The sequence below is a fragment of the Mustela erminea genome, chromosome 12 (assembly GCF_009829155.1).
Source record: "Mustela erminea isolate mMusErm1 chromosome 12, mMusErm1.Pri, whole genome shotgun sequence".
Lineage (NCBI taxonomy): Eukaryota > Metazoa > Chordata > Mammalia > Carnivora > Mustelidae > Mustela > Mustela erminea.
The window spans coordinates 66,743,779-66,887,957 of NC_045625.1; the positions used below are offsets into that span (position 1 = coordinate 66,743,779).

Below are 144,179 nucleotides of genomic sequence, written 5' to 3' on the forward strand. Positions count from 1 at the left end.
ATACAGTGTTACACAGGGGGAGAATTTAGAAAGGCAAGAGAAATGCAACAGTTGTTTTTGCCACAGTTCATAAATTTGGCTTGTGGCAAAAGACTTATCAAAAGTGATTTAAAAATCAAAAGTTAATGTTAATTTGAAAAGGACTAATCGTAATTCAGATTGAGTTGCTTCTCAGTATTTCCAGTAAATAGGCTCTTGCCACTTAAAAATGACTGGCAGAGTCATACTCAGGATGCTGAGGTCTTGAGGGTAAGAAGGTGGTGATGCTTATTAAATACAAGTCACCGGACTTGAGATGCAGGAGCCTCAGACCACCTGGGATAACCAGTTAACTTTGGAGAGGAAACGGGGGTCCAGATAAGTTACAGGGCTGTGCTGCAGGCTGGACAGCTGATGAGCCACACGCCAGGCCCCTCACCTGGTCTGGACTCCGGTGCCCCTGGCTGGCACTGAAGGCAGGACCTGGTTTGCATTCAGGTTAAGATCTTCAATGTGAATGCTACTCTATAGGTATCTGTTTACTTAATTACTAAGATTAAACTTTTCTACCCAGAAAAGGCAACTAAAGAAGGGTGTTAAAAATAGCTTTGTAAGATTCCCTTTGTGTCTTAGCCTTAGGGTTAATAGTCTCTCTTGCTTTTTCAATAAAACGTCTATTCATTTCATTTTAATTAGTGTGCAGAGTTCTAAGAAACAAGACTGTTCAGCTGCTTTGTTTTCCTTTACTGCCCTACTGGATCCCTGAAGAATCAGCTTGCCAATCATGGATCAAGAGTGGTGGTCTGCCTTAAACCTTGTGGACTAAGATGGGTCATCAATATAAGTAAAAAATAACCATGCTGTTTCCATCTTCATGTGTAGAGGCATCAAAGGCCATTCGTTCAGGAGGTGTGTACTGTGAGCGATCTCTCCAGTCATGCTTTCTTACCACTGGCTTACCTTCACATCACACAGGCACTTGTTTTGAGGCAACAATTTATAGAGGTGACGTGGCTGTTTTGTTTTTGTTTTTTTAAAAAGCAAAACAAAAACCTGTGTCATATAAATACGTAAAAACCCCTACTTTGGTCTTTTTAATCAGCACCTATTCCAATTTTTAATAGGTGTGAGCTCTTTAATTTACACTTTCTCTGTATTCTCAAATGGTATGTAGACAGGAATGGGATGACTCAACTTTTCTTCTGCAGATGGGACTGCAGATTCCCTGCACAATACTCAGACTTCTTGAGTAATGAGAGCACTGCAAATACTTAATGTACTTTCGTGTGATGGAATTTGAGAAATAAACCAATATGTGTTAATAAGTCAGTGTGCGGTCATGAAATAACTAGATCAGTAACTGGCATGATTGTTTTAATGGGTAGTGGCTGGTTATCTATTCTCAGCAGAACCTGGAGTGGTACAAGACAAGTGTGAATTCAGGAGCCTTTAAGGCCCAAGGGCGTGGTCTACTCCCACTAAGAGATTATTATAAATAACTATAGTTTATAGAATTCTCAACAACTTCTAATACTTGACTCTGAATTTTACAAAAAATTAAAAAAGATTCCATGAATTGTAGGCTGTTTTTTTCTTTTTTACATTGTTAGACTCTGAAAATGTTCATTAGTATCAAAGTTGGGGAAATAGCTTTATTGTGTATTTAAATGTTTATGTACTATTTCTCAGCACAGAGCAATACTTAAAGTGTACTGAGCCACTGTCCCTAAAAACTGGCTTATAAAATTCCAATAATGTATAGATTGAAGGATTACTCAAAGTTGGTATCATCCCATGCACTTCTGAAAAAGCTCAAGTAAAATGCTTCCATCCTTACTGGTGTGCCTGTGAAACATACCTCTGGGGAAGTTAAAGGACTTGAAATATTTCCTTTAAATTTATGCATAAACTTCATATAACAAGTCTTACAAACCAAGGCTTTAGCCATCTAATACAGAATAAAAATCCCTGGCAGCATGAGCCAGGAAGAGGACTGAGCAGGAAAGGAAGGCAGGGCCTCTAGCACTGGGCACTTAAAAGGTACAGGTGGAAGCCAGCAGATAATGGAAAGATCCCCACTTGAAAACCTTGCATGGGTTAAACTGAAAATTTAGTAGTGAACAAAAAGTATGCCACACTGAAACCCAACCCTAAAAGTTAACAATCTACACATTCCCACCTCTCGAATAATGTCACCAGCAAACATTAAGCAGAATGTTTTCAAAGTGCCAATATGAACAATTAAAGGATGTTTTTAAAAAACTTCTATATTCTTATAGGTATAGAGTTTAAGACATCACACACAAAATCACAATCCCCATGTAATTTAGTCTCCCTAGACAGTTTAGAGGTTCCCCCCGCCCATTCCCTTTTAAGTGTATTTTGCCAAAACCCCGTTCAAGTGTTTGATCAATCCCTTGTTTTGAAACTTTTGAATAATCTGTTTGAACTACTCAAGAGTAAAAACCTTCAGTTCTTAACATGCATCAAAGTGCTGTTGTTTTTCATTTCCAGTAGTGCATTTTTTGTCAAGAAATTTATTAACCTTTACAAACACTATTTTCACTCATTCATAAAAAATGATTTATGATTAAATCTGTAATAAAACCATATAACGTTCATCACTGCATTCAGTAAGACCAGTTTCATCCATGGAACATAACCACTTTCAAACAGCAGTTTTCATTCACGTCGTATAAGGCTGTCAAATTAAAAGTATCTCTTATAATAGGCTGTTATCCAAGAAATCCATTTCACTTCACGTTATGTGCTGAGACTGACAGATGGATCAATCCCCTTAGAATCTGAAAGTAGATTCTGCCCCTTGATGTCCCCTTTTCATTGTCTCTCAAACAAGTTTTACAACAGGAAAGTATTTGTGAGCAGAGAAATCAAATTCAGGAGGAACCTGTAAAAAAAGGCAGAAAAGAAAGAAATGTATTTACAAATCTGGAGGGAAAAAAATGAGCTTATCTCTGGGTTTATCAAAGTCGACTAGTTAACAAAGGCAAACGGACTTAAATCACAGGAAAGGGGGGGTGAGTGAGCACACCGTTCAGTTCCTGGGTCATGGACAATACATGGACAGTACAGCAACGAAACCGCCTCTAGTAAAGCAAGGCCGAGGCTGAGGAAGGCCGATAGCAAGACGCAATGGGAGTCGTCAGACACAAGGTACGTGCGGTTCACCAATGCTCGGCAGCACACACGTTGACAGCATGAGCAAGTAAAGTTGACAGAATTTGCCATCTCTTGAGCCACTGAACAAAGCATTTGATTACTGAAGCATTAACTTTTCCACAGGCAGAGGACTTTTTAAATACCTCTCCCATAATAAGTTTGTTTTCTCACATTTTCTGTTTTTCTGTTTTACTCATAGTAATTTATGCAACGGAGGGGAATGGAAGGGCAGACTTTAGAAATTTTAAATCAATAAAATCTGTAAGTTTCAAAATAAAAGGGCAAGCTCTAGTTATTTTTCTGCCACAGAACCTCTTTTAAAGGGATTTTTTTTTTTTTTTTTTAAGTTCTACAATAATTTAACACCCATTTACTTTCCCCACAGTGCACTTACCTTAGATTCCTTTTTGTGTCCTCCTGCCAATAACTTCATGACCACAAAGTTGGGTTTGGCAACCTTTAAAATTCTATTGACCTAAACAATGAGCAACATTAAGCTATCAAAACCTAAAATTCAGAGTCAAAATGTCTTTATAATATAGGTACTTTGCACAAGGTAAATGTTGATATTTTACTAAGGCAACTTAAAACGAACAGACACACTTTTCCATGACCACAGAGCACTCTGCGTGGGCCAGCCGTGGGGCCCCGGGTCTGCTCTCAGCAAGCCTGAAAAGCATCCGGCCGCAAAGGCAGCAGCGGAGCCCGTGCGGCCCAGACTCCACAGCTGGGGTGCTCGGACATCAGGTACTAGCTAGCAAACCCCTGGCAAGTTCTCTAGCCTCTCTGTTTCCCAGTTTCTGCATCTATAAGCATGGGGACAGACTCGCCACCACCGCACAGACCTGCTGGGAGGATTACTAAGTGACCCAATACACACTCCGAGCTCAGAACCACGCCAGTGAGTAGGAGGTGTCCTGTGTTTCCTGTCACTCCTGACTACACTCGCCTGGAAGGTTTCACCTGAACAGACGAACAGCAGAGGACTGACTGGAAGGCTGCATTCCTCCGGAGAGGGAGTGATGTGCAACCTGAAGAAAGAAGTTCCCCCTGCTCCTGGTTGCTGACGGACCTCTCTCCAGAAACACATCTCACCACAAGTCTGGAACAGCTTCTCCTCAGCCCCGACTAACACATCTGTCCGTCCACATGACAGCTGCATCTGGGCCTCCAACAGGCACGTACCAACCTGAGCTCCTAACTCAGCCCACCAGCTCCGCATCCACTCGCAGCCTCTTCCACGGGTTCCCCGCACCCAGAGGCTGAGGCCCAAATCCCGAAGTCCTCCCTAACTCCTCTCTCCCTCGCCCGCCATCAGACCAACTTGCTTCGGATCCCTCCACCGTCCACGTCCTCTCTCACAGGCAACTGCTGTGGCCTCCACTGGCTCTTTGCCCCTACCACCGGCCACTTTCAGCACAGGGCCAGAGTGAACCTTCAGAACAAAAATCCAATCTGGTCTAAAACCTCCCAAGTGAGCACGCCTCGTTCATCCCACTCCGGCCACACCAGTCCATACCCTCCGGGCCTTCCTTTACATGTGCAGATCACTCTGCCCACACGGCTCCATCCGCAGTGGCCATGGGACCTGCTTTTTCACCTTCTTCAGAGATTTCCTCACCAGCTGCCTTAAAAAAGCCTAATCCGCCACCGCCGCCTCCTTACAGTATTCACGATCTCCATTCCCAGCTTGATTTTTCTTCACAGTCTTATGATCTTCTAGTGCACAATATAACTGTCTACAACTGTCTACAACTGCACAACAAACTGTCTAGTTTTCACCACAGGGCTGCGGACACAGTAGACCGTCAACAAGTATTTGCTGAGTAAACGAATTAAGTTCACTGAAGGACTTCTGCCGTCTATTATAGGTACCTTCCTCTAATTTTTACATTCCCCCTTGTATTTTATTACATGATCACACAGAACATAAAAGCCATCTCTCTCCTATCCCTGCTTCCCAAGGTTCCCCTCCCAAGAAACCAACATTGTTATCAACTCTCACATAATTCTCACATCTCCTTCTGGAGATACATGTGCGCACACACACAATCCCTGGGCCTCTTTCGATTGAAACGGCAACATACTATCCACCGTTCAGTGCTTCGCTCTTTGAAGAACATTCCATTACGGTATGTAACCACCTTCTGTGTCCTTTTCAAGACTCCGCAGTCTGGTATGATGTATCATCACTCATGTGACAGTCTCTGTTGAGGGGCAGGGAAGTTTCCTCACTTCTTCGCTCTGAGAACCCTGCTGCAATGAGGACTCTTGTGTATTAGCTACTTGCTTCCCTCACTGCCCACATAGGCGCGTGTGTTAGATAAACCCCAAGCAGCACTGCTTGGCCTAAGCATCTGTGCTTTTTTTAACAGGTAACTGCTATGAACTTCCCTTTCATGGAGGTTGTACCAAGATATACTCCCCTGGCAGTCTGAGTGTTATACGCAAGGCATTCTCGTTTGCAGAATGCATGCATGTCAGTATTATCAGGCACAGCAAACTGTGAAAGCAACCAGTGGCTGCAACTTCGGATTCTGCAAGCGCGAAGGTCTGTGGGATAGTATGTCAAAACAAAGTCTTTGAACAGTAGGCTCTATTTTAAATGGTCAAGTGGAATAGGTTTTTACTTCCTGTGATAACTGACCAGAGCATTTTTCATATTTTTTAAGATTTACATAATTAGATTTTAGTATCATAAACTATACATTAAAATAAAAAAATTTAAATGTCACCATTTCTAAACTGTGGATCACTCTGAATCCCATTTCTTGTCCTCCTACATACTCTGTCTTAATTTCTGTGCACTGATCTCTGAATTTACACAAAGGAGCTACTTGCTTTCATGAGCTAATTTTAAGTCTTACAAGGTTAAGCTAGCAAAGCCACTTAAAATCCATGCCAGAAACATGAAAGGCTTCACTATTCATATGGTAAGGTTCATTTATCATCCAGTAGTAAGATACGTATTTCCTGCCAAGCTTTTCCTCCAGAATTACTGTGACCGCTTACCTCATGGTCTGGGTTTGGGATATTTTCCAGGATCATTTTTGCCTGCTGAAAGTGCTTACTAGCTGCCACATACAGTTCTGGAGACTGAGGAGGAGGGCTGTATTTATTGAGGTCAGACATTTCCTAAAAAGGGGAGGTGGAATACTGTATTATTCAAAACATGTTTAATATGAAAAACTCTAAAACAGCTTTTATAATTAAAAATTCTACCCTGACTCATGTTTCATATATTGACACTAAACCAAACACTAGACACATGTCCCTATTTTTCCCTACATAATATTTAATTCCCAATTACCTCATCTGATCCCCATACTTAAAATAACTCTTAATGGAATGAGTGCATCCAGAAAGAGCCAAATAATTTTCACAGGAATTAAAATTCTTTTATCACCTTGTCACTGGTCCAGTAATAGTCTGATTTGACTATTTTAAAGAAACGGCTAGGTGGGCGCCTGGGTGGCTCAGTGGGTTAAGCCGCTGCCTTCGGCTCAGGTCATGATCTCAGGGTCCTGGGATCGAGTCCCACATCGGGCTCCTTGCTCGGCAGGGAGCCTGCTTCTCCCTCTGCCTCTGCCTGCCATTCTGTATGCCTGTGCTCGCTCTCTCTCCCTCTCTCAATCTCTGACAAATAAAATCTTTAAAAAAAAAAAAAAAAAAAAAAAAGAAACGGCTAGGTACAAACAGTGTATCTCTAAGCCGGTCTAAGACTACTTCCTTTACAATTGCTTTAGTGAGCAGAGTCACCTTGAACTGCAGATAGTGCACTGGCGGTGGAGTCATTACGCTGTTGAATGGAGCAAATCTGTGCTCATATCGAACTTGTTCACTATCAAGCTCAAACTTGGGTTTTCGTACTTTGCCATCCATGTCAAATGCTACCATGGTCTAAAGGAAAAAGAAAATAAAAGAGTCTATCAATTTGAAAAAGTGAATTCCTCATTAATGCAGAGTAGAAAACAAGAAACAGCTATTTACACAGAGTTAAAACAATTTTAAGGTTCAGATATCAGGAATAGGAAGAGAAAAACTGGCTTCAGTATTCATTTTTATGTTATATGCCATATTTACATAAAAAATTTTCAAGTTCCAGTGTTTAACCCATTACGAATTTTCCCAGTGAAATTGTAACACATGCACATTATTCTGCTATGACACATGCTTTTATAGTTGCTTTGAAACCTTCAAGTAAAAGTTTCTTAGGAAAAAAAGTCCTATTATAATAAGAAAAGCATAGGTCCTATTTCTCAAACAGAAGTCCATGTTCTGTTTTATATATTTGAATATAAGCTGCCTCAATTTCCTGAATTGCCAAGTACAACTTAAGAGTTAGCTCCTGTGGGGAGCCTGGGTGGCTCAGTGGGTTAAAGCCTCTGCCTTCGGCTCGAGTCATGATTCCAGAGTCCTGGGATCGAGCCCTGCATCTGGCTGTCTGCTCAGCAGGGAGTCTGCTTCACCCCCCTTCCTGTCCGCCTCTCTGCCTACTTGTGATCTGTCAAATAAATAATCTTTAAAAAAAAAGAGTACTTGCTAACTCCTGAAAATGTTTGCTTAAGCCATTCATTGTGGAGCCTACTCTCTTCCTAATATGCTCCTAAAGAAATACAAACCCCATCTCTTCCAAGAAACCTTTTCTGATCATGAATCAGAAACTCTGCCTTCTCTTATTACTTATGTCACACATATCACCTGACCTGTCATTACCTAGACACCTGAGACAAGGATCACATCTGATTACAGTTGGTGTTCTTAAATGTATTCAGAAGAAGATATGTGGCACATGGCAAGTGTGTTAAATTAGTACTTGTCTACAAATACTTGTTAAACAAATTAATGAAAACTAGACTTGGAAAAAAGGTAAACTTTAAGCAGATAGTAAACACAAAGGTGAAATTAGAATCTGGAAAGAATCAGAGAAAAGAGTCCATTTTAATTAAACTATGTAAGAGCAATGTAGTTAAAAAGCAAAGACAACTTCATTTGTGACAACTTACTTTAAACATCCCAGCACACATGTTCTGATATGCCTGGCTCATTGTAATTTCTCGGCTCAAGGGGCGAACTATAATTAAAAAGAAAATTATCCACAGTTTTCCCCCTCCTCTTGCATTACCGCAGGAGAAAATCTAATTTAAAAAAAAATCTTCAACCTTGTATACTAAAATTAAAAATTCAAAGTTTGTTCCTATAGGTTAAATTTTAGTTTATGGCCCAAATCTATAAAAATTAAAATATAACTGAAAGGCTTTTTAGAAAGCCATGTTCCCTAAATAATACCATAAAATTCTAATATGAAATTATTTTAACTTTTGAATTCACCATGCGGACTTAATTTCTGAAACAGAAAACCCACTCATTACAGTTATTTAAAAACCCATCCAAACTGTTGAAATCCTAATGAAATACACAGTAATATTTTGTAGCATTTGTAGCAATATCTGTACCCTTCTACTAGTGATCAAGAGAGCAGTGTCTCTGAAACATTTCTTCCTTCTCCTGGGCTTTGGGTGTTGCACCAAGGCCCTCTGTGATTATCTTTCTGTGCCACTAAGCACAGCTCCAGATCGACTCCCCTCCAACTGGTCAGCCTTCTGTCAAAAGATCAAGGGTCTCCTGCTGCCTTGTTCCTTGACTCATCCTGCTTACACATTCCATGTGGCTACTTCTTGTCCTAAGGTCTTCTAACACATAAAATAGCAAAGAAGTAAAAGAAAAGCAAGGGAAGGCACCAAAGAGGCTTGGGTCACTAACACTGGGATTCACTCTCTACCTTATACTTTCTGAAGAGAAGATGGGCAAGAACAGAGATATAAGGACTAATTCACTTATAGCAAGGCGTAGGCAGTTCTCCAACTGTTTGTAGAAATTAAAGTGTACTCCAATGTTAGTTACTTCTTAAATTTAAAAATAATCCATGGTACCTTTCTTCTTTTTTTTTGTTTTTTTACTGCTCCGGCCTTTCTGCTGCTCTTCCATGATCCTTTCCTCTGCCATCTGAGAGCCATCAGCACGACTTAATGTCGACATCAACCATGCATAAAGGAATTCTGAGAGATACCTTCAAGGGTATCAAATGTTAGTTAATGGAGGAGTCTAAATGAGAGAACTTTATCACTACAAGTACTAGTATTAATAAAGAGATTTTTAATACTGCTTTAAAAGTAAAAAAGAAAAACCCAATTATAAAACTAGATAATTGACAGATTAGATTTTATAAGAAATTAGCATTACAAATGATTAACTTTTCCTTTCTTGTAGCCTTATATTGCTGGACAATGCTGAAAATATGCTTAATTTCCTACAATGATACACACTTTACAACCTTTCAAAAGACTTCCTGATAATTAGATTTATATATGTTAAACATATATATAAGTATATATATATGACATATATAAAAAATATACATTTATATATAAATTCATCAAATGAATGCTCATTATACAATTTTTTTTATTATATCAGGACACACTTCACCTCAGCCTATTAACAAAATATTTTATTTTCACATTAACTGCAAGAGAAAGCAAATACAGAGGAAAAAAATGTAAAATTGTAGGCACTATACCAAAGCATTCTAAAAACTAAGAACATTCAGACTTATAATTTACCTGAGTTTATTCAATAAATTAAACATGAAACAGATTATTCCACCGATACTAACTTTTCAAAAGCTTAACCAACATTACGTTCTCTAATGCCCAGAAAAATAAATTCAAATCTAGAATATGAATATATACAGTTTATACTATAATCTATATGAAATTAAGAAACACTACTACATTAAGCTAAAAATCAAAGATTTATTAGGAAGTTTATTATTATCAAGGATGAGCATATAATGCCTATCTCTAAAATTCTCCAGAAAGTTGTAAGGCAGTTTACAATATTAAAACATGTACCCTACCACCAAAAAAAAAAAAAAAAAACATGAAAAGAAAGAAAGAAAATTGAAAGTAAAACAGTAACTAGTTAAAAGATACATCTGAGGAGGGAGAGGAGTCAAGATGGCGGAGAAGTAGCAGGCTGAGGCTACATCAGGTAGCAGGAGATCAGCTAGATAGCTTATCTAAACATTGCAAACACCTGCAAATCCAATGGGAGATTGAAGAGAAGAACCACCGCAATTCTAAAAACAGAAAATCAACCACTTTCTGAAAGGTAGGACTGGTGGAGAAGTGAATCCAAAGCAACGGGAAGATAGACCCCGGGGGAAGGGGCCGGCTCCTGGCAAGCGGCGGAGCAACGGAGCATAAAATCGGGACTTTTAAAAGTCTGTTCCGCTGAGGGACATCGCTCCAGAGGCTAAACCGGGGTGAAGCTCACGCGGGGTGAGCGTGGCCTCAGGTACCGCAGGGTCACAGAAGGATCGGGGGTGTCTGAGTGTCGCAGAGCCTGCAGGTATTAGAACAGGGAAGCCGGCTACAGAGACAGAGCCTAGGAGTGAGCTCTCAGCTCAGGGTTGCCTTGAACCGGTCGCAGGCTCGGTGAGCTCAGAGCGCGGCTGGAGGTCAGGCAGACGGGAGTAACTGGGCACTGTTCTCTGAGGGCACACTGAGGCGTGGGGTCCCGGGCTCTCGGCTCCTCTGGGCCGGAGACCAGGAGGCCGCCATTTGTATTCCCGTCCTCCGGAACTCTACGGAAAGCGCTCAGGGAACAAAAGCTCCTGAAAGCAAAGCCGAGCGGATTACTCACCCCGGCCCCTGGTGAGGGCGGTGCAATTCCGCCTGGGGCAAAGACACTTGAGAATCACTACACCAGGCCCCTCCCCCAGAAGATCAACAAGAAATCCAGCCAGGACCAAGTTCACCTACCAAGGAGTGCAGGTTCAATACCAAGGAGAGCAGCAGAATTCCAGAGGAGGAGAAAGCAAAGCACGGAACTCATGGCTTTCTCCCCATGATTCATTAGTCTTGCAGTTAATTTAATTTTTTTCAATTTTTTTTTCTTCTTCTGCTAAATTTTTTTTAAACTTTTACCCTTTTCTCTTTTAACGTTTTTAAACTAGTTTATCTAATCATATATATTTTTTCTTTATTCATTTTCTTTTTTTAATTGTTTCTTTTTTTTTCTGAACATCTTTTTATCCCCTTTCTCCCCCCCATGATTTGGGGTCTCTTCTGATTTGGTTAAAGTGTATTTTCATGGGGTCTTTGCAACCCTTTTAGTATTTTAATTGCTCCTTCATATAGTCTTATCTGGACAAAATGACAAGGCGGAAAAATTCACCACAAAAAAAAGAACAAGAGGCAGTACCGAAGGCTAGGGATCTAATCAATACAGACATTGGTAATATGTCAGATCAAGAGTTCAGAATGATGATTCTCAAGGTTCTAGCCAGGATCGAAAAAGGCATGGAAGATATTAGAGAAACCCTCTTGGGAGATATAAAAGCCCTTTCTGGAGAAATAAAAGAACTAAAATCTAACCAAGTTGAAATAAAAAAAGCTATTAATGAGGTGCAATAAAAAATGGAGGCTCTCACTGCTAGGATAAATGAGGCAGAAGAAAGAATTAGTGATATAGAAGACCAAATGACAGAAAATAAAGAAGCTGAGCAAAAGAGGGACAAACAGCTACTGAACCACGAGGGGAGAATTCAAAGGATAAGTGACACCATAAGACAAAACAACATTAGAATAATTGGGATTCCAAAAGAAAAAGAAAGAGGGGAGCAGAAGGTATATTGGAGAGAATTATTGGAGATAATTTCCCTAATCTGGCAAAGGGGAGCAGAAGGTATATTGGAGAGAATTATTGGAGATAATTTCCCTAATCTGGCAAAGGGAACAAGCATCAAAATCCAGGATGCGCAGAGAACCCCCCTCAAAATCAACAAGAATAGGTCCACACCCGTCACCTAGTAGTAAAATTTACAAGTCTTAGTGACAAAGAGAAAATCCTGAAAGCAGCCCCGGAAAAGAAGTCTGTAACACACAATGGTAAAAATATTAGATTGGCAGCAGACTTATCCACAGAGACCTGGCAGGTCAGAAAGAACTGGCATGATATATTCAGAGCACTAAACAAGAAAAACATGGAGCCAAGAATACTATATCCAGCTAGGCTATCATTGAAAATAGAAGGAGAGATAAAAAGCTACCAGGACAAACAAAAACTGAAAGAATTTGCAAACACTAAACCAGCTCTACAGGAAATATTGAAAGGGGTCCTCTAAAAGCAAAGAGAGAACCTAAAAGTAGTAGATCAGAAAGGAGCAGAGACAATATACAGTAACAGTCACCTTACAGGCAATACAATGGCACTAAATTCATATCTCTCAATAGTTACCCTGAATGTTAATGGGCTAAATGCCCCAATCAAAAGACACAGGGTATCAGAATGGATAAAAAAACAAGACCCATCTATATATTGCCTACAAGAAACTCATTTCAGACACGAAGACACCTCCAGATTTAAAGTGAGGGGGCGGAAAATAATTTACTATGCTAATGGACATCAGAAGAAAGCAGGGGTGGCAATCCTTATATCAGATCAATTAGATTTTAAGCCAAAGACTATAATAGACGAGGAAGGACACTATATTATACTCAAAGGATCTGTCTAACAAGAAGATCTAACAATTTTAAATATCTGTGCCCCAACGTGGGAGCAGCCAGCTATATAAACCAATTAATAACAAAATCAAAGAAACACATCAACATAATACAATAATAGTAGGGGACTTTAACACTCCCCTCATTGAAATGGACAGATCATCCAAGCAAAAGATCAATAAGGAAATAAAGGCCTTAAATGACACACTGGACCAGATGGACATCACAGATATATTCAGAACATTTCATCCCAAAGCAACAGAATACACATTCTTCTCCAGTGCACATGGAACATTCTCCAGAATAGATCACATCCTGGGTCCTAAATCAAGTCTCAACCAGTATCAAAAATTGGGATCATTCCCTGCGTATTTTCAGACCACAATGCTCTGAAGCTAGAAGTCAATCACAAGAGGAAATTTGAAAAGAACCCAAATACATGGAGACTAAACAGCATCTTTCTAAAGAATGAATGGGTCAACCAGGAAATTAAAGAAGAATTGAAAAGATTCATGGAAACAAATGATAATGAAAACACAACGGTTCAAAATCTGTGGGACACAGCAAAGGCAGTCCTGAGAGGAAAATATATAGTGGTACAAGCCTTTCTCAAGAAACAAGAAAGGTCTCAAGTACACAACCTAACCCTACACCTAAAGGAGTTGGAGAAAGAACAAGAAAGAAACCCTAAACCCAGCAGGAGAAGAGAAATAATAAAGATCAGAGCAGAAATCAATGAAATAAAAACAAAAAAAACCCCAATAGAACAAATCAATGAAACTAGGAGCTGGTTCTTTGAAAGAATTAATAAGATTGATAAATCCCTGGCCACACTTATCAAAAAGAAAAGAGAAAGGACTCAAATAAATAAAATCATGAATGAAAGAGAAGAGAACACAACTAACACCAAAGAAATACAGATAATTGTAAGCAACTCTATGCAAACAAATGGATGCATTTCTAGAGACATATAAACTACCACAACTGAACCAGGAAGAAATAGAAAACCTGAACAGACCCATAACCAGTAAGGAGACTGGAACAGTCATCAAAAATCTCCAAACAAAAGCCCAGGGCCAGATGGCTTCCCAGGGGAATTCTACCAAACATTTAAAGAAGAACTAATTCCTATTCTTCTGAAGCTGTTCCAAAAAATAGAAATGGAAGGAAAACTTCCAAACTCATTTTATGAGGCCCACATCACCTTGATCCCAAAACCAGACAAGGATCCCATCAAAAAAGAGAACTACAGACCAATATCCTTGATGAACACAGATGCGAAAATTCTCACTAAAATACTAACCAATAGGATTCAACAGTACATTAAAAGGATTATTCAGGGGCACCTGGGTGGCTCAGTGGGTTAAGCTGCTGCCTTCGGCTCAGGGTCCTGGGATCAAGTCCCGCTTCAGGCTCTCTGCTCAGCAGGGGGCCTGCTTCCTCCTCTCTCTCTGCCTGCCTCTCTGCCTACTTGTGACCTCTCTCTGTCAAATGAATAAATAAAATCTTTAAAAAAAAAAAAAAAGGATTATTCACCACGACCAAGTGGGATTTATTCCAGGGCTGCAAGGTTGGTTCAACATCCACATATCAATCAATGTGATACAATACATTAATAAAAGAAACAACAAGAACCATATGATACTCTCAATAGACGCTGAAAAAGCATTTGACAAAGTACAGCATCCCTTCCTCATCAAAACTCATCAAAGTGTAGGGATAGAGGGCACATACCTCAATATTATCCAAGCCATCTATGAAAAACCCACCGCAAATTATCATTCTCAATGGAGAAAAACTGAAAGGTTTTCTGCTAAGGTCAGGAACACGGCAGGGATGTCCATTATCACCACTGCTATTCAACACAGTACTAGAAGTCCTAACCTCAGCAATCAGACAACAAAAGGAAATTAAAGGCATCCAAATCGGCAAAGAAGTCAAACTATCACTCTTCGCAGATGATATGATACTATATGTGGAAAACCCAAAAGACTCCACTCCAAAAGTGCTAGAACTTGTACAGGAATTCAGTAAAGTGTCGGGATAGAAAATCAATGCACAGAAATCAGCTGCATTTCTCTACACCAACAACAAGACAGAAGAAAGAGAAATTAAAGAGTCAATCCCATTTACAATTGCACCCAAAACCGTAAGATACCTAGGAATAAACCTAACTCAAGAGGCAAAGAATCTATACTCAGAAAACTATAAAGTACTCATGAAAGAAATTGAGGAAGACACAAAGAAATGGAAAAATGTTCCATGCTTCTGGATTGGAAGAACAAATATTGTGAAAATGTCTATGCTACCTAAGCAATCTACATATTTAATGCAATTCCTATCAAAATACCATCCATTTTTTTCAACGAAATGGAACAAAAAACCCTAAAATTTATATGGAACCAGAAAGGACCTCGAATAGCCAAAGGAATATTGAAAAAGAAAGCCAAAGTTGGTGGCATCACAATTCCGGACTTTAAGCTCTATTACAAAGCTGTCATCATCAAGACAGCATGGTCCTGGTACAAAAACAGACAAATAGATCAATGGAACAGAATAGAGAGCCCAGAAATAGACCTTCAACTCTATGGTCAACTAATCTTTGACAAAGCAGGAAAGACTGTCCAATGGAAAAAAGACAGCCTCCTCAATAAATGGTGTTGGGAAAATTAGCCACATGCAGAAAAATGAAATTGGACCATTTCCTTACACCACACACGAAAATAGACTCAAAATGGATAAAGGACCTCAATGTGAGAAAGGAATCCATCAAAATCCTTGAGGAGAACACAGGCAGCAACCTCTTTGACCTCAGCCACAGCAACATCTTCCTAGAAACATCGCCAAAGGCAAGGGAAGCAAGGACAAAAATGAAGTATTGGGATTTCATCAAGATCAAAAGCTTTTGCACAGCAAAGGAAACAGTTAACAAAACCAAAAGACAAATGACAGAATGGGAGAAGATATTTGCAAATGACATATTAGATAAAGGGCTAGTGTGCAAAATCTATAAAGAACTTAGCAAACTCAACACCCAAAGAACATCCAATCAAGAATGGGCAGAAGACATGAACAGACATTTCTGCAAAGAAGACATCCAGACGGCCAACAGACACATGAAAAAGTGCTCCATATCACTCGGCATCAGGGAAATACAAATCAAAACCATAATGAGATATCACCACACACCAGTCAGAATGGCTAAAATTAACAAGTCAGGAAATGACAGATGCTGGCGAGGATGCAGAGAAAGGGGAACCCTCCTACACTGTTGATGGGAATGCAAGCTGGTGCATCCACTCTGGAAAAGAACATGGAGGTTCCTCAAAATGTTGAAAACAGAATTACCCTATGACCCAGCAATTGCACTACTGGGTATTTACCCTAAAGATACAAACATAGTGATCTGAAGGGGCACGTGCATCCGAGTGCTTAGAGCAGCAATGTCTACAATAGCCAAACTATGGAAAGAACCTAGATATCCATCAACAGATGAATGGATAAAGAAGATGTGGTATATATACACAATGGAATACTATGCAGCCATCAAAAGAAATGAAATCTTGCCATTTGCGACGACGTGGATGGAACTAGAGGGTATCATGCTTAGTGAAATAAGTCAATCGGAGAAAGACAACTGTCATATGATCTCCCTGATATAAGGAAGCGGAGATGCAATATGGGGGTTAAGGGGGTAGGAGAAGAACGAATGAAACAAGATGGGATTGGGAGGGAGACAAACCATAAATAACTCTTAATCTCACAAAACAAACTGAGGGTTGCTGGGGAGAGAGAGTTTGGGAGAGGGGGGTAGGGTTATGGACATTGGGCAGAGTGCTGTGAAGTGTGTAAACCTGGCGATTCACAGACCTGTACCCCTGGGGATAAAAATACATTATATGTTTATAAAAAATTAAAAAATAAAAAAATAATTAAAAAAAAAAAAGATACACCTAAGGATAAACATAGTTCCTTTTTGTTGTAACCAAACAAAGGCCCCACAGTCTATAAATCAAAACCGTACTGGTAAAAAACAAAAACCAAAAAACCCCTGCAAAATGCCTGGAATTGATTAGGTGCTGTATTTTAAAGCCAAACTGAGCACTGTGCTTCCTGGCAATGAGGGTAAACTTGGAATTAGAGTTTTATGTCATAAAACAAAACAAAACAAAAACAAATAGTTCACATGAAGAGAAAATAATTCCTGACAATGAATTTAAGAAAAGCATTTAGAGTATCCTTTTATAGGGTACAAATAATCCTCCCCCCACAACACTATAAAATCTGAGGGTCTATATCTTAACTCAGTGAGAGGATTTCTATGGGGAATTAATGCTGTCCTCTACCTTCCAAATACAAATACAAGGACTGATGAGTGAAGGATAGAGTTGGCACCAGTCAGGCTTTTCTTCTCAAATATCAGATACCTCAGTGAGCTTTTAGTAAAGGCATTATCAAAATTAATACACAGTTATATCTAAAGAGAGTCAGAGTACAGTTATATCTAAAGAGAGTACAGAGTACAGAGTACAGATATTCTAGACCAGTGGTTCTCAATTGTGATCTCTGGATCAGCAGCAATATCACCAGAACTAGTTAGAAATGCAAACGACTGGTTCCTATCCCAGATCTACTGATCGAGGATCTCAAAGGACCAAGCCTAACAAGTCCCCATATGCACTGTAAAGTTTAAGAATCAGAGTTTTCTACTATTCATTTTTAAGCACCCACATGCCTTAGGAATGCTTATATTCATGAACAATAACAACAACAAGCTTATCTTGTGAAAATGCTGGAGCCCAATCTATAATTTTGAAATTGAAAGGCAGTTAAAACTAACATGAAAATAGACCACAAGTGTATTTATAGGCAAAAACTAAAATTTCTTTCATTAAAAAAAGAAATGAATTGCTCAAATATGCAGATACATTTCTAATGGAGTGTTTATGTGGTTATCATTCATTTGCCGAATTAAGAGCCCAATTCTTTGTGCCAAAAAGCATCTAAAAATTTTATTTTGAGGAATTAAGGGCAAAAAAAGCTTCCCATTAGCTGCCACAAACCTGAGAAAGAATCTGAGTGTGTTCCCCTACAAAATGTCTGGTCTGAATACTGTGTCTACTATGAGTTAGTAACAAAATGTATCCCAAATAGCTATTTCAACACCTGTTGTTACCTACATAAATATTAGAGAGTATACCTAATAATATTATCCTCATATTACTTTAGTTCATGTTCAGATTCAAGTTTCACAGCCAAAAAAGCTGTATGTTAGGAGCTCTAGCAGCCATGATAACAAAACCATGTGTCAGTGTGGAAGAGAATTACTTTCCTTCCCTTACAGCAGTGATTCCAAGGAATATAGTATCTTAATCTACTATGTTAAATAATTCAAATATGAGTTAAAAGATGAACCATGTTGGGGTGCCTGGGTGGCTCAGTGGGTTAAAGCCTCTGCCTTCAGCTCGGGTCATGATCCCAGGGTCCTGATCGAGCCCCACATTGGGCTCTCTGCTCCGCGGGGAGCCTGCTTCCTCCTCTCTCTCTGCCTGCCTCTCTGCCTGCTTGTGGTCCCTGTCTGTCACATAAATAAATAAAATCTTTAAAAAAAAAAAAAAAAGATGAACCATGTTAAGATCTTATACACTAAACTTAGCTGTTTGTCATGAGCAACACTGGTTATTATTTAATAAATTACCACCATCCTTGGCCAGACTAAGCAAAAGATCCATTGGCTCTTATTATTTTTTTCCCGTGGCAGCTTTCCCACGCCTACAGTACTTCCAAGCATCCTCTTACTAGGTTTCTCATCCTCAAATGAAAGTGAAGAACTCCTGGCTAAGGAGGGTGATCCCTTAGCAGCTCCTTCCAAGCTCCTGAGATAAATCCCCAGGACAGCAGTTTGCAACAGTTATGCTCCCAATGATAATCTTAGCCACAGTTTCTTCTCAGAGGAAAGATCTGGTTCAGATTTTGAACTTTAATTCAGTTAAGTACATTCTACAGCTAGCACCCAGCATCACTAAAGTCAGGACTAAATATATGTTCATTTTTCTCTCTACAAACAGATGAAAGCTCTTCAATTAATCCATTTACTTTGGAGCCACTTTTACTAGCTTTTAAATAAATACTCAATAGCTGAAAAAAAAATGTATTTGTATGCTGTTACAGCACTTAAAGATAGATGTTCAGCATGATCTGGCTCTAATTTTTAGTAGACATTTTCCAATTATCCCACAACTAAAGTTAAAATACATTAAATGAAAAAGCACCCTGAAATCTTCTTCTGTTCTACAGATGCTCTCTCAGATCTTATCTACTCTACCCACTGCCAATTTTAACTCATGCTGTTCTCTTACCAATATATGTAGTAGTACTCATGCATGCTGTAGAGCTCCAATTCAAAGCCACTCAGAAGATACTGGATCATAATTCGAAGGTTATGATAAAGGACCCAGGTACCTAAACAGGCCAAATGTTGCCTTTGGGGTTCCTGTTTCAACAGCATAGTGTGAAGGGCTGCATCAACCTTCTCTGCCTATCAGAATAAAAGGTTGTAACATTGACTTTCTTTTCAAGGTAATGAGAGAATTAAAAAAACAAAACAAAACAAAACCAGCTAAAATAGCATTTAGGCAGAAAATGTAAAACTTGTCACATAAAGAACTTGCACTTTCAAAACATTTTTGGTTAGATTTAAACTTCTCATTTCACAGTGGATAACGTTTGTGTAAATACTCCTTAAACTAAAAAGACACTTTATAAGACAAACATACAAAATACTGACTTCAGGTCTTAAGTTATGTTACCAATTAATATTGCTGCTTATAACTTAAACATTTTATTAGAATGTGAACCTGTTGTAAAACCATAGTTCTACATATATTTTATAATTTATTCTGATTATCCAAGAAATAATTTAAGGTGTTTCTCAGTTTGGATTATTTTCTCTTTTTGTAAACTCTTTCTTTGATACATGAAACTGTTACACTGAAGTTAAATATAAAATCATCACATTGAAAAATTAAACAGTCAAAATATCATCCCAAAGAATTATTTTTTAAAAATCTGATCAAGGTACTTGAATATCTTAATTCTGGAAGGGAGGACAACTTGTGGGCTCTTACCTCATCTTGCAAGGTAGCAAATTCCTCAAGAATATGACCAAGCTTATCTCTCTGTCGAGCCCTATTATGTCCATGGATCTGAATAAGACTACAGAAGGGCTGTAAGACACATACAGTTTGTTAACTGGCAACATAAAACTACTTGGCACTAAAGAAAATTAACATTCCAAATTTTCAAAATGGAGTTTAAGGGGGGAAAAATACTGTGGATTTAAGAATCAGGACTGTGCATTATTTCTTACACAGGCATATTTCTTACAGGCATTTCTTTTTAAGGAAACTCAACATGAGAATTTATCAACAGCCAGAAGAAAGTAGCTGTTAATGAAACTTGTTTTCATATGGCAAAAATATCTTACTTTGATCTTTAGATTTTAAGAGAATAATTTCTTTTCTGTTTATTTCCCGCTATAAGCCAACATTCAGTTGGTGACAGTTCTGTGCTGCTTTAAACACACCAGAACAATTATAAGGCTTGAATAAAGGCTAATACAGTTATAAGGCTTGAATAAGGGCTAATACAGTTGAACCCTGAATAACACAAATGTTAGGGGCACTTATACCCCATACAGTCAAAAATCCATGTAAAACCTTTGACTCTCCAAAAACTTAACTACGAATAGCCTGCTGTTGACTGGAAGCCTTACTGAGAACATATACACAGTCAGTTAACTCCTATTTTGTGTATGTATTATATATTGTATTCTTTCAATAAAGTAAGCTAGAAAAAAGAAAATGTTTTTAAGAAGATCCTAAGAAAAACAAAATGCATTTATAGTACTGTTACTATATCGAAGAAAATCTGTGTATGAGTGTACCTGTACAGTTCAAATCCATGTTTTCAAGGGTCATTTGTTCTCTAGAAACTTCTATTCCTATTCTACATAATAAAATATAATACTTCATTAATCAGACAATACACATGAATGGTAGGATGCTCTGATTTAAGAAACATGAATTAGAAGGTATAATTTTAAATTTGTACAGTTTGACAGATATTATCTCACTTGACCAATAACTAGCCTCTAAGAAGTATAGGGGCAGTATTAACACCTCACTTTTTAAAGACTGGGAAGTGTATAGAAAAGTAAAGTGACCTGTATGATAATGGTAAAATATTAATAAAAATGAAATCTGGCCTTTTAGTTCTTTTACCGTCTCATGCTGCCTTGTTAGATGTATGTATATACGTATTTTAATAACTGGAATTAGGTACCCAAAACTGACTGCAATTAAATAAAAATGATTTATGATTAATTTAATCCACTACAAGATTTGTATTTTTTTCTAATTCCCTGAGATTTGAAATAAACTTGTGATCTGATCTGTATCAATAATTTTAATTTTACTGTAATTCTATTCATTAAAGTACTACAAAGAGAAGGTATCTGGGACTTCTACAAACATTCCTTGTTTAAAAGGTCAAAAATAAGTACAAAAATAAGTAGTTTTTGTACCCATTTACAAAAAATGTGTACAACTTATCCTGTGGTCCCTGGGGGTTATAGTGAAGACATCAAAAGTGCCTCAGTATCTAACAACCTGCCAGGAAGACTTCAGGTTAGAGAGCTATCTACTTGAGTATAAGAGGAGACAGAAATTATTAATTTATTCAGTGAAAACAAGTAAGAAATGTCAGATAAAAAAATAACAAAAATTAATGCTACTGAAGGAATTACACCCCACAGTTTTTAAAGTATCCATCATAATGGTCCAAAATTGTAGCTCTTACCCGAACACAGTGAGTAACAAAGGAGTCAATACAGTCCTTAGCCTGGTGATTATTATACAGGCAGCACCTGTAAGATAATACTCATTAAAATCAAACTGGCCTATAAAAAGCAGCAGTGACTACTATAGGTGCTGCCAACGAAGAAGGTGGGAAAAAGAGAAAATTGAATCAAATACATTACTAAATTAAAAACTAGCATTAGAAAAAAAATAAAAACTAGCATTAGATTAGGAAATATTTCACTATCACTATGTTATTCACATAAATGTACACTGTTTCCAATTCTTTCAGTTCTATCTTCCGACAGAGTTGAATCCAACAAGATGAAATTAACAAGAGAAGAAAAATTCCAAAGTGCCACTTTTTTATAACCCTACTGCAATGCTATTTATTTTTCTACAACTGACATTCTCCTGGGACTGTGCTCATAATAGTAATTACAAAGAAAATACCATACAGAATCCTAATTATTTCAAGATGTATCCACATTTCCAACCACTGGCCAAAATCATCACCTATAAATTTCTGGTACCTCAACTTCTCTCCTCATGCAGTGGTTTCCTTGTGGTGTTCCTTATCTCAGTTAATAGCATCACTTCTTGACTAAAGCCCGCCTGAGTACAGTCTGGGAGGATCTGCTACCTGCCTAGCCCTAGAGGAAATACAGGGGGCTGAATAGATGGGAAGATTGTTATTTTTGTTTTGACCTCCCTGAAGTGGGAGGTCAGTAGTCCTTTGCACCTAAGAAGATGGGGAAAAGCAAAGACTCCCCTGGTGCATGGACAGGAGCAGACAACATACTACTCCTCAGTGTTTGCCATAACTGTATAATCTGACCAGAGCATCAGAGATAAAGAGTCATAATCATGCAATGGAAAATGATAGTACATGCAGCAGCCAAGTGAAAAGAAAAAGCAGAATGCCTGGAAGAGGTGGTGGCAAGAGAAAAGGTGATTAAGATAAAGCTCTTAAAAAAAGATTTTCTGGGGACGCCTGGGTGGCTCAGTGGGTTAAAGCCTTCGCCTTAGGCTCAGGTGATGATCTCAGGGTCCTGGGATCGAGGCCCGCATCGGGCTCTCTGCTCAGCAGGGAACCTGCTTCCCCTTCTCTCTCTGCCTGCCTCTCTGCCTACTTGTGATCTCTGTCAAATAAATAAATAAAATCTTAAAAAAAGATTTTCTGGATCCAAAAATTAGGATTTTCAAATTTAAAAATTCAATAGAAGACAGACACTCACCAAAACCTTGAAGGTCAAGAGGAAGAACTTTCTCACATCATGGCAAAAATAACAAAAGAGAGAAATATACATAAATATAAATAAAAGAGATAAATATGGAGAATGTGGAGACGAGATCTAGAGGACTTAATATATGAGGAGCTCTAAGAAAAAAACAGATGAAGGTGAAGCAATAATTACATAAAAAATAATAAAGGATAATTACTGATTGGAAGACCTGAGGCTTTAATGACTGAGTTCCTGACAGGATTAGCTGAAAATGACAGATGTACATTCCAGTAAATCCCTTAAACTCAAAAAATAAAAAGAAAAAAAGAAAAGAAACTTTACAATCTTCCAGAAGAAAGTGTCAAATCATTTGTGAAGGGGAAAAAAAAACGAATCCGATAAGGATCACGTTTATTTTTTTTTTTCAGGATCACCTTTCTTATCTGTAACAGTGGAATTTTAAGACAGTGGAATAACAGGGGTTATTCCAGTCAGCTAAGGGTCCCACTCTTGGTTTTTGGCTCAGGTCATGATCTCAGGGTTGTGGGATCAAGCCCCATATCAGGCTCCATGCTCAGTCAGATGTCTGCTTGAAATTCTTTCCCTCTTCTTTGCCCATCCCTATGTTCTCCTTCTCTCCCTCTCTTAAATAAAATAAATAAAATCTTTTTAAAAATGAGTGGAATAACATTTACAGATCATGCAACGAACTTTGTTATATTTACAGTCAATTCTTGGTACTCATGATAGTTCTGTTCTTTACAGTTGCGGTGGACACTGAATTAGACAACACAGAACCACTGCGGCTAGGGTAAAATTCAGGGTTAGGTTCCTGCCAGCCTCTGATGACACTATTTTCATCAAATGATCACTAAAGAACTTTAAAGATGCCTTATGTAATGTCCATTGCTGAATCATTAGCAAAGTCAGGCCTGAGTTAAGCTTATCTTTAACACACATACTCTCTCTGGAAGGCAAGCTATAGCCTTCTTGTGCTAAGAATACTAGACAACACATAATTACACATGGAGGCCATCTGAAACTATGAAATCACCAAAAAAGGGACAGAAATGTGAAGAACATGGCATCTAATGGAGCTATTTACAGAGTTGCCTTGTTCAACACTGGATGACTCAGATTTTTTTGCTCTTCTGCACATATCGGCAAATTCAGCAAGAATGGAACAAATACCCACTGAGGGTTACAAATATATTTTAGTGAGTAAGCAAGATTTGCAAATATGGAATCCTCAGACAATGTAGGTTGAACTAAAATTAAACCTAAATGGCTAATAGCAAAAGTGCTAAAGGAAGATTATTAAACAGAAAAGGAAAAAAGGCAAATTAGACATAGACAATATTTCACATACATCAAATTGTCAAAAATTCTTAAGTCTGATAATGATGAAGTCCAAACAAATTATGGGAAAACTAGAATTCATAAATACTGTCTTCTGGCATACAAATTGGTTTAATTATTTCAGAAAGCAATTCAGCAAAACTAGCAAAGTTGAAGATGTACATATTCTATGATCAGCAATTAATTTCAGTTTTTGTTTTTTGAAAGATTTTATTTATTTGAGAGAGAGAGAGTGAGAGCGCACAGAGAGAGCGAGCGAGAGTGCACAAGCAGAGGGAGAAGCAGGCCCTCCGCTGAGCAGGGAGTCAGATATGGGGCTCAATCCCAGGACCCTGAGATCACAACCTGAGCCAAAATCAAGAGTTAGGTACACAATCAACTGAGCCATCCAGGTGCCCCCAGCTCTGTTTTCAACATCAATAAATTAGAAACAACTTAAATGTCCAATTGTAGAGAAACAACAAAACAAACCCAATGTGTTCAAAAGGTGGATTTTAATGAGTAAAGTAAGTCTGCATGGATCAAACTGGATGATTTCAAAACCCTAATGTTGAAGGAAAAAAATCATGTTGCAAAAGGATGTATACAGTGTGATATTTATGTGAAGTCTTAAAATATATAAAATAAATGGATGTATCATTTCCAGATACAAGCATTTCCAGATATCATTTCCAGATACAAGTATCTGGATACAAGTATCTTGTATCATTTCCAGACACAAGCATTCATAAGAGTGAGACACAAACTGTAGTACAGTAGTCACCTCTATAACCAGAGTGTGAGGAAGGGATGGGATGAGGGAGGAAGTGAAACTGCACGGAGTAGTTTGCAAAATGTGGCCCAGATTCCTCTGCTGGGGATGGTGACCTGGGAATGCTTTCCAGGGGAATACAAGGTCAAAACTATTCTCACAGTATTAAGATGCTATTTTCTTTTTGTACTCATTCTCGTAAGTGTATAGCAGTAGTTTCCAGAATACGTGGCATGCAATATTACAACAGACTGAAAGCATAAGGTCAAAATAATCCAGCTATCTTCTATTAAGAGAGACAGAAAGAGGTTTGCAAAGATGTAAAACTGTCACTTTCATCAAAAATTTTTCTTAAAATTATTTTCCATAAAGATGTTGTTCATATTAATGTAATGGGTCTCTTATTTTTAAAAAACAAGTACTTTTAAAGTATTCTTTTAATTTCTAAAACAGTAGGTAGCAATATATATGACCTACATAAACAAAAGCTATTTTGGCCTTTACTATTACTTTTAAGAATGTAGAGGTGTTTCAAGACAAAAATACTTGAGAATTGCTCATTTAGAGGTTATCTCTAATAACTTAATTCATTAAATTAGCTGCTCCTTGATACTCAAACTCAGCCCTACTCTGGGACCTTACAGATGTTGCTGACTGTCAGGAAGCCCCACCCCTGATTCTGCATGGCTCACTCCCTTCCAGTTCACTCTCATGTATCACCAGCAATAGGTCTTCCACAACTATCATGCCTAAGACATCCATCAATCCCTTTATCTTTCTACAAAGCACTTACATTACCTCACATTATGTATTTGTCTACTGTTCGGTCTTTCCCACCAGACTATAAGCTTCCTGTTGGGAGATATGTTTTTCTTTCCCCTAGAACCCAACAAGATTCCTGGCAATACCAGGTACCAACTTACTGTATTTATTACAAAAGGGAACTGATAAAATATATTAATTCACATAAATATACATTTAAGTATTTATCAAGTTTTATCAATCCTCCAAAAGGGAAATTTATAAAAACCAAGTAAAAATGTTGCTTAAAATGGATGGCAGTATAGGTAGTTGTCAGTTTATACATCTGAATCTTTAATATATTTAATTATAAATTTCAAAATAACTTTTGTCTCCATTTGCAGATGACATATTATATGTAGAAAGACCTAAAGATTAAAAAAAAAAAAAATTTAAACTGAAAAAAAAAAAAGACCTAAAGATTTCCATCAAAAAAACTGTTAGAACTCATAAATTCAGTAAAGTTGCAAAAAGCAATATACGAAAATCAACATACAAAATCAATATATGAAAATCTGTTGTATTTCTATACATAATAATAAACTGTCAGAGAAATTAAGAAAACAACACCATTTATAATAGCACCAAAAAGAATAAAATACTTAGGAGTAAATTTAACCAAGGAGGTGAAAGATGTACACATTAAAAACTGTAAGATATTGATTAATGAAGACAGAAATAAATGGAAAGCTATTCTGTGCTTCTTGGTTGGAAGAATATTGTCAAAATGTCCATATTACCCAAAGTGATCTCTAGAGTCAATGCAATCATCATTGAAATTCAAATAGCATGTTTCATAGATACAGAGAAAACAATCCTAAAATTTATATAGAACTACAAAACACCCTGAATACCCAAAGAATAAAAAACTAGAGGTATCAAAATCCCTGATTTCAAACTATACTAAAAAAGCTACAGTTATCAAAACAGAATGATACTGGCATAAAAACAGACACACAGATCAATAAAACAGAACAGAAAGCCAAGGGGGAAAAAGCAATTGTATATGGTCATTTAATTTTTGACAAACAAGTCAAGAATACACAATGGGGAAAAGACAGTCTCTTCAATAAAAAATACTGGGAATTCTGGACAGCCACACATAAAAGAAAAACACTGGATCCTTATCTTACACCATGCACAAAAATCGACTCAAATGGATTAAAGAGCATAAAAATACTTTTCTATGTAAGACCTGAAACTGTGTATTAGAAGAAAGCACAAGGGATAAGCTCCTTCACATTGATGCTGGTAGTGATTTTTTGGTTTTGCACCAAAAGCAAAGACAACAAAAGCAAAAATAAACAGTGGGATTACATCAGAGGGAAAATCTCCTGTTCAGCAAACAATCAACAAAACAAAAAGGCAACCTACAGAACAGGAGATAATATTTACAAACCACATATCCAATAAAGGGTTAACCAGGGCAGAGCCAAGATAATTCTGAAAAAGAATGCCACTAGACATGTCTTTTTTTAAAAAATTTTTTATTTTTAAAGCAACTTCATTACCTTCTTATTCCTTTTCTTCCCCTGCTGAGTCAGTTGTCACGTCCTATTAATTCTACCTCTGAAATGTTCTTCCAATCTGTCCTCTCCTTTATATTCTGAGTTTAATCCTTCATCATTTCTTGCTTGTAGTACTGAATTAGCCTACCTCACCACTTTGCCCCATTATTGGTTTGTTTCCCATGAAAAAATACATACTATACTATGCCAATTCCCTCCTAAAAACCTGAGCACTTCCTCGCTGACCCTAAAATAAAGACCATATTTTACCAACCCATTCACAACTCTCAAGTCTAACCGCAAACTGTCTTAATCATCCAACTCCCATTTGCTTATTTATTCACTCATTCAACAAAGATTTATCATGTGCTGACTATTCAGACTGTAGACACAGTTCTAGCACCTGTGATACATTAATGAACAAAGAGCCAAAACCACCTGCCCTGACCTTGTGGAGTTTATATTCTAATGGGAGTGGGAGGGAGGAGACAGGGAAATAAGAAATAAACATAGTGGGGAAAAAAAACAAAAAATAAAGAAATAAACATAGTGAAGAACTGTATGGTACATATAGACTTCTTCACATAGCGAGTAAGTAAATTATACAGTATGTAAGGAAAGTTGTTATAGGAGAGAGAAAGGCAGTGATGGGTGAGGCAGCATGGAGGATTTTTTTTTTTTAAAGATTTTGTTTATTTATTTGACAGAGATCACAGGTAGGCAGAGAGGCAGGCAGAGAGAGAAGGGGAAGCAGGCTCCCTGCTGAGAAGAGAGCTTGATGCAGGGCTTGATCCCAGGACCCTGGGTTCACGACCTGAGCCGAAGGCAGAGGCTCCAATCCACTGAGCCACCCAGGCGCCCTGAGGATGCACTTTTTAAACAGTCTAATCAAAGCAGTCCTTAATGAGGTGAATTTAAACAGACTTGAAGATGGTGAGGAGTCAGTCCTGGGCAATCCTGTAAAATGCCCTCTACCCCAGACTCTGTGTAAAGGCTGCAGGGTGAGAGCCAACCTATAAGTTTCCAGAATAACAAGGAGGGCGAAGTGGCTGAAGCAAAGGAGATGAGGAGAGAAGGGTAAGAGTTGATGAAGCCGGAGAGGCATCAGAACAGGAGTCTAGACCAGAGTATATGGGACCTCCCAGGCTCAATCATAAGGACTTTGGCTTTTATTGTGACTGAAACAGGGAATATAACCACTTGATTAAAAAAAAATTTACTGACTGCCTGGGAATTTACCTCCTCCCAGAGACGGTCCTTAACTGATTCCTGTGTGGGTAAGTTCTCAGGCTCCCTTTGTTTTGTCCCAGACAAGGACAACTCTGAGCTGCAACCCACACTGTCTCCACAGTTCCCCAACAGACTCAACCAGAGTTACTTTCCATGAAGTATACCTCTGTGTGGTTTTCTTCCTTTTTATGTCCCACTTGCCCACACCCCTGCTGGTTTTTCCTTGGAATACTTTCTAAGGTTATATGCACTGTCTCAGGATTTGCTTTTGGGAAACCCAAGTTAAGAGTGGAAAAAGTTTTTTGTGAGACGTGGCATGATTTACTCAACAAATTGAATGCTGAACCACTAACTGTTCTTAAAATATATAATTCATATGCCCATGTCTTCAGGCAAGCTGCTTTTTTTTGCTGAGAAATAATAGCACATTTCTTTCGTCTCCTTTGGAAAAGCTCTATTCATTTTCCAAAATGCCAACACAAGTAATGATTTCTTGTTGGATGAAATCTTTTCCAGCTTCTTATGGCAACATGTTTCTGGTAGAGCCACTGCTCTAATGTTAATTTATGGATCAATTATTTGTATTTTCTATGTTTATCTAGACTCAGATCACTGAGAAGAGACCTTGCCTTGTTTTTTTTATAATTATTCCCAAAGTGCTTCCCTGACACAATGCTTTGCACACAGTAAGAATCAATGCAACTTACTGAATTTGATAATTCTTTGTAAGGTTTTCTTCTCATATGGGGCCTAATGTCAACCTCACAAAAACCTCAGTTTAAATCTAAATAATATGCAGCAGAAATCAAGTAATTTTAATATGATCGAGTTTGGGGTTTTTTTTTACATGAAGATTTGATTACAATAGTTCTTATGCCTTGGCTATAAAGAAGCACAGAGAATTGGGGCTTTTAAGAAATACATTCACTATAAAAAGTCTTAGGGTACTTACTTTGGGGAGAGCACCGGAGGACTGACAAAAGACCGGAGTGCATCCTTCACCATGTCTTGCATGAGATGGGTTCCAAAGACCTTTTTGTTATCCACCAAGAAAGTGGTCTTAAAACAAATGTTATATATTAGCAATGCTATCAAATTTTAATACATTGTACATATAATCATCATTACTATGACATGAACACATTTCTTATAAATACTGCAGATTAAAGAAGAGATTAAAGTATAAAAACCTTGTGGAAATCAATCAATCAATAAATCACTATTTCAACAATGGGTATTACTTATTAATCCCTATTAAGATGTATTCTGATGAAGGAAAATAAAAAAATGTGCAGGAACATGTATTTCCCATGTCTAGGGTAGTGACAGTAAACTAGTCAAAGTGAACTGACTAGTCTGAGTATGCCAAATAAGCTAGTATGTAAAAAAGAGGGCTTCATATAATATGAAAGAGCAAATGATTATCAATATTAGTTGATAATCTGTCTCTAATGAAAGTTTTGGAATACATACACACTTTCTGAAACTGGAAAAATAGATTTCATGATTAAAGAATACATTATTTAATAATAATTTGCATTTAAGTTTCTCCCCTTAATGACTACAGTGTATTTTATTACTTGCTATACTATCCCTTCCTTGATTTCCTAACACATGTGGGTTGTTTCCAGTTTTGGGTGATCGTGAACAAAAGAGCTATAAACATTTGCAGACAAGATTTCAGGAGAACACAGTACTTCACTTTTCGTAGGCAAATATTAAGCAGGAGTAGGATTTGTATATTTAATTTTATAAGAATCTGACAAACTGTTTTATAAGTTGCCACAGCACTTCACATTCCTATCAGTAAATGCATCCTCACCTGGACTTGCTATTGTAGGTTTTTTTCTTTTTTTTTTTTTGAAGAAGATATTATAAAAGGTGGAGAATGGTATTTCACTGTGGTTTTAATTTGCATATCCCTAACACCAGTTATGTTCAGTATGTTTTCATACTTTAGTGTTTAAATTTGTTGCTCATTTTAAAAACTAAGCGGTAGTCTGTTCTTACTATTGTGTTTATAAAGTTCTTTGTATGATACAAGTCCTCTGCCACACATGGATTTGCACATATTTTCTCCATTCTGCAGAATCTCTTTTCATTTCTGTAACAATGTCTTCACAGAAATAAAGTTCTAAATTGGTCATTTTTTACAAATTGTTTCTGATGCCATACCTAAGAATTCCATCTTTTAAAGTCACAAAGATTTTCTCCTATCCTTTCTTCTAAGTTTTATAGTTTTACCTTTTAGATTTATGAAGCATTCTGAGTCAATTTTTTTGCATATGTCTGTCCCATTCTTCCTGTACTACTGTTGAAAAGACTACCATTTCTCCACTGATTTGCTTTTGTATTTTGTCAAAAATAACTGACCAGGGCGCCTGGGTGGCTCAGTGGGTTAAGCCGCTGCCTTCGGCTCAGGTCATGATCTCAGGGTCCTGGGATCGAGTCCCGCATCGGGCTCCCTGCTCAGCAGAGAGCCTGCTTCCCTCTCTCTCTCTCTGCCTGCCTCTCTGCCTACTTGTGATCTCTCTCTGTCAAATAAATAAATAAAATCTTTAAAAAAAAACAAAAATAACTGACCATATTAATAACTGATCAGCTGACCATGTATATGACCATGTACTATATAGTACTATATACTATATAAAAAGGACTATAAAATACTATGTAACAGTATATAGTACTATATAATAAAGGCCTAATTAAAGAATAGGACTTTTCTAGATTCTCTCTGGTTCTACTGATCCATTTTGCCAATACCATACCTGTCCTGCAGTCAGACAGCTCCCTAAGTCTGCTTTTCTGCACAACTGTTCTGGCTATTCTAATTCTTCTGTCTTTCCATATAAATTTTAGAATCAGCTTGTTGACAATGCTCTGAATCTGTAGGTAAATTCTGGGGAGAATTAACATCTTAGAAATATTAATTCTTCCAATCCACAAACAAGGTATATTTCTCCATTCATTTAGGTCTTTGATTTCTTTCACCAGTACTTTGTAGTTTTTTAGCATATCGATCCTATAAACACGCATTAGATTTATACCTAAGTGTTTCATTTTTTGTGTTATTACAAATAGTACTGTTTTTAAATTTTTTACTTCCCATTGCTCACTGCAAATACATATAAATACAATTGCTTTTGGATATTGACCTCATACCCTTTGTTCTTCTTAAACTCATCCATCTGGCCTAGGAACTTCTTTGTAGATTCCCTGACATTCTATATAGAAAGTAATGTTGTCTGTAAAAGCTTATCTTTTCCCTTTTCAACTATGCCTTTTATCTCTTTTTCCTGCCTTTTTTCACTGGCTAAAGTTTCCAGTACAGCTCTCCCTCAACTTATGATGATTGGCTTATGTCCCAATAAGCCCACTGTAAGTTGAAAATACTCTTACATTGCAATGCATTTCATGCATCTAGCAGACTGAACATCACAGCTTAGCCTAGCCTTCTTAAACATGTTCAGAACATTAGCCTACTGTGCAGCAAAATCACTAACACAAAGCTTATTTGATAATAAGGTGCTTAATATCTCTTGTAATTTATTGAATGCTATACTAAAAGTGAAAAACAGAACAGTTAAATCAGTTGTTTGCCCTTATGATCCTGTGGCTGAGTGGGAGCTATGACTCACCGGTCATGCCTAGCATCACGAGAGAGTATTACACTGCAACTGAAAAGATCAAAAAGCAAAATAATAAAGTATGGTTTCTACTGAATGCACATCCCTTTCACACCATCATAAAGTTTATAAATCTTAAGTCAAACCCACTTAAATTGTGGACCTATGTTGAAACAGTGGAGTGAGAAAGCAGATATCCTCGTTTTACTCCCAATCTTAGGAAAGGATTTAATCTTCCATCATGAAGTATGATGTTAGCTGCAGATATTTTTGTACATTCCCTTTATCAGGTGAAGGAAGTTCTTTTCTATTCCTAGTTTTGCTGAGAGTTTTTTATCATGACTGGAGGTTGAATTATGTCAAATGCTTTTCCTGAATCTACTGAGACTTTAGATTGTATGGTGGATTACACTGACTGATTTTTGAATGCTGAACCAGGATTTCATTTTTTTTTTTAAAGATTTTATTTATTTATTTGACAGACACAGATTACAAGTAGGCAGAGAGGCAGGCAGAGAGAGAGGGAGAAGCAGGCTCCCTGTTGAGCAGAGAGCCCGATGCGGGGCTCAACCCAGGACCCTGGGATCATGACCTGAGCCGAAGGCAGAGGCTTTAACCCACTGAGCCACCCAGGCACCCCCAGGATTTCATTTTTGGAAAAAAAACAACTTGGTCATGATGAATTATCTTTTTATAATGTCGAATTTGATATGATAATACTTTAAGGTTGTTCTGTCTATGCACATAATATGTCTATAATTTCCATGCTTTTAATGTCTTTGGTTTTGCTACTGAGATATTGCTGGCTTTATACGATGAGTACTGTTGGTTCTTCTATTTTCTGGAACAGACTGTACAGAATTAACCTGGAATTTTCTTTTTGGAAGGTTTTTAAATTATGAATTCAATTGCTTTAACAGATACAGGATCATTCGTTATCTCTTTTGTTGTAAGTTTTGGTGATGTCCTTCAAGAAACTGATGCATTTCATCTCTGTTTCTGAATTTATGGACATGAGTTCTTTATAATATTTCCCATATAACCTTTTATAGACCCTTTTGGGATCTGTAGTAATACTTTTTCATTCCTGATACTATTCATCTGTATCTTCTTTTCTTCTTTTGTCTGGTTAGAGGTTCTTCAATGTTATCGATCTCTTCTTTTTTTATAAGGCTCGGTTAATTTTTTTAAAGTATTGTTTATTTAAGTAATCTCTACACCCAACGTGGGGCTCAAACTCACAACTCTGAGATCAAGAGTCACACAGTCTTCCAACTGAGCCAGTCAGGCACCCCTTCATTGATCTTTTCAAAAGAACGAAGTTTTTGGTTACATCAATTTTCTTCACTGTTACTGTTTCCTATTTTACTGATTTCTGCTTTTATCTTCAGTATTTCCTTTCTTCTGCTTGCTTTGAGTTTCATCTGCTTTTTTTTTTTAAAGTAGAACCTTAAATTATTCAGACCTTTCTTTTAAAAAAATTTTAACTGAAGTATAGTTAACATACAGTCTTATATTAGTTTCAGATGTACAACACAATGATTCAACAATTCCATACGCTGTGAAATGCTCACCATGGTAAGTGTAGTTACAATCTGTCACCAAACTTACTACAATATTATTGACTATATTCCACATGCTGTAATTTTCACTCCTGTAACTTATTTATTTTATAACTGAAAGTTTAACTTAAGCCCCTTCACCTATTTCACTCTCCACCCCCACCTTCAATCCCTCTGGCAACCACTTTCTTCTTTTTCTCATATAAAGATTGAATCTCATAAATTTTCCTCTAAGCACTGCTTCGATTATATCCCACAGGTTCTGTAGGTTTTATTTTCAATTTCATTCAGTTCAAAATATTTTCTAATTATCCTCAAGACCTCCTCTTGGATCCTGAGTTTTGTTTAGAAGTGTGTTAATTTCTGAAAATTTCCAAATATCTTTGTTACTGATTACTAGTTTAATTCCAAAATATTTAGAGAGCATACTTTGTATGATTTCAATTGTTTTTACATTATTAAGGTTTGTTTTACAGCCCAGAATATGATCTTAATGAATGTCTAATATTCCAATACTTCTAACACAAAAATATAACACTAACTGCTGATATCCTTTAAGAGCATCTACTTTTGTTCTAGCAATCAATAAAGCAATGTCAACACATATAAAATTTGATGTTTAAAGAAGTACTGCAATACAAAATAGAACTTACTTGCAACAGAGATCTTGAAAGAACACAAGGTGATTGTTCACTAAATTCACAGAAAAAATCCTGATACACAGAGAAAAAATGTCATTAATAGATTAAATAAAAGCTGGAAATGTTTGTATATAGCATGTAATTTTTACCAGTACCTTCTGCAAATTATATACTACCAGAGTTACACTTGCTCTCAGCCAAAAGGCTGAGAAGCGATATCTATACTACCAGAGTTAAAAAATGACAGAGAGCTAAGGATCATGTCTATTGGAACTGTCTTAATTGTATCAGTGGGACAATGAATGATTTTGGAGACTTTTTTTTTTCTTAACTGACTAGTAGAATTGTGTGGATCCAAATGAATTTGCACACCATGAAAATTAACAGCATTAATAATATCTACTAACTAACGGCAGAGGTTTACTTCCTACTTCACAAAAATAAATACCAAGTAACCAGGCCAACTGGATTTATATTAACTGACTTCTTGATTCTTTTGACATCCAAAAGATATGCTTAGAAAAAGTACATATGGGTTTATACATAGATAAAAGAAAAAAGATAAGAAAATACACTACAATGTTAGCTTCTGTATATTATAGGACAGTAGTTATTTATAATTTTCCTATTTTTTGTGTGTTTTCCAGATTCATGATCCTCAATTTAAATGAGTGTTCTGCCAAAACCTACCAAGTTTCTCTAGTTAATTCACTTTTTTCACAATTAACTTTTATACCTTCCTCACACTTCTCAAAGTAAATATTCTCTACTATAGATGTCCTCCCATTTAACATTACAAAGAAAACTAAGTCATTTATCAACAGGAAATCCCTCCCCTTTGGCCTCTAAACGTTATCAAACTGAACCCACATTTGTACTCAGATCCTTTCCTTGCCCACTTGAACAATGAAAGCCCTCCATTTGAACTACGGACTCCGTTCCCTCCTGTCTTTTCAGGAACATTACACAATGTCAAGAGTCCATCCTTGTCTGTCCTAGATATTTAACTTCTCCCTCTCTTCCAGATCCTCCCCATTTATATTTAAGCAGTCAATTTCCCCCCATCTTTAAAAAGAAATTGTCACATGCTCCACAGTTCTCTCTCAACTGCTGCCTTCTCAGCAAAACTTTCTTAAAGAGCTGACTTAACCATCTCTACTTACTCAATGGCCCCTCCTCATCAACACACACTAGCCCAGTTTTTCACTCTAGTCACTACTGTCCTCTGACACCAAATCCAGTTGACATTTGTTGTGGACCTAATTCACTTCTTTCATCTGACCTCTCAGCATCTGATAGGACTTCCGTCTGATAAAATAAAACCTTTTAAATGACTTTCACAAGTTTCTTCCTTTGTTGCCACTTCTCGGTCTGTGCAGGAGGTTCAAAGTATAGTTCCAGACTATTTTCTTTTCTCAAGCCATAAACTTTTTCCCTCAAAATCTTCACCATACCAATGCTTTAATTACTACCTGTAATAGTTCCAAAATTATATATCTAGCATTGACTTCTAAACTCTATCCACAGAGTTAATATCTATTCAATATCTCTGCATAAGTATCTTAAAGGCACTCAAATTCAGCTTCATTAAGAGCGTAAGCTGACTGAAGGTCTTTGGGAATTTCTGCATTTTGGTGAACAGCAGAGTGTGTATCAAAACACAAAACTGAAGTTACCATCCTTTCTCCCTTGGACTGTAATGACGGTTTGATAATTTATCTCCCTGTGTTTACTCTGGCCCCTTCCTCCATGTTTTCTCTACAGTGCAGCACACATGGCTGCAAACTGTTAATTCAGATACTTAACTACCCCACCCATATTGATCTTGCATAAAACTTGAATGTGAAAATGCAGAAATATGGAGAGCATAAATTATAAAGAATCATAACTGACATTTTGGTATTTCTTATTCCAATCTTTGTTAAACTGATTTTACCTGTCTCTGATGATCACTTCTGTGTATGTAAATGTATAAAATGGATAATCTATTTTGAAAGATAACATTTCCCTATGTCAGTATTTTCCTATAACATGCTTTTTTTTTATTGTCAGTTAGCCACTGTGTATGTATTACATCATTAGTTTTTGATGCAGTGTTCAACGATTCATTAGTTGTGTATAACACCCAGTGCTCACCACAACATGTGCCCTCTTTAATACCCATTATCCAGTTATACACCCCCACCCCCTTCTGAAACCCTCAGTTTGTTTCCCGGGGTCCACAGTCTCTCATGGTTCATCTCCCTCTATGATTTCTCCCACTTCAGATTTCCCTCCCTTCCCCTACGGCCATGCTATTTAAGGTCAGTATGGCATATATTCTACACATACTATGGGATGGGTAAAATCACTAGTGAGTATTTAAACTGTTCCTAGTTTTTCAAGATTACAAATGATGACAAGCCAAATACCTCTTTAGTTCATCTCTGCATATATCTTAGATGATTTTCTTAGGCTAAATCTCTAGAAGGGAAGTTGCTAGGTCAGGATGTACACATTTTTAAGACTTTTGAGAGCAACAGCCACACAACCATGAGAGAGCAACTACTGCCGTCCACCAACATTAAATATAATGTTTTGTATTCTTCCAATCAAGTTGCTATAAAGCACATTTCCTCAATTACTAGTAAAGGTATGCATTTTTCACATTACTTCTTTTTCAGCACGTGTGCTCATGTCCATTCCCAATTTTCCAAAGATGATTTGTCTTGTATGTAGTAAGCACATCTTATAATCTGGTACTTTACCCTAATAGGTACGGGTTTCTTATGCAGATCCACCAGACTCTTTTCTCTAACTTTAATCTTCTCAATTCTTGGCCTTAGCCACACTCCCCTACTACCACCACTGACTCTTGTCCCAAGTGTTCCAGGTATCCAGACTCTTCTCTTTCTATGCTCTCTTCACATCCAGTGCTGGCGGTCCAGGCCTGGCTCCCCCAGCTCCTCACATACTATGGTATGTCATTCAGCATTCATCTTCCTGACAAGGCAATCCACAACCCTCTGCCAGAATATTAAATTCCAACTGTTGCACTATTTTTTCTTTTTCCAATTCACACTGATCACCTTCTAAAATCTTACATTTAATCTCAACACAAATATTCATGTAACAATTAAGAATAAGAAAAGCAGAGGGACGCCTGGGTGGCTCAGTTGGTTAAGCAGCTGCCTTCGGCTCAGGTCATGATCCCAGCATCCTGGGATCGAGTCCCACATCGGGCTCCTTGCTCCGCAGGGAGCCTGCTTCTCCCTCTGACTCTGCCTTCCACTCTGTCTGCCTGTGCTCGCTCTTGCTCTCTCTGACAAATAAATAAATAAAATCTTAAAAAAAAAAAAAAAAGAATCAGAAAAGCAGATGCAGCAGAAGAAAAAAAGTCTCTATTCTAATTCTAGATATGCCACTCATCAATCATTTAATTTGGTTACAAATCCTCTATACCTTACTTTGTTTAGCTATACAATGAACTGCAAATTGCAAAATTATGTCTATGATCTTTTCTACCTTTAAGAGTCTATGATTCTTGAGACAGAATATGGACAAAACTACTAAAAAGAAAGCAAATAGAAAAGAGGTAACAAACACACAATCAGTGAAAGTTTCACTAAGGAATGAAGACTTAAGCTAGGCATTAATGACAAAGAATTAGAAGGGAAAATAAAGTTATTACAAGAAAGAGCATAAACAAAAGCCAAATCTTTGTTGACCATCAACTATACCCCAGAGACTGCTGCTCAAATTCTAGGAATGTAAGCAAGGTAACTCATCACTTCAAGGAATCCAGGTACAGAACCAACAAGGAAGACCTCACAGAGAAAATGACATGGGCTGGGAATTATGTACTCTACACAGAGTTACGTATAGTAGTGTACTTACGTCTAAATAATGACAGTGTTATTTTGCATATTTTCTACCTTCCTAACCGTATGTAAACATTGCTTTTCTACATTTTAACCCATACAGAAGATTAATCCAAAATATGTAAAAATGTACATACTCTTTGACCCAGCAACTTCATGAAGGTTTAGGAATTTATCTTAAGGAAGAAGGAAGCAGATGATTTGAAGGTTCCTACAGAAATGCTCATTTTAGTAAAACACTGAAAATGACCTAAATACAATTCAATATGAATGGACTGGAAAAAACTGTGATATATGCTTACAATGGAATACTATATAGCTATTTAAATAATGTAGAAAAATGTGTATTTGTTACATGAAAAGAAAGATGTTCATGATAAAGAGATTAGTGACAAAAGCAGGCTACAAATACCATGATCTAATTTTTTGTATAAAAATATACATGTATGTATGTATTTATACATACTCATATCTATGTGTATATGCACACACACATTTACATATAAGAAGTTTTGAAGACAGAATCCAGGGTTTAAATCCTCATTCTTAAAACTTGGAGGAATTATCTAAACTTTAGTTTCTTAATCTCCAAAATGGATAGTATATAATCCTTATAAATTAAACAGAAACAAATACACATACAACATACAGACACACACACACACACACACACACACACCCCTTAATTCTCCAGCTATCAAGGAAAACAAGTAAGCAATTTTATTTACCCTTGGGACAGCCTCTAAAAAGTGATAAACTATTCTGTTGTTCAATCAAAACCATATTCCAGAACAGACATTTGTACTTACCAGGATACAATGTAAATTTGTTAAATTGACCACCTCACAAACAGTTTTTATTCTATCTATTAATCTTGCAAAATAGTTGACCATTTCTTCCCTTTTAATTATTTTTGCATATCGAGGGAAGGTAGGTGGAAGTAGCCTCTGGTTAACAAGGGGCTCAAAACCCATCATAATTGGATGATCTAAAAAGGAAAAAAAGTTAAGATTTTCAATGTTTTGCTGAATCTTAAACCTCAAATACTAGTAAATATAAAAAGAGAAAGGCCAATTTCAAAAAGCATCTCCAAATTCGTCACAATATTCTCTAAACAAATTTTATAATTTACAAACATCTCTATATATTTTTGAAGGAGATAAGCAGATTTAATAACCCAAAAAACAGTACTTCCTACTACATGGAACTGGAAGTAGTGACAGGAAGGGGTTGCTACCTCCCAATTACCCATTAGCCAAGAATGGGATAAAACAGGGTTAATATAGTCCCTTAAAAAAAAAAAAAAGGAAAGCAATGCTGTATTAACCATAAGATTGGGAGGGGTGTAAAATGGGAACACAAATTGAAGCTGTCTTCCCTTCAATTACTGAACAGTAGCATCAACTCAAATTCAGTTACCTAATAATGCAAAACAGAACAGTGCCCGCCCAACACCCTACCCCCTCCGAGTCTAGAATGCATTTCATACTGACATTAATTATAGAAATTCAGAGTGCTTTAAAATATAAATAACCTTTTACAAGAGACCTAACTAAGGGTGACTTCCTCTTTTCCATTCTCTGCCCACTGTGACCTCGCTTTTCACACTAGTGCAAGGCCCCACCTAAGTTTCTCTCAACCTGAAATCTAAAATGAGGAAGTATAAGAAATGAGAAGTGATTAAGAATTTGGGAATCAGATTCTCTTGCTGTACTACAAACAGGCTATAAATCAAGAATAAATAGAACAGCTTCCGATGTTAATGAAAGATAAAATCAAGCTAAGTATGGGAGGCTAGGACCCTCTGCAGCTTAATCTGTTAAGTGTTCGATTCTTGATTTCAGCTCAGGTCATGGTCTTAGCATCGTGAGAATGAGCCCTGCCTCGGGCTCCACACTAGGCAAGGGCCTGCTTAAGATCCTCTCCCTGTCCACCTCCTGAGCCCCCCCAAATTAAGCAGGTGTCATTATTAAGAATTAAAAGACTGATATTTAATAAAATTATAATAATACTCCTATGATATAAGTAATTATTCCTAAAGAACAAGCAAATAAAGATGTCCCCTAAGGTTCCTGGCTTTCTTCCTCTTCTCCATACTTAAGTGCTCCCTGGTTGAAGTTATTTATTCGTATAAAAACTCCAATTTAACTAATGTTTTCCAGGCTAAAATCATTAGCCCACCACCTTTCTTCTGAGCTCCAAACCAGATTTCTAACTGCATAATGGACATTTCTACCTTGGTACCCCATATCATCTCAAAAGGAACATATCCAAAAACTACCATTATGTTGCCCCAAACACTGCTTCTTCTGATATTCCCTTTCTCAATAAAATGATCCACTGCTTTTATAATTGCTTACACCAGAAACCTTCTTGTCCACTGTAATCAATGCTAAGTATTCCTATATCCTAACATCCACTGACTGTCCCCCTCCCCCTTCACTCTTACTGCCACTGCAAAAGCCTAACTCATTTCCCTACACTGAATACTCCTTCATTAATTAATCCTGTACACTGCCACCTCAACTGTTTTATCTAAATGACAACCTCGATTTCCTTCCTTAATCGAAAAATTCCATCGGCTCTCTATTACATAAAGTACAAAGTCTTTGGTAGGGCACCAGAAGGTACTGTGAATTTCCTGCCACTCTTTTAGGAAAAAAAAAAAAAAATCTGTATTCCGATGGAAAACTATATAATATACTGTCAGATTGATTCAAGGTGGCTATTTGACAAACCTACAATAGTAGGTAACTGATAGAAGACATGCAAATTCTGTCCTGGCAGAGATTCACCTGACTTCCACCCAACTCTACAGAAGAGTTTTGCCTCCATTTATTTCAACATTCCAATGCTCCATATACATTTAAAATTTTTTCAAGATTTTACTTATTTGAGGGGTACCTGGGTGGCTCAGTGGGCTAAAGTCTCTGCCTTCAGCTTGGGTCATGATCTCAGGATCAAGCCCGGCATCAGGCTCTCTGCTCAGCCAGGAGCCTGCTTCCCCGCCCCCTCTCTGCCTGCCTCTCTGCCTACCTGTGACCTCTGTCTGTCAAATAAATAAAATCTTGGGGAAAAAAAAAAAGATTTTATTTATTTGAAAGAGAATGCACAAGTGAGGGGGGGTGCAGAGCAAGAAGCAGGCTCCCCAGTGACCAGAGAGCCCAATGCAGAGCTCAATCCCAGGACCGTGGGATCATGACCTGAGCCAAAGGCAGATACTTAACTGACTGAGCCACCCAGGTACCCCTAAATCTGAATGTTTTAAAACTTATGTCTAGTTATTTCACTAAATGAGTTTAACAAAATCCTTAACACATGCTCATTTTTACATCCATATGAGGAGTCAGTTTTTACTTTTTTCTGAAAGTCATCTTTTAACATGCTCTATTCTCTAAGCACCATAAGCTATAAGCAAGCACAGACTTAAAAAAATATCATGTTCTCTTATGCCTCTTTATACTTATACACTGACTATTCTTTCTCCCATCCAAGTACTAACCAGGCCCGACCCTGCTTAGCTTCCGAGATCAGACGAGATCGGGTGCGTTCAGGGTGGTATGGCCGTAGACTACACTGACTATTCTTTCTGCCTATAAAGGCTACACCTTATTCTTAGCCTGAGACCCGCTACAGCTTGGGTTCCCTCTCATGCTTGGCCCTCCCCCAGGTATTGTGTATATTCACGGCTACACTGTCCATGTGGGATTACGTTATTCTTCCCTCAGGTGTCCCAAACGCCTAAATGCCCGGCTCATTACAAGCATTGGATACATGTTTTGTGAATGATATATTCAAAATAAAATGAAAGACTGTTACCAGTATAATAAAAGTTTTAATTTCTGATTTATAACACTGCATTTAAGGTAAATGTAGTAGAGAGGACACTGTACCATACCAACATAAATACATTTTGGCCTTTAATGATAAATGCACAGAATCTAAGTACTTACATAGTACATTATCCTTATTTTCCCTGAAAGCATTCTAATTTTCATTTAAAAGTATTACCCAGAAATATTCTCTTATTCTTAATACACATATTTTAAGGCTTTAAACCACAAGTAGGAGATATGGCCACCCATGAAAATCTGTATTACCATGAAAAGAAGTATATATTAATGGGAAGTGCATATAAAATACAATATATTCTACATTACATTTTTAAAAAGATTTTATTTATTCACTTGAGAGAGAGAAAGCTCATGAGTGCACAAGCACTGGAAGAGGCAGAGGGAGAGGGAGAAGCAGACTCCCCGCTGAGCTGGGGGCTCAATCCCAGGACCAGAAGATCACAAACTGAGCCTAAGGCAGATGCTTAACCATCTGAGCCACCCATGTGCCCCATCTACATTATATTTTTATACAAATTTAAAAATGCAACACAAAAGGTTAAGCTCCGACTGGATTTCGACTCTGGTCATGAACTCAGCATGGAATCCACTGAGATTCTCTCTCCTTCTGCCTCCCCCCCTCCCCCCCACTCTCACAGGCTCTCTGTGAAATAAAAGAATAAATCTTTTTAAAAGGTGCAACATAAAACAGTATTACCTTCTGCAACTAATTCAGCTGTCCTGCAGACCACAGGGGTTTATAGCGGCATCCCTGACCTCTACCCACTAGATGCCAGCAGCATCCCCTTAATTGTGAAAACCAAAAATGAGTCTAGACATTGCCAAATGTCCCTGGGAGTCCCCAGCTGAGAAACACCGGTCTAGACAAATACAATAAGCAACTTTAATTCAGTGTGGATAACCTCAGGATGTAACAAGAACATCTAAACTATGGAAAAATTAGGTGAAAGACAAGTGAAATGTAAGGAAAGACTCAAATGATAAGAAGTTTGTAATATATTGGGTCAGGAAAAAGTATTCCAGGCATTATCAATGGCCTAGAGGATAGAGAATATGATTCCTTTTCTTTCATAAAGAGCTCCAATTTTCCAAATCATAATTTCTCCAAACTCAGGAAGTAAAAATATATGCATATAAATAGAATGGGGACAAAGTCCCTATGCATAAAGTTAGAAGGTATCTGTATGCTTCTCTCCATTCCCCAGATATACTTAAATTGCAACCCTCGCCCAGCATTTCTCTGAACCTAATCCTTGTTAATGGTTAAAGTTATTCCTAGTAACTATTTTTAAGTCTCAGCTGTTGCTGAATCTCATACATAAGAACTCTGTAACTGTTCTGTACAAGACATCATAACCCTTCTGAGCAGAGATGAGGGAAGAGCTGAGATAAGAGAGATTGAAGAAGTTGCTCAGAATACAGAATAATTGAGCAGGAAAGGGGCTAAAAGCAAGGCAGGAGTTTGCATGGTTTCATGGCAACATAAAGTATGAAACCTTATAAGAAGTTTTATCACACCCAGATCCCTCTGGGAATAAACTGCTCTAATGGTTTTTTTCCCCTATACTTCATGTTATCTTCTCTACCACACAATTTACTACACACTGTCTGCTGTTAAAATAACCTTAAAAGCCCTTATGAAATGAGTCTGAAAAAGTTGAGAATTCCCATTATTTTCTACCCAGTGTGGGCTGTGCTTAATTGAGTTTTCCTGAATTGGACACACAGCTCAAACAAGATTAACTTCTAGACTTTCTTCCCAAGTTCCAAGTCTGTAGAGGTATTATCTTGGTTTTCGAGTTAAAATACTTCAAATATACTTCTTAGTACAAGAATGTCAAATAAGAGGATATCCCCCTCCCACTAGCATTCTTTTAAAAATAAAACAACTGGGGTGCCTGGGCGGCTCAGTTGATTAAAATTCTGCCCTCAGCTCAGGTCATGATCCCAGAGTCCTGGGATGAAGTACCACATTGGGCTCTGTGCTCAGTGGGGAGTCTGCTTCTCCTTCTGCTCTTCACCCTGCTTGTGCTCTCTCTCAAATAAAATCTTTTTAAAAAACACATAAAAATAAATATAAATGATAATTATTATTCTCTAAAACATTTTATACAGCAAACAGATTTAGAGTGTTTTGGTTACTAAAATTCTTGTTAGACAACTGGTTTATTTTTAACATTATTAACAACAGGAAAGTCCTACAAAATAGTACAAGGCTCTTGGATATAAGATTTACAGTAACAATGTACTTTGATTTAACTTAGCAAGCTAAGTTATGTTAATATTGATTAGATGCCAAAATTAAAGATCCAAAAATCTATCAAGAGATAAAGAGGACATATTATTTTCATACAACATCTCTCCCCAAGGTTACATAGGCAATTTACAGTTATATTTATTGAAATAACAAGTTTTGGATGCTCTGAAGTTAGAAGGAGTTCTGGTAACCAATGCAGAAGCTGCTAAGGATTTGTTAGTGATTCCACACTTCTTGGCTACATTATTTCCTTTTATAAAATGTTTAACAGGGGCGCCTGGGTGTCCGTCTGTTAAGTGGCTGCCTTCGGCTCGGGACATGATCCCAGGGTCCTGGGATGGAGCCCTGAGTTGGGCTCTCTGCTCAGCAGGGAGTCTGTTTCCCCTCTCCCTCTGCCTGCTGCTCCCCCTACTTGAGCTCTCTATCAAATAAATAAATGAAATATTTAAAAAAGTAAAATAAAATAAAAATGTTTAACATTATGGTATGTGAAATAAAACAGAGAAAAAAGGCATAGCCCAATTCAGAAGCAAAAAGTACGTCATTGGTTACTGGGGATTAAGGGGAAATCGGGAAGGAGTTACTGTTTAATCAGTATGGAGTTTCAATTTGGGAAAATGAAAGGTTCTGGAGATGAATAATACTGACAGTTACAGGATAATGTGATAGTTACAGGATTCCTGTGATAGTTACAGGAAAATGAAAGGTTCTGGAGATGAATAATACTGATAGTTACAGGATAGTGTACTTGATGCCACTGAACTACACACTTAAAAATGGTTAAAACAGCAAATTTTATGTCATGTATATTTCACAATAAAAATACCTACACAAAAAGGCATTAAACCAAAAGTGTTCAATTCAAAAGGCATGGCCTCAATGAATATTCTATCATAATCACTGATCAGAATAACTTACTGTGCAATATTATGTGCATGTCTACATATTTTGAATTTTTTAGTGTGTATTTCTGATTAGGTATACATGCAAATGATAAAAAAAAGTTTCAAATGAAACTAAAGGGTATACAATGAAAAGCAAGTCTCCTGTCCACGTGTGTTAATCTCTTGAGAACTAACCATAAGTTTCTTTAATGTGTGGGTATTCATATACATATCGATTAAAAAAAAAAAAACTTTACTGAGATATAATGTACATACAATTGAATTTAACTATTTACCTACAATTCACTATTTTGAAAAATATATATAACCATGAATTCACTACCAATCCATGTGTATATTTCCATCTCCCCAAAATATTCCCAGTGCCCATCTCCCCAAAATATTTCCATCTCCCCAAAATATTCCCAGTGCCCACTCCCAGGCAATTACTCCCTCCCATGCCCCGAAATTATGGAACTCCTTCTCTCAATAAAGACTAGTCTTTCCTACTTTTTAAAAAATTAACATATAATGTATTATTTGTTTCAGGGGTACATGTCTGTGAATCATCAGTCTTAAACAATTCATAGCACTCCTCATAGCACATAGTCTCACCCAGCCACCTCATCCCTCCCCTACTCCCCTCCAGCAACCCTCAGTTTGTTTCCTGAGATTAAGAATCTCATGGCTTGTCTCCCTGTCTGGTTTCATCTTGTTTCATTTTTCCCCTCCCTTCCCCTATGATCCTCTCTCGTTTCTCATATTCTACGTATCAGTGAGATCATACAATAATTGTCTTTCGCTGATTGACTTATTTCGCTTAGTGTAATACCCTCTATTTCCATCCATGTCATTGCAAATGGCAAGATTTCTTTTTTTTTTTTTTTGATGGCTGCTTAGTATTCCATAAGAAACCTAGGAATAAATCTAACCAAAGAGGCAAAGAATATGTACTCAGAAAACTATAAAGTTCATGAAAGAAATTGAAAAAGACACAAAGAAATGGAAAAACATTCCATGCTCATGAATTGGAAGAACAAATATTGTGAAAATGTTCATGCTACCTAAAGCAGTCTACATATTTAATGCAATCCCCATCAAAATACCATCAATTTTTTCCAAAGAAATGGAACAACTAATCCTAAAATTTATATGGAACCAGAAAAGACCCTGAATAGCCAGAGGAATAGTGAAAAAGAAAACCAAAGTTGGCAGCATCACAATTCCAGACTTCAAGCTCTATTCAAAGCTGTAATTATCAAGACTGTATGGTACTGGCACAAAAATAGATACACAGATCAATGGAACAGAATAGAGAGCCCAGAAATGGACCCTCAACTCTATGGTTAACTAGTCTTTCCTACTTTTGTACAAAGAGAATCATGTGATTTGAGCACTTTTATATCTGGCTTCTTTTAGCATGTTTCCAAGATTTATCCACTATGTTGAGTATATCAGTACTTCATTCCTATTATTAAGAAGTATTTCATTATATGGATATACCATTATCTGTCCATTCACATATATTCCTTTCTTTAACAAAAACACCAAAATATTATACATGCTGATCTTTTTTCAACTGTTTTTTTTTTTTTAAAAGATTTTATTTACTTATTTGACAGAGAGAAATCACAAGTAGGCAGAGAAACAGGCAGAGAAAGAGAAGGGGAAGCAGGCTTCCTGCCGAGCAGAGGGCCTGATGCCAGGCTCAGTCCCAGGACCCTGAGGTCATGAACTACGCCAAAGGCAGAGGCTTTAACCCACTGAGCCACCCAGGCTCTGAGTGTTTTCTTTGAAACATTCTCAAAGTTGCGAGTACAGTCAATACTGAATAACCCTCGAATATGCTGCGTTATTCTTACAAATATATACTCTTATATATTCACAATACACTAACCAGAATTAGTAAAATAGCATGGACCAGTTATCATCATGTAATCCTTAGAATTCATTCAAGTTTCGCAAACTGTTCCAAAATGTTCTTCACATCTATGTCAGAACCAAAAGATGCATTTAATTTTGATTTTTAGTCTCCTTCCAAGCTGGAAAGACCAGGAACCTGGCCCTCCTGTGCCTCTTTCCTAAGGCCAAATATTCAAACTCAAAGATAAAATTTAAGCCAAAATACAAAGTAGGAAAGAAGCAATTACAATTCTTCTAAACTCAGGAAAAGTTCTGTAAGTTGAGAAGTGGCCTTCTGTAGGTTCTAGGGCTTGCAGTAGCTGAGGGGCACACACACAAGCCCTCACAGCCTGGAACTGAGGCCAGGCAGTGGCTATTGGATAAGATCAGGGACGATAAGATGGTAGTAATTTTGTGTACTGCCCTTCAACTTAACTGACATGTCCCTATCACTCTTTCAACACTTTATGCACTTTTAGCATGTAAAATACTCCAGGCTCATCATCTTCTTTCCCTACCCTAACCGTGGAACCACCAATCCTCCAAGATATGCTAATTTCTTTTATTATTTTGTTTTGTTTCCTGCTTTACTGAGATAATACAATGTGACAGTTTGATTTATGTATAAGCTGTGAAAGGATACACCCCCTATCAAGTTAATTAATACACTTATCACCCCACATATTTACTATTCATTTCCTCTGATGAGAACATTTAAGTTCTATTTTCTTAGCAAATTTCAAATACACAATGCAGTTGGATTTGGGTTTTTTTTTCTTTTTGTTTTAAAAGATTTTATTTATTTGAGAGAGAGCACAAGCACAAGGAGGAAAGAGGGAAAGGAAGAAGCCTCCCCATTGAGCAGAGAGCCCAGTGTGGGGCTGGATCACAGGACCCTGAGATCATGATGCAAGTTGAAGGCAGACATTAACCACCTGAGCCACAATGCACTGTTATATATAACCTATAGTCACCCTGTTCATACACTGTAAGGTTCAAACCTTACAAATGAAAGTTTAGACCCTTTTACCAACCTCTTCATATTTCCCCAGGCCTCCCACAACCATCTTTTTACTGTTCCTATGAATTCAAGTTTGTTTTTGCTTGGATTGCACATATAAGTTATACCACACAGCACTTGTCTTTGGCTTATTTGACTTTGTATAATGCCCTCCAGATTTATTCACTTTGAACAAATTATAATATCTCCCCCTTTTTTGGGCTGAATTCTACTGTGTGTGTGTATAAATATGTACACCATATTTTCTATACCTATTCATCTATGAACAGACACTTAGATTGTTCCTATACACTGACTATTGTAAGCAATGCTGAAGAAAGGTTTAATGGAAACCAAGAGAAAGCAGGGTTAGCTATACTTATTTTAACATAAAATAGACTTTAAGCGAAAGACTATAATAAAAAACAAAGATTGTCAATATATAATAACGGGATTAATTCATCAAGAAAATAATTACAATTATGCACCTAACAGAAGAGCACCTAAATATATAAAACAAATATTAACAGATCTGAACAGAAAAACAGACAACAGATTAAGAGCAGGGGACTTCAATATCCACCTTTGGTCATCCAGACCAAAAAAAAAAAAAGAAGAAAAATCAATAAAGAAACTGAGTACTTGAGCTGTACTTCAGTCCAAATAGACCTTAACAAGAAATATATAGAACATTCCAACCAACAGTAGCAGAATACACATTCTTCTTAAGTGAACATGGAACATTCTCCATGACAGATCAAATAATAGGTCACAAAACAAATCATTTAGCAAATTAGAAAAAACAAAATCATGCCAAGTAACTTTTCTGACCACAACAGTATGAAGTAAAAATCAACAGGAGGAAGGCTGGAAAATTTACAAATATGTGGAAACTAAACCACCAATGAGTCAAAGAAATCAAAGGGAAATCAAAAAATACCTGGAAACAAATGACAATGGAAACTCAACATACCAAAACCTACAGGATACTGCTAAAGCATTTCTGAGATGCATATATTAAGAAATTAAAAAGATCTCAGATACAGAACCTAACTTTACACCTCAAGGAATTAGAGAACAAACTAAGTCCAAAATCAGCAGAAGGAAGGAAATAAAGATCAGAGCAGAAATGGAGACTCTGCTCCCACCCATATAGGAAAGATGAATGAAATTAAGAATTGGTTTTAGAAAAGATAAATAAAATGGACAAATCTTTAATGGATTGTAATCCATTTTTTATTGGAGATTTTAATCCACTTGCATTTAAAGAATAACTGATAGGTATGGGTTTACCATTTATTTTGGTTTTTCTTTGTCTTTTTTTGTTTTTTTAAGAGAAGAGGGAGGGGCAATGGGAGAGGGAGAGTTTCTTGAGCCCCATGCAGGGCTTGAGCTCATGACCCTGAGATTATGAACTGAGCCAAAATCATAATGGACTAAGCCATCCAGGCACCCCTTCCCATTTGTTATTTTGTTAACTGTGTTCTGGTTGTTTTCTAATTCTGTGTTCCTTTTTTCCTTCTCTTGCTCTCCTTCATTGGTATTTGGCGATTTTCTGTAGCAGTATACTTTGAATTCCTTTCTCTTTACATTTTGCATTTCTACTACAGGTTTTTGTTTTGTGGTTATCCTAAGGCTTGCACGAGAACACATTTATAAGTCTATTTTAAGCAGGTAATAACATCAAACACATACAAAAGCTTCCTCTCCCCTTATTTTGCTCTAGTTATCACAATCTGCATCTTTTAACATTGTGTATCCATTAAATTGCTGTAGTTACAGATATTTTTTAATACATTTGTCTTTTTTTTTTTTTTTTTATTTGAGAGAGAGACAGTGAGGGAGAATATGAGCGAGAAGAAGGTCAGAGGGAGAAGCAGACTCCCCGTGGAGCTGGGAGCCTGATGCGGGACTCGATCCCGGGACTCCAGGATCATGACCTGAGCTGAAGGCAGTTGCTTAACCAACTGAGCCACCCAAGCACCCAATACATTTGTCTTTTAACCTTCATACGAGAGTTGTAAGTGATTTACTCACCACCACTACAACATTAGAGTATCCTGAATGTAACTGTATTTACTTTTACCAGTATTAAACTTTCATACATTTTCCTGATACTAATTAGTAACCTTTTATTTCATCTTCAAGAACTCCTTTTAACATTTCTTTTAAGGGTGGGTCTGGGGATGATGAACTCCCCCAGGTTTTGCTTATCTGGAAAACTCTCTCATTCAATTCTGCATGATAGCTTTGATGGGTGAAGTACACTCGGTCAGAAGGTTTTTTGCTCATCACTCTAAATATACAATCTTTATCTCTTTTGGTAAGGAAGATTTCTGCTCAACAATCTACTGACAGTCTTATGGGGGTTCCCTTTAACATAACTAGTTGCTTTTTTTGTTGTTGCTTTCAAGATTTGTTACTCATATTTAACTTTTGACAATTTAACCATTATGTGTCTTGGTATGGGTCTCCTTGGATTTCTTCTTAGTACTACCTAGACTTCCTGGATCTGGAAGTTACTTTCCCAGGTTTAGGAGTTTTCAGCTGCTATTTCTGTGAATAAGCTTTCTGCTCTCTTCTCCTTCTGGAATCCCTATAATGTATAAACTGGTCTGCTTTTATTATGGTGTCCCATAATCCTATAAGCTATCTTTACTTCTTGAATTTTTTCTTTCTGCTCTCTGGATGAATTCCACTGACCTACCAAGTTTGCTGATCTTTTCTTCCACTTAATTTAGTTTGTTTGGAATGCCTCTACTCAGTTTTTCATTTCAGTAATTGTATTCTTCAGATCTGTGATTGCTCTTTGGTACTTTATATATTTTCTTTGTCCTTGCTGTAATTCTTATTTTAGTCATGCATTGCTTCCCAACTTTGGTGAGAATCTTTATGACTGTTATTTTGAACTCTCAATTAGGCAAATCACTAATTTCTGTTTAAAATCTGTTTCTGGATATTTATCTTGGTCTTTTGTTTAGAACATATTCCTCTACTTTCTTCATTTTCCTTGACTATTTGGTTTCAGAGCATTAGATAAAATGTCACCTTTCCCAGTCTTGACAGTGGTATCATGAAGAAGATGAACTTTGTGGATCACACTTCCACTAGCCATTATTTTTCCATTTGAGACAGTTTTAGAAGTTTTTTTAGGTGCCAACTTTTAAAAGAGTACAAATAAATTTCACACACCTATCAAGAACTGCTTCTCTGTTCACTATAGCCTTGTGCGTCTCATGGACATAAGACCTGCTAGCTTTCAAAGCTAGGTATTTTAGGTGGTTGTACCTACAGAGGAAGTCTTAGAAATTGGGGTGCTAGATGTGAGGGCCAAATCTTTTATTCCTCAGGTAGAGGCTGAGAGTTGGGGATGCTCTCCCAACTATATTATGGTGTTTTAGGAATGGGATTTATGGTGAGGCTGTGTCTCAGTATTTACTACCTTTTTTTTCCCTTCCCAGATTTATTTACTTACTTGAGAGAGAAAGAGTGCACATGTATGTGCTCAGGGGAGAGGGACAGAAGGAGGGAATCTTCAAGCAGACTCCCCACCAAGCACAGAGCACCACACAGAGCCTGATCTCACCACCCATGAGATCATGACCCATGCCAAGACCAAGAGTCAGCACTCAACTGACTGAGCCACCGAGGTATCCCCTTTCCTACCCATTTTAATGTATTTTTTCATCTGTCTGATGTGTAGTACTTGCTCAGCTGTTTTCAGATCTTGTTCAGAGAGATGTTCCATGTGTTAGCTGCACATTTATTTAGTAGTGTGTCCATGGGAAAGGAGCCCTCCTACATCATCATCTTGGTCAACTCCCACCCCCCAGTTCATTTTAGTGGACAATGGTCTTAGGAAGCAAGATCTGGGTGTTGGGTATTTTCACTGCTATTAGGGTCACTGCTCCCATGTTCTCTAGATGATAGAGCCAGAAAATGTATGTATGTATAAGGATATATATGTACGTGTGTTTCCCTACACACACACACACATATTCATGGATATCCACACTTAGATCTACACTTCTGTATCAATCTATATATATTAAAAATTATGAATTTATTCCCACACCTTTAATGTCAAGTCAATACTACAGAGCTCAAGATAGTTTTCTACCTTTCTAGAAATTAGCATAAGTCCCTAACTCTGAGAAATGGGGCAGAGCACAATTCTCAACACATTTTTAAATATGATCAATTCCATTCTATGTAATCAATCTTTGTGTTAGTTTCTAAAGCTGTTGTAACAAATTATCACACAACATTTATTATCTCACAGTTTTGAAAGTCGTAAGTTCAGTATCACTTTCATGGGCTAAAATCAAGGTGTTAGCAGGGCAGCACTCCATCCAAAGGCTCTAAGGGAAAGTCTGCTCATTGCTTCTTCCAGTTTCTGTGGCCACTAGAATTCCTTGGCCTGCTCATGCCAATCTCTACCTTGGTCTTCACATCGTCTTCTCCCCTTGTGTGTATCACTCCATCTCCCTCCACCTCTCTTTTAAGAAGGACACTTAATAGCACTTAGGGCCCAACCAGATAACCCAAGATTATCTCATCAACAGATCCCTACCTGCTCACATATAAGGTTCTGAGAATTAGGACTCTGATGCTTCCGGCTATCACTCAGCCCACTACTACCTCCTTACAGTGACATCCACCTCCTCTCATACATGGGCTCTTGTATTATTTAGGCTCTGATATGCCAAGCCAGCACAATGCCTACCCTGTTTGGGCTCCTATACATTATGCCAGGCCCCTCCTCCAGAGATGCCTCCTTATCTCTTTTGAGCTTTGAAACTCCATGCCAGGCCACCTTCATGTACAGATAACCTTCCTCGACCGGCTTCAGCTGCAACACTTCACAGAGCCATCTTTCCATTCTGACACCCTCATCTTGCTGCTTAGGCTGATATTCAATGCTGGGCTATCCTCCTAGGCAGATGGCTCACTACACCCCACTTCTAATCTGACATCCTGCCCTTGGGCACCTTTCCACAGAAACAGCTTCTTCAATATGCATAGGCTCTGAAACCCCAGAGCAAGCCACCTCCACACAAGATGCCCTTCTCCCCCTGCACAGTCTCCAACAGCTAGGCACACAGCTACCACTACAGGGATGTACCTCTACCTGCCTCAGGTTCTAGCACCCAGGCCAGGTGACACTCACATGCCCTCCTTGCCCTGTCTGGGCTCCCACATGCCTTTAGGCTATAAAACCCTGCCCTAGGCTGCTTTCCCACAGACACACTCTCCTCATCCTATTTGGGCTTTTTTTTTTTTTTTAAAATATTTTATTTATTTATTTGACAGAGATCACAAGTAGGCAGAGAGGCAGACAGAGAGGAGGGGAAGCAGGCTCCCTGCTGAGCAGAAAGCCTGATGTAGGGCTCGATCCCAGGATCCTGGGACCATGACCTGAGCCAAAGGCAGAGGCTTTAACCCACTGAGCCACCCAGGCGCCCCTCCTATTTGGGCTTTTGATACATAGTACCAAGTTGCTCCCAGATGGTTGCCCTCCTGATATTGCTTAGGCTCAGGGTAAGAAGTATGCTGAGTCCTCTCTGGCTACTATTTTCTAATACTTCAAATATTCTTATTCACTTCCACTTTACTTAATTTTTTTTTAAAGATTTTATTTATTTATTTGACAGACACAACTTGAATACCCCACTTTTACTTATTATTCCAAAAGAATCCTTGGTTTTGTCCTTCAGATTACACCAACTACTTTGAAAAACGTGCTTTGCTGGTCCATTTATGTTTATGCCAAGAAATCTTAGAATCCATTCTTAATGTCTCCGTCATCTGGGAAACTCCTACTGTGTTTAGCAGCTCTTCTGTTTTTTGGCCATTCTACTTTCGTTTGTATATAGGGTTTTCTATTTCTTTTTAAAAGTTGGGAGGATTCTGTTTCTCATGTTCTTTATAGTTTTCAGTTGGTTATATAGAGGAAAAGCAGCGAAGACATCTTTACCATCTAAAGACATCTTTACTACCTAAAGAAGACCACAAACCTTCTGGATTTTTTTAAGGAAAAAAAAAAAACCCCTCACACATGGATTTAAGGGGGGAAAAAAAGACCTTTAAATAAAAGAGTAATATAAATTTTGGAATCATGATGATATACCACTAGAACTAATGTTATATAACAACTGCATCTCAATTTAAAAAAGAGTAAACAACTCAAGTTTCTGGCACAAGTACCTCACAGGATAGGCCTCTCTAATGGGTTGTGATTTTAAAATAAAGTCAGCTCCTACTTCTCTTGTATACTGCCCACTGACAAAGAAAATCAACCGGATTGAAGAAGCAAAATTTCTGTTTCAGCAGCAAGCTCAGTCCTCAGGAGGTTAAAGCTACCATGTTACCAAATGAGGTACGTCTTCCATTTCCTCTTAACTATTTCTTTTGGAATTTGCCACCCTGTCAACAAATAACAAGCTTACAGTGCTACTTCATACTTTTTCAGTTTTACACATTATCTCTGATTTACTCCTTTAAGAGTAAATCTGATTTACGTCTTCAAGACGCCAGAGATATGTATGTATACTGTAAGTATGTATAAATCATATGCATATATACACTTCTGTCCCCTAGTCTCTAATACAGCTAAATCACAATTTTATTATGATCAATATTCAGGCATGTGCACCATTACATAAATGATATTCATATCTGGACCATGGAAAAGTTTGCAAACATGGAAATAATTTCTTGATTTATTCTGAAATTAATCACTGTCTTACAATTCAACCCCAAATCCATTGCCAATCCTCTAAACCTCTTACTACATAAAACACAATAGCTACTGTATTAATCCGTATTAATTTTATTGGTGACAATAGATCTTATATCTACTTCAAGACTTTTCCCTAAAGCCTGTGACCTTCTCCAAGCTGGGCTTGCCCTTCAAAGTACAGTGCTGAGTTACTACCTGGTAACCTCAGTGCATAATTACCTTGGGAATTTTCTTCATTATTCTTTCATGCCGGATTCCCATATTCCCCAAATTCCTTGCTTTCCTTTTTCTTGATTAAGCTTTTTTTTTTTTTATTCCAGTAAAATTAACATGCAGTGCTGTATTAGTTTCAGATGTACAATAGGGATTCAACAATTTGATACATTACTCAGTGCTAATGACAAATGTATTCTTAAACCCCTTCCTCTATTTCACCCATTTCCCCCCACCACAGGTGGTAACCTGGTAACCACAGGTTTGTTCTCTATACTTAAAAGTCTGATTTTCGTTTGTCTCTTTTTTCCTTTATTTCTTTTTAAACTCCACATTAGAGGGGTATCTGCGTGGTTCAGTTGGTTAAGTGTCCAACTCCTGATTTCAACTTAGGTCATGATCTCAGAGTGGTGAGATCAAGTCCTATGTCATCTCTGCTTAGCAGAGTCTGCTTGTCCCTCTCTCTCTGCTCTTCCTGTTACTCACTCTCTCGCTCTCCCTAATAAATAAAATCTTTAAAAAGCAATTCCACATTTGAGTGAAATCATATGGTATTTGTCTATCCCAACCAACTGACTTCACTTAGCATTATACCCTTGATCCATCCATGTCACTGCAAATAGCAAGGGCCCATTCCTTTCTATTGCTAAGTAACATTCCAGTGTGTATCTGTGTGTGTGTGTATAAAACTGCATCTTCTTTAGCCACTCCATCAATCAATAGGCACGGGCTGCTTCCCTACTTTGGCTCCTGTAAATAATGTCGCAATAAACACAGGGGTGCATATCTTTTTGAATTAGTGTTCCTCTTCTTTAGATAAATACCCAGTAGTGGAATTACTACGTCATAAGATAACTCTTATTCTTTAATTTTTTTGAAGAACTGCCACACTGCTTTCCACAGTGCCTGTAGCAGTCTGCATTCCAACAAGTAGCACGTAAGAGTTCCTTTTTCTCCACATCCTCACCAACACTTGCTGTCTTGTGCGTGTTCCTCTTCTTTAGATAAATACCCAGTAGTGGAATTACTACGTCATAAGATAACTCTTATTCTTTAATTTTTTTGAAGAACTGCCACACTGCTTTCCACAGTGCCTGTAGCAGTCTGCATTCCAACAAGTAGCACGTAAGAGTTCCTTTTTCTCCACATCCTCACCAACACTTGCTGTCTCATGTGTTTTTGACAGGTGTGAAGTGACATCTCACTGGGGTTTTGATTTGCATTTCCCTGATGATGAGTGACACTGAGCATCTTTCCAAGTGTGTGCTGGCCATACGGATGTCTTCTTTGGAGAAATGTCTGTTCGTGTTTCCTGCCCATTTTTAATTGGATTATTATTTTAGATGAACTAGGTATGTTCTTCATATATTTTGGATACTAACTCCTTATCAGATACATCATTTGCAAATACCTTCTCCCATTAAGTTGTCTTTTTTATTTTGATAATTGTTTCCCTTCCTGTGCAGAAACTTTTAATTTTGATATAGTCTTCAATAGTTTATTTTTGCTTTTGTTTCCCTTGCCTCAGGGGACCTAATCACAAAAATGTTGCTACAGTTGATGTCAAAGAGATTACTACCTGAATTCTCTTCTAGGATTTTTATGGTTTCAGGTCTCATAGCTAATTCATTAATCCATTCTGAATTTATTTTTGTTTATGATGTGACAAAGTGGTCTAGAATCATTCTTTTATATGTAACTATCCACTTTTCCCAACACCATCTATTGAAGAGACTTTTCCCACTGCCTATTATTGCTTCCTTGCTCAAGGATTAATGTGCCACATAATTGTGAGTTTATTTCTGGGCTCTCCATTTTGTCCCACTAATCTATGTGTCTATTTTTGTGTCAGTATCATACTGCTTTGATCGCTATAGCTTTGTAGGATACCTTGAAATCTAGCATTTTGATACCTCCAATTTTTTTCTTTTTTAAGACTGCTTTGGTTATTCAGGGACTTCTGTGGTTCCAACCAAATTTTAGGATTTTTAAAGAAGAGTTAATACCGAATTAATTAATTTTATGATTTCTTTTCTTGCTCTGTGAAAAATGCTGTTAGTATTTTGATAGGGATTGTGTTAAATCAACAGACTGATATGGGTATTATGGCTCCATTTTAATATTTGTTCTCCTAACCCTTGAGCATGGAATATCTTTTCACTTTGTGTCATCTTCAATTTCTTTTATCAATGTTTTATATAGTTTTCAGGATATATGTCTGTCCCCTCCTTGGTTAAGTTTATCCCTAGGTATTATTTTTGGTGCAACTGTAAATGGAATAGTTTTAATTTCTTTTACTGCTATTCATTATTAGTGTATGGAAATGCAACAGATTTCTGTATATTGATTTTGTACCCTTCACCTTACTGGATTCATATATCAGTTCTAGCAGTTTTTTGATGGAGTCTTCAGGGTTTTCTACATATACTATCATGTCATCTACAAGTAGTGAAAGATTTATTTCTTCCTTGATAAGGAAGGATAAGGATACTTTCCTTATCAAGGAAGAAATAAATCTTTTTTTTCCCTGTCTGATTGCTTGTGCCTATGACTTCAAGTACTATGTTGAATAAAAGTGATGAGAGTGGACATCATTGTTTTGCTCTTGATCTTAAGGGAAAACTCTTAATTTTTCACCATTGAGTATGTTGGCTGCGCATTTTTCAGACCTGGCCTTCATTATATTGAGATATGTTCCCTTTATACCTACTTTTTTGAGGGTTTCTATAATGAAATGGATGTTGTACTTTGTCAAATGCTTTTTCTGCATCTACTAAAATGATCCTATAGTTTTTTTCCATTCTCTTATTGATATAATACAGCAGACTGACTGATTTGGGAATCCTGAATCATTCTTTCAGCACAGGAATAAATTCCATTCAATCATGGTGAATTTTTTCTTTTTTTTGGATGTATTGTTGAATGCAGTTTGCTAATACTTTGTTGAGGATTTCTCCATCTATGCTGCATCAGGGATGTTGGCCTATAATTCTCTTTTTTTGTAGTATGTTTATCTGGTTTTGGTATCAGGGTAATGCTGACCTCATAGAATGAGTTCAGAAGTTTTCCTTCCTCTTTTGTTTTTTAGAATAATTTGAAAAGACAGGTATTAACTCTTATTTAAATATTTGATAGAATTCACCAGTGAAGCCGTCTGGTCCTGGACTTTTCTTTGTTGGGAATTTTTTTTTTTTTTTTTTTTTTTAAGATTTTATTTATTTATTTGACAGAGAGAGAAATCACAAGTAGGCGGAGAGTCAGGCAGAGAGAGAGAGAGAAGCAGGCTCCCGCTGAGCAAAGAGCCCGATGCGGGGCTCGATCCCAGGACACTGAGATCATGACCTGAGCCGAAGGCAGCGGCTTAATCCACTGAGCCACCCAGGCGCCCCAAGGAATTTTTTTTTTTTTTTAAAGATTTTATTTATTTATTTGACAGACAGAGATCACAAGTAGGCAGAGAGGCAGACAGAGAGAGGAGGAAGCAGGCTCCCTGCTGAGCAGAAAGCCCGATGCGGGGCTAGATCCCAGGGCCCTGGGATCATGACCTGAGCCGAAGGCAGAGGCTTTAACCCACTGAGCCACCCAGGCGCCCCTGTTGGGAACTTTTTGATTACTGATTCAGTTTCACTGCTGGTAACTGATCTGTTCAAATATTCTATTTCTTCCTGCTTCAGTTTTGGTAGCTTGTATGTTTCTAGAATGTATCCAGTTCTTCTAGACTGTCCCAATATTTTGGCATATAATTTTATATAATTCTCTTATAATCCTTTCTATTTCTGTGATGTTATTTCTCCTCTTTCATTTCTGATTTCTAGAGTCCCTTCTCTTTTTTGATGAGTCTGGCTAATGGTATATCAATTTTGTTGACCTTTTCTAAGATCCAGCTCCTGCATTCTTTAATCTATCATTTTTTTAAAGTTTCTATTTCATGTATTTCTGTTTTAATCTTTATTATTTCCTTTCTTCTACTATTTTGGGGTTTTGTTTGTTCCAACTCCTGTAGGGGTAAGGTTGGATTGAGATTTTTCTTGCTTCTTGAGGTAGTGCTATATTGCTATAAACTTCTCTCTTAAAAAACCACTTCTGTAGCATCCAAAAGATTCTGGACTATTTTTTTTCACTTTCACTTTTCTACATGTGTTTTTTAATTTCTCTTTGATTTCTTGGTTGATCTAGTCATTGTTTAGTAGGCTGTTATTTAACTTTTTGTATTTGTGTTCTTTCCAGATTTTTTTTTTCTTGTGGTTGATTTCTAGCTTCATAGCATTGTGGTTGGAAAAGATGCATGGTATGTGACTTTGATCTTTCTGAATTTGTTGAATTTTTTTCATGGCCTAACGTGATCTATTCTGGAGAATGTTCCATGTGCACTTAAAGAGAATGTGCATTCGGGGGCGCCTCAGTGGCTCAGTACGCTAAGCATCTACCTTTGGCTCAGGTCATGATCTCAGGGTCCTGGGATCCAGTCCCATGTCAGATTCCCTGCTCATCCAGTAGCCTGCTTCTCCCTCTCCCCATCCCTCTCCTCCCTGCTTACTCATTCTCTCTCTCTATCAAATAAATAAAATCTTTTAAAAAAGAAAAAAAAGGGGGGGAAAGGATGTACATTCTGCTTATTTAGGAATGTTCCAAATATATCTGTTAGATCCATGTGATCCAAAGTGTCATTCAAAACTACTGTTTTCTTGTTGATTTTCTGTTTGGATGATCTATCATTGATATAGGTGAGGTATTAAAGTCCCCTATTATTACAGTACTATCGATCGCTTCCTGTGTGTTTGTTAATAGCTGCTTTATGTTTTCGGGTGCTCTCACTGGGTGCATAAATATTTACAATCGTTGTCTCTTCTTGTAGGATTGTTCCTTACATGATTATGTAGTATCCCTCTTTGGCTCTTGTTGCAACATTTTTTTTAAAAAGTTGCTTTTGTTTCATTTAAGTACCGCTATACACTGGCTTTCTTTTCACTTCCATTTGCATGGTAAGTATTTTTCTATCTCTTCACTTTCAGTCTTCATGTGTTCGGCCCCTTTAGGTCTGAAACGAGTCTCTTGTAGACAGCATATAGCTGGATCTTGTTTTTTTTTTTTTTAATCCATTCCACCATCCTATGTCTTCTGATCAGTCCATTTAGTCAACTTACATTCAAAGTAATTATTGATAGGTATGTACTTACTCCCATTTTGTTACTTGCTTTATGGTTCGTTTTGTAATTCTATTATCTGGCTTTCATCTCTGACGGTTTGTTGGCTTTCTTTGGTGAAGCTTTCTTTCCTCTATTATTTCTTAGAACAGTTTGATATATTTGGATTCCTTTCTCTTTATTTTTTGCATATCTATTACTGGTTTTTGATTTGTGGCTACCATTAGGTTTACATATAACAACTTCTATATGTAGCAGTCCATGTTAATTTGATGGTTGCTTAAGTTTGAAGCCATTCTAAAAGCACTAAACTTTTAACTCCTCTCCCCATTTTAGGTATGTAGTGTCCTACTTTACATCCTTTTATTTGTTGAAATCCTTGACTAATATCTAAAGATATACTGATTTTACAGCTTCTGTGCCTTATAAGAGATGCCTGAGGGGCACAGTCAGTTGGGTATCCAACTCTCGGTTTCATCTCAAGCTGTAATCTCAGAGACGTGAGAATGAGCCCTAAGAGGGCTCCACCTCAGTGCAGAGTCTGTAAAGGCTCTCTCTCCCCAGTCCATCCCCCAAAATAAATAATAAATCTTTAAAAAAGTAGTGGCCTCATTAAGAAGAGGCTCTGTGGTGACCTATAGTACAATGTTTCCCATTCACCAGAACCTGGTGCTTTAGGGTATCTCCTATGTGTGTTATGTGCACCCTACCTGTTGTGATTGAGCCATGTTTGTCTTTAGTGCAGTCATCTGCAATGGCTCTCTTTGCCTTCTGTGGACAAAGTTTGGTCCTTTGTTATTTGTGGGACAGTCTGGTGCCGCCTTGGGCTTGAGCTGGGTCAGACTAGGCATTTGCCAGAGCCATGGTCACACAATACTACAGGCTACTTTCCCTGTGTCATCCCTTGAGCATTTTTTTTGGTGGGCAGCACCTGTAATCAGACCCTATGTGTGCCCCCAACCCATTATGGGGCTGCAGTTGGATCAGGGTGTGTGGTTTCTTGCCCTCTTCCCAGGATAAGAGTCACTTTGAGGGGCCCTGATCCTTGTGGGGGATGACTGCACACTGCCATGCTTGCAGTGCCACTTTGGATGGATTCCAGTTGAGGATGTGTTAGCAGGGGTGGGTCTGCAAGTGAATACAAGGAGGGGCACACAGAGTTAGCATGGTTTGTGACACTCTGCTGTGGTATGGTAATAGAGAGGCTTTGGGAAAACTCCTGCAGTGATTGTGTTGGAGGGGGCAGGTCTGAAGAGCATGGGGTTGGGATATGCTGTTAGTAAGCTAGATGAAGAGGTGTGCAGCACTGGTTCTCACAGGTGTCTGTTTCCAGCTGGGTAGGCCGGGAAAATGGCACCTAGTAGCTCTTTTGTTTTTAGAAAAGTCTCCTACAGATCCCTGCCCTTGCAGCACACTTCTGAGTCCAGCAAATAAATTCTGTTCTGCTTCTAATTCAAGATTAGAAATCATTCCCCCGCCCCCAGCAAATAAATTTTACAACTGCTGCTTCTATGCTATATCCGAGCAGGGCTGTTATATTGCCTCTTGAAGGACAGGGACTCAGTTTCCTATTGCCCTCTAGCTCAGCGCTAAACCTAATGACTTTTGAAGTTCTGGGTGTTAAGACCCACTGATTTGAAGAATGCAATAAGCTAAACCCCTCTGGTTTTTAAAGCCAAATGTTATGGGGATTCATCTTTCTTGCCTAGGTCCCTCAAGCCTCCATGTGGGGTCTGCTTCTCTCCCCTCTCTGTATCCTTGGTGTTCCTCAACCCTGCAGATAGCTCCAAGAGTCTGTTTAGCTTCTGACCATGTCTCTGACCTTCCTACCCTCTTCCATGTGGTCTCTTCTCTATATTTAGCTGTGGAGAGTCTGTTCTGCCAGTCTTCAGGTCATTTTCTTGGCTATTTACACTGATGTGGGTGTTATAAAGTTATCTGTGAAATGAGGTGAGCCTAGGATCCTCCTACTCTGCCATCTTCCCCCAGAATCCCCTTAGTACCTTGTTTTAACGGAGCATATATACCAGTAATATCTTCAAAAGCTTTGGGGGAAAAAAAAAAAAAAAAAGCAAGCTTTGGGAGATTAATTTTGAGACTTTACCTACAATTATCTTTCTTCACAATTAAATGATAGTTTGAAACTAGGATTCAAGATTGCAAACCATCCCCCGATCCAAATTCTGAAAACACTGTTCCATCTTCTTTTAATCACAACTCTGAGATATAATTAATATAAAATTCATCTATTAAAAGTGTACAATTTAGAGAATATAAATACCTCATTATAATGGGTTTTAAGAATCACAATTGTTACATATGAGTTAAAATGTTAACTCAGGGGATGCCTGGGTGGCTTAGTCGGTTAAATGTCTGCCTTTGGCTCAGGTCATGATCCCAGAGCCCTGCGTCAGGTGCCCTGCGTCAGGTGCCCTGGTCAGTGGAAAGCCTGCTTCTCCCTCTCTCTCTGCCCCTCCCCCAATTTGTGCTCTATCTCAAATAAAATCTTTAAAAAGAAAAATAAAATAGTATGTTAACTCAACAACTTATACAACAAACATAAATTATTCCTTTCGTTTTAAGAAATATTTCATGAGGGGCACCTGGGTGGTTCAGTGGGTTAAGCCTCTGCCTTCAGCTCAGGTCATGATCTCAGGGTCCTGGGATCAAGCCCCACATCAGGCTCTCTGCTCAGCAGGGAGCCTGCTTCCTCCTCTCTCTCTGCCAGCCTCTATGCCTACTTGTGATCACTCTCTCTCTCTCTCTCTATCAAATAAATAAAATCTTAAAAAAAAAATATTTCATGAATAAAATCTACCATCAGCAATATGCTAAGCCCCATAGAGATACACAAATAAGGCAGTTTCTGGCCTAAAATATTGTCACGGAAAAACAAACAGGTAAACAACTACAATATGATGTACTAAAAAATTCTGTAATAAGAGGTATGAGTGCAAGGAGACCACAGAGGGTATAGCCCCAGTATTCAGGGAATACTGTGTAATTGAGGTGATGATCTCTCAAAGGAGTAAAGGAGAGAGGTGATTAAAAAAGAATGTACTGATGACATCACAGAATGATCACCTGACAGTAAATATTCAGAGCCTAAACAGTAAGACACATACAGGAAATGGTCAAGTTTTACAGTACAATTTTTGGTCTATAATATCTTTAAAAGAAAGCATAAACACTATATAAGTTTATGGAGTAAAACATTCCAAGGTCCAAACAGATGGATCGACACATGAATTTAGAACAAAGGAGACTCTATATAATCTGGATGGGTAAGGAAAAAGAGTAGGAGTAAAACAATTACCTCCTTTTGTCGTATCATTCTGAGCCTGGATGCCATGATGCAATGAATTATGAATGGCAGAAAGAAGATCTGCTGCTTGAACCATCAATTTTTGAGCTTCTGCAACAGCACTGGTCTAGCAAACAAATCACCAAAAACATTCTTACATATTCTTTCACTGAAAGATATACATTAAATAGGAAAATCCTATAAACAATAATGAAATTAAATATCATAATGACATCGGTTTTCACAACCTATTCACTTAATATAAGATGCTCAGATCCTGTTAGGATAGAAAATTTTTTTTAATCCATTTATATTCTTGTAAGAGCCATTAAAAAATAATAGGAAACATTTCTAGCTTGTTCTGTTCATCTTACAGATTAAAAAAAAGAAAAAAGAAAAAAAGCTGAGTTGCAGTCAACTGGAAAATTTCAACATTTGTACTGTGCCATTCATAAATGTGAAAATAAAAATAAAAACAGGAAAAAAGAGACTTAGAAGTTAGGTCAATGGTAAAGGTTGGATTTCTACTCACCACTTTCTAATTATCCACAAATTAGTCTGTAATTGACTTAAATTAATGCAAATACACATGAAGAGAAAATATTTACCATCTAGGACTTTTTGGTTCTACACAAATCCAACAGTTAATTATTGAACTGAATGAAAGAAGAGGTCTATCTAAAATTCCCATTTTTGCTTTCTCCTTTTTAATCCACAAAACAGGACTACATACAAGCAAATTCAGTTTCTATTATTATACCACTAGTAAGTAATATAAAATATTTTTCTATATCAACAACAGACACAGATATGTTATGGAGCAGAATGTAAATTCATGTGACTTTTTGAGAAATTATCTAGTATTTCTAATATACGTAAATATCTCTAATAACTCTAAATATCTCTAATATAATACACATAAAATATACCAAATGCTGAATGCTGTATATGTGTGATCAGAGGCATTTCAATGGAAAAGTCTCAGAACTAGTTCAATAACACACTATATCCTGCCCCCCACCAAAAGCCCACTGCAATAGATTAAATGCTCTTACCTCTTTCTTAGTAAAGGCTATAAGCACTGTCAGTAACACTCGAGTGAATTTCACTCTGCTGAATACAGCTAAACACTGTTGGTGCTAAAAAATAAGAAAGGACTAAAAGTTAAAAGATGCAAAGTCTGTCAAAGGAATTTCATTTTAAAATATAGTATTTTAAGTCCTATATTTTAATGTTAATAACTTACTATACTACAAACACCTTCACTTACAGTCTTTTAAATGCCTGAAAATGAGCTGCAGAAAATAAAACAAAGCTTGTTCTACCAAATAGAAATATAAAGTAAAGCTCCTATATCAATGGGATGGATTTTCTTTTAAGTAAGAAGTTAGACTATCATCTCAAAAACTAATTTAATTAGCATTTTAAACAGAATTGATGAAAAGATGCTTTAAGCAGAGTCAGAGAATTAAGGCTCTCGACAAAGGATTAGTACTTTTCATACTGTCCAAGCTCTTGAGTTTTGCCATGTTTTGATGCACCATCTGTAAAAAATAATTTTTCTTCCTACCTCACAGGAATATTGAAGAGCTTTGAAATCAAGTATTATTATTCTATCAAAACAAATACAAGGGAAATAAAATCCCTTGCAATGTCCAACTTTTAAAGAAATACCTTAAAAAGGGCTTCCATAAATTATAACGCAGTTCATAAAACTACAACATTAAGAGGTAGACTTCTCTGTTATTATCTACCAGAAAATAAGTTCAATTACTTCTAGTTCAACTTCTGGATCTCTTTCTTCTCCTTGCCGACTTCGAGTACTCTAAAATTTTAAAAAACGTGAATTAAAATAAACACAAACTTGTAGAAATATTAGCTTATAAATATACAAAGTGCTAAATCAATTTTTTGAGTACATAGGAATCCATTTTTAAGAAAAATATTTGGAAGAAGAAAGTTGTATCTAGTATTTATTTTCCTATTAATACTATATATAAAAAGTCCATTTTGATAGAAATTATTAGGATCAAACAGAAGAATAAGGGATTAAAAACAGCAAAAGCAAAACAATGTAATAAGATAAGTACATGGCACATGGTACTGCTTTCTTTTTTAAAAAGAATGTATTAATTGAAAGTCTCGAAGCTCTCAAAACTAACCCTGTTAGAAAAAAATAGTAACCTTTATACAAATCACATCATAAAGTCACACTGTAAATACTGATTGTTCTGTACTAATATGCAAAACTTCTTATATGAGTAACAATATGACTGACTATTCTGACAACAGTAGGGCAGTTACAACAACAAGATACAGCAGAAGACCTGGGTTCTAGCCCTGCGCTGCCATTCCTAGTGGCATGCCCTTCAGTACACTCAGTTTATTTAACTCTTTTAAGCTGTATTTTCCTCACCTAAAACTAGGGCACTGAGTGCATTTTATTGCCTAATTCACTGCTTAATTATAAATATCAGCTAAGGCAATAATATAAAACTACTGTGACAACCATGTTGTGTTATCCAAGCACAGAAGAACGGGCAGAAATAGAACTTTTCCCCTTTTTAAAATCTCTGTGAGAACCAAACTGTTAGCGCCATCTGGCTGAAGGACATCATTCATAGAAGTCTTTGACCAGATCTGGGATACTGAGGTCCTCTACTGTGTTGCAGACTTTGTAACAGCTGTTGAAGAAGATCATCCTTACCTTTGAGGAACTTAAAATTCTAGATTATTGCTTTTCTTAAAGGAGCATACTATAATTCTAAAACACTGGCAAAAATATTGAAAAATCTTCAAGGTTAAATTTTCAGTAAAGGGACATTAATTCACCAGAAATAACTACTATAGCTGTTTTCAAGTTAATTGCAAAAAAGGCAGAGCATATATATAAAGGAAGCTGGTGGCCGTCCCTACACTAGCTGTTTGTAATTAGCTAAAGTTAATGACATTTAGAGGAATGCGAAAATCCTATACCAAAGCAAAGAGAAAAGAAATCTACCTTTACTCTTCTTTGCATGTCATCCTCCACATCTTTTAGCATGCCTAGAAAGAGAGACAATGAGTTTAAACAAGAAACAAATACAAATACAAAACTTGTATATCATCTTATAAATGTTTTACCTGTAACTCGAAGGTCTGTCACACTGTTAGCCATTTTAAATCCATAAGTCATTGATTGAAAATCTTCCTGTATGGGAAAGGAATAATTAGGCCCTTGAGTAGAAGCAAAACCTTTCATTACATTCCTCTTGCAAAATCACTCTTTGCTAGTCTGAACACAGTAATGAAATGTCATCCTGCTTGTCTAAATATTGCTATCATACAGCCATACTTTCCCTACTGTGTATCCTTAAAACACCATATTCTAATGCTACCTCCACCTTTAATTGTTTGCCCTTAGACTATTTAAATACACTTGCATTTAGTATGTTCATATGCAAAATAAGGTAATGTTAATATCGGAAAGTAGTAATTCACACTTACAAAGTATTCTAGTGTTCACAAGTGAACAGTAAATACCCAGTAATTACCACATGATGATAAGTTTGCAAGATTTATAGAAGACTTTTACTTCAAAAATTATCAAAAGCTTGTTTATACACTGTTAGGCCACAAAACTGAAGCCTTCTCAAACAGAATTACTCAAAGAGATAGCAAAAGCATATTTCCACTTCAGCCTCAATGTAAAGAAAAAATTATTCATATATATAAGGATTCCCACCCTCAAAGTCATTAACAAATTAAGTAGTTCACTAGATTCATTTTAAAAACTGAATTTAATATCATTTGGCTGATTCAATTAAGTTACCAGCTCTACTAAAAGAATGTTTCTGATGAATTATAATTCTTATAAAAATGTGCACAGAAGGGGCTCAGTGGGTTAAGCCTCTGCCTTCACCTCAGGTAATGATTTCAGGGTCCTGGCATCAAGCTCTGCATCGGGCTCTATGCTCAGCAGGGAGCCTGCTTCCCCCTCTCTCTCTGCCTATCTCTCTGCCCACTTGTGATCTCTACCTGTCAAATAAACAAATAAAATCTTTTAAAAAATGTACATAGAAGCCTAATATACTGGAATAATAGGCATTTGCAGCAGTAGCCAGAGCTATGGCAACATTTCTGTGGATTCTTAACAAAAACATAACTGAGTACACAATCCATATCATGAACTGTATGTTATGAACAGAGGGAAAAAAAAAAAAAAACAAACAATGTCTCTGGGTTCAAAGAACTGTTGTTAGTGGTATAGGACTAACAGGATTGGGTCTTTTAAAAATCTCAGATTGTATTACAGAGCTATAAGCTTATCTCTAGGTAGAGTTTATACTCTATCCCTACTCAGATGCCAAACAGGATTCTCAGGTTTTACATGTCTAAAAAGGAACTCTCCCGGTGTTTACAGTGTTGCTAAATGGCACCTCCATTCATCCACAGTAACTCTGGCTGAAAACCTACACTTCAATTCCTCTAGTTTTTCTTTCTTCTTCTTCTTCTTCTTTTTTTTTTTTTAAGAGAGCAAGCAAGCGAGCAGGGGAGAAGGGAAAGAGAATTTCAAGCAGACTCCATGCCTAGTGTGGATTAAGCCCGATGCAGGGCTTAATCTTAAAACCCTGAGATCATGACCTCACCCCAAATCGAGTTGGACACTTAACCAAGTGACCCACCCTCCTCTCATTTTCTCCCGCCTTGTACCAAATCATCAGAAAACCCATTAAGTCCGACCTTCAATGTCTCACCTAAGCATAACTCCCACCTTTCACAGTTATCTCTATCCAGTGAAGTCACCACCCCCCTTCACTTCCACAGCTGCTTCCACACAGGTCGCCCCACCTTCCACACTTGTCCCTGCTACAATTTTTCACTGCCAGAAGCCAAAGAGGTTGTTTTAAAGTAACTCATTTCACATCACTTCCCACTTAAAACCTTGAGTTCCCTGCTCACAGGAAAATCCAAAACCCCACATGAACTGAGCCCCACCACCCGTTACCATGCAGATCTGGCCTCCCTCTTCAACCTCAATTCCTTGCACCTGCCATTCTTCTCCACATTCACTGCACTGCTGTTACGCAAGGATTCTTGTCATCCTTCGGACACATCAAAACATTCTCCTCTCAGGACCTCTGTACTTGCTGACCCCTCCCCACAAAGTTTCGTCCTAAAATTTCCAGAGTCTCATTCCTCCCTATATTCTAGCCTCTGTTCCGATGTCAATTTCTCATATGGAGGTTTGCCCTGTACATTCTAAAACAGCACCACCCTTCACCAACCTATATGCCCTCTCCCTGCTTCATTCTTCTTCACACAACACCTGACATTATGTGTTTACTGACACACTGACCCTCTCTCCCAAGGATGCAAAATCAATGACATCAAGGTTCTGTTGTATTCACTGCTTTATCTCCAGGGTTTAGAATTATACTCGGCACAAAGTACTGTTAAAAAAATATTTGTCGGGGTTTGGTATGTTGGGTGACTGACCCTTGCTCTCCAGCTCCTGAATTTAAGCCCCATGTTAAAAAATAAAAAGTAAAATGATTTAAAAAATAAAAATAAAAATATGTCAAGTGAATGATGACCTACTGTATGGCACAGCCATGCCTCGTCATCTTCCTAAGTAGATCAGTTGACTACAAGATACCTGGGGGAATGGTGGAGGAGACAGACTATGGCAAGCTGAAAAACACACACTTCATGTAAAGGAAGTCAGCCACTACTTATCCTGTTGAGTAATGAACGCAAGGCTAGTGTTATTCAGTACAAAAAAAATCTAACGTAAAATCCTCCAATTTTTAAATGTTACTAATTTTTTAAAAATTAAGTAAGACAACACTGTGAAGACAAAACACTTCAGTTAAGTCCAATCTATGCGTTGCTTTTCATAAGGCATCTAAGGAAATACATTTATGCGATAGATTATCACAGATCTGTGTTACACACAGTCACCTCAGTAACAAGAACTTAATCTCAGTCATTGGAGGACTGAAGCAGAGAAGTTATATAAACAGATGCTACCATTAAAAGATCATTCTTAAAACCCTGTAGATTTAACAAGGACAAAAGTCAAAGTCAAACCAAGGGAGACCAGCTACTGGACACCATCCAATAATGCAAGCAACTGGATTGAGATTATAACTGGAAATGATGAGAAGTTGTTGAAATCAAGATATATTGAAAAAGCAACACCAACATGATGTGCCAATGAAGTGAATGTGGGGTATAAGGCAAGCTGTGCAATCAAGGATCATTTTTAGGTGTCTGGTCTGAGGAACTGGTATATAATGGTACAATTTATTGAGATAGGGCAGAAATGGAGTACAATTTTAGTTAAGTTTATGATTTCTTTAGTTATCCAAGTGAAGATTTCAGGAAGGCACTTCTGTGACTCTGAAAGTTCCTTCCAGGGTAGGAATCAGGACTAGAGATATAAATTTGGGCTTCATAAGCACAGAGTTGGTATTAAAAGGTGCAAAACTAGAGGACATCCACTGAAGCAGAAGGTACAGAAGACCCCAGGAGTAGTCCCAGCTATGTAGAGAAGCAAGCCCAAGAAATGCGCTAACCAGTGAGGAAGAAAACCAGGAGACAGCTGTACCAGGAAAATGAGGAAAAGGAACTCTTTCAAAGAGAGGTCACTTGGGTCTAATGACACAAGTAGTTAGAGAGCGAGAGGTAAGAACAAAGGATTTAGCAAGATGGGTATTATTAAGGACCTTGTTAAGACCAGCTTCTGTGCAGCTGTACAGAAGAATGTCTAATAAGAGAGTGAGAAGAGATAAGAAAAATAAATATTAATTCAAGGCGTTTTTTGCATAGGATAGCAGAGAAACGACACTAGTGTAAGGAGCCAAAAGAATAATGTAGTAGGGAAGGAGACACTAATAATGCAATACAAAGAAGGGTTAATGATTGCAGCAGGCAAGAGGGGAGAGAATCTAGAACACAAGAGGCTGATCTTAGATTGTCAGGGTACTTGCACTGTCATAAGATAGAAGGCAGATGATGTGAGTACCAACACGGTTTAACACATGTGATTATGAGAAGATAGGGTACTTCGGCCCACATCTGATTCCATATAAAATTTCATTAAGGTACAATGTAAGCTGATAGAGAGGAGCATTGGCAATGGAGGTTTTGAGAAGTAAAAGATGTGGAGAAGTCACTGAGAGGCTGTTAAAGAAAGCTTACCACAGAAGGATAGGGCTGTCTCTAGTGCTAAATGCCCATCTGAGATTTGCAGTCCTAAAATTAAAGTGAGAATAGACACACAGATGTGGGTTTTCTCTAGCAGCCGTCTGCTGTTTGGGTGCAAGCAGCAAGTAGACAGATGGTTGGGGTTTTGCCATATAAGTGACACATTATGATGAGATGAGAGGGGCAAGGGAATTAAGGGTGCTTGAGAAAGAATGATTTCACCAGTGGACCATGGAAATGAGGACACCACAGAAGTAACAGAGAAAACTAAAGGAAAAGCATCTGGGAACTGGAAGTCCCTATGGAACTGAGGAGCGCTGGAGTTGGTAAATCAGAGTAAGGAAGCCAAAAAGTACGTGGTAGCCATCAAAGGGTTTTTTTTTTTTTTTTTTTGAAACCAAGAATTCGGAGGTATAGACTAGTAAGGAAAATTTTCTCCTCACTTATTCATTTCTGAACCATTTTCTTTCAGACCGCACAATGTGGGCTGGTATAGGCTAGATACCCAGGGCTACAATGGCAAAATACAATCACAGCCATTAGGGTGATGAAGACATCCTGAGAGAAAAAGCCCCATGTTCTTTATTATATTTTATAATGTCTTTACACTACTGCCAAGATATAACTGCAGAAAGTTATCAGGGGTATTTTATAAAACACAGCATTTAAAACATGTAGCCCACAAAGAAATCTGGAATAATAAAACATTTACAATCATAACTGTAGTAGAATACCCAATACCAGTACTAAATGTGATTCCAACCAAACCACGGATCTTAACTGTACTAATAATGTAATATTCTAATAAAGTAAAATTTTTTGAACCCCTTCTAAAACAACAATTACCAGTGTATATTGATTACAACTTATTACTGCTTTAAAAACTAATTTCACAGATAAAGTACTTTGCATAAAGATTTCCGGTGCTCCTGAAATGACCAGATTTTCAATCAAACCTGAGTACCTTCTGTAGACTAGATACTGAGTAACACAGTAAAGCTACAAGTAAGAGTAAAACATGCCCACAATGATTCAGATTAAGACTTCAAGCAAATTAAATGTCCACTAATTTACTGTAAATATACAATGGAATACAAATAATAACAGCTAACATTATTAAGTACTATGTGCCAGGCACTGTTCTAAACATTTTACTTGAATAACTTCATTAACTCTCAAAATAATGCTCTGAGGTGGAACTATTACAAACTATATTTTATAAATGAGGACACTGAGGCACAGAAACTTAAATTCCCAAACACTACAAAGCATATAAGTGACAGAGAAAGCACACACACTTAGGTGTTATCAATCCCCAGAGGCTGTTTTTAAAATTTTTATTTTGAAGAAATTTCAGAATACAAAAATAGTACAGAGAAGTTCCATATTCTTCCCAATATTCTTCAAATGATAATATTTTACCACATTTGCATTATCATTCTCTATACTTTTTCTTAAACATTTGAGACTAAGTTATAGACTGTGATGCCACCTTACCTCTAAATACTTCAGTGTGATTTCCCAAAACCATAAATCACTCTCTTACGTAACCATGGTTCAGTGATCAAATTTGGAAATTTGTGTCTCTTTAATGTGGAGCACTTCCTTGGTCCTTATCTTCCATGTCCTGACATTTTGGAATAGTACAGGCCGAAGTTATTTTTTAACAACTACATCCCTCAATATGGGATCGCCTTATGTTTCTCTAAGATTAAATCCACTTTCTGTTGTATTTAAGAGGAATACCACAGAAGTGATGTTTTGTTCTTTCATGGAGCACTGTATCTGGAAGCACAACGTTGAACCGTCCCGTTATTGGTGATATTAAGTCTGACCATTTAGCTAAGGTGGTATCTGTCATGTTTCTTCACTGTAAATGGATCATTTTCCTTAATTAATATTTTGTGGGAAGATACTTGGAGGCTAGGTACAAATCCTGTGCTTGTTATACTTCTGTTTAATAGTTTTAGCATCCTTTAATAATTCTTGCCAGAAATACTCAAAACCTGTACTCTTAACATGATGCTGTGCAGCCAATAAAAAACAATGAGGTAGTTCTCTACCCACAACATATTGGTATATAAAGAAATCTATTTCCTATTGTCTGTGGAAAAAAGTTGCAAATAGTTTACATAATTCCATGTTAAGTAAAATACATGTGTGTATATATATTACAGAAAATATTTGGTGAAATACACACCAAATGTATAAACATGTTTACTCTTCCCCAGGCAAACCAGAACTTTTATAATTTACTTATTTTTGTATTAAAACTATGTTTGGTTGCAAATACGAGGAAAATTCAACTACAGTGACTTAAGTGATGCATACTTACTTCTATCATGCCAAGTAACACAATATCGGAAGTAATCTTTCTGCTTCAACATCCTAAGCTCTGAGGCTGTTCTTAGATTTACATGTTTACAAAATGAAGCAGGATCTACCTCCAAACATCACATCCACGTTCAAAAAACGACAGAAGGGGTGGACCATACCATTATTACTCAAACTGGCATACCACTGAGAGTAAAAGGGGATGCTATTAATAACTATTCCAGGATAAATGGTGCCAAGAAGTACTGTTTCACACAAACCAGTGTGTAGGCACCAGTTATAACAGAAGAATATGTTAAGAAAGGCAAAGAAGAAAACTGAAGTCTGTATGGACAAGTCAGGAGACTGGGATCCAAGTCTAAAGGTAAGCAGGACTTTTCCCTAAAAAGGAGAGACGGCATAAGAGCCAGGAAGCACACCCTCAGTGTCCCTCCACCCTCACCCTGCACAGCAAAGCTATATATCCTGTCATTACAGGTGCAGAATCCACCCAGTAGCACTTGGGCCAATGCCTGGTACTAATTAAAGAAATAAATTAATTAAACAAATAAACAGAGATTATCAGTCAAGGATATTATTTTAAAAAGAGCCAGATAATATATATTTTACATTTTGCAAGCCAAGAGGTAAAATAGAGATATTATGTAGGTACTTGTATATTAAATGTAACTATTTATAACACAAAAAACAGGGGTTTCTGGGTGGCTCAGGCAGTTAAGTGTCTACCTTTAGCTCAGGTCATGATCCCCGGGTCAGGCTCCCTGCTCAGTGGGGAGTGTGCTTCTCCCTCTCCCTTTGCCCCCATTCCCCCGCCTTGTGCTCGTGCTCTCTCTGAAATGAATAAATAATCTTAAATTAAAAACTTGAAAAAAAAATTTTAAAAACACAAAAAACATTCTTAGCTCCAGGGCCATAAAAAACATAGACAACAGGCTGGGTAGGCCAGCAAGTTGTTGACTGCCAAACTTTGGTCCACAGGACTTCCTGAGGGTTTAGATGTGAGGTATGAGACAAAGAGAAGAATCAAGGATGACTCCAAAGTTTCTGTTCTGCCCAACAAGAAGAACAGAGCTCCATTTGCTGAGATTTGAGAAGACTACAGAAGGAGGAAGTTGGGAGGGAAGGGGAAAACCAGCATGTGAAGTCTGAGATAGGCAGGTGGAAATGTAGAATAGGAAGTAGCACATGTGAGTCTGAGATTTAGGGAAGTCTATAAAGTTTAAGCTGAAGATACTAACTTGGGATTCACTAGCAGAGACAGAATTTAAGTCTACGGAACTGTATGAGCTCATCAGGGGAATGAAACAGAGAAGAGGTGTAAAGATGGGGCCTGAGCCACACCAGTGCTTAGAACTATGCTGACCCATTTGGCCATCGCACAGCCAATTAAACAGTGAGCACCTGAAATGTGGATAGTTCAAACTGAGATGTGCTATAAGTATAACATATATAACATGCTTAGAATACTTGCTACAAAAAAACCCCCATAGTTTTACATCTCATTAATTTTTATTTAAATTCAAGTTACTTAACATATAGTGTATTATTAGTTTCAGGGTAGAGTTCAGTGATTCATCAGTTGCATATAACACCCAGTGCTCATGACATTAAGTGCCCTACTTAAGGCACCCAAATACCCCAGGCCCCCACCCACTTTCTCTCCAGCAACCCTTTGCTGCCTATAGTTAAGAATCTCTTGGGGCACCTAGTGGCTCAGTGAATTAAGCATCTGACTCTTGATTTCAGCTCAGGTCACGATCTTGGGATCCTGAGATCACGCCCCACATTGGGTTCTGTGCTCAGTGTGGCATCTGCTTCTTGCCCTCTCTCTTCCCCTCCCCCCTGCTTGCATGCACTCTCTAAATGAATAAATCTTTTTAAAAAAAAAAAAAGAGTCTCTTATGGTTTGCCCGTTTTTATCTTATTTTATTTTTCCTTTCCTCTTCCTTTGTTCATCTATTTTGTTTCTTAAGTTCAACATATGAGTGAAATATGCTATTTGTCTTTCTGTCTTTCTCTCAGCATAATATACTCCAGTTGCATTCACATCGTTGCAAACGGCAAGATTTCCTTCTTTTAGATGGCTGAGTAATATTCCACATGTATATGTGTGTGTTTGTGTGTGTGTGTATCACATCCTTTTTTTTTTTTTAGTTAATTTTTAATCTTTTTTTTTAAGATTTTATTTATTTATTTGACAGAGAGAGAGAGATCACAAGTAGGCAGAGATTCAGGCAGAGAGAGGAAAAGCAGGCTCCCCGCTGAGCAGAGAGCCCAATGTGGGGCTCGATCCCAGGACACTGAGATCATGACCTGAGCCGAAGGCAGCAGCTTAATCCACTGAGCCACCCAGGTGCCCCTATCACATCTTCTTTATCCATTCATCCATCAGTGGACATCTGAGCTCTTTGCATTTTTTGGCAATTCTCATTAATATTTTATAAAAGATTATATATTGAAATATTATTTTAGATATATTGGGCTAAATAAAATGTTACAAAAATTTCAGTCATAGGCTACTAGAACATTTTAAATGATGTATATGGCTTGCATTCTATATCCATTGGATAGTGTTGGCTATCCAACTAAGAATAGAGATTGAGATGACAATAGAGATAAAATAGAGAATGAAATACAATAGTGAATGAGATGACAAACAAGAACCACCAGTGGGGCAGGAAAACAGGGAAAAAGAACACCTTAAAAGTCAAGAAAATAATCTGTTTCAAGTATGGACTCCATGTCAAAAATCTGATGACCAATAAAGTTTAAGACCAAATATTAACCAATGGGTTTAGCAACACTAAGGTCTAAGATGACCATGACAATAAAGTTTTGGCGGAACACCATTCAAAGCCTGACTGGAGTGGATTTAGGAGAGAATGGAAACCTTTTAAGGATTATTGCTGAAAAGAACTGCATAATATGGGGGCAGAAGCTAAAGTTCTGTTATGCCAGGAAACAGTATTTTTAAGATTGAGGAAGAAAAGCCATGTTAACATGCTGATGGGAATGATCCAGTAGAGGGACATATTCATGATGCAAGGGACAGAGCAGAGGATTGCTAGAGGAATATTTTTTAATAAGACAGGGTACGGAATCCAATGCACAAGCAGAAGAGATCACCCTTGGATGAAAGATTCATCTAGACAGATAAAAGGGCCAAAGAACATAGGGCACTTGTGCAGGCAGGTGAGATTACTTCCACTTATTTAGTGCAGTAGGAAGGTAGGTTTGCTTCCAGTGAGGATGGTACAAGTGTTAGAAGTCTAAGAGGGAGAATGACCTAGGAAGAAGCATTCATGGCCAATCTGAAGTTAGTGGTGATGAACTGAAAGTAGGACCAATCAGTGTAAATGTATTTTTCTCTAGTTACACTGAGATGTGTAAGTATAAAGACACGGTAGATAGAGGGCTAGACTCAACTAGAATTGATGTACAGTAAGGCATGAGAGTAAGACAGCTTCAAGTACAGGAAAGGGAGTAACTGTCATGAAGGAAGATGGATTTTTAGGTCAAAGATAGTCAAAAGGATACTGACAGTAAGAAAGTGATATAATAAACTGGAGTCCAAGTAGGGGTGAACTGCAGAAATCAGAACATAGGCAATATATAAACAGATGGTGGTCTGAGAATAGGATACTTCAAACTGAGATCAGAAAAGGGTTGTAATGACCAAATCTAAAGTGTAATCATTAGAAAGAAAAATCCTAAAAGTTTCCAAAGAGAAAACATGTGTCACATATAAAGGATCAGGATGGCAACACTAAAAATAAGAGTCAGTGGAGTAATGCCTATGTAATTCTGAGAAAAATGATTTTCCAACCTAAAAATCTATTACAACAAAACTTTTAATCAAGTGTGAGGGTAGGAAAGACATTTTCAGACATCTAAGTTCTCAGAAAAACAATTGCAATTCCAACCCTGTCTCTCCCCATGGAACTGGAAATACTATACCACACAAAGTAATAAACTAAGAAAATAGGCATGAAATCCAGACAGCTACAACAAAAAAATTTTTTTGAAAGGGAAATGGAATTCCCAGGAGAATAGAACCAGGGATCACAGCTGTACAGTGTAACACCTAGAAGAGAACTGATCCAGCCTGACGCTAGAGAACAAAGGAGCTAAGAAGAATTTAAAAAAATACATGGGGCGCCTGGGTGGCTCAGTGGGTTGAACTGCTGCCTTCGGCTCAGGTCATGATCTCAGGGTCCTGGGATCAAGTCCCGCATCGGGCTCTCTGCTCAGCGGGGAGCCTGCTTCCCTCTCTTTCTCTCTCTCTGCCTGCCTCTCTGTCTACTTGTGATCTCTCTCAGTCAAATAAATAAATAAATAAATCTTTAAAAAAATACATAAACTGATAGACTATCTGATGGTGTTTTATAATAATGGGAAGGGAAGAATCAAGGAGAAGTACACAGAAAACTAAGCAAACCAAAAAGAAGCAGTTATCATCTCCAAGAAAAATAAAAATCTATACGAGAAAAGAAATGTATGCTTATACCACTCGGGCTCATTTGTCATTAGTATTTATACAATCACTATAACATCAACACTGAATAACGACTTAACCAAAACTGGATTACTATTGGTAAGTAAGAGGGGTTAATATGTGAATGTCAGTTATATGCTAAAAATGTGCTGATATACCCCAGTTAAAATTGTTAAAACTGTATAATATTGTATAAAATTAACTGTATAGAATTGCTTACATCTAGAAATTAGAATATAAGTCTATTATCCAGAAATATGGAGGGGTGCCTGGGTGGCTCAGTCATTAAGTGTCTCCCTTCGGCTCAGGTCATGATCCCGGGGTCCTGGGATGGAGCTAAGCAGGGAGCCTGCTTCTCCCTCTCCCACTACCCCTGCTTCTGTTCCCTTTCTTGCTGTTAGGTGATAGGAAGGAAGGAAGGGGCGCCTGGGTGGCTCAGTGGGTTAAAGCCTCTGCCTTCGGCTCAGGTCATGATCCCAGGGTCCTGGGATCGAGGCCCGCATCAGGCTGTCTGCTTGGCTGGGAGCCTGCTTCCCTTCCTCTTTCTCTGCCTGTCTCTCTGTCTACCTGTGATCTCTGTCTGTCAAATAAATAAATAAAAATCTTTAGATAACCCTGTAGATACCATTGCAAGATGTAGAATGCAAGATGACCAGTGGTTTGATGGGGGAACAGTGGTTCCCATTTTGTACAGGTCTACAGGATATTATATTAAGACAGACACATGTCTCCAGTTCAGGAGTAAAATCGAGCAAAGACACATTTGAAGGCAAAATAAACCAGCACCTAGGAACTTCGGTTACTTCCAGAAGCAGCCATTTCAAAGAAATGATCTGTTTATTACACTTCATTCTTACTTATTCATTACCAGGTCTCTTAAGGACTATTCAATAGGCAACCAATTCTTTTTCTAATTATAAGACCAAGACAAACTTACCAGGAAAAACCTGAAAAGTTTACAGAAACAAGAAAGCACAATTTTTCCAGCCCAAGAACTTTATATTTCTTTCCAGTCTTCTTTATCACATAGTTGGTTATACTGTGTGCTGCTTTCCTAACCCTTCGAAGTATACAGTCTCTCATGATTTTTTTTTTAGAAGATTTTACTTGAGAGACGTGCACAGAAGCATGGAGGAGTGACAGAGAGAGAGGGAGAAACAGGCTCCCCAATAAGCAAGGACACCTTCTTGGGGCTCGATCCCAGGACCCTACCTAAGATCATTAGTGAGCCAAAGGCAGACACTTAACTAAGCCACTCAGGTGCCTCCACTCTCCCATGATTTTAGGCACGTTTTCACTATCATTCTATATAATAAATTATGTGTAATAAATTATCCATAATTTAATTCAAGCAAACCCTAATGGTGGCATTTTGGTTGATGCCAACTTTCACTATTAAAAACTGATTAAAGTGTTTTTGCATAAAGTATCCACATTTAAGGCTGAATTCTAAAGATGAATTAATTAGTTCCAGCTGTGCTAATGCATACTGCCACTAATAACAACCAAATGATAACTTACTGCATACCAATACTGAATATTCTCACTTAAAAATATATTTGGTAGATGAGAAGTGATTTTAACTGTATTTCTTGGATGACACGGAGACTAAAGTTTTAAATGCTACTGTTATTTATTACCCTCCTCCAAGAGTAAGCTGCTTATTTTACTGCCCAGTTACTCACTTGGACTTCAGTGTTATGCTTTATTTGAATGAGATCTTAACAAATACATATAATTTTTGTTATCTAAATTTTTCCAAAAATTTTTCTATCAGCTTTTTCCTATTGGTCTTTTCCTTTATGAGCTCTCCCATTTGTTACGTCCTTCATCCAGAGAATATGCAGAATTTCAATTGTAATTATTTACATTACAAAAATTTTATTTTCATTCCCTTTTAAAACAAACTCATCAAGGCACATAATAAAAACTCTAACAGCACACACAAATCTATCCCAAGTTTCAAGATTCCAGTTATCTTATGTATGAAGATTTAGCTACTCCCCATTTTTAAAAAGAAACCTATACATTTCTTTTTTTTTTTTTTTAAGATTTTATTTATTTATTTGACAGAGAGAGATCACAAGTGGGCAGAGAGGCAAGCAGAGAGAGAGAGGAGGAAGCAGGCTCCCTGCTGAGCAGAGAGCCCAATGCGGAACTCGATCCCAGGACCCTGAGATCATGACCCGAGCCGAAGGCAGCAGCTTAACCCACTGAGCCACCCAGGCGCCCCGAAACCTATACATTTCTATACCTAACTTATTTTACTTTATTTTGGAGGTCTAATCTTACTTCCACACAAGACTACCTCCTTCTTTGTAAAGGGTGCGTAATACTCCACTGTATGAAGGTAGCTTCATTTAACAAGTCTATGTTGGACGTTAAGGTAGTTTCTAGACTTTCATTACTACAAACAAAACTACAATTAATGTCCTTGTACATAAGTCTTTGTACACAGCACAGATCTATTTGTAGAATAAATCCCTAAAAGTGAATCTGCTGAGTTAAGTCATATACACTTTAACTTACGTTATTACCAACTGCTCTTTGAAACAGTTAAGTGAGTTTGTAATACCATAAAAATGTCTGAGTCTTGCTTACAGTGGAAACCTGAGCCCTAATAAACATGGAGGGCATGCTAATGTGAGAAAATAATCATTTTGCAGCCATCACAGTGAAGATTAGTCCAACCAAGAATCCATGGATGCTAAATATAGGGAAAGATTTTAATGAGCAGGATATTTGTATGATCTTAAAGAGTTTCCCTATGGCAGGCTTACTACACACCAGGGGAGAAAACAATAACCATAGAGTAATCAGAAAACATCTTGGAACAATATAATATCACCACTGAGTGGGTGTATGCCTTACCTGTGACACCAGAAGGAGGACACAATATCACTTATATCATACTCCTACCAGGACCGCATAATCTAATTTAGCCACGAGGAAAAACACACAAGCTTCAGTGAGGAAGACTCTTAAAAAGACAAACTAGGAAAGGCCTACATTCTCCAAAAACATCCATGACCTGGAGACAAAGAAAGGCTGAGGAACTGTTATAGATTAAAGGATACTAAAGAGACAGGCAACTAAATGCAGGACATGATCCTAGACTGGATCCCAAACCGTAGGGGGAAAAAAACACTAAAAAGGATATTGGTAGGTCACCTAACAGGAACAGAATATGGAGAGTGGACTGTTACTACAGATTCACTGAGGTTGAGAACTGTACTGCAGTTGTGTATTTTAAGTACCCTTTTTCTTAGGAGATGCACACTGAGAAGTGTTTGTGGGGAGAAGGTGATAATGTATGCAACTTACCCTCTGCTGGTTCAAGAAAACAACATACATGAGAGAGAAATTGAGAAAGTAAATGGGACAATGGATTAATAGAGCTGAATCAAGGTAAGGGATATAGGCTGTTCTTTGTGCTCACTATAACTTGTTAATTTGAAATTAAAGATTAAAAAGAGCGAGGCAACGACTATTCATCTCTCACACACATAGCCCATGTGAATGCCCGTTTCTCACCTTCATCAATATGTACATTATACAAAATTGCTCATCTTTGCCAATAATGGGTAAAAAATGGTATCTCAGTTTTAATCTGCATGTCTCTTAAGTTATGCACCTTTTCTCGTGTTTAAAGGTCATTTCATTTTCTACAATCTTCTTAACAACTTTTTTACACTTAAAATACTTCAACTATATTCAATTTATGTTGATGTTGTCATAGACTGAGTGTTTGTGTCCCTCCACAATTCATATGTTAAGTCCTAACACCCAATGTGATAGTATCTGGAGGTCCGCCTTTGGAAGGTGATTAGGTCTGCCCCCATGAATGGGATCAGTGATCTTACAAAAGAGACCAAGGGAGTTCCCTTGCACTTTCTCCCAAGTGAGGACATGGTGCAAAGATGACCATTCTGAACCAGAAGGCAAGCCCTCACCAGACACTGAAGCTGCTGGTGCCTTGATCTTGGGACTTCTTGGTCTCTGGAACTATAAGAAATAAACTTCTGTTGTTTACAAGCCACTCCATCTATGGTATTCTGCTACAATAACTCAACAGATTAAGGCAGATGTAAAATGATGATAAGTTAATTTTTAAGGGTGCTAACCAACTACTGTAGCACTGTTTGCTATATGAAACCTTTCTCTGCCTAAGATCAGGATTTTTAATGTCCTTTTGGGTGCACTGTGAGAATGCAAGTATTCATATGTATATCTCTTCTCACTTGTTAATGCAAACTAATCTTTTTAAAATTTTCAAGTAAGTGGAAAAGATTTTCCGTGATACCGATAGCAATTAAAATAAGTAGCTAAATAACCAATGAGTGTGTAAAAAGTAGACAGTATTTCATACACAACTCACAAGCCATATATTCAAATGTGAAGTCATATTAGCTCATAATATTCTCATATTATTAATATAAATTTAGAAAAACTATACATACTATAGACTGAACCACTGAAGGAGACTAAGATATTTATTTTGGATTAGTAACAGTGTTAAAAAGAAACATGTTTCAACAAAAGGAAGAATTAAAAATACTTATCAATAATTTTTTTTAAAAGATTTTATTTATTTATTTGACAGACAGAGATCACAAGTAGGCAGGGAAGCAGGCAGAGAAAGAGGAGGAAGCAGGCTCCCCGCTGAGAAGAGAGCCTGATGCAGGGCTCGATCCCAGGACCCTGGAATCATGACCCGAGCCAAAGGCAGAACCCACTGAGCCACCCAGGCGCCCCCTTATCAATAATTTTAAATGTTATTACATTTCCCCTTAAAATTATCAGAACCTAAAACCTTATTTTTCTCATAAGGAGAAAAACATCTTTCCAAGTTTAAAACTCAAAACACTTCCTCAAGGCAAGGTACTTCGTACAAACTGGAAGTATGTTTATGCCCTAAAATATTCCTCAAAACTTTGTTTTCCTTAGCTCCCTCTTATCCAAAGACTGAAAGTACAGCACTTCTGTGTAATATCTTACAAGAGATTTGAGGAAAGAAGCTATGTCTGTTATTTTGTGAATTCCCACAACACCCAGAATAATCTGCACATAATGGATACTCAATGCATGGTAGCGATGGAAAGAATATAGAGTGAAATTAATGTTCTTTCTTCAAACTGGATTACTTCAGCCAATATATTTGTAAACAACATACCATCACTTTTAAAAACAGTTTTTACCTATATTTGTTGATAAAAATAAGTATCACATATCATTTAAATATATCACAATAAATAAGATGGTCAAATGAGCTTCAGGAATTCTCATATTACAAAATCTTACCTCTTCAAAAACAGCAGCTTTATTTACTTTTTCCCTTGCAATGTCACAGATTTTCAGGATTCCCAGAGCAAAAGCTTTCATGGCAGGATCTTCTATAAAGTCTGGATTGTGAATGTAAAGGCACGTAAATACTGTCTGTGCCAAGGAATGGCCTTCTAACCATGTTATCTATAAAGAGATAAAAGTATGTGTATGTTTAAGACAACACACAGTCTGCAAAGTCTAAACTGACCCAGGCTTGACTGCCACAGACCCAAATAAATATAGTATTAATCATGGCATTTCAAAGATGATTAAAAGGAAGGTCAGAGGAAACAAAAGAATTATAATTCACTTTCACTGACTTTAGTTTTTCAAGAATCATATACCATAAATATGACTAGCTATCTAATGAAAGTATTCTTATATAGAACAGTCTGCAATATATTTGAAGACTAATGAAATTACAATGCTGCCTTACTGACCATTCAAAAGCAATTAATTCCACAATGAAGTCAATAGAAATCCATAAAGTAAGGAATTCACAATTTTAGAACTAAGCAGTCCTTAGCCACTCATTTAACTTTTCTTTTTCATATTCACTACTACTAACTAGTTGAGAGCTTCACATCCTACCTAGATTACTGCAAGAATCTGCACAAGTTTTCGGGCCTTCCATCTCCAATTTAATAACCCCCAACCATAGGAACTTTCTGGGAAGTCACAGTTTTTAGATTAACCAAGTGTTATTTTAACTCTTACCAAACAGCAAAAACAAGTATCCATTATCCCTATCAATTCAGGCAAGGTGAGGTCTTTAATTTTAATGGTGCCATCCTAAAAAGGAAGAGAAATAGGACATATGAGCCGAAGTTTTTTTTATAAATTTATGGTTTCTATGTCCAATAATATTTTGCCTTCCAAAAATTGAAGATTTTAAAAATAAAAATTCTAGAACTGTATCCTCAGATAAAAAACTGAGACACAGGGTGTGCACAGGGTACAGGGTAGAAGCAGAGAGAACCTCAAGCAGACTCCCCACTGAGCATGGAGACGAAGGTGGGGTTCAATCTCATAACCCTGAGATCATAACCTGAATGGAAATCAAGAAGCAGATGCTTAACCAACTGAGCCAGCCAGATGCCCCAAGAAAAGTAAACGTTTTTAAGTTAACTATATTACTTGTAAATTTTGTTTAGCAACTCTTTTCTCATAAAATATGCAAAATTAACTCTCTGTCAACGATGAATGAATTTATAAGTCAATCCTCACAGAGTTAATTTCAAATTCACAACCATAAGCACTTTGCTTAATATATTAATATCCAATTTTAATCCCTTAACCAACTACCCTGGTATTTAAATATATACTGAAATGCTTTCAAAAATTAAAGAACAGGGCACCTGGGTGGCTCAGTGGGTTAAGCATCTGCCTTTGGCTCAGGTCACGACCCTGGGGTCCTGGGACTGAGCCCCCTGTCAGGTTCCTTGCTCAGTGAGGAATCTGCTTCTCCCTCTCCCCCTGCCCCTTTTCCCTACTTGTGCTCTCTCTCTGAAACAAATAAATAAAATCTTTTAAAAAAATTAATAAACACATACAAATTTAGAGCAAGCTTGTAATGAAGACCCTAAACAATTTTTAGATTTAACAGATTTCAAAGGAGATCAATAAATAAAGGTTATAACTAATTTTTATTTATATACCTGAAATGCTCTTTAAAAATTATACTTTAATATGCCAAGTTTGATTTTCATTGTTTTAACATATGAAATAACAAATGATAAAACACAAAAGCACAATGGTAATTACCTTGATAGCTTGTTCAAAATTGAGAACTTTTCGATTAACTTGGTTTCCAATCATGCCAGCATCCATCTTGGGATCCATCATTTCAATGGCAGACATGGCTTCAAAAAGACCAAATCTGCAAATAAAAAACATGACCACACAAATTGTTCTTGAACCAGTTAAGTTTACCCAGATTCTCACAATGATATAAAAATTATTACAGTGCTTTAAATAACTATAGTATATAGTTATAGTTATAGTATATAGTATAGTATTCTATGTATTTAATCTTCCCAATTTGCTACCACTTCTATTTCAACTAAATAGAAACATAACATAAAAATTATTCCATGTATTTGTCATTCAAATTATTTTACAAGCACTGTGGGAGAGAAAAGAAAACAAAAGATTTTTTTGTATTTCTTTCAAAAAGGTCGCACATCAGAAATTTTGGAAAAAAGATGAACTGATCTATAATGGATTTCACTTTGCCTTTAAATAATTTTTCTCCATTTAATATTTAGAAAGCTGTGTTTGGAATAATCATCAAACATTTTCTTTACATATTAAATGATAGTAATAATCTGGCACATTACTGTCTGTAATGACCCAAGTTCTGGCAATAACATAATGAAAAATAATCCAGGAATCCTCTTATTTGTGTCTGGTATTTATGAGTTATTAGCCATAAGAGCAGACAGCTGTGATGCACTGTGGACTGGTTAGGAAGTGTATCATTAATTGAGATATGCCTCAAAAAAATGGGACAGGAACAAAAGAAGCTTAAAAGAAAGTCTGACAGGTGATGAAGCTACTGACTTCATATTTTGCTTAGTCTAAGCTATTAGATTACCAGGAAAATAAAGACATCTACCTTGTTACACTAAATCATTTCTCTCAGAAAGGCAGCAGCAACGAGAAAGCAGCAGCTTTTAGGAAACAGACTCTTTCCTGCAATCCCTCAAATCTCTTAATGCTTCAAGATAATCTGACAATATGAACATGGTATTATTGAAGGCAACTCTAGTATATGCTAATCAAAACCCAAATGGTATTTTTCAAAGAGGTTGTCAAGCCAAAACAGAAAATATGCAAAAATGGAAGAGAATTTTTTTAGCAAAAACAACAGAGATTCATCAAGTATCAAAGACACTATAAGATATAATAATTGAAAGCATCCTAGAACACACAGGTCAATAAAAAAACAGCCTAAACACCATTGCTGAAGAAATTATATGTGATAAAAGTAGAACTTCAAAGTAGTGAAAAACAATGGGTTAATCAATAAATACTGTTGAGGGAACCTGGGTGGCTCAGTGGGTTAAGCCGCTGCCTTCAGCTCAGGTCATGATCTCAGGGTCCTGGGATCGAGTCCCACATCGGGCTCTCTGCTCAGGAGGGAGCCTGCTTCCCTCTCTCTCTCTCTCTCTCTGCCTGCCTCTCCATCTACTTGTGATCTCTGTCTGTCAAATAAACAAAATCTTAAAATAAATAAATAAATACTGTTGAGACAAGTGGCTAACCATCTGGAAAAAAGTGAAATCTTTGATTTACACAATTTCAAAAAGTAAACTTCACGCAGATTTAAGTTCTAAACCTAAAACATGCAAACAAAAGACTTTCTAATAATTTATAAAACGAGTTGATATATACAACTGTGTAAATATTTTAAAATTTATATGCGCCAATAATAAGCCATAGCTGGAACTCCATAATTATCTAGGATGGATATTTTTAATATAATTTTCAAAAAGTTATTATATAGAGTACAACCACCTGGTATAAATAAATAAGGCAAGTACTCAAAAAAAAAAAAGAGGCAAACAACATGAAAAAGAAAAAATGCATATTAATAGTAAAATAGTGCAAAGCTGCTCAAATTTAAATGTAATCAGGTAATACAAAAAAAAAGATAAATTTCTTTGGCCATTCAGAAAGCTTTAAAAACATATTTATTTATTTTTTTCATTGGTGGGAGTGTAAACTGATACAGACTTTTGTTTAGAAAAGCCTGACTCAACCCATTAAAATCCAGCCATTTGATTTCTAGGCTTCCATCCTAAAAATCTTTTGTACATGTATACCAAAAGGCTTGCAGAAATTAAGTGTCTTGAATTTTCCCATGTTACCAATCTAAATGTCCATCAATAGGGATACCACAGAATAAATTACAGTACAGCCGTTTTATAAAATACAAACCAACGTTAAAATGAACAAGGTAGAGCTTATATACTAACACGGAAAGATCTCCAAGATAGATCTCCAAGATATACTGAATTGGGAAGGAATTTTCAAAATAATACATACTGCAGATTCGCATTTACAATTAACTAATATTTTACAGATTTTTACTCATGTAAATATATTCCTTTGTAAGTCTAGAAAAACATGCAACAATCTGATAACAGTGATTATCTCCAGGCAAGGAACAGACATGTGGGGGAGTGGTGGAAGTGTCATGGGAAGTTTTTGTTTCATCCCTGAGGTCTGAATTAGCTTAAAAGTATCCATTTATTACTTATAAGAGAACTAAACTAAGTTTTTAATGGCACAATTAAAACCCTGGTGAGGTATCTGCTTAATTAGCAAACCTCTACAGAAACTGTAGTAGCATTAAGTTAGCTATTTCATTCACCCAACAAATACCACAAGCACCTAATATGTGCTAAGCATGGTTCGGGGTACTTAGAATACATGAGTGAGTGAACAAATTTGCCTGCCTTAAGGAAGCTCACATCCAGTGGAAGGAAACGGACAACAAACAATAAAGATAAAAAGTTACACAGCATGTTAGAAGACTGTATGCTAGGCAGAAAAGACAAGACAGCTAAGAAAGATACGAATCACAAGAGTATAACTTTAATAGATAGATAGTCAGGGGAGGCTGCTGGTAATCATTTTTTCTGGGCTAAGCCTAATACCTTGGGGGAAATGAAGACAGCCTGGTCCCTCTAGCTATCTTCTTACACATCTTGTTCCATGTCAGGAGCCACACTCTTCTGCATTAGCTTGGGATAAGGTTTCATTTTATCTTTCCTAGAATTGCCTGCAGCACCAAAATGATGCCCTAGAATGGTTCTTAGTGTGGTTAGTCCCTGGATCAACAGCATCAACCTCATCAGGGAACTTGGTAGAAATGCAACTACTGTGGTCCCACGCCAGACCTAAAGAAGGATCTCTGGGGGTGGGGCCCAGCAACATGTGTTTTCCAATGTGTGGGATGTTTCTGATTCACACTGGAGTCTGAGAAGAACTAAATTTCAGGATCTACCCTTGCTTCCTAAATGTCCAATCTGGGCCACTAATTAAACATTTTATATTTCTAACCTTGAAATTGAGCCTGGCCAGATCAGTATGGGAACTGAGGATATATCTATGGTAGTATAAATAGAATCAAGCACCTCTCCTTTTTCACCTTTCCAGGGATTCTGGATCTACTTTCATCCAGCCATTATCTCACTTATCTCTCTGGTTATCAGCCAGCCTATTACAGATAACATACAGCCTGTAAGCTTTCTTCAAGAAATTTCACATCCTATATATCTAACTCTCAAGGAAAGAACCATGAAGCAGTTTCCACTAACTATAACCATTTTTATCACAACCAGGGCCAGATACCCCAAAATAACTCACCAATGTTAAAAATATATTCATAAATCATTTTCTTTTTACAGCTTTGAAATGTAATATTACCCAGGTCCCAAGGAACACTACTGCACACAAGGAAAAACATGGAAATATTACATTACACTATTTCAAATGACATAAATACTTACAGCTTATCATGAAGCAGTTCTCCCAATTTTAATTCTAAAAGAAAAAAAAAAAGAAAAATCCTTTGAATAATACAATCTTAGTATTTAAATTTTAATTCTAAGAAAAAAAGTTTTGTTTGAAAATGAGCTTGCATTAAACTTAATTTTCTTTTTTTTTTGAAAGACTTTATTTATTTGACAGAGAGAGATCACAAGTAGGCAGAGAGGCAGGCAGATAGAGGGAAGCGGGCTCCCCGCTGAGGAGAGAGCCTGATGCGGGGCTCAATCTCAGGACGCTGAGACCATGACCTGAGCCCTAAGGCAGAGGCTCAACCCCCTGAGCCACCCAGGTGCCCCTAAACTTCATTTTCGAAGAAATGATTATTTGTACTCAATTACTAATATAATGCCTTCCACAGAATGAATAAACTCTTTAAGTTGAACTTTTTAGAATTAGCAAACAACCCATCATGGGCCAAAACAATCTAATCAGAATTACCAACCTCATTTTAAAGTATTACTAGTATATTTACCCCTAAGTATACTTTTTCACAGAACTGACTGCTATTTCACAAGTTGTTTTTAAACTACTTGGTATCAAAATCTAACCTCTATTTGTCCCAGGAACAGTACCAAAGTTGTTTAAAATTACATTTTATTTTAATGTAGAAAACATGAGTAAACAGCTAATCAAAACAGTATTCAAACCCTATAAAACAAGTCCCAACCTTAGGTGCATACTGGTATCAACTCTAGAACTCGGGAAAATCCTAGCATCCAAGCAGCACCCTAAACCAATTAAATTCTAGGGGTGGGGCCTCTGCAGTCGTTTTAAAGCCCTACAGGTGATTTCAATGTGCAGGGAAGGTGAGAACCACTACCACAACATTTTAAGTAGCTTAAGTATTGATGGTCAAATCTTGTCGAAGGTGCAAAGCACTAGTTTTCAGCAGTTCTCAAAGATGGTCTGGGAACCCAGGTGGTGTCTGTAATATTAAAATTACTTTCATAGAAATATCAGGGCACAGGGGTGGCTCAGTCAGTTAAGCATCCAACCCTGGATTTCGGCTTAGGTCATGATCTCAGGGTTGTAAGACTGAGCTCCGTGTTGGGCTCCACGGTGAGCACGCTTATGATTCTTTCTCTCCTTCCTCTGCCCCTCCATCCCTGCTCCGTATCAGTATATTGTGCACATACTGGTGTGCTCCCACTCACTCGCTCTATCTCTCTCTCTCTCGAATAAATAAAAATTACTTTTATAGTAATACTAAAACGTTGTCTTTTTCATTGTGTTGACGTTTGCACTGAGGATGCAAAAGCAATGCATAAAGAGGAAAAATTTTAAAATGGGGGGTGGGGCTACACTACTTTAGTTTCAGCACAAATTCACAGTGGCCCCAAGCTCAACAGTGTATTCTTTACCTCCATGCACTTGTAGTTAAAAAAGACAATTTTTTTTTTTTTTAATTTCACTTAAGAGGTCCTTGATGAAGCAGTAAAATTATTAACCTCAGGACTGGGACCAGGGTACAGTAAGTGAAGCACCTCCCATGCGAAATTTTAAAGAGTGACTCATTTTCAGGTAGCAAATTCTTAAATTTTACACCCTAGGTGCCTCAATCACTTCCTTCTCGTGTGGCCCTGACTTATCTGATTAAATCCCTATCTCTGAGTACATCTTTTAAATATTCTATTTGACAAAATGGAAAGTTATAATCAAACACTTTTGCTACATACCAATGTAAGACATTGTCTTAAGGAGAAGCACTTGCACAATTATGGAACACCATTTTTACTTGAACGGCCAAAATGTACTTATTTAGATATTAGAATACGTCATTTTCTTGAAAATAAATGAGTTTGTTGCTTTAAGAAAAACAACTGACATTTGTGTTGCCAATAATAAAATTTGAGCTTTTAGGCAAAAATTAGAATTTGGAGAGACATATCTGACACTGTGAAACTGATAGATTCCCAATACTTAAAAAAGACTTTTCTGATAATACTGGTGGTGATATTAACAAATGTGCTTTTCAGTATTGTGTAATTTCATCAGCATTTGGAAGATCTGCTTAACTCGGTGAACCATTATTTTCCAAATGGCAACAAATGTTCCAAAATCAGACATGGATAAAAGATCCATTCAAAGTTCAAGGCAGACCAGTGGATTTTAATGTAACAAAGAAAGTCCACTCATATGTCTTCAGATTCCACATCACAACTAATCTTTAAGAAACTACTACCTGTCAAGTTTTGTTGCACTGCCATATCAAAGAAGAGGATCCACAATTATCTTTAACGGTTCCTCCATTTTTCAACTACATATTGGGTGAGGCCAAATTTACCTCATATACTTCAAGCACACACACAGATAGCGAATTCAGGCACCCTCTGTTATGCTGACATTAAAGAGATTTTCAAAAATATAAAACTCCACTCTTGTAAGTCATTCTGCTTTGAAAAATATTTATTTTCATTAAAAAACAACATGCAATGGATTTATATTTGTTTTTAAATGAATTCCTATTTTTAAATTTTGCTTTAAATTTTAATACAGTAAACTATATATATGTTAACACAAACAATTTTTAAGAGTTTAAAAGTGTAATTTTTAAGAGTATAATGGGATCCTAGGGGCTTCTGGGTGACACTGGCTCAGGTCATGATCCCATGGTCCTGGGATCGAGCCCCAAGTCCTGCTCTCTGCTTGGCAGGAGGCCTGCTTCCCCCGTCTCTGTCTCTGCCTGTCTCTCTGCCTACTTGTGACCTCTGTCAAATAAATAAATAAAATCTTTAAAAAAAAAAAAAAAAAAGTATAATGGGATCCTGAGGCCAAAAACTTGGAGAATTGCTGTAATAATTTATCAAATACTTAAGGTAGATTTGGGTACCAAATAGCTTCATTAAACATAAAACACTCCACAGACCTAAAAACAAGCCAATCACTCTGGGCCTTGGTCTCCTATCTGTAAAATGAAGGGCTGAACTAGCTGACTCTCATTAGGTCCCTCAAAATACCAGTAATCAGAGAGGTCTGGATGCTCAGTTAATTAAGCAACCAATTCTTGATTTTGGCTCAGATCATGATCTCAGATTCCTGGGACTGAGCCCCACCTTGGCTCCACACTCAGTGCAGTCCACTTATCCCTCTCCCTCTGCTCCTCCTCACACATGCATGTGCGTGTGCTCTCTCCCTCTCTCAAATAAATAAATAAATAAATCTTAAAAGGAAAAAAAGAAAAGAACAGCAATCAGATCACAGTAAACTGTAGGCAGGAAACTTTAAAATTTACTCAACTAAGCAGGGTGCAAGCCCTCTCACTGCATGATCAACAAATGGACACAGAATCATGATATTCTACAGCACTACAGACCTGAGTAGTTTGGGTCTTATCCAACTAGGCTGCAAGTCTCAAAATTTTTAATGAGAAGAATGTTTTACATTTATCATTAACAGTTAGAGCAATGAAATCATCACAAATCTTACAGTCCTTGGAAAATTCCACAGTACTAATAAAGAATAAGAATCAAATAAGAGTCAAAAAAGCAAGTTAACATCTCAGTATTATATGGAAATAGTTTTACCATGGAAATTATTTTGACCTTCCATAACCTTTAAAATGGTCTCGAGGATCCCAGGGATCACAGATACACCTAACTGTTGAACTAAATTAACACAGTGATAAAAAAATAGTTACTTCTGGGGCACCTGGGTGGCTCAGTGGGTTAAAGCCTCTGCCTTCGGCTCAGGTCATGATCTCAGGGTCCTGGGATCGAGCCCCGCATTGGGCTTTCTGCCAACAGGGAGCCTGATTCCTCCTCTCTCTCTCTCTCTCTGCCTGCCTCTCTGCCTGCTTGTGATCTCTGTCTGTCAAATAAATAAATAAAAATCTTTAAAAATAAATAAAATTTAAAAAAATACATTAAAAATAGTTACTTCTACTTTTATGTTAAAGCCTTAAGTAGGTGCAGCAGTACATAACTTAAAACACTCACAGCAAAGGAAAAAATTAAATACAAGGAAAAGCTGATGATTCAAGGGTTTTTTTGACTACCTTGACAATAAACTGCCTTTTTCTTTTATCCTCACTCTCATTCATATCCTCACTCTCATTCATATTCTCACTCATGAACAGATTTGTTGTGAGAGAAAATTTAACTCATTTTATGGGTCCCAGAATTTCTTAACATCTTACTGGACATCCTTCCTTTTGCCTTAGAAATAAATAACAAATCATAACTTGTGGTCGATTTTGGGTATGCAGCATAGTAAGCACTTGAAGCATATGATCATTCTCCTGAGAAAAAGTTCTTACAGGACAGAGAAAAACATGTATCTATATAACAAGGCAAATAAATTTTATCATCTTATAAGTAACAGATCATGTGTAAACTGAAGTTATAGATCATTGAACAGATTTCCACCCATAACATTATAAAGGATGGTTAAGTTCCCAGCTAGGGACCCTATGAACCCCTACTGAATCAATAGGTTGAATGATACAGTTGAAATCAGTATCATTGTAATTGTGATATTTAAATGAACCAATTGAGGTTTATCAGGCAGTAAAGGTGGCAAACTGCAACTACTTTTAATTCCCTCCTGAAATCTCATTAAAACAACCAGAGGAAGTGTGTGTGTGTGTGTGTGTGTGTGTGTGTGTGTGTGTGTATTTAAGAAAGGTATACACTCCAAAGAAGAAAAACAGGTACAATAAAATTGGGGATAGTTGTAAATAAAAAGACAAATTAAGTAGTTATTTAGCAAAGTCAAGAAAGCACAATCCTAAAACCAGGAGTGAAGAAAGCAAAACCCAACCCGACTTACCGCTTACAACTAAAAGTGCAGCTAAAGGAAGGCTAAAACATGAAGGACTAAACTGTCAGACAACACAGAACCCTGTCCTATTTACAGAAAATAACTGGCCCTCCCTAACCCCACATACTGAAGACTTTTTTTGAAGAGGGCAAAACCACCTCCAAGACATAAGGTTATTGGAAGGCCAGGTACAGTATGGGAAGAGGGAGCATTAAGCGAATATGTGAGAACCCCAGATCTCTTCCCCACTTAACTGTTAAATGGTAGGCAATCAAGTCAGAGCTTCAACTTCAAGGCAAGAGATTAGATAAATTTGCCAAATACAATTTCTAAATACAATCTTTAGAAATATTTTTATAGAAATATGAATAGAAATTTCATTTATTTATTTATATTTATGCATTTATTTTTCATATGTGAAAAATATTCATTTATCTATTTCTATAATAGCAACAAAATTTATAAATACAATCTTTCCAAGTAGAAAGAGCTAAATAACTTATATCAGATTTTTTAAAATTTTATTTTATTCATATTTTTTTTAATTTTTAAAAAATTTTTATTAACATATAATGAATTATTAGCCCTAGGGGTACAGGTCTGTGAATCGCCAGGTTTACACACTTCACAGCACTCACCATAGCACATACCCTCCCCAATGTCCATAACCAAACCACCCTCTCCCTCCCCTCTTCCCCTGGCAACCCTCAATTTGTTTTGTGAGATTAAGAGTCTCTTATGGGGGGCGCCTGGGTGGTTCAGTGGGTTAAGCCTCTGCCTTCGGCTCAGGTCATGGTTCCGGGGTCCTGGGCTCGAGCCCCACATCGGGCTCTCTGCTGAGCAGGGAGCCTGCTTCCCCCTCTCTCTCTGCCTGCCTCTCTGCCTACTTGTGATCTCTGTCTGTTAAATAAATTTTTTTTAAAAAAGAGTCTCTTATGGTTTGTCTCCCTCTATATCAGATGTTCTTTACCACAAAGCCAAGCCAGAAAAAAAAGAAAAACAAAAAACAAACAAAAAACAAAAAACAAAGCCAAGTCAGATCACTTGATAGTGATGGTCTGTCAATAAGACCCACTCAAAAATTCAGAACTTCCAATTGGCTTTTTGGTCTCCCACCTTTAGACATGCAACAAAGAATTCTTAGATATCTGAAGTAATGCCCAAAAGATACAAACTAAAGGAAACAAACTAAAAAAAGAAAAGACTAGTTGGAGGAAAGTATGTAGAAGAACAAACATTTAAAAGAACTATTATCCTTAGAGAGATAAAAAAGTGCAACCCTGAGACAAAAACACGACTTTTTACTTTTTTAAAAAAGGGAGAAAGAATATTAAGAAAAAAGAAATCTTAAAAATAAAGAACATTACAGCAGAAAAGAAAAATACAGTAAGTTTGGAAGAGTCTTAGTCCATTCAGGTTGCTACAACAACAACAAAATACCATAAGCTGGGCAGCCTATAAACAATAAACGTTTATTTCTCACAGTTCTAGAATCTGGGAAGTCCAAGATCAAGGCACCAGCAGATATTTGGTGAGGGCCCACTTGCTAGATGGCCATCTTTCTGCAGTAACCTCAAACAGAAAAAGGGACTAATCCCATTCATGTGGGCTCCACTCTCATGATCTAAGCACCTCCCAAAGGTTCAGAATCCAAAAAATAGACACTCCCTAAAGAGAATACAAAAACAAAAACAAAAATAACAAAAAAACCCAATGAGGAAATAGAGTAATTAAAGTTTCCTAGAAATGAAGGATAAGATGAGAGGACCTCAGAGCTGTCAACCAGGCAAACCTCAATGAAAGGTGTGTATATAGATCAAACAGAAATCTTAAAAGATTATATATGAAAGTTATCAGAATATCATCAAACTTCCTAACAGCACCATCAGTGCAAAAGCATCAATGGGTCATGCACTCGAAATTATCAAAGGTATCCAGAAATATTATATTATCAATAAAGTGGGAGGACAGAATAAAGACATTTTCAGACATTCAGAGCCTCAAAAAACTATCTCCCATGCTCTCTACTCAGGAGGAGAATAAAGATGTCTAATCTTTTTTTTTTTTTTTTTTTAAAGATTTATTTATTTGACAGAGAGACACAGCGAAAGAGGGAACACCAGCCCTGGGAGTGGGTGAGGGAGAAGGAGGCTCTCCACCAAGCAGGGAGCCTGACCGGGGCGGGGGGTGGGCCTCAATCCCAGGACCCTGAGATCATGACCCGAGCCTAAGGCAGATGCTTAACGACTGAGCCATCCACAGCCCCAAAAATGTCTAATCTTGATAAAGTAAGAAACCCAGGCTGATGGCCCTGATGACCTCAGGATTACACGATGTACAAAGGCAAGAAGTCCACACTGGAGCAATAAGTAAGAGGCTTGAGGAGAAATTTCTTCAAAGAGATGAAAATGACAGTTTGTCTGAGGTATGTGAATGTCTCAAGGAGATTTAGAAAAGGGGTAAGGAGACTAAAGTAGAATTAATGATAACTACATAGGTTTTGGGTAAAAAAAATTTTGTGTGACACAGAACTGTGCAGGAAGGAAAAAGTAATAAAAACTTTACTCTTTGGCTCAGCCATGGATAATATCTGCATATTCATAATGTAGCTCCAACTACATGGATAGATGTTGGCACCATATGGATAGAAGTCCATAGATGATGCCAAACTGTGAATGCAAGGAATTAAGAACTAGCAGTAAAAGCATACTATCTAGAATTAAATAGGGAAAGTGATGACTTCTGAAGACACCTTTTCTGTTTACCAAAAATGACCAACATAAAGGAGAATTCACAATACCTGCCTGACTAAAGAGAAAATCTGATAAGACGCATTCAACAATGCAGAAGAGAACTCAAAGTGCATCAAAGGTATCATTCTCTTCCCATAGCCTGCTGTATGTCAAAGCTAGTTGTTAGAGGTGTTAAGACATCCATCCATATGTTCCTTTCCTGAAAAATCCAGAGTCAGAAAGGTTAAATGGTAGTTGAATATTATTGAAAATAATCTAAACAGAGTGAACTACGTAGCACTACTGACATTTTAAAATAATTTAAAATAATTTAAATTTAATTTTAAAATAATTACTTCTTTGTGGGGGCTATCCTGTGCAGCATCCTTGGTGTGTACCACCAGACATCAGTAGCAGCCCGCCTCCTACTGTGAAAACCAAAAATGTCAAAAGACACTGGGAAATGTTCCTTGCAGGGCAAAATCAATCCTGGCAGATAATCGCTGATCTACAGTGACCCATAATTACCAGTGCTGCCCAGCCCACCTACGCTCTTCCATTGAAAACATTCTTGATAAGATGTAACAAGAAAAACATAATTTTCATCACCAAAATCAAAATCACTGGAAAAAAAAAAGTATTTTACAGGTTGCCCAGATCTTTCACCAAGGCAATTTCTACTCATCTTTTTCTTCTTGGAATAAAGTGCTAACAGCAAATTCCTAGAACAATGATTCTCAAACTGGGGTTTATGAATTCAGAGGAAGAGGAGTCCATGAAAGTTTTATTAAGAATCTACGTTTTTTCTAAGGTAACTATTAAATGTTATGCAATCAGTTCGATAATTTTTTTTAAAAGATTATAGATTACCAAATGGGTAATAACATTATAACCAAGTACTGCTATAATTTCAGCGCCCAGTCTCGTGTTCATAATTATGTTGGTTTCAGGCAATCACCCAAAATGACAGCATTTAATGTAATGCAGTGGTTCTCAAAACTCTGAAGTACAAGATCCAGATACTCCCTAATTTGAAGAAATATGGCCTTAAAATATTAATTCATTCTTTAAACAAGTATATATTAGGCACCTACAAATGTTCTAAATGAGAGAAGACAATACAGAAAGGAAAAGAAACAAGCAGCTTAAAAATCCTGGATTTTAAAAGAGAGAAGAGAAATTAATAAAAGGGGTTTCCTAAAAGTACTGGGCAAGAGTTGAAGAAACTGGGTAGGTGAGGAGGCTTTAAACCATAGGGCCTGTGAGAAAGACAGACTAAGAATGAATGAGTGAAGCCATCAAAAACAGAAGGACATGGGCTAACAGGACAGACACATGTCGTTCTAGACTAAAGCTCAAAAAGCATGGAAATAATGATAGCCAAACTTGGATTACCTCTGGGTTCTAGACACTTAATGATGTTATCATCCTAAGAGACTGTTGGTTATCCACAAAGTGTGTGGAAGAAGGGAATCTGGTAGGTAGAAGAAAGAGCAATGTGTATTTTATGATCATTTGTGTTTAAGTAAAATTTCTAAGTTGTGGGTTTATACTTCAGAAAGCACCTAACTTTAGACAACGAAATATGTTGTATTAAATACGAAGATAAAAGGCTTTTTACAGGAGTCACTGAGATGGTTTGAATTAGGCAAAGTTTCCTAAAGAAGCAAAGCTCAGAGGTGTTGTTTAGAAAAATGACATGTCATGTATCAGGCACATATAGTACATACAGTAATGACACCATATATTCAAAATAATTTCAGGGGGAAAAAAACAGAAACCAAGTGTCTTAATGTCAGATATAGGAAACATGAAGGGACTGTGTGCCATATGCCTAACAGGAAATAAAAGAAGTGATGAAATTAGAATTTGGTCCAGAAGACTCAGAAGAGTCACTAAAAGAATAAGCAGAAATGTACATTAAAAACACTGTCGTCGCTACACCTGCTTGTGTGCTTGTTTGTTTATTCATTCATTCATTCTGCTACCAAAAAAACAATCACCAAAGTATAGCCAAATGCCATCACACTATTACTAAAGAGGAAAGACCACTGTAATAGTTAAAGGGTATAACAATATTTGTTTTAAATTTAGTTCTCGGAAAGTTGCTAGAACAGAAGTCTAAACTAAATTGATGCTATGAATTTGATTATTTCAAGAAGAGAAAACAAATATCACAGCTCAAGAGCTGCCAATAGCCTTTAGACCTATATCTATATGTAAAGGAAAATCACTTCTATATTAACTTTTTAGTTTCAAGTATACCTCATATCCATGCCACTTTAGACAATGCAAGAGATAATTATGGAAGAATTAATAGGATGGTTTGAGGTTGGCAACAAAATGACATGCTAGTCCCCTCTTCCTCCCCCACTGAAGCAGGTATTAAACCATAATGCCAATTCAAGGTTCCCTCCATGAAGAAGCAAAATTATTCACTCTTCCTCAAACATCAAACTCTCACTGAACTCTGGCTGTAATAGTTCATCTCAGTCTAGAACAATTCTCTCACATTCACATAAAAATTCGACCACTCCCTTAAGGCCCAACTGAAGTCATATGAACTTCATAAAACCTTTTCCATTTAGGTTTAGAATGAGAGCTCTCTAATACAGATCACTTAAACATCAGTGCAAGATGATGGGTATAATCCACGAACAGTTTAAGATCTCTGGGAACAGGGGCGCCTGGGTTGCTCAGTTGTTAAGCAGCTACCTTCAGCTCAGGTCATGATCCTGGGGTCCTGGAATCGAGCCCCGCATCGGGCTCTCTGCTTCTCCCTCTCCCACTCCCCCTGGTTCTGTTCCCTCTCTCACTGTGTTTCTCTCTGTCAAAAAAATAAATAAAATCTTAAAAAAAAAAAATCTCTGGGAACAAAAATTACACTGTAACTTACACTTCTTTCTCTCTTCCTTGGATAGACAGATATGGGCAGTCCCCCAATTTCCAGTCTAATGTTCTTTCCACAATTTCACGTAGGCATACTTTAACTGGACATGTATTTCAAAACAATAAAAGGACAGGCACATGATTTAACATTTTGCTTATACTCAGCTGGCTCCCTTTCCACCTGCAGCTGCTCCAAGTCTCTACTTCTCCTCTCAAGAGCACTATTCTAAACACTCCATCTCACCAGCACCAAAGACTTAACCTGATTCAGTGGAGAAAAAAAAAAAAAAAAAAAAAAGAACTCATCGAGGCATGCATTCCTCCCAATCTGCTGAGAAATATACCTGTTTCAGGCACCTGGGTGGCTCAGTCCATTAGGCATCTGCCTACTGCTCAGATCAAGATCTCAGGACCTGGGATCAAATCTCACATCAGGCTCCCTACTCTACAGGAAGTCTGCTTCTCCCTCTGCCTCTGCCCTCACTCATCCGCATTCTCTCTCAAATAAAATCTTAAAAACATACGTGTGTGTGTATGTTTCTTCACCAATCCTAACCTCAGTTCCCCCTGTCTCAGTAATTCCTCATTCTTTTCCCCTAAATTAATTTTTTTTTTAAAGATTGTATTTATTCGAGGTTAGCGAGAGTGAGAGAGAAAGAGCGCGCGTGCACACAAGCAGGGTTAGCAGCAGGCAGTGGGAAAAGGAGGCTCTCCACTGAGCAGGAAGCCCAATGTGGGGCTCAATCCCAGGACTCTGAGATCATGACCTGGGCTGAAGGAAGACGTTCAACCGACTGAGCCACCCAGGTGTCCCTGCCCCCCACAAGTTAATTTCTCTAGCATGTTCTTGATCCCACCCTCTCTTCAAATTCAAGCTCTCATTCTACCATTTTTTTTTTAAAGATTTTATTTATTTGAGGGAAAGGCAGAATCCCTGTGCAACATGCAAGAAAACACAAGTGGGGGGAGGGGGAGCGCACAGAACGAGCGGAAAAAGCAGGCGTTCTGCTCAGCATAGAAGTGGGGCTAAATCCCGGGAGGACCCCAGGATCATGACCTGAGTGGAAGGCAGATGCTTAACCAACTAAGCCACCCAGGCACCCCTCTCACTCCATCATTTGTTCCTTTCTCTTTCCAGTCTCTCCCTAAGGCTCATTCCCCTGCAACAACAAACACGGTCATTTCTCTAATCACTTACGCCTATGCATTTATTAAACTATTACTATGTACCAGGCAACGTTCTGTGTAGTAGGGTTACAGACAAGATATCTGCACTCACAGAGCTTATGTTCCATTGGGTAAGGCTGACAATAAATAAGAAATAACTGAAAGTGACAGTTTCTGACAGTAGATAAGTATTATGATAAAAATAAAACAGAGGTGGAGCTGGAAAGAACAGGGTTAAATCTAATTAGATTAGTTGTTTTGAGATATCCTCGCAACCCGCCAGGAAGGAGCCAGCTATGTGAAGACCTGAAGGCAAAGCAGTTTAAGACACAGAAAAAGAAATATGCAGAGGCCCGAGGGGAAACTGCCCTGGTGTGCTTAATGACATAAAAAGGTCGGTGTGACTAACATAATGAACCTAGTGGCACAGTGGTACAAAAATGAAATCAGTGGTAGGCAGGTACCAGACCATACAGGCTATGGGGATGGAATAAAGATTTTATTCTACCTGCAACAGGAAGTCACTGGACGCTCTTGAGCAGTGAATAATGTGACTTTATTATTTAAAAACCTCAACTATACAATACTACTACCATCTTTAGGTCAATACGACTCATATTTCCACAATTTGTAATTATTGCCGTGCACTTTCTGTTACTTAAAGCTAGAAAAATTGAAGCAACTGCTTCAACACTAGTATTTCATGCACTATCAAATACTGACTGGCTTTTTTTTTTTTTTTTAAGATTTTATATATTTATTTGACACAGAGAGAGAGAGAGAGATCACAAGTAGGCAGAGGAGCAGGCAGAGAGAAAGGGGAAGCAAGCTCCCTGCTGAGCAAAGGCTTGACCCCAGGACCCTGAGACCATGATCCAAGCAGAAGGCAGAGGCTCAAGCCACTGAGTCGCCCAGGCGCCCAGAATACCGACTGGCTTTAAATGAAAGTTAAAATTAGAGGGTAGAGAATGAGTAAGTGTGGTGAACAAACTTGATACGCCACACTTACCTGTTGATTTCATTTACTGAGTTAGTCTACAAATAGCAAGATTTTATTTTACCTTTTCCCAGATTCTGAATTTCTAGTCTAAAAATTCAAACTTACCTCGACAAGCTTCTTCAAAATCTTGGGTTATGTCCACCCAGCTTGTATTGCTTTTTTCCATCTTTTCTGGTATACTGAGCTCCCATCCCGAATCATCATCTTCTACAGAAGCTTTCATGACCATAATGCCTATAAAATTAACACTGGTGTAAAAAGAGATTGTGGCTTTCAGGGCAAGAGTATTTGCAAGCCATGTGTTCAAGTACTGGACAGAAGTCTTACTAAACTGCCAGACCTCATCTGAGTTTGAGGATGACACTGTGGGGGGGATCTTAATGCAATTAAATCTTAATATATTAACACTACTGTTGCTTATTTACTAACAGCCCAGCACCTACCAAGGCTTTAAGAGTTTGCCTTCCCACCATCCAAGGAAAAAAATCAGAAGCCACCCCACCACTGATCTAAACAAAATCAACTCGAGCTTCCAACTTTCCACACTGGCCACAAATGACCAAGGCACTCTTCAGAGTCCCCTCTCGCAACCCGGGGGCCCACGAGGCAACTATATTCAAGTCGGGGTGGTCCCTCACCTTGCCCCAGCTCTCTGGGCCGACCTCTTCCCCCGCCCGGCAGGACCCCCGCACAGCCTCGCACAGTTGGGACGGAGTGCGGGAGCACCGGGCATGGGACCTAGCCGCCCGGCCAGGGGTGGCAGCGCACCTGAGGCGGGGACCCGCCCCACGTCCGCCCTACGCGGGTCAGCCTGGCCCGGCCCTGGCCCCACACCGTGCGGAAGCAAGGACAGAGCTGTCGTCGCGCGGGAGGGCGGGCATGCCCGGTACCGGGTGGTCGACCGGGCAACACCGGGCAAGGCCGGGGCCTCGGCGGGCAGCGGACACGGGGGAGCCTGCAGCTCCTACCTGAAGCGCGGCGGGAGGGCCGGGGCCGCAGGGTGACCTGGCGTCCCCAGGGTCCGCCACACGCTCGGGGGGCTGCGGCTCTAGGACACGGGAGGGAGGGAGTTTCAATGCCTCTGCACCGGCGGTCCCTACCTACTTCTCCCGTAGCCACCCGCGCCGCCACGAACCGTCCAGACCGCGGAAATAACGACGCCGCCCCAGCCGCCGCCGCCCCCTCCCCTCTCAGCCCAGCCCGACTGGCCGCGTGCGCGCATGCGTACGCCGGGTGCGCGGGACCCCGCCCCCCTCTCCCTCACTCCTGGGGACTTCGCGCGCCCCGGCCACACCCCCTCCCTCACCACCGCCACCGACGGCAGCCGTCTTCTCTTCTCGCGGGATTAGAGCCAATCGCGAGACCGGAAGCTACCTTCCTTCTCCGGCCTCAAGCCTAGTCCCGGGTAGGGGGCGGGTCCCGGTAAAGGGTGGAGCCAGCGGAGGGAGTCTCAGAGCCCGCCCCGCCCCGCGCGCCTCCCAGGGAAATTCTTCAAAAGGTGATGCTGAGGCGAAAAATAAAAAGCGAGGAAAGTAATTATAAACCTTAGCAGTTGTGGCCGTGCAAGGAGAGCCTAGCTGCGAGCTTCATGGAGCTAGTGCTGCCTGACACAGGATTTGTGTTTTTCTAGAGAGCCTGGAGGGTTCTTGAGGGAAAATAGAAACAAAATATCTGCAGAATCAAGCAAGCCATTTTCTTTCAGATTTGTAAATGTTTTTTAAGTTTTTCTTAAAATTTATTTAAAAAATTATCGATTTTAAATTGGGATTATGTAAGTAGACTGACAGGAGTAAAAAGCCACCTTTACCACTATATTCCCATTAAAATGGCCAAAATTTAAAAGACGACACCAAACGTTGACAAGGACTTGGAGCAACTGGACCTCTCATAGGATTCTGATGAGAATGCAAAACGGTACAATCACTTTAACAGTTTGTCTTTTACCAGAAAATTAATCATGCATTTACCACTTGAAAGTCCACTCCCAGGTATTTTCTTAGGAATATGAAAATGTGTCCAATAGTACATTACTTTTCATAGCTGCATTTTTAATAATCCAAAACTGGAGGGACACGTGGCTGGCTCAGTTGGTTAAGCATTTGCCTTATGCTTAGGTCATGATTGCAGGGTCTGGGATCAGGCACAAAGCCCCACTAACTGCTTCTCTTAAGCACCTGCCTCAATGCTCATGCTCTGTCTCTCTCTCAAATAAAGAAATTTTTTAAAATTTCAATAACCCAAAGCTGGAAACAACCTAAATGTTCATCAACTGGTGAATGGTTAAACATTTTGTAGCGTATCTGTACAATGTAATAATAATTACCAACAAAAGGGGGTAAACCACTTGACCCACAGAAACATGAATCTCCAAAAACATTATATTGAGCAAAGGAAATTAAGAGTATACACAAAAAAATAGGATTCCATTTATATGAAACTCTAAAAAAGAAAAATGTAATCTATAGTGACAAAACACATGTCAAGGAAGGACTAACTAGAATAGGGATAAATGATCTGAGATGATAGAAATATTCTGTATCTTGATTATGGTAGCAATTATATGGGTGCATACATTTGTAAAACTTCATTGAAATATACACTTATATGCATTTTATTACCTGCAAATCAAACCTCAATCTAGTTGCTTATTTAGTTAGTTATTAGAAAGAGTGCCCAAGAAAAAGAGCATGAGCTGGAGGGGGGGTGCAGAGGGTGAGGGACAAGCAGACTGCCTGCTGAGGGGTGGAGGGGGAGGGTTGGTCCCAGGACTCTGGGATCATGACCTGAGCAAAAGGGAAACACTTAACCTATCCAGCCAACTATAGGGATAGTTGCTTTTTAAAAAATAAAATACACATCTTTATGCTTCTTACAGAATAATAGGTTTTATAAGGGCAGGAACTTTGCCAATTTTGGTCAAAGCTGTATCGACCTCACTTAGGGTGGTTGTTGGCGTATGATACGTTCTCACTAAATGCAATGAGGATGAAAGTGTAGGGAAGAATTAAAATAAAACAAATCTTTATTGTTTCTCCAAAACTGAATTTGATGAGCTTTGCAGAAGTCATAAGAAACTTAGAAAAGGATGAACTGATTGCGTCTGAATTATTCAGTATAGTGTGTAGATTGTGACAAAAACTTAGATATAGCAAGAAAATAAAAACAAAACAATACAAATAAAAAACACTAGAACAAGGCAACCAAGTGAAACAGGATTTGCTTAATTTCTTTACTAAAATTTTAACTTATCTGATATCCAGTTTTATTTTTTACAAATTCTAATGACCTCTCCACATTAAAAACCATTTTCTCTGAAAGAGATTTAATTTATGATGACATCCAGTATGCTCCATAGTGTTAAAAAATGATGGGTATTTTAGATATCAGATAGGCTACATGATGAATAAATGAATGCAAAGGAATTCATTGACAAATAGTTGGTCTACCTAAACATGCCTACATATACAGATGAGATGGGCATTTGGCACCTGAAAAAGAATTCCTATAAGACTGAGTCTTGACTCATAAAATCCTAAGTATTCCATGCCTAAACACTAATGTTGAGAGGAAATTCAGCTTGCTGTTATCATTTTGTACAAATACCAGGAACCAGTGTAGCATGGGTTTGACAAAAGCAAAGCAACCAAAGTGAACTTTATGTCTGATTGTATTGTTTCAGTGCTACATAAAAGAAATTGAAAACCTGCAGACAGTTCAGAGAAATGCTTTCAAAAAAGCAAATAGAGGGCGCCTGGGTGGCTCAGTGGGTTAAAGCCTCTGCCTTCGGCTCAGGTCATGATCTCAGGGTCCTGGGATCGAGCCCCACATCGGGCTCTCTGCTCGGCGGGGAGCCTGCTTCCCCCTCTCTCTCTGTCTGCCTCTCTGCCTACTTGTGATCTCTCTCTGTCAAATAAATGAATAAAATTAAAAAAAAAAAAAAGCAAATAGAGTAAAGGTATCCCACTGTACCATATGATAGAAAGAAAATGGCATTTTTTTTTAAAGATTTTATTTATTTATTTGAGAGAAAGAGAGAGCTGCGTGAGGAGAAGATCAGAGAGAGAAGCAGACTCTCTGTGGAGTTGGGAGTCCCATGCGGGACTCGATCCCAAGACTTCGGGATCATGACCGGAGCCAAAGGCAGTTGTCCAACCAAATGAGCCACCCAGGCGTCCCAAGAAAATGGCATTTTTAAAATTAAGTATTGGCAATATCAGTTAGGCAGTTCTATTGTATTTAATTATCGTTTTTCAAAAGTCTTACATTTATGCATCTTAATACACAGAAAACCAAGATATGAAAGCAACTCAAGTATCCATCCACAGATGAATGGATAAAGAAGATGGGATACACACACATGTGTGTATATGCATATACACAATGGAATATTACTAAGGCATAAACAAGAATGAGAGCTTATCATTTGCAACAACATGGACGGATCTAGAGAGTATTATGCTAAGAGAAATAAGTCAGAAAGACAAATGCCGTTTTTCACTTACATGTGGCACCTAAAAAACAAACCAATAAACCAACAAAACCAGAAACAGACCCCATAAATACAGAGAACAAACTGACGATTACCAGAGAGGAAAAGGTGGGGGGATGGGCAAAATAGGTGAAGGGCAGTGGGAGATACAGGCTTCCAGTTATGGAATGAATAAGTCACGGCAATAAAATGTATAGCATAGGGAATACAATCAATGGTACTGTAATAACATTGTAGGGTGACAGATGGTAGCTACACTTGCAGTGAACAGAGTATAATATATAGACTTGTCAAATCACTCTGCTATACACCTGAAATTAACATTGTGTGTCAACTATACCTCAATAAAAAGAAAAAAAAGAGTACATAGTAATCTAATAAAAAGCTATAAAAAAGTTAAACTTCTGCATTAAGGGATAATGTATAATTATCCTCCATATGTTTATAATGTGTGAGTATTATAAATATATTTTTCTCACACATTTTTCATCAGTTGTTCCTATCAATCACCAATAATTACCACTGTTAACGAGTCCTATAGTTTCATTTAAATAACAGCATTTAAGTAACAAAATTAGGGGCACCTGAGTGGCTTAGTTGATTAGGCACCCAACTTTTGGTTTCAGCTGAGGTCATGATCTTAGGGTCCTGGAACTGAACCCTGCATCCGCTCCCTGCTCAGTGGGGAGTCTGCTTTCTCCCTCTCCCTGTGTGTGTGCATGTGTGTGTGTGTAAACACACACACTCTCCCCCCCCTCAAGTAAGTAAATAAAATCTTTTTTAAAAAGTAACAGAGGGCGCCTGGGTGGCTCAGTGGGTTAAGCCGCTGCCTTCGGCTCAGGTCATGATCTCAGGGTCCTGGGATCGAGTCCCGCATCGGGTTCTCTGCTCTGCGGGGAGCCTGCTTCCTCCTCTCTCTCTCTCTGCCTGCCTCTCTGCCTACTTGTGATCTCTCTGTGTCAAATGAATAAATAAAATCTTTAAAAAAAAAAAAGTAACAGAAAATTAAATATAGAACAGTTTCAAATAAACATCCATTTTTCATAACTTCATGTTAAAGTAACAACACATGTGTATATATTGAATATCACTTTTTTCCTGATATGGCTGTGTCCTAGACTGATAGTTCAAACAGATAGTCTTACTTCACTGAGTAAATGTACCATAATTTATTCAACCAGTTCTCTACTGATGGACATTTAAGTTGTTTCCATGGTTTGACATTATAAATAGTGCCACTGGGAATGGCTTTGTGTCTATGCCTTTTCAGTTTTGCGAGTGTATCTTTGGGCTAAATTCCTATAAACAGGTTTTGGGGGCTAGGTATACATACATATATAATCCTGACACTGCCAAATTCCCCTCTACTGAGTGTTTTTTTGTGTTTGTTTTTTTCCTTTTTTAATGTCCACCAGCGAGTGCTAGAGTTCTCATGTTCCCGTTGCCTCATCAATACAGTATGTGGTCAAACTTTGAGAATTTTGCTGGACTGCTACATAATAAAAATGGTATCTCGGTATAGTTTTAATCTGCGTTCTCTTATCATGAGTGTGGTAGAGTTTTTTTTATCTTTTTAAGTGAATTTTACATCTTTTTCTGTGATCTGTCTGCTCTCATCTCTAACTTATTTTTATGTAGGATTACTGGTTATTTTCTTTTCTGCTTCTAAGAAGCTCTCTATATTAACTGTTTATGATTTAAATTGCAATTGTTTAGCCAATGCAGCATTTGTCTTTTTACTTTGTTTTTGGTTGCTTTTTATACTTGTTACATGAAGGTATTTTCTAATCAAATTTACCAACAAAGATGTCATTTAGTACCGTGGGTATTACTGAGATCCCATAAGAAGATGGCATTAAGAAGGAAGCAGGCTCAAATTTGAGTCCCGAGGAAGTCGAACATACAGAGATCAGGTAGAGGAAGGGGACCTAGCGAAGAGCTCTGAGAACAAAGACCAAAGCTAGAAAAAAAACCAGGAGAGAGTGTTTCACTGAATCTAAGAGAGATGTCAACTCTCAATTATCCCCCTAAAAACGCATATATAACAAATTATAGTATTGTTTTCTTTGTAAAAAATCTTTTCACAATTCCCTTTTATGAATGATTTTCATGCAGTTCCTTCACACTTTTTTTTTTTAAGATTTTATTTATTTACTTGACAAAGATCACAAGTAGGCAGAGAGGCAGAGAAGAGAGAGATAGAGAGAGAGAGGGAAGCAGGCTCACTGCTGAGCAGAGAGTCCGATGCGGGGCTTGATCCCAGGACCCTGAGATCATGACCTGAGCCGAAGGCAGAGGCTTAACCCATTGAGCCACCCAGGCGCCCCTCCTTCACACTTTTTCAAGTGAATTTTCTTAAAAAAATTAACCAAAAAAATTAACTACATATGTAATTCCCTTTGAGTTGTCCGATCCAGAGAAATTAAAACTCTTAAACTCCTATCAGAAGGGAAGTGAGCACAGCAGACATCAATCAATTACAGTCAAAATATGAAATTAATTGGAAGAGAAATTCAAAGAATCAAATACTGAAAAAAACCCTTAAGAATTAGATAAACTTTAGATCCTAATGAAATACACTGTAAAGAATTTGAAACTATTGAGCAAACTTGAACACTGCCTGGATTTTTGATATCCAGAAATAAATATTTTTAAGTAGTATAATGACATTGTAGTAATCTTTTGAAAAAAACCAATCTTTATTTTTTAAGAGATCCTAACTGAAACGTTTATAAGCAAACAGATATGGTACCTAGTGTTTGTTTCAAAATCATCAACAGGTTGGGGGTAAAGAGAGAGAATAAGATGCATTGATAATTGTGGCAGATGGTGATGGATGTGAGAGTTCATTGTATTATCTATTTTTGGATGGTTCATTTCTTTTTTTTTTTTTTTTAAAGATTTTATTTACTTATCAGAGAGAGAGGGGGGCAGAGAGCAAGCACAGGCAGACAGAATGGCAGGCAGAGGCAGAGGGAGAAGCAGGCTCCCTGCCAAGCAAGGAGCCCGATGTGGGACTCGATCCCAGGACGCTGGGATCATGACCTGAGCCGAAGGCAGCTGCTTAACCAACTGAGCCACCCAGGCGTCCCGGATGGTTCATTTCTTAATAATAAAAATTTCCTTTAATAAAGAAATTAAGAGCCAAATGTTTGTCCCTAATGGCTTTCCTTAGCTCATCCAAGAAGAAAATGATCTTTACTCTGCTGTACTACCATAGTCCCAGCGTGTGAGTGCTGACCATCCTGACTCCATCTTTGACACTCCATCTTATTCATGTTCATTGTCCCTTCTCTCAGGATTACGTCCCAGGCCCCTTGGAGATTAATACACATTCCTTAGAAATGCCCACTAAAGCGAGGAATGTGGGGAGGCTTGCTTTGGCTTCCTAGGACTCTGTTTGACAGAACAGTCTTTCCCCTTCTTGATCCACAGGTGCTGCCAAATGATTAAAGGTTCGCTGTCAGTTAAGTACTCGTGAACACTTTGATCTCACTATAATGCCCTTCTGTGGGTCCCCTCCCTCTATAAAATCTGTGGACTAAAGTCTGGACTTCTTGGAGAATAACTGTGCCTTTACCAAGCATCATCCATCTCCCCAAGAAGCCCATTAATAAGTTACCCTGAATAGAACTCCTGTAAACTGAATGGAGTCACCTGCTTCGTTTTCCGATCTCAAAGGTCCTCCTCAGTTTGGGGGATACTTCACTGTCCCTCCCCCACCTTCTAACACCCAGCCATTTAAATAACATGACACACCACAACAAGTAAGTTGCTACAAAATAACACATGTGGGCATAGAACCAGCAAAGTCAAATTGGGAAATTTAAAATTGTTTTCCCTTAAATGTTATACTAAACAGTTACTGTCCAAGACATTTCTGCAAAGAAGACATCCAGATGGCCAACAGACACATGAAAAAGTGCTCAACATCACTCGGCATCAGGGAAATACAAATCAAAACCACAGTGAGATACCACCTCACACCAGTCAGAATGGCTAAAATTAACAAGTCAGGAAACCGCAGGTGTTGGCAAGGATGCGGAGAAAGGGAAACCCTCCTACACTGTTGGTGGGAATGCAAACTAGTGCAGCCACTCTGGAAAACAGGATGGAGGTTTCTCAAAAAATGGAAAATAGAGCTACCCTATGACCCAGCAATCACACTATTAGGTAATTACCTTAAAGATGCAAATGTAACAATCTGAAGGGGCATGTGCACCGGCATATTTATAGCAGCAATGTCCACAATAGCTAAACTATGGAAAGAGCCTAGATGTCCATCAACAGAAGAATGGAAGAAGATGTCATATATATATATATATATATATATATATACACACACACACACACACACACATATACACATATATGTATATACACACATATCTACACCTACAAATATACAGAATATATATATGTATAGAATATATATGACATCTGTGTATATATATATTCTGTATGTGTATACACACACACACACACACAAACACAATGGGATGTTATGCAGCCATCAGAAAATGAAATCTTGCCATTTGCAATGACATGGATGGAACTAGAGGGTATTATGCTAAGCAAAACTAGTCAATCAGAGAAAGACAATTGTCATATGATTTCACTGATATGAGGAATTTGAGAAAAAGAGAGAGGATCACAGGGGAAAGGAGGGAAAAATGAAACAAGATGAAACCAGAGAGGGAGACAAACCATAAGAGATTCTTAATCTCAAGAAGCAAACTGAGGGTTGCTGGAGAGGGGGTAGGTGGGAGGGATAGGATGGCTGGGTGATGGACATTGGGGAGGTTATGTGCTGTGAAGTGCGTAAGACTGATGATTCACAGACCTGTACCCCTGAAACAAAGACATTATATGTTAATTTAAAAAAAAAACAGTTACTCTCAGTAACCTAAATTTTAAAAAATGTTTATTAAAATTTTTGCCCAATAACCACCAAGTATATTTCTTATAAAACAAAAAATTCCAGATGCCATGTAAGCCAAAACATAAAAATCACTCATAATCCTAGGCTGAATGAGACATGGCCTTTGTTCATACTGTTTATTCATTTTGTCCATGCATATATATGGTTTTATTTTGTCTATTAAAAGTGAATTCTCACTGTACATATTGTTTTGTATTCTACTGCTTTTAACTTTGACTGTGAATATCTTTCACTTTAATAAAAATTGTAGTAGAAAACTCAGACACCTAAGTATTTTTCCACTCAGCAGTCTTTTAACTCTCACTCATATCTGTGATTACTTCTCCTTTGTGATTTTTGATCTTGTTGATTTTTTTTCCTCATCATGCTTGGAAAAAATTGTAGGAGTCAAACTTCTTACACTTTGCCCCCCCAAAAACCAGTTTTTAATTTTATCTTTTTTGTGTTCTTTCTAATTAATGTCTTATTTTATTCTTAGTAATGCTTTCTCAGGCTATTTTGGTAGTCCTTTCTTAATTTCATGAGCATTTGATTCCTTCGCTTTCCATTGTTTGTATTTAATACTAAGGATATTTGAGATAATACCATTTCCTCCTGTAGGTTTTATTACATATTCCTATTTCCATTGATTCCTCAATTCTATCTCTTTTAAATTCCTCCTTGATCCAAGGTTATTCCAGAGTGTTTAAATATATAACGTATTATGTATTTAACTCTATTGGCTAACAATCAGATATGATCCTAAAGCACTGAAATTTCATGATGATGTACTAAGGCATAAGTTTATTTCACTTTCATTTCTTTTCCAGGCATTAAGTGGGCCCTTTGAATGTAAAAACACATATCTTTCAGTTCTAGGGAGTTTCCTTAAATTGTGTTTTATTATATCCTGCCCTTTTCCTTCTGACCTCAACTTCTAGAAATATTCTTCAGGTGTCAGATTTCTGGAACTGGTTAATTTTTTAAAAATTCTATTTAAATGGATATGGAAAAATTGTACTTAAAATTTGTTTGTACTTTATTTACTGAATTACCTGAATAAATATTCAGTTTTATCTCAAACTTTCTATCAAGTTTTCGTTTTTGTTATCATTTTTTTTAAGATTTATTTGGGGAGTAGGGGAGAGGAAGAATGACTCTCAGTAGACTCCCCAAGGAGGAGCGCAATAGGAAACTCCATCTCCTGACCCCAAGATCATGACCTGAGCCAAAACCAAGAGTCAGATGCTTAACTGACCAAGGCACTCAAGCACCCTTCTGCTAGCACATTTCTTAATTTCCAAGAGGTCATTTTGCTCCCTGAATGTTTCTTACCATGATAGAACACTGTTTTCCATATATGTATTATTTTCTCATATCTGATGCAATTGATGGTAATTCTCTTCCTCCTGCATGCATTATTTTTTCTAAGATTTCTTCCTAAGTATTTCAGTCTCTGCTTTCCATATTAGAGACTTCCACAATCTGGTGATTCTTGGCTAGAGGTTCATATTGAAGCATGGGATCTTCAAGAGCAGATCTAAGGTTCTGTTCTCCCAGTAGGGGCTTGAAAAGGGTTGCCTTCACTATTAGGAGACCTGGCTGGGCATTCTGTTGGTGAATTTCTGACATCATTATCTTTTGGTTCTTGTGTCTTGGACTGGTCCGATTTCTCTGCAAAGGTGCTTTGGATCCAGGGTCTTCATGTATATCTCCATGGGTATCATTCACATAAATGGTGCAGGAAAGGCTTCCCCAGAGCTGTGCAATCTAGTAATTTTTCTTCAAAGATCTGCTGACTGAACAGCCCCTTGGAGTGGAGGAAGGAGGTAAAGGAAGGAGAATCTCAACAACCATTATGATATTTTCATTTAATCTTTTTCCTAAGTTACCCACCCCGCCCCATCTTTTCCAGGATCCCTTCTCTACCCCATGCCCTTACTTCCTTATCCTTTTAATAGTCTGCAGGGATTGAAGGGAAGCAGAGCCATATTGAATTGAAGAGATGTTAGGTCCTGGTGCTTCTGAAACACAGTCCCCCGTCTTTAGCTTCACCCTAGCCTCTATCTCTGGAAGCATCTGTGTCTTCTGGGTGTTTCTGTGGTACAAAATGGGTGGCTTCTTGCCTTCCTTTACCAGTAGCTCAGTTTCTGGGTCTTCTCGGAGTTTCTGTGTAACAAAGTGGATTCTTGGCTTTCCCTCCTACTAGCTCATGATCTGACTTTCTTGGGTCAGCCAAGTCAGTGCCCCCATCCATGTGCTTTGTATCTTCAAAGACATGGCTTTTTCTTTAACCATCCCTTTTGTGCTTGTGACTGTGTTTGTGCCTTTTCACTTTTACGAAGTTAATACCTTTGTCCAGTCCTCCATATTTAACAGGAAGTATGGCGAAGGGATCTCAAGCAAATCTTCCAAACATGTAAATTCCAGACTTACACATGAGATAATGATTTTACATCACTTACAAGGTTGAGAGAATCCATTCTAGTGAACTGTAAAGTGACATAATGTAAATTTTCCTCCCTTCTCTGGTATTTTGGCTATTTGGTACCAGTTGACTAGATTTTTCTAGAAGACTATCTTATACTGAAAGTTAAGTTTCAATACTTCACTTTGTCACACTCAGATGCATGGTTGCTTATCTCATTTTTGAACATCTTTGAGGAAAAGAACCTTTATTGTATACTCCATCTCTTCAAAAATCCATTTCAGCGACTTGAGTTTATAAAACTATTGAGGTGCTCATGCTTCAGCTTTTGTACTTTACAAGTACTCAGTGTGGCTGAAAAAAAAAATCATTTCAGTTGCCTAAAGAACAGCTTTCAGGTGCTCAAAGATTATAGTAAGCCTCTTATGATGGTCAGTCCAAACTAAAATATAAAACGATTTTTATTCTAAGCTAAACTGAACCAAAATATATATGCTTGTGTGAGACATGATCTTGTAAATTTCTCTTTATCCTTCGGACATGACTTTTAGAAAGCTATAAATGTTCATGTTTACCTTTCCAAAAATATGAAATGCTACTTTAAGCTGCACAGTCCCTAAGTATTTGAAGTCCTCAGAGAACTCTGCCAAAGTTTAAAAAGTCTGGGCAACTCAAATATACAAAATCACGAGAAAATGGTTATTTATAGAATGGTATATTTCCATCTTTCTGTGCCAGTTATTCTTAAAATATGCTTGAGATAAAGGAAAATAACATTTGTTGTATTAAGTGAAAATATATAACGTGAAGTTAAAACTAAGAATAAGATTTATTCAAAACTGAATGCAATAAGAATGCAAAATGAAATCTACTCTAACAATCTTTCTTACCAAATGATTATCAAAACAATTTTTAAATAATGCAGATAAAATATACTGGCAAGTGTATGGGGGAAGAAAATGTTTACCTGGTATAAGCTAGGATTAGTAAGTTTTCTAATATCACTCTAGCCTTTTTCTCTTTAGTGACATTCAAGAAATAGGGTTTCTGTAGATATACCAACATATGAAATGTAGAATTCACATTATTATGTAATGGCAGCACATGAGTATTAAAAAAAAATCTAGAGTTCTACTAAAGAATCTGATGCAGCATAACTTCAAGATTCTAGAAGAGTCTAAGCTAGAAGATCAATCCTTACACATACACATAGATCAATGAAATTGACCATGATATCTGGAAGGTCTTTGGAACACTATTCTTTCCTTATTTGCTCTTTTGGAAATTAAGGTAGGTGGGGCAAGACACAAAATGCCTATTTCATAGGTTTTTTGTATAGAACTTTCATTTCTGCACACCCTTTTTGTTCTGCTAATCACAGCGTACATTCACATCATGGAATCTTTCCACACAACACAGACCCATGAAAAGTGTAGGATTCCTTGAGTCTTCATGTGGTGATGGCCTCTCTATTCCACATGAGAATAATATGAAGAGAAATTATCTTGTTACCAAGTTCTTCATTTCCAACACTACTTTTCAGCTCTGAAACTTTTACTGATTACTTCTATAACTCAACAAATATTTATTACGTGCCCCTTTTTGCCATGTGCTATGCAGTGGCAACATCTCAGAATAAGAAGCCAACAAGATTCTTGTTCTCCAGAAATTACAACTTGGGAAGATTAATTATGCTGGCTTTATTATAAAAATAAATCAAATCCAAGGTTATTCAGAAGAAAGAAAGGCAGAAAAAATGAATTCTACCCCAACACAATTATTATTAGCATTTCAGTTTCTTTGCTTCTAGTTTTTTTTACCCCCCTGTCAGAATTTGTTGTTGATTTCCTTTGTTAGGGGGCTGTGTACGACAGAGTGTTAACATACCATATCCTACATTTTTCTCCTTTTAAGCATGTGCCCATGTAACTGCATAATTTTCAAAAGGATCATATTTTAAATAAAGATTTTATTTACTTATTTGACACACACAGAGAGATCATAGGTAGGCAGAGAAGCAGGCTCCCCGCTGAGCAGAGAGCCCAATGTGGGACTCAATCCCAGGACTCTAAGATCATGACCTGAGCCAAAGGCAGAGGCTTAATCCACTGAACCACCCAGGCGCCCAGGATCATTTTTTCTAAAAAAAGATTTTATTTATTTGACAGAAAGTGAGCATGCACAAGCAAGGGGGCAGTGGCAGGCAGAGGGACAAGGAGAAACAGATTCCCAGCTGAGCAGGGAGGCAGATATGGGGCTCAATTCCAGGACCCTGGGATCATGACCTAAGCTGAAGGCAGACACTTAACCAACTGAGCCACTCAGGCACCCCAAGAGATAGTCATTTTTATAGTTAATACTTTTCAAATATTCACAGTTTCTTGAGACTGGTATTTGGATGGAATCCTGAACTCCAGTTCTTATTCCATCCTTAGGAAAAACTAATCTCTACTGGGGTTTGTGAGAAATGTTCTTTATAATCCAAATCCTTTAACTTCAGTCTTGCTGATCAGGGATCTCTGGGTCTATAATGGGTTTACACAGACAGGGTCCTGTTGATGCTGCTGCCCAATGATATGACATATGCTTTCTCATAGAAATAACATGATGAATAGCACTTCAATTCCCAGGCCAGGCCAGATAGTGAAGGGCTTTGTTGGCCTAGGATATACTTAGTGTAGCCTTACCATTAAGCTTCTTCAAAAATTCAAATGGTTTTCAATCCCAGAATTGTGAACAACTACTATCATGTTGGTGCCAGAATATGTTTGGCATTATGAAGGGCTACCATACCAATGAATTTTTAGAATACAACTTATTTATAAACTTCTGTCTGTTGTAGCAATGCTATTTTTCCTTGTTAAAGAAAACAATTGTCGGTAGATAGAATGAGCTGTGCTCACCCATTTATTTTATCAAGATATAAAATGAGTGGGTTGCCTCTACTTGGAAAAGAAAATCTCTGGCTTTAGTGATGTTATTTGAAATTCTTCGGATAATAGAACCTATAATTTACACCTCAATTCCCAAAGATACTTTGTGTATGTATGTACAGAGAACAATCTAGGTTTCTGGTATGCTAAAAGATATGCCTATCAACTGGCTTCTAATGTCAAGGAAGAGAGTTATAGGCTGACAACCACAGCAGGAGCAGTGAAGTAAAGTGCCATGGTAGTGGTAGTAGCTTTGAAGGAAGTAAAAAGACAACCCAAAGAACAGAAGAAGAGGGCACTTGGGTGGCTCAGTGGGTTAAAGCCTCTGCCTTCAGCTCAGGTCATGACCCCAGGGTCCTGGGATCGATCCCTGTGTCAGGTTCTCTGCTCAGTGGGAAGTGTGCTTCCCCTCTCTCTCTGCCTGCCTCTCTGTGTGTCAAATAAATAAATAAAATATTTTTTTAAAAAAAGATTTTTTTAAGTCCTTTATCTGACACAGAATTTGTATATAGAGTATATAAGGGACTATAACAACTCAAAAATTTAAAAATGGACAAAAGATTCAAGTAAGATACAGAAATGGCCAATTAGCACATCAAAAGATACTCAACATCTTTAGTCATCAGGAAAACGCAAGTCAAATGAGATTCAAATGAGGTACCACTTCACACTAATAAAAGAGACCAATAATAACAAATGTTGGCAAGGATGTGGAGAAACTGGAACCCTCCTATATTGTTGATAGGAATGTAAAATGGTACAGCAGCTTTGGAAACAGTCTAGAAATTCCTCAAAGGCTAAACTTACGGACACTATTCTACTCCTAGAATGGCCCCTATCCAAAGAAATGAAAACTTCTTTCTACATAAAAACATAGACATGAATGCTCAAAGCAGCATTACTCATAATAGCCAAAGAGTAAAAAATCACCCACATGCCCTCCAACTGAAGAATGGATAAAATGTAGTATATCCATACAATGGAGTATTATAACACAAAATGAGGTACTAACATGCGCTACAAGATGGATGGACCTTGAAAAGATTAGGCCAAGTGAAAAGAGCCCAGAGGATTCCATCCACGCAGAATACCCAGAGTAGACAAACCGGAAAGAACTAGAAAGTAGATTAGTGGTTGCCTGAAGCTGGGCAAGATGGAGGGTTGCCAGTGATTGCTAAGAGGTACAGGGTTTCTCTGAGGTAATTAAAATGTTTTAAAATTGATTATGGTGTTGATTGCACAACTGCGATTATACTAAAAGCCAGGGATGTATATACTTTAAGTGGATGAATTATATGATTTGTGGTTTATTGCTCTATAAAGCTGCTTTAAAAAAACTGGGGTCACAGGATGGGAATGAAGACTGAGTGCAGGTGGTCATGAGGATTCTTTCATGGCTGGTGAAAATGTTTGATTCTGGCAATGGTTTCACAACTCAAAATGTATTAGCAATCATCGAAGTATACCTTCAAAATGAATACGGTTTATGGTAAGTTAAAATCCGATATAATTTAAGTAAGCTCTCAGAGGATCTAAGATTCCAGTTAAGAGACTAGAAACATTCTTGGTCAGAACCCAGAGTTCCCTGAAGCAGAAATTCTGTAGGGCAGCATAATTTGTGGCCAGCCACAAGGCCCAGAGGTGTTGCTGTTAGCAACTGTATTTCACAAATGCCAGGTAACCAGTCATATGTTGATTTTCAACTGGTTAGGTGGTAAAGAAAGGTAACTTGCACAGCTAAGCACTTCTTCGTGCCCCCAGGTGAACCTCCAGAACACATGACTATAGTAGGCTTCCCAGTACAGCATTGTCATCCAGAGGATCTTCTTACACTGGAGTCCTTCTTGGGACAACAGTTATCGGAGCTTTCTGGAGAGGATGGTTTCCTGGAAGATGAAATGTCCTAATACCTCCAGAGAATGCCAAGGATCAGAGAGTTGGGGGACAGAGGGAGGTGTTCATCTATACAATGCCAGAAGTCAGAGTTGAGTTTTCATACAAGGGGGAAAATGAAGCAGAGTTGTAGCTAGCTGGTACCTCTTCTCTCTCCTATGCCTGGCATAGATAGGCCCATATGACTAGCCATCAATGCAGGCAGAACTGGATCTCTGATCCAGAGACTGGCAAGTCTGACCTTGAACAGCAGTGAAGGAACTATCTGATTACCTGTTTTCTCTGCCAGTCAGGCCTGTTAGGATTCCACTGAGACCACAGAGCAAGACCATGGAATGGGTAAAAACAGGTACCTTAGTGTCTGGTCAAGTATGTAACACTGGTCACTCACTAGAGTGTAGCTATCTACTGTGATAATGACAACAACTCCAGAAGGGTCCCATGAAACCCTTCAGGTAGTACCTGGATAAAATGCTATAGTGTGTATCAGCCTTGGTCTTAGGCTAACAGCTACTAACCCCTGGGAACCAAGCTAATGTGGCCCACCACCTGGTATCTTATCCAAGATTAGTACCACAGCTGGCAATAGGGGGAAACAAAACAAAATATTGTCAGAGAAATTAAGTCAAGGGATTACATATTAGTATAGTCTGTCTAAACTGTGTGGGTTGAAGTACTCAGGCTGAATTAGGGCAAGTCCTTAAGAAAGTAGGATCTCCACAGAAAAGTCAGGAGAGTTGAAAAGGTAGGTCTGGGAGTCATCTCGAAGGGTAGGAGGTAGTGATGGCATGATCCTTAGGACTGACTACATGAACCTGGACTTGAGTTCTTACTCAGCCACTTGCTAGCTAAATACCTAAGTAGAAAAGTTTCTTTTCATTCTTTGTAAAACTATCTGCTTTTTAGGTAGGTCAAATATGAAGTAGGAAATTTTTTTTCTGTGTCTCTGAAGCCATAGTATGAAGTGAGACACTCTCTCCCCCTCCCAGCAAAGGCTCAGAATAAGAGGGAAAGAGCAGAAAGGACTAATGATAACAAAAATGGCAAATATGTGGGGACAGGTTTCCTATCTGCTGATAATCAAGAATGAAGCAGGATGAAAATATAGGTTATCAAGATAGGGAAAACAATTTCTGTTTAAATATAAATTGTGACAGGGTGCCTGGGTGACTCAGTTAAGCATCTGCCTTCAGCTCAGGTCAGGCTCCCAGGATCCTGGGATCCAGTCCTGGTCACATTCCCTGCTCAATGGAGAGGCTGCTTCTCCCTCTTCCTCTCCACAACCCCCCCCCACCCCACCCCCCCGGCCGCCGCCCCGCGCTTGTACATGCACATGCGCACTCCCACTGTAAAAATGAATAAAACCCGTATATATATGTAAGTATATATATGACAAACTCTTAAGAAAAAGTCAGCAGCAATTGAATGTTTTACAAATGTAGTATTTCAGTGAGTATTTTGAACATGCCTATTTTAAGAATTTTAAGTTACTTTAAATTGAGCTTTAGGTTACTAACTTGCCAATAACCCATTAATTCTGAGAATTGTCATAAATTATGTTATCTATTATGTGACTCCCAGTAGGCATCCAGAGCTCACTGCAAAGTGAAAACAGATTTCTTAGGCAGGTCACAGAGGAACAGATTATTTTTCTACATTGATAGGTGGGTCAGTGGGTAGACAGGACTCTGAATTTGTATCCACCAACACCTGAGTTCTAATTCTGGCTTCAGCATTTACTAGCTCCATGAACTTCAAGTTACAATACCTCCAAGCTTTGGTGTTACCATCTTAGAAGTGTCGTAATACTACCCATCTTTTAGGTTCAGGTTAATGAGGCATCATCAAGGGGTTTTTAAACTTTATTCTACAAAAGGACGTAGCACTCTGTCGTGAAGAACAATCAGTTATTAAATATGTGTTGTTTTTCTGAACCCAATTTGTCCGGTAGGTATATATACTATGATCAAAAGAACACTGGGGCTCATAACCATAATTTAGATAACATTGGTTTCTAGCAAAGTGTAGGATGTTCTAGACTCAGAGGTTCAAACTTAGCTGCACATTAGAATCACCCATAGGGCTTTAAATATGAAAACCCAAGCCTCCCCATCAGAGATGGTTTTACTTACTCTGCAGTATCTTTAGAGTAATGAGAGTTCTAGAAACTCTCCAGGTGATTCTGTGTGCAGCCAAGCTTGAGACCCACTGCCCTGGAGAAAATTGTCAAATACAAGTTGGGGGAACCAACCCAAGAATTCTACTTTAAATTTAGCTAATCTAACCTGGGTCTAACCTAAAGCAGAGATTAGATTAGCCTGGATGAGCATGAATACAGTGAAGGCTCAGCTTTTTGTTTCAAGACCAGTTCATTAGCAGAAATCACGGAGCTCAAAACACCTTCTTGCAGTCTTCCTCACTAGGTGCCCCAAGAAATGTTGCTTATGGCCAGGCTTGGTTGTGGTTGGGACCATCTATGGTTGTATAAGTCAGGGTTCTCTAGAAAACAGAACCAATAGGATGTGTGTGTGTGTGTGTGTGTGTGTGTGCGCGCGCGCGCGCGCCAATATTTTAGTTAGTATCTCAAGGCAGTGAAACAAACATATTCCAGCTAGAAGAGAGTCAGGCAGGAAGGGTTTTCCCTTGTGTGCAGGAGGGTCAGCCTTTTTTGTTCTGTTCTTTCAAGTGATAGAATGAGGTCCACCCACATTTGGGAAGGGAGTCTTCTTTATTCAGTCTAGGGATTCAAAGGTTAATCTTACCCAGAAATAAGACAGGATACACACCAGCATAATATTTAACCTAATGTCTGGGCACCCTGTGGCCAACTTGACACATAAAATTAACCATCCTAGTGGCATTTGGTCCTTAAGCCTGTCTGCTGCTCTTGAAGGAAGCACAAAAAGGCACCCAGGAGCAGGAGTAAGGAGACTTGGAGACAGCTGTCTGGTTTGTCTACAGCATAGTTTCTTGGCAATTGAGGGGAAAGAATGAGAAATTCACAAATTGCTGTATTATGGACTTCCAGTATGTGTTTCTGGATTATTTACTAGTAGTATATTCAGGAACTGCTACAACCAATTCTGTTTCTGTCACAAGCATTTGGGTCATTGAAAGCAGAAAATGTCATAGGCAGGACATGAAGGAGTTCTCTCCCTTGCCCTAGAGAAGTTCACTCAGCATTCTTACTTTAATATTACTGAGATATGGCAGTCCAAATATTCTATTTTACCAAAAGCATTATGGCCACTTAAGAATCTTCACCACTAGATAATTCTATATATAGACACACACACACACACACACACACACACACACACACACACACACACACTTCACTTGGGTTCTTTAAGTTTTGCATTAGTTTTTTTCCTCCCTACATACTTCACCTGTGTCACTGGAACTTCTCTGACTACATGGTAAGCTCTATTTGTGAAATAGGAGCTTCTCTCTGCACTCTCACTTTTCTCAAACTCCTACCACCTGCAAATGAAACCGGTCCTCTTAGAAGCTCAATTCTTCTAGGAGCAAGCCAAAGTCAGCTGAAGCCTGATTACTTACTAAAGCAGGAACCAGAAATAGGCTTATGGGAGGCAGAGGGTGACGGTGAGGGTGGGGGCACTATCCTGGGAGGGGGGAAAAAACCCGGTTGCAAAATAACACCCAAACCAGGGAGGAAAGCAATTGCCCTAAGTAGCCGTAAATTCATGCATTTCTCCTTTAGGAGGCGCTCTCCAACCCCTCCACCCAACTCCTGCCTCTGTTAGCTTTGAGTATCATTGGTAGTTCTCAAAGTTTGCTTCCCAGAGCTGAGGCCTGAGCTCACCTGAGAACCTGTTCCGAACATAAATTCTCAGACACCACCCTAGACCTACACAATTGAAAACTCTGGGAGCGGAGCCCAGCAATCTGCTTTAACAAGTCTTCCACGTGAGGCCGATGTTTATCTTTGTGAAGTTTCACACTACTGAAACCACACTCTGCTTCCTCAGTGCTGTACACCTCTACAAACGAATATTCCTCTCTCTTCCAGCACATTAGGTGGGAAAGATGGTTTCCTATCCCCGTCTGCGGGCTAAGGCTCTTAGTGTTTTACGCAAACAAGCGGAACATCACCTGGCTCCTAGCTGGATTTCTTTTTCTTTTTTCACTTCTTTTCAGCGTAACAGAGTTCATTGTTTTTGCACCACACCCAGTGCTCCATGCAATACGTGCCCTCCATAATACCTGCCACCTGGCTCCCCCAACCGCCCCTCCCCCCTTCAAAACCCTCAGGTTGTTTTTCAGTCCATAGTCTCTCATGGTTCACCTCCCCTTCCAATTTCCCCTCAACTCCCTTCTCCTCTCCATCTCCCCATGTCCTCCATGTTATTTGTTATGCTCCACAAATAAGTGAAACCATATGATAATTGACTCTCTCTGCTTGACTTATTTCACTCAGCATAATCTCTTCCAGTCCCGTCCATGTTGCTACAAAAGTTGGGTATTCGTCCTTTCTGATGGAGGCATAATACTCCATAGTGCATATGGACCACATCTTCCTTATCCATTCGTCTGTTGAAGGGTATCTTAGTTCCTTCCACAGTTTGTTGACCATGGCCATTGCTGCTATAAACATTAGGATACAGATGACCCTTCTTTTCACTACATCTGTATCTTTGGGGTAAATACCCAGTAGTGCAATTGCAAGGTCATAGGGAAGCTCTATTTTTTTTTTTTAAAGATTTTATTTTATTTATTTGACAGAGAGAGATCACAAGTAGGCAGAGAGGCAGAGAGAGAGAGAGAGAGGAGGAAGCAGGCTCCCTGCTGAGCAGAGAGCCTGATGCGGGGCTCGATCCCAGGACCCCGAGATCATGACCTGAGCCGAAGGCAGCGGCTTAACCCACTGAGCCACCCAGGCGCCCCGGGAAGCTCTATTTTTAATTTCTTAAGGAATCTCCACACTGTTCTCCAAAGTGGCTGCACCAACTTGCATTCCCACCCACAGTGTAAGAGGGTTCCCCTTTCTCCACATCCTCTCCAACACACCCTCCTCTTCTCCACATCCTCTCCTGTCTTGCTAATTTTGGCCATTCTAAGGTAAGGTGGTATCTCAATGTGGTTTTAATTTGAATCTCCCTGGTGGTCCTAGCTGAATTTCTGAACAGCACAGCAGTGCAAAGAAGGGAAGGGATGAAGCAACACGAAACAAAAGAAGACGAAAAATCAAAGTTGTGAGGCGAACTCACACCTCTTTTATTCTAACAGGGAAACATTACTATGACTTTTGGCAGGTTTCCATTCTGAATATTTGTTTTTAAGTGATTTTCACATTAGTCTACCAGACTGAAAGTCACTGAAGCAGAGATTTTCAAACCCAAGACTCTATCGGAACTCCCTGGGGTGAGGGTCAGGGAAAGGAAGCTTTTCCGAAGGAGGAGTCCTGTCCGTCTCCCCAGAATCCCGATAGGTCTGGGGTGGGAACCATGACTGTATTTCCAGCAAGTTCCCAGGTAAGACCTTGTATTGGTCTTTCAACCACACCCTAGCATTGCACTAGAGGACAGAATCTGTGCCTCAAGCATTTAACAAGTGCCCCATATGTTCACAACCCTACATTAGCTACTTAGAAAAGAAAGAACACACCTGTTTTCAATAGGCTCTTAGTCTTGTAGGAGCAAACAGATATAAAATTTTTTGTTTCATCAAATTTAAATTTATTGAAGAGAAAGTTCCCCTAACATAAGGATAATGATAGTATTCCCTTCATAGCACGATTGAGAAGATTATAAAAGATCAAACATGAAAAGCACAGACCATAAAGAATTTTTCAGCAGTGACTGGCACATAGTAGAAGCCTATATCTTGGTCGTTAGGGGTGTTTGTACAGGAAAGGGGAAGTGAGAAGCCATAGCCAATAGTGGGATTCTGAAGAGTCAGCCAAGCAAAGGGGAGCTGGAGTCACTCACCTGTGATTGTGGGTGCACACACTGATGGCCATAGCAGGCAATTGATATGAAACCAAAGCTCTTTTTCAGATACAGTATAAAAGCTTCTTCAAACCAAGTGGCAGGGAGCACTTCTTGAAAGTCCAGCAACAGAATTCAGCAGACGGAAGGAAACAGAAATAACTGGAAGAAAGAAAAAATCGTACTCTGGAAAACTTCCAGAAACACAACTGACTGCAGACAACTCATCTCTCCTTTCCGTACCAACTACAACATGGAATGGAGCTAGATTGCCTGCATTTAGAAGGCATGCACCAGGTGAACCAAATAAATCCTTGATTTCTTGATCAATAGGAAGCAGCTGGAAATTATGTTGAATCACAGGAATCAATTCAGGTGATTCTGTTTCCTCTTTCAAAGCCTTTGTTTCTATAGAAGCAGGGGTTCTCAGCCTTGATAGCACATTGGAATCACCTAGAGAGCTTGAAAAACTACTGATGTTTGGATCTTATCCCCAGAGACTCTGACTTAAGTAGACAGGGTTTAGCCAGGACATAAGGACATTTTAAAGTCTTCTCTAATGACTCCAACATCCAGCCAAGATTGAGAACCACTTTCAAAGTCTTTGTGACCCTTCTATGCTTAGTTACAAAGTATAAAAGATTTTATTCCATCCAATATGTGGAAATTTCTAAGTAAGTGTCAAAACTAATTGAGGCTGCAAAAGGTCAAAAGAGAATTTGTTAAGAAGGTTTCCTTGGAGGGGCGCCTGGGTGGCTCAATGGGTTAAGCCTCTGCCTTCAGCTCAGGTCATGATCTCAGGGTCCTGGGATCGAGCCCCGCATCGGGCTCTCTGCTCAGCAGGGAGCCTGCTTCCTCCTCTCTCTCTGCCTACCTCTCTGCCTACTTGTGATCTCTGTCTGTCGAATAAATAAATAAAATCTTTAAAAAAAAAAAAAGATATGTCAGGTCATGTGGCATCTCCTCTCTCTCTGTTTTTTAGATTTCATTTATTTATTTGAGAGAGACCACAACAGGGAGAAGGACAGAGGGAAAGAGAAAAGCAAACCCCAACTCAGGGCTTGATCCCAAGGCCCTGAGATCATGACTTGACCCAAACGAAAGCAGACCCTTAATGGACTGAGCCACAAAGCGTCCCGCATCTCCTCTCTTTTATGTGAATTTTGCTTCCCTTTACAGTCTTGTAACTACAGGAGTTAGTCATGAATTTTCAGAAAACACAATCGTCTTAGAATAATTCCCATCTTTTGAGGTGGTATAAATAACATTGTGTTCAAAATGAGCCCTTTCATACTTTTTGAACCATTTTAAACATTTATAAAAACATATTTCCTGCAATTGCTTTAAGGTTTTAAGGTAATGTTAGAGAAAGACTTAGGGGCAGGAATACCCCTTGGTAATCCATATTTTTTAAAGATTTATTTATTTTTTGAGAGAGAGAGTATGAGCTGAGGAAGGGGCAGAGGGAGAGGGAAATGGAGAGAATCTCAAGCAGACTCCCCACTGAGCAGGGAGCCAGTCACAGGGCTCAGTCCCAGAACCCGGAGATCATGACCTGAGCTGAAATCAAGAGCTGGATGCTGAACCAACTGAGCCATCCAGGCACCCCTTGGTATACACGTTTTTGTGAAAGTTTACCAACAGGCATATTTTAGACAACAGCATGGTGCACTTCTGTGCTTGACTGTCTCCACCATTTCACAGTTACAGGGAGAACATGGACATGTTTAAGGAAGATGTGCCTCAGGCCTGTGAAAGGGATTGTCCCCTTTTTTGTGTTGTCAAATAATTTATATCCCAACTTAAAATCAAACAATAAGAAAGCAGCCAAAGACACTCACGTTTGGACTGAGAGCATTTCATGAGGCTATCGTAATTGAAAATGACCGGTAAACCTAGAAATAGAAGTTAGCAGGTTACACTTCCTCCTTTGTTCCTCAGTGACCCCCCCTCCCCAGTCCAGACATTAGACAGACTATAGCATCTTGAGGCAGGTGCTAAAGTCATTCATGTTTTGCTTGACAAATTAACATTCACAGTTATAAGCACTTATTAGAAATGAGACAGTATTTCAATGAAAAACTCATCCTACCAGCAATAAAGAATAAGGTTTTGTACGAATGCAGCAGTAGTCTTTTCTATATCTTGTTCATATTGGATAAAAGAAGATTTTGTGCCTGTGGATGCCTCTCTTGCATCATTTTTTTTCTTCTTTTTTTAAGATTTTATTTATTTGACAGAGGGAGAGAGATCACAAGAAGGCAGAACAGCAGGCGGGGGTGGGGGGGAAGCAGGCTCCCTGCTGAGCAGAGAGCCCATTGTGGGGCTCAATCCAGGACCCTGAGATCATGACCTGGGCTGAAGGCAGAGGCTTAACCCACTGAGCTACCAAGGCACCCCCTGGAATCATTTCTGTCTCAGTTCAAAGATCACCTCTGTCAAGGCATCTTTGACCACCTCATTTTGTATTCATACATCACTCTCTATCTTAATCATCCTGTCCTATTTTCTCATTACTATTTGAAATTATCTCGTTCATTCATCTGCTTAGTTATTTCCTCCCTCCCCCCAAGAATGTAATCTGCTCAAGCATAAAGAGTGTACTCATCTTATTAAACTATATCCCTAATGCCTAGAGCTGTGGTTGGTTGGCACATATGAAATATGTTGAACAAATTAATGAATTATGAAGTTGCAAGGGTTAGTCAGTTACATTAATACACAGGAGTCTGAGTGAGTCTCAAAGTTTCATTGAAATATTTGCATTAAAATGTTAATATGCAAAAAATTAACTTGCAATTATCTATAGAACACAATGCAAGCATCAGATACATGGTCTTTTCAAGCATTGAAGCTTTTCAGGCTTCCATTATTCAAATATGTTGTGTCAGCTCCTAAGATAGCTTTCCTGCATTGGATATCTAAATTTGTATGCAAATCTGGCACTCTCTCTGTCTACTTCTTAGAAATTTATATGCTACCCAAAGGTAGAACTAGACAGAAAATATGCAGCTTGAATAAGTTTTGCTTTAATTCAAGGCAATTTTTATTCTTAGTTGACAGAAGTTACACACTTATCTTACTCTAGAAATGAAATTCTTTTCTTTCCATCCTCTTCTCTTTGAAAGAACAGTCCACATGACCAAGACAAATGCACGTGCCTAAGAATGTTGAAATCATCGTGTGGTGAAGTCAGTGTTTCATTTTTAGTAATTCATCTAATAATTTCTTTTTCTTGCGTACATTATAAATTTTAGTATGTATGATAAATTGGACTATCAAAAAATATTTCCCTGTTTTCAAAAACATCTCAATAATAAAGAAATAAGGAAAATATTGTTGCCCATATTATGTAGTTAGCTCTTATGTATTTATGATCAAAGATGAGGATAACAGACATGAATGAAATCAACACCTCATTCCTCAGTTTATTCATTAGTTCCAGCTTCTCCTCACTAAATCCATTACTGAATGAATAATGAAACATAGAATCAAAAGCTTATGCTTTACCATTTGTTAAAATTAGGCTAGGTTGATTAAAATTAGCCTAGGTATCCTCCTCCTTGGGTAGATTCTCTACCGCAAGCTTCCAAAAGAAAGGCTTCTTCTCAAACATCATACCAGTGACACTAGTGCTTATCCTAGGCCTGTGTTAGGATTCAAGAACTGTGTTATTTTCATGTTGGAGAGTCTCTGTAGGGTTGTATATTGGTATGCAGTTGTGGGTAAAACAATATCCTGCTGGATGTCCTCAGGTCAGCCAGTTTACAACCTTAATTTAAATTTTATTGTTATAGTTTAAAAGTCAGGAGACTTTGACTTAGAACGAGGAGTTCAATTCTACATTCACAAGTCAGGGGGATGGAGGTGGGCAAAATGGGCGAAGGGGAGTGGGAGATATGGGCTTCCAGTTAAAAAATGAGTAAGTCACAGGGATGAAAATTGTAGCAGAGGGGCACCTGGGTGGCTCAGTCAGTTGAGCATTTGACTTTGGTTCGGGTCATGATCTCAGGTCCTGGGATTGAGCTCTACATTGAGCTCCCTACTTGTCCCTTTCCCTCTGCCCCTCGCCCTCACTCGTGTGCACTCTCTCTCTCAAATAAATAAATAAATAAATAAATAAATAAATACTTTAAAAAGAAAGGTACAGCATAGGGAATATAGAAAAAAAAAAAAGATTCAAAAACCCTGTGATGGACACTGGCTGATCACCCACATATATGTAACCCCAGAAAAGTAGTAGTCTAATCCATTGTAGTAATTTTATTTCTCTTCCAAAGTGGAGTGGTGAAACTATTCTTGGGTTACCAGTGACAGACTTCTACTAAGGAATGCACCAACTCTGAAGGGTGCTATGCTTCTCATATTTGGATTTCGTGAAATTATGAATTCCTTTATTGTTTAAGCCAGCTTGAGTCAGGATTTTCGTTGTGTACAGCAGAGAACAGATCCCCAAGAAAGGAGTCCATTGCTGTGATTCCAATTCACTAAGAAGGACCTCAGAGTTTGGGTATCACTATAAATCAAATGCTCCAGACAACTTCTTCTCCTAGATTCGGAGACCAGGGCCTTCGGAGCCTCGAATGGACCTCTTTTTAACTTTTTGGAGGCTAGGAGAATCTTGTCTAACTTGACATTTTTTATAATGGCCCCTGAGCTCTCTGAAAACTATCACTAGTTTTACCCATTTATTATGCATGCTTTTGGGAGTACTTGGCATTCTCTAGGGCTCAAAGCCCCTGTACATTCCAATGTGGCATTTTTTTAGAAAAGTAATGCCCAGCAGTTTCAGTGCCTATAGATAGAGGAGGGGCTTGATTATTGCATTAAAATAACCTAAATCTGTAGGTTTGTATTTTATAGCTGCCTCTCTCTCCCTAAAAACAAATGGAAACGAGATCTACTTTTACCACCGAGACTGTTAGGTCTAGTTTGATAAGTAGACCCAGGGTGTCTGAATTTCAGCAAGATGTTCCAACAAAGCCTCTCATGTTTTGTTAACAAATTGGACAAATGTGAGCTGGCTATTGATTTATACTAGTTATTGCTATTATTGATTTATACTTGTCGTTACTGTTTAAATGCTCAGGTTTTCAGAATGCTGTTTAATGGATCAAGCTGGCTTTGATCCATCAGTCAGGTCAACTTAGGTCAACTCAAAGAAAGTTCTCCAGTGTCTGCTTTGAAACACTGTGATCCAATGTGCTCTATTCGGTATTTTTCTTTTTTTTTCCCAATATTTTTCTCAGTGAACAAAATGAAAGCACAAAAGCATGTTTTTGGATCATTTCCCAATGATACAACATTGAAGAAAGTGTCAATATGATGGATAGCTGCGGGAGAATCCAAAAATAATTCGGCAAGCTGGATCAATGAGTCAAATCTAAAGAACGCTATTTTCATAAATAATACAGAAAGATGGTGAAGATCATGTAAAACACTGCTAAAAAGAACTTGGAATAGGAAGAGGAAAAAGGAGGTAGCCATATTCATTTTTTTGCAGGACTATCATCTGGAATTAGAAACAGACATATTATCTGTAACTCCATAAATACACCTAGGATGAACTTTTTGGCTTAATAAGGAAGGGACTCTAATATTGGAGGTAAAGGATCTATGTAAGAAAAGAATAACCTTGGGGCAGCTGGGTGGCTCAGTCGGTTAAGCATCTGCCTTTGGTTCAGGTCATGATCCCAGCGTCCTGGGATGGAGCCCCGCATCCAGCTCCCTGTTCAGTGGGGAGCCTACTTCTCCCTCTCCCTCTGCCTGACGCTTCCCGCACTTGTTCTCTTTCTCTCTCTCTGTCAAATAAATAAATAAATAAATATTTAAAAAAGAAGGAAAGAAAGAAAATGATTTGGAGTGGGACATAGCGATGTGGTGAGATGCCTACTGTTTACAAGTTCAAACCAAAGCTGAATGGCTGTATGCAGTGAGTTTCACGTTACAGATAACTTGAAGAAGAGGAACTCGAAACTCTGTTCCCTGGGGTTTATTTTTAAATTAACCTATCATTTTTAGTGTTTGAGTTGGAGCATTTCATTGCTTTATATTGACTGTAATCATTTAAATATTTGATTACGTCACTCTCTATTTGTGATTACTACATGATTTATGTTTGCTTTGTTCTCTGTTCCTTTTTCTCTCCCTTTTGATGTCTTTTAGATTGACTGATTTTTTTTTAAATTCTACTTTTAATATCTATTCACTGAGAGGTTACATATTTTACTCCTCTTTTGGGGGTTGCCTTAGAGATTACAACATGCATTACAACATTTTTACGTGGCCAAATTTTTTTTTTAAGATTTTATTTATTTATTTGACAGAGAGAGATCACAAGTAGGCAGAGAGACAGACAGAGAGAGAGAGAGGAGGAAGCAGGCTCCCCGCTGAGCAGAGAGCCTGATGCGGGACTCGATCCCAGGACCCCGAGATCATGACCTGAGCCGAAGGCAGCGGCTTAACCCACTGAGCCACCCAGGCACCCTTTTACGTGGCCAAATTTTAATAATAACAGCACTTTTACTCATTCCCAGTAAAATGGGAGGTTTCTGGAATGGGGCAAACCCATATACCTCCCTCTCAAATTATGTACCATTGTGGTCTTATATTTAACTCTATAAATATTTTAAACTGCGTAAGAGATTATTATTTTTGTTGTATATCATAAATACATTTTAAATACATAAATACCATTGTTTTTATTATTCCTCATTCCTTCTGTATCCCTGACCTTCTACACTGACGCATTTTCTTTTTGCCTGAAGTGCACCCTTTAATATTCATACTATGGCCTTGCTGGTGATGACCGCTCACTTAATTTTTTTTCTTGAAAATGTCTTCATTTCTATTTCATTTCTAAAGGGCATTTTCACGATTGATAGATTTTACCAAGTAGCTCCGACAGTTAAAATCTTCTTCTTTTAAAAGTTTTTACTTCAAGTTCAGTTGGCTAACATACAGTATAATATTAGTTGCCAGTGTAGAATTGAGTGATTCAACACTTCCATACAACACCCAGTGCTAATGATGACAAGTGTCCTCCTTAATCCCCATCACTGATTTCCCCCCATCCCCCACCATCCACTCCCCTGGTAACTATCAGTTTGTTCTCTACAGTTAACAGTCTGTATCTTTCTTTCTTTCTTTCTTTTTTTAAATATTTTTTTGAAACTTATTTATTTGACAGACAGAGATCACAAGTAGGCAGAGAGGCAGGCAGAGAGAGAGAGGAGGAAGCAGGCTCCCCGCAGAGCAGAGAGCCCGATGTGGGGCTCGATCCCAGGACCCTGAGATCATGACCTGAGCCGAAGGCAGAGGCTTTAACCCACTGAGCCACCAAGGCGCCCCTCTTTCTTTCTTTTTAAAAAGATCTTATTTATTTATTTAGCACACACGAGTGGCAAGGGGAACTCTACGCTAAGCATGGAGCCCAAGGCAGGGCTTGATCTCACAGCACTGAGATCATGACCCAAGTCATGATCAAGAGTCAGACATTTAACCAGCTGAGCCACCCAGATACCCCCACAGTCTGTTTCTTGGTTTGCCTCTCTTTTTCCCTTTGCTCATTCATTTCTTAACTTCCACGTATGAGTGAAATCACATAGTATTTGTCTTTCTCTGACTGACTTATTTCCCTTAACGCCATGCATGCTAGCTCCATCCCTGTCATTGCAAATGGCATGATTACACTATTTTTTTTTAAAGATTTTATTTATTTGACAGACAGAGATCACAAGTAGGCATAGAGGCAGGCAGAGAGAGAGGGAGAAAGCAGGCTCCCCACTGAGCAGAGAGCCCGATGTGGGGCTCGATCCCAGGACCCTGAGATCATGACCTGAGCTGAAGGCAGAGGCTTTAACACACTGAGCCACCCAGGGGCCCCATGATTACATTATTTTTTATGGCTGAGTAATGTTCCATCGTATGTATATACCACATCTTCTTTATCCATTCATCAGTTGATGGACACTTGGTCTGCTTCCATAATTTGGCTATTGTTGATAATGCTGCTATAAACATTGGGGTGCATGTATCCCTTTGAATTAGTATTTTTGTATCCTTTGGGTAAATACCAAGGATTATAATTGCTGGGTATGGCAGTTATTTTCTTTTAGCAAATCGAGGGTGTCATTTCATAACCTTCTGGCTGCCATTATGGCTGTTGAAAAGCAAACTATCATTTCAGTTGTTCATTTCTAAGATGATCTGACTTCTTTTTCTGATTGCATTTAAGACTTTCTCTTTTTCTCGGGGTTTGGCAGTTTTACTCCAGTGTGCTTAGGTAGTCTTTCTTTTCCCAATCTTGGTTCGTTTTCTCAGAGGTTCTTAAACTGGTTGGCTGATATCTGTACAAGAGTTATTTTGTGTGTCACTATGACCCATATGCTAATGTTTCCACAGATTCAGGTCACAGTCCTGAGTCCCATCCCACCCCCTTCCCTCTGTGGTGACCGTTCCCAGTCCCTTGACACACTTGAGCTCAGTCTGCCAGCATCTCACCACATACACTCCCTATGTCCTTTCATCTCTTGCCCTGGGGCTTCCCAGTGCGGCTGAGGTATGACATACCAAGGCACTCACTTCGCACTCACACATACACAATCCTGAAGTTCAGGGGTTAATACCTGACTGGGGGACTCTATCCAATTCAAGAAGAGAACTGGTGGATAATTTTCTCTCTCTTTCTCCTCCTAACCAAACTGTTGGAATAACAGTTGCATATATATGAAGAGTCCTTGTAAGAATAAATGATGAACTTGGCACAAGTTTATGGCCAGGTTGACAAAACACATTCTTTAGATTTATAATAATCTCTTTCTTTGTCTCGCTCCATTTTTACCTCCTGCTCCTATGGGATTAAGAAAATGTTATGACAAATAAGCATTTGCTTCAGGCTCTGTTTTCTAAGTGATCTGGACTAAGGCAAGGTCTTCAATTAGTTTAGAATATCCTCAGCTATAATCCCTATATATTTCTTCTGATCTACTTCCTTTTTCTTTTTCTTCTGGAACTTCAGTGAAATGCAAGTTAGATTTTTTTTCCACCAAGTCCTCTGGTTCTTATCCTCTCTTCTGTAATATTTATTTGTTTGTCTCTCCGTGCTTCACCTTGGATATTTTCTTCTGTCCTATCTTATAGTAATTAACTCTTCATCTATGTCAAATTGGATGTTAAACCTACTCACTGAATTCTTTTTTTGGGGGGGTGTAATAGATTTTGTTTTCAAAAGCATAATGCTGCATGGATAACTTCATTCATTACTTATTTTATTTATTTTTTCAATTTAGTTTTATTTTTTTAGGGTTCCAAGATTCATTGTTTATGCACCACACCCAGTGTTCCATGCAATACATGCCCTCCTTAATACCCACCACCAAGCCTTACTCACCAAATTCTTAATTTCAGTTACTATAATTTTTCAGTTCTAAAATTTCTGGATACTTCCTTTGAAAAAAATCTTCTATGTCATTTCTATGTAATTTTCAATTTTCTGTTCATTTTTTTTAAAAAAATTTATTTATTTGATAGAGAGAGAGGGAGAAAGTGCGAGTGCATAAGTTGGGGAGAGGGGCAGAGGTTTAGGGAGAAGCCGACTTCCCACTCAGCAGGAAGCCCGACACAGGGCTTGATCCCAGGACCCTGGAATCATGACCCAACCTGAAGGCAGACCCTCAACCAACTGAACCACACAGGTACCCCTCTGCTGAATTTTCTGTGTAAAAATTTATTTATTTGTTTATATCTATATGTCAGTTCCAATATCCAGAACTTCTATAGATCTAATTTTCCTGCTTATGATTTCTAACTGGACTTCATTCATGTTGTCTTACCTTGTGATGTGCCTGGTTATCTATAAGTATATGCTAGTTATTGTATTTGAGCAAGTCCTAGGGTATTATCTTTCTCCAGAAAAAGAGTTGCATTTATTTTGATCAAGTGTCTGTAAGTACTACCAACTTGGATTACATTCATCAATTTCAGAGACTGAAGTTTTTATGAGCCACCTAGATAACTGGGAGCTGGGTTACAGTTTGATTGAGGGCTGTTATGCCTTGGTTTCCTCTTAGGCCTAGAGTACCACCTTTAAGTGTACTGTTCCAAAGTGGGGCTTTATCAGTAACTTTCACTTAGTGGGCCCTGAACTCCAACTTTTGTTCCCATCTTAAATCAAAGCTGTCAAAAAACATCACTCGGTCTTTCAGCTGACAAACGCCCCAAAGGCAAATAACCTCAGATGCCAAGATCCCTGTCTTCTCTTGGATTTTAGCAATTCTTCCTTACCTTGTTAGCTTTCTGATGCCTTTAAGTAGATGCTTCCTATATTTTGTCCAGTTTCTCTGATCATCACCATTGAGAGTTATCAGTCAAGCAGCAGAAGAATTCTATGTCTGGTCTGGAGATGCACTGAGCCTCTTCACTCAGGACTAAAATCAGTACTTTTACTTAGTTTTTATAACTTGGAGGTATTTTGGTTGATAGAACAGCAGCCTATTGATCTATGTATATAATATATATATGATACATTTAAGACTTCATTAATAGAATGGTAATGTGTGCTTATGATGATAATAGGGTATTTAGACTTCTTAATTTCTAAGACTTTAAAATATTCCATTTTAATTTAAATTTTCAGTGTAGACATAAAGTTGGAGATTCTGGTTTTCTCAAGTACATTCAAAATAATAAAAATTAACATCAACCACCATTATTATTCCACAAAAGAAAGAAAATTTTAATGCCAAAATATCAGTTAGGATATAATCTCATGAAAGATCATCTTCAAAACTGGATAAATTAGGGTTATGTAAAGCTCATTATCTTTTTATTTTTCTCCCTTCATCATGGATCAATGAAAATTTGATTATCTGGAAAGAGAAGTGTCAGACTAGTACTTTGGAGCAATTGCTTTATATTATTTAGCTTATTTTCTACAGTGGTATTTAAAAGAGAGTAGAAAATCTAAATATAAGACTTATTATTGAATAAAATTCATGTAGGTTTCCAATGAAAGTCTGTCTAAATTACCACTCTTGTGCTAAATTAAGATAGATTCTCAAATCATGTGCCAGCAGAGTCAAGCTTGCAATGATCTTCTTCTGTGTTGCTAAAGAAATCTGACAAGTATTTATACTTTAGAAGTACAGAGATATTCCTAAAAAAAAGATGTCACATTGTATCTCCAAGTCAACATTAAGTCCAGAGTTATGATTTATCCAGTATGAAGTCCTTATCTGTAGATGCCATGATTGTCTACATAGAAAATCCTAAAGGAGGGACGCCTGGGTGGTTCAGTTGGTTAAGCAGCTGCCTTTGGCTCAGATCATGATCCCAGCGTCGTGGGATCGAGTCCCACATCGGGCTCCTGGCTCAGCAGGGAGCCTGCTTCTTCCTCTGCCTCTACCTGCCATTCTGTCTGCCTGTGCTCGCTCTCTCTCCCTCTTTCTCTCTGATTTAAAAAAAAAAAAAAAGTGGTCTTGTGCCTTAAAAAAAAAAGAAAATCCTAAAGGATATACAGAAATACTAAAAGTGTTAAGTTGAGCAAGGTCATAGGATACAAGATAAACATACAAAAATCAATTGTATTTCTATATACTAGCTGTAGACATGTAGACACCAAAATTTAAAATGTGGTATCATTTACAAATGCTCAAAAAAGGGAGAAATGTTTAGGTATCAATCTAACAAAAATGTGCAAGACTTGGATGCTGAAAATGATGTAATACTAATGAAATAAATCAAAGAAGATATAGACAAATTGACACACATACTTCGGGCATGGCTTGGAAGAGTCAGCATAGTAAATGTTTTAATTCTATCCAAACTAATACATAGGTTTAATACGATTTCTACCAAGACCCCAGCAAGAACTGTTTGAGGATATAGATAAATTATTCTAAAACGTATATAGAAAGGCAAATGAAGTAGACTAGCTAAAACGATTTTGGAAAAAGAGGAATAAAATGGGAAGAATCCGTCTACATGGTTTTAAACCTTATGTATAGATACAGTAATAAAGACTGTGATATTGGGAAGGGGTAGACACATACATCCATGGAAGAGAGCAGAGAACTCGGTAATAGACCCACAAAAATATACTCAAATGATTTTTGACGAAAGTACAAAAGCAATCTAATGGATGAACAATAACTTTTTTGGTAAATTGTTCTGGAGCAGCTGGACACACATCCGCAAGAAGATGAACTTTGACTTCAGTCTCACACCTTATATAAAAATGAACTTAAATGGATTACAGACTTAAATATGAAAGGTAAAATTATAAAGCTTTTAGAAAAAAAGCATGGCACAAGATCTTTGGGATCAATGGCTAGGTCGAGAATTCTTAGACAATGCTAAAACCAGGATCCAAAAAAAGGAAAAACCAATAAATTGTCCTTCACCAAAATTATAAACTTTTGCTCTGTGAAAGAGTCTGATAAGAAGATGAAAAACAAGCTGTACATTGGAAGAAAACACTTGTGAAACACATAACTGACAAAATACATATATTTATATTTATAACACACATTTAATGTGTTTTTAATATATTTTCATAATATATAATATGACATATAAGAAATATATGAGTATAAAACAACTCCCAGAACTCAACAGTAAAAGAGCAAGCAGTCCAAATAAAATATGGAAAAAAGGTATAAAGAGACATCATACTGAAGAAGATATGCAGATGGCAAATAAGTACTTGAAGAGAAATTCAATATCATTACCTATTGGGGAAATGAAAATTAAAACCACAATGAGATATCACCACATATCTATGAGAATGGCTAAAATAAAAAACAGTGACAATACCAAATGCTTTTGAGGATGCAGAAAAACTGGATCATTCATGCATTACTAGTGGGAATGTAAAATGGTACAGCCACTCTGGGAAACTGGTAGTTTCTTAAAATGCAACATGCAACTCACCTACAACTTAGCATTTGCACTCCTGGGCATTTGTTCCATAGAAGTGAAAACTTATGTTCACACATAAACTTGCATGGGAATACTTAAAGTAGTTTTATTCATAATAGCCCTGAACTAAGCACAACCCAGCGACCCTTCAACAGGTGAATGGTTAAGCAAGTTATGGTACCTCCATATCAGGGGTTACTACTCAGCAATACAAATGAATGAAATATTGATACACATATTAACCCAGATGAACCTCTAGAGAATTGTGCTGAATGAAGAAAGCCAATCCAAAAAGGTTACATGCTATATGGCTCCATTTTTGTAACATTCCTGAAATGACAAAATTATTGAAAGGGAGAACAGAGTAGCGGTCACTTGGACAAAGTGGGGCTTGGGGGAAGTTGATGTGACTAAAAGGAGCCACGTGGTGATGGAGCTGTCCTATATCTTGACTCTATCAATGTCAATATCCTAGTCAGTATCCACAAAATTTTTTATTAACACACACACATATAATTTATCTTCTCTGTCCTTCAAAATGTGAACTTCTTTAGAAAATTCCCTGGCGGGACGCCTGGGTGGCTCAGTTGGTTAAGCAGCTGCCTTCGGCTCAGGTCATGATCCCGGCGTCCTGGGATCGAGTCCCACATCGGGCTCCTTGCTCCGCAGGGAGCCTGCTTCTCCCTCTGCCTCTGCCTTCCACTCTGTCTGCCTGTGCTTGCTCTCACTCGCTCTCTCTCTCTCTCTGACAAATAAATAAATAAAATCTTTAAAAAAAAAAAAAAAAAGAAAAGAAAATTCCCTGGCAACCTAAGATTCTTCACTAATTAATTTAGTGTATCCCAAGGTCTCAAAATCAGTTAGAATGTATAATCTAAGTTGACATTAAATTATTAAATCACTATTAATATTAAGAAGGCATCAGAAAAATAAAACATCCCAGGATGGTGTAATTGGAGGATATCTGCAGGTCTACATAATCTTCAGTAATGTCAGAAATTTACAAGAGCAAATTATATAACCATCATTTTAAAAAATTCAGTTTAACTAAATCTGTTTCCCTCTATATACTTCTAAATAATGGTGTAAATAATAAGGATAACAAATTTAGGAGGTTACAGTTAATTAACCTTTTTGCCAAAAAACAAATTCAGATTTGGCACAAATGACAATGTCACATTGGCACTTAAGTTTTGCACTGTGATATAAATCAGAGAGAGGGCATTCAACTAGCCTTTAACTCCAATTCATAAAATAAAGTTAATTTAAGGATTTTTCAGTATTAGAAGTGTTAAGTAAACCTAGCCAATGCTTAAAATAGAATTCTTCAAATTAATTTTATGGTCTAGAATTAAAACCCTCCAAACCTTAATAAAAGATCTTAACACAGGAAAAATTCCTTAAAGATCTCTTACAATTACTAATTGTTGGCCCAATGCCAGCAGTGCTAATGTGCCTCTTTTAGGTCCTGATCTTATAATTCAGAAGCAAGGATCTTGAAGAATACTTTAATAAACCAAAGTTATATTTTCATTTGGTAAAGATATTTACCTTTAAGCAATGATCTCATAATTCAGTTGAGTAATTGATTTTTTTTTTTAAAGATTTTATTTATTTATTTGACAGAGAGAAATCACAAGTAGACGGAGAGGCAGGCAGAGAGAGAGAGAGGGAAGCAGGCTCCCTGCTGAGCAGAGAGCCCGATGTGGGACTCGATCCCAGGACCCTGAGATCATGACCTGAGCCGAAGGCAGCGGCCTAACCCACTGAGCCACCCAGGTGCCCGAGTAATTGATTTTTACTTGGAATAGAATGAGGATCTCCTCCAGGTAGAAAACCATTATAAGATTTAGCTCCCTAAAGACTGATCTCTTTAATCTATTTTAAAGTAGTTGTGCAAGTTACAGAATATATTCTACTGCTTGGCATTTTCATGACGTTCACACTTTTATTTCTTCCATCCTGGAAAGATTTTCTCAAGAAACATAGCTCATATAAAGCATTAAAGATTTTATTTTCTCTCTCTCTTTCTTTCTTTCTTTCTTTTTTTCCTGGCAAACTTTGACACTTCTTATTTTAGATCTGTATAAGTTCTTGAGAGTGTCTAAAAATCAATCAAAAGAGAAGAGCCATTGAATTTGGGACTCAGGAATTTTATCTGTTAATTCTCTATGGAGGCGGGCCATCCTCTCTTTTTCAAGGATAGTTTCCAAGGGAAGCACATGTCCTTTACCAGAAGTGGTGTCCCCATAGCAGCTTGGGAGCAAAAGAGTCCTTATCTAAGTGGGGAAAAATATGTATTCACAAAGTAGAGGCATCCTATCAAAATATAACTTGAAGGAGGCGCTCTTTTGAGGTCAGGAGTCCCTACCTCTAGTCTAGCAGAACGACTCTTGGATGGAGACCTTACTTAGCAGGGTGACATTAAAAATGTTGGACTGTGGATGTGGCAGAGATGGATGGCCAGACAGCATATGAGAGCTGCACATCAGAGCTGGATCCTAGTCCAGTTAAAGATCTCTGACTCTGGGAATTCTTGAATAGCACACGTTGTTTCTTCCTATTCCATTATGCACCTAAAAAAAAAAAAAAGAAAAGAAAAAAAGAAAACAAATTTAACCAATCAGATCACGAGAGAGCTAGGTCTTCCTGCAAACATTTCCAAACCCCACGGCAAATCCATGCTGCTAGCACTCAGAGCTTTTCCCCACAGTTTGACTTGACTCATCTTTGTATTTCTATGAAATGTAACTATTTTTTCCGAGGCTGAAAAGCAGAGAGATGCTTGGGGAGAGTTTAGGAAGGAAAAGTCTTCGTGCCAATGTGCCTCCTGCAGATGAGATTGTAAGAAGGGAGAGAGCATGTATTCCCACGGATGCTCAGAGCTTTCCACGAACGCGGTTTCTCTCTGGTGTCTATCCTCCAGGTGGCAGCAGTCCCTGTTCCTGAGAAAAGGTCATCTGGTCAGCTCCGGTTCCGTGTCTAGGGGTCTCTCTGTGGTAGATGCCCCGAGTCACCAAGACCGGAAGCAACGGACTCTTCCAGACAAAACTCCCAAAAAGAAAGACTCGCCTAAATTCTAACCGCAACAACTCGCAAACCTAGGAGATAGCTTTCCCAGTAGTCACGTGGCTGCCTGACCTGACGGGGCAGGAATGGCTAGCTGTTCACAGATAATGCGTTTCTGCTTCCCAAAGGCACAAACTGTATACATTTCCCTGCCCTCCTGCCAGTTAGATGTGATTACCTGACTGAATTTAGCTGATGGCTCACAAGCGGAGGTGACATTACAGAGACAAGTGTATGCCTTCTGTCCCCTTTTTCCTGTTTCAGGTTGCAGACAAGGAGATCCTTAACTAGAGCCACAAGATCCTCAACTAAACCCACTAGAGGAGTCTGGGTTTCTGAGTCACCTCTTGGAGAACAGAGGCTGGATCCCATTGACCAAGTGAGAAGCCTAGTTCTTTTGTGTTTGAACCATTGCATTTCTTGTTTGTTTTTTTCTTTTTTTTTAGATTTATCCATTTGAGAGAGAGAAAAAGAGAGTGAGCATGGGGTGGGGCAGAGGGACAGGGAGAGAGAGAATCCTGAAGTAGGCTCCCTGCTGAGTGCAGAGCCCCAAGCTGGGCACCATCCCAGAGCCCTGCCTGAGGCCATAACCTGAGCCCAAGTCAAGAATCTGTGGTTCAGCCTACTGAGCCACTCAGGCGCCCCTCTTGGTTTCTTTGTTCTAGCAGTTTAGCCTACTCTAACACTACACTTGATAAAATACTACTCAGCAGATCATATTAAAATTGACATTTCTGAATTTTTTGTCTGCATTTATAAACGTAATCAATAAGGATACCTATTAGATATTTCTAATCTTTTTTTCTTATAGATTTTGTTTATTTATTTGAGAGAGACAGAGAGAGAGAGCATGAACAGGGGAGGGGCAGAGGAAGAGGGAGAAGCAGACTGAGCGGGAACCCAGAGGCAGGGCCGGATGTAGGGGGAACCTTGATCCCAGGATCCCAATATCATGACTTGGGCCACCAGGCACCCCTCGGATATTTTAAATCTTGAGAAAATTCAGATACTGACTTAAATCTTTCTTATAGAGTAATACTGGTAAGAAGTAATTAATTAATACTTGTTTCCAAGTAATGTATTAATAGTTGTTCCCCCCAAATTGTAAAACTTACGTTTTTGCATCGTATGCTCTCACTTTTATAAGGGTGGTTCCCAAATATTGTCAAAGAATATTCTAGAATGTATGTTTTTTATAAGAAAAAAAGAACATCTATACATTTTTTTTTTTTTTTGTAAAGCATAGTATAGGACCCTACCTCTCAGTTTGCTTATAATTTAAGCACATTAATTGGTGATAGGTTCTAAAAATTGGTTTGGACATTCTTTTTTTTTTTTTTTTTTTAAGATTTTATTTATTTATTTTACAGACGGAGATCACAAGCAGGCAGAGAGGCAGGCAGAGAGAGGAGGAAGCAGGCTCCCCGCTGAGCAGAGAGTCCGATGCGGGGCTCAATCCAGGACCCTGAGATCACGACCCGAGCCGAAGGCAGCGGTTTAACCCACTGAGCCACCCAGGCACCCCGGTTTGGACATTCTTAAACATGAAAACAGTCAATACCAAAAGGTATGTACGTTTCTGAAGGACTCAGAATTATCTCAGAAATGCCAAAGCTAATAACTATAATAAAGCGTTTACTATAGAACAAAAATGAAGTCATTTCTACTTTTAATTTTGGGGATGGAAAGACAGAAATTAAAACATAAAATGTGCAGATGTTTCCAGTGCTCAAAGACTTCAAGTACTACTAAAATGAATAGCTATTTTGAGACCTGTGGGAAAAAGAAACAAGACAAAACCACCAGTCATGAGAGTAATCAGGGATATTTTAGAAAGACTCCGAGAGTATGATCAAAGAGTTGGAGCTGACATCATGGTAGTGTGAAAACGTCCATTCCTTCTTTCAGTGGACTCAGGTTCTCAGAGGCATGCGTTTAACCACAGTATGGCAGCCATACTCCTGCGTGTTCTCTAAAGCCAAATAAAACTGGTTTTCCTACACATTCAAAATCAGGTCACTCTACCCAGGTTCTAGACTGTGGTCTAGTAGATGCAGCTGTTCAGTAACAAATGCAGGCTGTGTAACATTTCCAAAAGCTTGCGGGTGGACACCATGAAATCCTAAGGTCAAAAAAGAATTTCGCTCTTGACTTTGGTAAGGCTAGTAAACCATGAAATGCATATTTCATCTTTTTATGAGGAATGTGATAATTACAGCAGGATTTCATGGCCAACAAAATAGGTTCCGGATTTTCAATGATCTTTACATAGCTTATGTTCCCTCCTCCTATGTGAGCGCATGTGTATATGTACAATCTTATTGCTAACTAAGATCCCTGGAGGACTTCCTACTGTGTACCCCAATGCCTGTGATCTTAATTTCAGGGAATGGAGGGATGTTTTTCTAACCCACTGGACCTTTTCTCCTTTGTTGTATATACTAGACTGACTTACAAAATGAGTAACAGCTATTTGCTAATTGAACAAAACCAGAACAAATTATGAATAGATATTAATGAAATACATTTTTAGCGTGCCTATGTTCCCAGTGCTATATATTGGGGGTCCAGCATACCTCATGAATTTAAATGATATGAATTCAGCTTCAGGTACTTGACAAAAAAGAAAATTGATTACAAATATAAGTATAGTATGTTTTTTCTGGGTCTTGAGGGATTTTAAGGAGGAATTTTAACTATCTCAATTTTTGTCTTTTAGATTAGAACCTAATTTCCATGTATGAAATAATTCTACAGCATCTTTTTTTTTTTTTTAAAGATTCATTTATTTGAGAGAGAGATAGTGAGAGAGAGCATGAGCAGGGGAAACAGAAAGAAGCAGGCTCCCCCTGAGCAGGGAGCCTATATTCCAGGACCCTAGGAACATGACCTGAGCCAAAGGCAGACAAGACACTTAATTGACTGAGCCACCCAGCCTCCCCTTACTGCATCTATTTTTTTAGAAATATCATTACCATTAAGAAGAGGAATCTTGAAGACTTTCTGTAAGGTATAATCTAACTTTGCTCATATTTTTTTAAAGTTTGCATGTGATAACAATTATTAATTTTTGGGCCTTTACAATGTAATTTGATTTTATTTTTAAAAAATTTTATTGAGGTACAATTGACATAATATTTTGTTTGTTTCAGGTGTACAACACATGATTCTATATTTGTATATATTGTGAAATAATCACCACAATAAGTCTAGTTAACACCTGTCATTGTACATCATTACAACTTCTTTACTTGTGCTGAGAATTTTTAAGGTTTACCCTCTTAGCAACTTTCACATATAGAATACAGCATTATTAACTAGAGTCGCCATGCTATACATTAAAATACCTTGACTGATTTATTTTATAACTGGAAGTTTGTACCCTTTGACACCTTCGATCCATTTTGCTCACTCTTCACCCCATACCATTGGCAACCACCAGTCTGTCCTCTACATCTATGATCTTGGGATTTTTGGTTTTTGGTTTGTTCCAGTTTCCACATATAAGTGAGATCGTATGATATTTGTCCTTCTCTTCTATTTCACTTAGCATAATGTCCTCAAGTTTCACCCATTTTGTTGCACATGGCAAGATTTTGTTGCCTTTTATGTCCAAATAATATTATTTTAAAAATATTTATTTATTTACTTACTTATTTATCTGAGAAAGAAAGAGTGTACAAGTGGTGGGAAGGGCAGAGGGAGATGGAGAGGGAGAGAAGGAGACTCTTCCACTGAGCACAAGAGCCCAACACAGGGCTTGATCTCATGACCCTGAGATCATTACCTGAGCCCAAATCAAGAGTTGGCCTTTTTGCCAACTGAACCACCCAGGCACCCCAGCCTAATAATATTCTATTGCACATATATATATATATACATATATATATACACACACACACATATATGTGTATATATATGTATTTATAAGGATATATACATTTATTTATAAGGATATATAAATACACACACACATATATAAATATATATATATACCACATTTTCTTCATCCATTTTTTTGTTGACGGACACTTGAATTGTTTCTGTATCCTGACTATTGCAAATAAAGCTGCAATGAACAAGGGGTTGCTTATATCTTTTTTAGTTAATATTTTCATTTTCATTGGATAAATACCCAGTATAATTGCTGGATCATATGTAGTTCCTTTTTTAAATTTTTGAGGACCTTCCATGCTGTTTTTCTGGTGGCTGCCTCTATTTACATTCTCACCACAGTGCATGAGTGTTCCTTTTACTCATATCCTTGCCGACCCTTTATCTTCAGTAAATCTAAAATTACATTGTTCAAGTCTTTTAGCTGTCTTAAAGATTAAACACTTAGTCACCTAAAATGCCCTGGGCTGGTTTCACCTAAATTATCCTTATTTTCCCAACTTCTATTGCTTCGAGAAGTTCCCATCCAACTGTCTCTGTTCTCACTTTCGTTTCTTCAAATCCTTTTTGAAAAGATTCAGTTAATAATTTTAGAGAAAGTGTGAGCATGGAGAGAGACAGAAGGGGAGTCTCTCAAGGAGACTCCCAACTGTCGGGGAAGCCTGTCGTGGGGCTCGATCCCACGACCCATGAGATCATGACCTAAGCTGAACTCAAGAGTCAGACTCTAGTTAAGCTGGGGTGTCCAGGCACCCTCAAATGCTTTTTAATTAACTGCTTGAT

The 144,179-nt window shown here is 38.0% G+C and overlaps 1 protein-coding gene across 5 annotated transcripts; it reads right to left on the minus strand.

The window, feature by feature from the left end:
• Positions 1 to 1,014: 1,014 nt before the first annotated feature.
• NAA35 (N-alpha-acetyltransferase 35, NatC auxiliary subunit) lies at positions 1,015 to 102,143 on the minus strand. 5 transcript variants are annotated; one of them, XM_032308641.1, is made up of 23 exons: positions 102,005 to 102,142; positions 101,006 to 101,134; positions 88,315 to 88,348; positions 84,560 to 84,674; positions 83,513 to 83,587; positions 82,772 to 82,939; positions 66,574 to 66,640; positions 66,452 to 66,495; positions 65,225 to 65,275; positions 64,506 to 64,589; positions 63,463 to 63,577; positions 38,960 to 39,138; positions 34,303 to 34,362; positions 29,414 to 29,520; positions 21,588 to 21,654; positions 19,856 to 19,954; positions 19,088 to 19,266; positions 9,093 to 9,229; positions 8,166 to 8,233; positions 6,919 to 7,059; positions 6,172 to 6,294; positions 3,554 to 3,634; positions 1,015 to 2,887 (listed from the first exon to the last, which is right to left on the minus strand). In XM_032308641.1, the coding sequence occupies exons 1-23, from the start codon at positions 102,120 to 102,122 to the stop codon at positions 2,828 to 2,830; spliced, it is 2,301 nt and encodes a 766-aa protein (XP_032164532.1). In that variant the 5' UTR covers positions 102,123 to 102,142; the 3' UTR covers positions 1,015 to 2,827. The 5 variants fall into 5 exon arrangements, with proteins under 5 accessions (XP_032164532.1, XP_032164535.1, XP_032164537.1 ...); XM_032308644.1 differs by having other exon boundaries at positions 102,001 to 102,105; XM_032308646.1 differs by lacking the exon at positions 102,005 to 102,142 and adding an exon at positions 101,869 to 101,993.
• Between the last annotated feature and the right edge of the window lie 42,036 nt (positions 102,144 to 144,179).

Coding starts and splice junctions, on each gene's coding strand:
- NAA35 (XM_032308641.1), bottom strand. CDS start 102,122: ATGCGCGCACGCGGCCAGTCGGGCTGGGCTGAGAGGGGAGGGGGCGGC. Junction 6,295..6,918: donor TGCACTATCTGCAGTTCAAG/GTGACTCTGCTC, acceptor TCCCCTTTTTAG/GAAATGTCTGACCTCAATAA. Junction 2,888..3,553: donor GACACAAAAAGGAATCTAAG/GTAAGTGCACTG, acceptor CTTTTTTTACAG/GTTCCTCCTGAATTTGATTT.